The sequence below is a fragment of the Lathamus discolor genome, chromosome 3 (genome assembly GCF_037157495.1).
Source record: "Lathamus discolor isolate bLatDis1 chromosome 3, bLatDis1.hap1, whole genome shotgun sequence".
Taxonomy (NCBI): domain Eukaryota; kingdom Metazoa; phylum Chordata; class Aves; order Psittaciformes; family Psittacidae; genus Lathamus; species Lathamus discolor.
The window spans coordinates 134,179,481-134,285,776 of NC_088886.1; the positions used below are offsets into that span (position 1 = coordinate 134,179,481).

A 106,296-nucleotide genomic window follows, 5' to 3' on the forward strand; every position below is an offset into this window, starting at 1 on the left:
TCTTCCTTTGTTTTGCACTCTGGAGCAATATGTTTACTGGTGTTTTTCGTAAATGGGCAGTATCATTATGTTACTGTCTATGGAGAACAAAAGGGAGCAGGATAGGGTTTTCAGATTTCACACTTACTTTAAAATTGTCAAATTTGGGGTTATTTCTTTTCTCCTTCCTTCCTTCCTCCCTCCCTCCCTCCCTCCCTTCCTTCCTTCCCTCCTTCCCTCCTCTCTTCCTCTCTTTCTCCCCCTCTCCCTCCCTCCTTCCCTTCTTCTTTCCTTCCTTCCTTCCTCCCTCACTCCCTCTTTCTTCTCCCTTCCTTTCTTCCTCTTTCTTCTCTCTTTCTTACTTTCTTACTCTCTTTCTTCTCTTTCTTCTTTCCTCCTCTCTTTCTTTCCTCTCTTTCCTCCCTCCCTCCCTCCCTCCCTTCCTTCCTTCCTTCCTTCCTTACTTCCTTCCTTCCTTCCTTCCTTCCTCTCTTTCTTCTCTTTCTTCCTCCCTCCCTCCCTCCCTTGCTTCGTTCCTCTCTTTCTTCTCCCTTCCTTCCTCCCTCCCTTCCTCCCTCCCTCCTTCCCTCCCTCCCTTCCTTCCTTTCTTCCTTTCTTCTCTCTTTCTTCTTTCTTCCTCCCTCCCTCCCTTCCTCCCTCCCTCCCTCCCTCCCTTCCTTCCTTCCTTTTTCCAAAATTGATGATCTGTTCTTGTGTATTAAAATTACTCCCTTACAGGACAATACTATTACCTGGTTAATCACAAGGTACTTTGCGACTAATATTTCTGCAGCTCCAAGATTCAACTCTTAATAATAAGCTTATAAAAAGGCTGACTTCTGTTCTTCCTACGGGACTCTGTGTCTGTCAGGACATAGATGGCTAAAACCAGCCAAAGCTGTGCAATTACATTTTCAAGCACTTGCAACTAGTTTGCTAAAATTTTCTAATTGTTGACATCCTCAAAATGTATGTTGCTGGTATCTTCTAGATTTATTCAGTGCTCATGTTCTCAGTATTGTAAATGCTTCTCAACAGCTAATGTGTATGTATGTCTTACGTATTTGGTTTTGTGAATCCCAGCAACAAAGTTGAGTTAATTTCCGAGCAACGTGTCTCAAGGACTGAAAATAGGAAATGCCACACTGGAGCACATTCGCTGTCCAGCTGCTTGGCTGTCTTCTTGTCCAAAATGGCTACAGCCAGCTGCTGCTGACAGAAGTGCAAGGAACTTCCTCTTCTCTAATAATTAAAAGCATTTTAAGCACTAAAAATAAGATAAATACAGTTTTAATGGAATTTCTCCATGCTTGACTCTTTCTGAATGCCATGTTCTTTTTCTCAATGGCTGCTTATTGTAATGAATGCCACAGTTTAATGGGGCGGATAAGGGAAAAATTTTGATTTATGGCTTGGTGTTTGCTAAAGTCAGGTGTCATCTTGTACACACTTTCAATGAGTTTTTCCACATTTATCTGAGTACTTAATCATTCTACAGTGTTTTTTAAGATGACTACATTAGCACTGCATGCAGTATCTCAGCTAAGGCAATAGCATTGATTTGCCACAACGTGTAGTGTTGTATTCTCCTTATTGTCCTGCCCATGTTGTAACATTATTTGCTTTTTCCTGTAGTTGTATATTGTGATCAGTGTCTTGCTGACTTGTTCACAACAATGTCAAGCTGCCTTTCTGTACTGCTAATTTTAAACCTTGCAAGCATTTCTTTCCTATGGATGATATTTTGATTTTTTTTGAATGTCCTGCTTGTTTAGTTACCTACTTTCTCCTGAAATTTTACACTTCAGTTTTTGATTATTATTTCAGATATTCAACCAGATATAAATCTGGATTTCACTGGCCTGAAGCTCCACTGATTATCCCATGAAGTTTTTATAAAAATAGACATGATATTCATTACTTCCAGTTCTTTTGCACATAAATGATTTTTAATGAAGGACTGTGTATTCTCAGCAGATCGGCCTGTTTATTCTGAAGCTCTTTCAGCATTCTTGGATATTCACCATCTGGGCAGGTTGACAACTTGCTAACATACTGCTGTCGCTATCCAGGCCTTCGAACAGGAAGTGAGAATGGGTCAGAAAGTCCTTTTTCAATTGAAATAATTCAGTTGGAAGGATAAAGTAAGGCTGAGCTGAAAACAACTTTTGAGAATTCAAAAATTGATTTGATGAATAGGAGATTGGGAACAGTAACATAATTATTGCCATCATCCACTTTAGTTTATTTGGAGAATAAATAAACAATTATATGAATATAAATATGCATATTTGGAGGCAAATTGCTTTCTACTGTAACAAATTTGAAGACAGACGTATTACAGTAGCATAACTAATTGGAAAAATTCAAAGTCTCAAAGCAGAAATACAACACCACTTCTGTATAGCACACTGGAGGTCTTTGTAGCTATAGTTCATTTCAGGAAAATTCCTGAATAGGAATAGGGTTAGGTTGGCCTCTGAGCACTTTGTTTAAGTGAACTATAAACAGAGACATGCCTGTAACACTAGGCATTAGAATTCAGAGTCATCAGTAATGAAGAAAAGTTGCCGTTAGCAATAAGTCAGGCAGTGTACCACACAGCTTGGTCTTGAAGAATTGAACTTCCCAGGACCTTAACATTTATCGGTTAGCTCCTGACCACAAAAATATCTTTAGCCATTCTAATCAATAGGAGCCTAAATCACAGCTTTACTACCAAGCTCAGGTCTCCAGATCACCAAGTATGAGAGGAGAATGCTTGCAGGCCTATGAAAGGTAGCTGTGGTTGCAATCCTTATTAACAAATTGGAGAGAAAACCTGCTAGACAGTGGGGGAGACATTAACAGCTGAGTGAATTGAGTGTTCAGGTTTGCATTTTCCATCTACCGAACCTGGCTCAACTTCTTTCCTGCCCTGGCAGGGCCCTGGCCCTTTCAGTGGGCAGTAACCTATTTACTGCCCCATTTGTGTCACCACAAAAAATATCTCCTTGAAAGGGAGGACTCCTTGAGTCTTGAGACTTGCTGTGGTCTTATTCTGTCCTTAGTTGTAACATTTTGGGCATGCTGACTTGCCCACTTTCTCTTGGTGCTATTATCAGTAGTGTTCATCAACAGTCTGAGGACTGTTTGCTGCTTCTATGGTTTAAATACTCTTTATTTTCCACTGAATACTAACACAATATATTGTAATGCTCATATAAATACAGCTGTTAGACATTTAGCTTCCCACTAGAATGTATCAAAGCATATCACACATATGGTTTGTCCCTATTTCTGTTTGGCTTGTTATCTTACAGAACAAGATTTTTCCTTACTGAATTTTCTTCTTAGTAGGTAGAGTGTCTTTTGGAATATTTTTTCAATGGAAAACAAGTAGAAACAAAAAACCTGCAAGTCCTAGACATTGCAACAAAGAAGAAAAAAAGCTACACAAGGTGTAATATCAGGTATTCTGAATGCATTTTATGTATCCTTTCTAGAGTAGAGAAGTGTATGTTCTTTTGTATTTGTGGTCCATTAAAAATATAAAGAAGTAGTTGTAAGAATACAATATATAATGCCATTAACAGCTTTTTCTGTCTTAGACGTTAACATGACTAATCAGCATCAGGGATCAGCAGCATCCATTAATGACCTGCAATACTGTCTTCTATAATACTTTCAGTATTTTACAGGATCTGTCAGTCAAAACCAAAACAATTAGGGAGTTTAGAAAATCCGCAACCACAGGAGACAACCACAGAAGTCAGCCACAAGTAACAGAGACTTGCTGAAAGAAATGGATTTTTTTAAACAATGTGTAAGTATCAATGTAGATACGAGTAAAGGTTCTATTTTAGTTTTTGTCTGGGACTCCCACTGATACCAGAAGGCATAGTGAGCAGAGAACCAGGGAACAATATGGCATTATCCTCAGAGGAGCTGTTAAAATGCCCAGTCTCTGAAATTAGGAAGAAACAGCACCTAATGAGCCTTTACAGTCTTCCACATTAAGTATTATGAGTTCTGTTCTAAAAATACCCCAGTTCCTTATGTGGTGCAATGAAATGCTATGCTTGCACAAGAACAAACCGGCCCTACTCCCTGTGAATCTCCACCTGACATAAACTGGATAGAGAAGAGGATTTTCAGAAGAGAACAGATTTAGATTGGGCATTTTATACTGATTAGCTGACCTTCCAAAAATGACATAGGCATTAAGAACTTCCCAAATCATTAGTCCTTAGCTACAGGTAAAATTTCCTGAAGGAATACTCAAACTGGTAACACAGTTGTGTACTTCAGCAGATTAACCCAGCAGATTTATCTCTTACCAGCCTCCACTGTACCATGGCTAGTTTTACAGGTATAATGAATGTAAAATTCTAGTGACTCACACCCTTGCAGGCTTTTAAACTCTTCTTTTAAATCCAGGAGTGAGTTCCCATGAATCTGCTGTATTATTTCAGAATAAGTTAACTCGGGAAAACAATCATAGCACTATTATACCATAGGGCGTGTAGCTGGCTGGCTCTGAAATGTAATTCCATGAAACATAACCTTCTCAAGGTACAATTGTGAGGAAATACATTGGGGTATAGCGTTTGTAAGTAAATATTGGTAGCAGATTAGCAAGGTTATCCAATTCCACTTAAATTAAGCCAGATGTCCATAATATGTCCCTAATGAGAAGGATACATAGCCATTATCTACATAATTTGATAGAGAGTGCATGTAGGCAAGTATAATGGGAGAAATCAGATCAGAATCAGCACACATAATTCAATAGGACCTTAAGTAAAAGACCAAAACAAAAGACAAGATGAAGTAGAAAACACTTCATGATTTGCTGGTACATTGGGTTGGTTCATGACTTTCTGTTTTATTCCTTTGCCATGCAAGGTGGACTGAAGATGAGATGGACAAACTGAATTGGCATCAGGCAACATTGAGAAATAACTTAAAAGAATATTTGGGTTCATCTGGTATTTGAAATCATGCTCATATAAAAGCTAAAAATTTATAAAGGGAACCTGTCTAGTAAGTGATGTTTTATCAAGATGATTTGGGGAAATGTATTTATTAAGAAAAAATGTGGAGGTTTCAACTCTGAAAATCTGTCTAGTCACACTGTGACTACTTACGATTCTATGACTACATCTGATTCCTACTTATGGAATAGATAGTTATTAAGCCACATGCTGACCAGAGCATAAGCAGCTATGGATAAAACAGTATCATAAAAATAAACCTATTAAAGTAGTATTGTTCACATGGGACTTTTTTCTTTTCAAGTAATATATAATATAAATAATAATATAAAAGAACTCTATTCTTTATCACAAAAACATACTGTTTAGGAGTGGCTTCTTAAAAAATGCATGATATGTCTTTTTATTTGCTGCAGGTTTATTTGCTGCAGGTGCTCTCAGTAGCACCATAATGTTCTGACAAGGGTCTCTGCGGGTACAGAGAGCAGCCAGCTTGCAGAATCAGCTGGTGTGGTTAGCTGACATGCACAGAATGCTAAGTCTTATTTGCCAATAAATGTCTGTGAACGTTAGAAATGTTAGAAATGGGTATAAGAACATCCAGTGTTCATGTGTATATTTGAAAGATGGCACTGGATCACGAGGCTTCCTAACTTCAAGCGAAGTGCAAAGGTGTCTAAAATCAACTTGAGCTTTCTTCCTGAGCTGCACCAAATGAGCTTTAGCAGCAGTGTATGTGATGTACTCACAAGTGATGTACTATATGTATGTAAACAAAAGTCTATTTTGAGTTTGTAATAGATTTTCATGCCAAATTCAGACTTGGCATAATTTAGCAGATATAGGTAGCTTTCCTGGAGTTGCATATGCTACACCAACTGAATTTGTCCTGCCATGTTCAAAATTCCCTGAATTTCAGAAGTATCTGTTGCTACACTTCATTGCAGGGTAGTGGAAAAAAATTACTTCACATTCACTAGCTTCATTCAAAATAATGAATAAATTCATTGAAGATTAAGTAACTGCAATTACAGTGGAAAGACTTGACAGGAACACACAGAATTCACGCAAGTGATGTGTGACAGTTCAGATAGATACAGAAATGATGCTAGCTTAAAAATAAGCTGTGCTTCTAGCTCTCAGCACAGTAACAGCCCCAGTGTTATACCAGAGATTTGATTTGTACCACTTCAGCATGAGGTAGAAAAAGATAGATTTTTACATCGTCTTTTATCCTGTTGCTTTCTTTGTATATTTTTAGAAGAACAGGTACTTCCTGCTATAGACAGTACAAAGCCCCATCCTACAACTGGATCTGTATAACTGAACCCTCCTTCCTAGAACCAGATCTATATCAATGAACGCTTATTTCTGGGTGGAGTCGTGTTTAAATGAGTGAAGCTTCAGATAAATGCAACGATATGTCCAGGTGATAATTTATAGGGTTGGGGTTCAATGGTGTATTTTTATCAAGAACTTCTTGGTATATGTAACACCCACCTGATCTTCAATATTGTGCGTCTTCCATGCAATACAACACTGTGTTGGGCAATATGCCGCCTTGGGTTTATTTTATATGTGTATCTTATATACACAAATAAAAGGTATCACCTGCAAATAATATTTGGAATGTGAAAGACACAAAATGTAAACATTTTATTTGGCAGTTGTTTCAAACGGATGAATAAATAAATGGAAATGTACATCTTAATATTTTTTATAGCAACAGATGCAGTTGCACACATATTTACATATTGTGGATGCAAAGAACAGTTAATTTAATTTCCTTTTGTTAAAAAATGCAACTTCCAACACCACTAGACTTGACAATTAGAGATGAAGATACTAGTAATACTTGGTTCTAGCAATTGCAACTTTTAAAGGCATTCATTTGGAAGTAAGATAAGAGAGTCATCATGCATTTAGTTCATTTTGTCCACTTATGGTAGAAAGTCTGATGTAATCTCAGAATTATGAGTGTCATGCGCTTAAGTCAACTATGACATGTTTATAAATCAATGTAGTTCCCTTAAAACTTGAAGCAAAGAGAAAATCTCGTTTATCGATGGAGACATGTATGAAAGATCTCGGTGCCTGTACGTTTAATTCTTGAAACTTCACAAATTTTGCCTTTTCAGCATCCCAATAATAGACTTGAGTGAAAGAATAATCACTTCCAAGAATGGCATATTGATAATTACTTATCTGAAGCGGTTGGAATACCATTGACCCTCGGGATGGCATCCTTTGTAAATCCAGAAATGCCGAACCACCCCATTTCATTACTTTAGAGTCCCCAATAAATCTTGTTAAGCAAATGTATACATCCTCTTTCACTTTGAAATGCTTCACTGCATATGCATCTTCCATATCTTGGATATCAAAACGTTTAACAAATTCATTTGTTCCTTTGTTCCACTGATATATTACAGGTCTTTGAGAACTACTTGACAGAATTAAATGTGGTTTGCCAGATATTTCAAGATACTCCACATCAGTATCTCTGTACCAGGCGTGCAGAGACTGATGGGAATAAAATCCATTCCCGTTCCATTTGTAAACTGTGGTGAAACCAGCCTTTGAACTGTCTGCAACAACAAAATACCAGTCTTCAGCAATCCTGAAAGTTTCAATGTCATTGGGTTTTCGGATTTTAAGGATTTCAATATCTTGAATTTTTATAAACTTATTAGCAAAAATATCTCTTTTATATATGTGGGAGCCTCCAAACAGCTGTGCGACAATGACATACAGCTGACTCTCAATAACTATAGGTTTACACACAACAGTTGAAGTACCTGTAAAAAGAAAAGTAAAAGACAGGGTTAGCACCACTTCTTGGATCAGCTGTTGTAATGTTATTTGTTGAGCAGTGTTCATACCTGTAATGTTGTCGTAATTCCTGAACATCACTTCTACATGGTCCCACTCAAGAAAGATGCATTTTCCAGTAAAAGGCTGAGCAATAACCACGTGTTCATCATTCATGTACGAGAAAGTATCTACTGACAGAGACTGGTATGGCAGGGACTGATACACTTCAAATTCTGCAAAAGTGCGCACAACATATTATTATAGATCCTTTCCATACTGTGCTGAAAGAACATCTGCTTAGCAGATACCATTTTATTACAGATTACGGTATTTCATCACTAGTTTGATTTTCCTGTTGATAAAGGAGCACTGCAATTTGTTTTCAGATATTTCTCAAAGAGGTGCTGTTTTATGTTCCAGTTCTCCAAATCTTTATATAGCATATTAAAGTCTGAGTAGAACCTGCAATATAAGACCCCACTCCCAAGTGATTTGCAAGTCAGACTTATACCTGCACAGAATTCATATTGATTTTAGTGGAAGTTCCATCCATTATGCAGACTTCCTGCAAAAATGGACCTTAGTATAAAAAAAAAAAAAATATAGCTTTGACTTTAATTTAACAAGATTAAATAATTTGAAGCACATTACCTGTAATAATGCAATCAAATTCTTTTGGAGAGAGGCTATTGATTTTGCGCTTCTTATATTCTGGTGGACTTTCACAGTAAATGTCTTCAACTGTTGCATTGGTGCTGCCCAGCCATTCCACTAACCATTTCAGTTTGCAGTCACAATTAAATGCATTGCCTCTAAGATCTCTACAATAAATAAATCATGCATTGAAAATAAGTACTTAGCTGATGTATTCCTCCTTGCAGGACATCAACAAACTAAGCTCTTGTTAAATATGTGCCCTCTTGCTTATTCTCAGTTGTTGTTTTCCTGATTTGTCCAGACCCATAGTTAAATCTACATGCCAGAACCCACACAGACTTTATTACACTAAGTTTATCACGAAGAACTTACTTAACTTGATCAGCAGGAAATTTTTGTTGATGTCTCCGAGTTTACAGGTACACAAAACCTTACCTAATTGTTGGCCCCATATTTTGGGAGGTTGTTTCTTTTGGATTACCCTTTCTCAGTAAGATCATTCTAGGTAACAAAGTTGGAATTAATGTAACCTGACAGTCAGCCAGTCAGTATTTGCTATATCCTTTAGATATACTCATTTAGGGCTTCAGAAGGCACAAGCAAAGGTGTTCTGTTCAAGACTTACAGCTGTCTTCAGTCATATTTCAGATTGTATGTACAGGAACAAGCAAGTGCCAGGACCAGACTGTGCAACCACCTGGCCATGATCAGTCTTGCCAAGTAATGCTACCAGATAACACTGACCATCTCCACATCTTACTACTGCAGGTCAACACTGTGAATTCAGGCTACCTTGTTAACACAGGGAGCAGGCAAAGGACGTTCTGTGCTCATTATCCTACATCAGGTGAACCAGAATTGGTGTGTTGTAAACAGGACATATTTCAGTGAGGCAGCTATGGATTTAGCTGTTCATATTTTGTATTTTTTGCTGGTATTTAAGTTATGTATTTTTAAAAGTTCATGTTTTGGTTTGATTGCAATTCAATTTAGTATGGGATGGTACTTACTAAGACACATGCGTTCGTGATAAAAGATTGCCTTCCCAGAAATTGCTTGCACATAGAAATGTTACTCCATTAAATACCTTCCACCTTCCCCTCATGCCATGCTCTCTCATGTATCCCTAAGGATACTTCCTTCTTATTCACTAAGTCTAAATAAACATGCAGCTCTCTTACACAACTACTAACAATATTACTTATCTTTATAACTGGTGGAATGTTCAAAACTAAAGCAAATTATCAACAACAGTAGACAAAACCCAAGCCTACCCATATTGGGAAGTCTACCCAGTGGATTCCATTACTGGTTGTCAGTTTGAATGGTTACTCAGAATGTCCTCTAAAAGAATCTCATTATATTTTTAGTATAATTAATAGATTAATTAATTTCTTTCTTACACATTTGTTAAAGAATCCAAGCCTTTGAATATGTCTTTTGGAAGCGACTGGAGGTTATTATTTGCGAGACTCCTGTAAAAGAAGACATTTCAGTATCAGTGCTAATTCATTAAGTTACACATTTTTGCAAGGTGTAATAGGGTTTCTTTCTTAAGGTAAAGAACCGTGGTATTCTCCAGCACTTAGTTCTAAAAGATTGCTTTTAAGAACAGCTCATTTACTTTGTGACTTTTTCTTCCACTAAAATGCTATGCCTCCTTCTGTGTTCTCACTCTTCAGCAACCTTGAAGCATTTACAATAACTTCACTTAGCAGGGTAAAAGGTGCAATCACCTCTGGTGTTTTGCCAACACCATAGTTTTAAAACAATTAGTCATGATTGGATCTACTGATGTTTTCCTTATGAGATACCAATACATGGTGTTCATATTACTGCAATTTCCCCACTTTCTTGTATCTCTTCTGGAAGGGAAATCTTAATACTAGGTTTCATTCAGTGGACTTAGGTTTAGCTCATAGTTTTTGGAAATATGCATTAATAGGCAAGAAATTGCTGATCAGCATTCATTTCTTTCCTGGAATGTGCATGTGTGTGTGCGAGTATGTGTGTATGAGACCAGCAAAAGCCTGCTGTTAATTCGCAGTTTTTAATGTTGGGAAACCTTGCCTAAATTCAGTGAGTATTCTAGCTACTAAAAGTGATGAGAAAATGTGAACAGGCTTTGAACAAGCAATATATTACACTTCACCCGGACACGTCTCTGTGAGTCCACTAAAGGTCTGAGTTCTCCAAGATGTCACTGGCGGCATGACAGGAAAAGAGTAACGTAGGCTATAGCTGAGGCCTCTTTTGATTAACAGTATTATTTATTACTTACAAGAAGAAATGAAAATAGAAATCATTCTAGTTTAAGATCCCAGTTAGAATCTGCAGCTAGTAAGACTTAAGAACCTCTTCTGTTGTCGCTTGTAAACATAAAAGTTATTTATTAACTACAATTTCGCTCACCATGCAAAGCCACTTAGGCATATACTTAATTTTTAGAACAGGCCCACATATGCTACGTCTGCTGCCTCATTTAAAATTGTTTGTCTTATCAGGAATGGTAAATATGGGATGATGCCATTAGTCCATTCTGACTTCACTACTTTCAAAGTACATCTGATTGTAACACTGTTTGGTGTACGTATCATGTGCTTCACTTATGCTTAATTTTACACTCAGGAGCAATTCTCTAAAAGTCAGGTAACTCATGGAAAAAGCCAAGCAGATGTGCAAGCTGAGGCAGGTTTAGTGCCCTATATATTATTTATATATTATCATACAGCAAACTGAAAGAGATGATAGATTTGGAAGTAGCAGCAGTTCACAACTGCCATGGGAATGTGACTGACAGAAAAATTTACACAAGGTTTGTGCATTTGCCGATTTTTGGATGAAAATTATTCATTTTATATTCCACTGTTAAAAAGCATACTTGTATGTTACGAAACACTGGCTTGTGTGGATGGTGCTGTATGTGGTATTTGGCTTATAAGGGAGTAAAGGTTGAATCAAACATGCAGTTAAACTTATGGCTGCAGTTCTGAAAGAAGTGCAATCAAAATTACATAATGTGCATAGAAATTACTGTCCAATGCTAAGATTTTGACATTAAATGAGTAAATTAGTAAAAGAAATAAGCTTTTTCTTTATTTTTTCTGTTCTTTAATATACTCCAAGCAGAAACTGAATTGTGTTGCATAATGATAAATACTAGATGGCTCTGTTTTACAGTAAGGGCACGCTATAATTGTCAAAATTAATTGCATTATAATAATACAAATGTTTGGATAGCTTATTGCATTGCAAAAGTTACGTTGCGATAAGGAAGTTAACAGAATAAATAGAACAAAGTTCATCTCCTCTGACTTCATGGAATTCATCTGTATGCTTATTTACTGTGGTTGTTTTTGATATATTTTATGAACACAAGTACTCTCCTGTTTCTCAAATGAGAAATGCCTCAGGGTGCCAAATGATTATTCTTAATGTGTATGTGCAATTTCCCCCAAAGGGTGGGGAGTGCTTCTGCAAGCAGATTAAACTAGTCACATTCTGTGGTTAATTGACCTGCCTTTGCAGTTATTTTCTGCAAGTTTCTCATTGTCTTCATGAATAGTACTCCATGCACAATAGCAGCATGATGCACAAATCTATGTCCCACAAATGTGCATGCAACCACATGCCAACCCCAGTGACTCCTCACTTGTGGTTCTAGCTTTTGCATATGTTTTCTCTTATGAAACTGCTGAAGCATCCCCAGAATCCAATATAACAGGCAAGACAAGATGTTACTCTTGGAATGTATGCTCTGTATTAAAAGAAACTGTGCCTTCCTCTGTGTTAGGAAAGCAATTTGCTCCCTGGCAGCAACAGCTACTAAATAAATAATATGATAAATAATGTACTGGACCCATTTGTGAATATAAAGCTATTCATGTGCATAAAAATTTTGAAGATAGGGTCCCAGTTACCAGCTTTATCCAATTATCTGCCTTTTTTAATAGTACTGTAAGTATGCCTATACCTCTAATACGGATTTTTACAGGATGTGCTCAGCCTGTTTATATACCTTTGTCCATCTCCTCTCTCTTTTCTCTTCTTCAGACACAGAGGCATTCTATAAGTAACTTTATCTACACAAGTACTCATAGTAGGCTTGGGCTCACAGCTCTGCGTCTTGTCTGTTCTGACTAAAAAGGGAAGAGTAAACTGTTTTACGGTACATTTACTATGTAGTGAAGGATGTGGTGAACTACAATTCAACTATTCTATTTATGCATTAACTATTTAAAATGGAACCTTTGCTTTCTCTCCTGTGTCAAAATATATGAAAGAAAAAGTTAAATGACCCTGTTTCAAAACGCTCTTGGAGGTTATTGGGTTAAGGCCAAAAGGTCAGAATCCACTCCCCTGCCTCTGACACACCCCCCAAGATATATGCTTCAGAATGCAAATGCTCAGAGCTGGGTACAAACCCATGTCAGGCACACCCCAGAGGTTTCAGCCTCCTTTTTCTTACAGTATTCTTGTAAATTTTTATGTTTTCTTACAGTACATATTGGATTTTCAATAAATTTATTGCTTGCTAAAATAAAATTATTGCTAAAAGATAAACTAAATGTGAAAGAAGAGACAGAAGCCTGTCTAAAAACTGTCTTGCTAGCTCAGAGCATGAGGATGCTACTCCGGTGTTTGCAGTGGAATGTTACAGGTATTTGTTGACAGTGTGCAGTTTCACCTGCTGAGCACAGCATGAGAAGTGCCTCCACTGGTGTGAGCATGGGAAGCATTGCTCTGAACAGCCACATTAGCATCCAGAGTGCCTTTGACTAATTTCCCCTCTTGGCTAATGCAGCAAGAGGGCTGCAGCATATCAGAGGGGCAAAGGTTAGGTGTGTTTCTAGGACAGCTGAAGGGCTGAGCAGCAACATGAAGAATGTTAAGAAGTTCCTTGTGTCAGTGCATGACAGATCCTGACCATGAGATGCTCTTGCTCATGTGCAGGAGAGGACAGGGTGCAGAGCAGGGCTTTAAAGCCAATCCTGCTGGAGTCTAAAAGCTGCTATGCCACACAGTTAAGTGGAAGAAGTGTACCAGTAAGTTGTAATAAATGCATCTTACTGCAACCCTTCTGTTTAAAAGGGTGGTAAATTTCAAATTTTATTTGGTCAGATTCTGCTGGATGCACCTAGTGGCTGAAGTGGACATAGGTACAGACATTGATGGCCTGTCCCCAGGAATGACTGTCATATTCTCTTGGATTCATGCCAGATTTGGGTACCTGGGAAGAGGCACATGTCCATCCTTCAGCATCTCACCACCATGGCACCTCAGTGCTGACCACAGCTCCCATCTTCCTGCTCTCCAAGTTCCAAACTGGGACTCCCTTCACCAGTGTCAAGCCCTGACACATTCTGCTTTTCACCTGTTCCTACATACTCAGGTAGAAATCCCCAGTGTTCTGAGCAGAGAAAGTCAGGGAGCTGCTGCCAAATGTACTTCTTGGAAGCTCTTTGGGTCCTGACCTTCTACAAATACCACAAGTTTGGGAGTCTTTAGTGGAAACACAAAGATTAACATTCTAATTAAATGACTATTAATACTGCTTAAACAAATGTAAATAGCTATATATCCAAATGTGAAATTCAGCAACACAGTGGTTCAATTACTATATTAAAAATACCAAGTAATATATTCAACCACTTTACTTACAGGTGAATTAAAGATTTCAGTCCTCTGAAAGTATTTCTTGAAATTGACTTAATGCTGTTGTTCTCTATGAACCTGTAATGGGTCGTAAAGTCATTCTGGTCAAAGCAATGCCTGTAACTTGGAAGCCCACCCCCTCTATTTAATAATACCAGGAAATATACTTTTGTCCACTCACAAATATTCTAGATGAGGAAGGCCCATGAAAGCATCATCACTAATAACATCAAAAGTGTTGGATGTAAACAACCTGCATAAAGAGATGCAAAACAAAAGACCATTAGGTTATTAACATCTTTAGAATTCAGCAAGCCATGGTAGGCCAGATTTTCACTGCCTGGTTTCATGGTTTTGTCTGTGCAAGCACTTACAGGACTGTATGGCTGATATTTTGCCCCATAGTCTGGGTCGACTGGAAGGGCCTAGCAACTTGTTGCTTTGCCTGCTGGAGCAATCTGATAAAATTCCATTGACTTCTGTGGGATGCAAACGTGGGTTTATCATGCCAGTAAAACAATGGGATCGTACAAGTGCCACTGGAGACTTGGTTGACAATGAAATGTTCAAGTACTACAGAGGTCTAAATTGTCTTGAAGAACACTTATTTTTGATGACAACATAGGGAACGTATCCAGCTGGTTAGCCAGACATCAGGTTGAATTAGCATCACTGACAGGCAGGAAAATCCCTTAACTTCCGAGTTGAACTTGTGAGCGTATTTGACCTGAGAGTACTAAAAAGTTACTGAGAAACAAATGGAAAATCTCTTAATTTAATCAGTGTTCAAATCAGAACTATTTTTAAGACCACATTATACCAGCTGGAGATAGTTCTTAGTGTGTGCATGTATTTTTCATCCATCTAGCAATAAAAATAGCAGCAACACATTTAATTTTATGTAATTTTGTAAGCATTAAAAGTGGACCAACATTGATTTTTTACAGCTTTATTTATGCTTATCAGCCATGTTTGCATTTGCCCATTTTAATTCAGCTCTGGACTGCCACACCCTTAATATGTTGAGCATTGTCAAGTACAATGAACTTTGCCCAGTGGAATACTAGATGTATATATACTACTATATACTAATACTAGATGTATACTCTAGTACTACATCTGTACTAGATGTACTAATACTAGATGTATATATACTACTGTATATATATTACTCAGTTAGACCTGATGGATAAATAAATTTACCCTGTGACATCTTTAGGCATTGAGGAATGCAAAATTTGCAAGTATGAATTAATACAATTAATAAGACAGTTCATCTCTTATTTTGAATTTTGCATTAAGAATAAATTGCAGTTGATTTGTTTTCTCACTTAGCTATTGCAGACTGTGCTTTTTCCACTTTAAATATGTAATTTTATATGTGTGAAAAATATAAGCAGGAAAAATCTTCCTTTTTGTTAGAAACAATAAATACTTGTCTTCCTTCAAGAAAATAAGTATTTTTGTAAAATCTCTGAATCAGAAGACCAATTTAGTAAATCTGCTGCCTGTAACTAATTTTACTTTTCTGATGTGATTTCACTGGATAATTTTTCCTTTTCTGCACTCTACCCTCCTAAAGAACATGGTGGTATCTCTTTAAATAGTATAGCTATTTTAGAGATTGCCAGGCTTATAGGATAGGTCTTGCACTTCGTGATCTCATTTGCCTCCTATCTCATACCTCTCCCCAATGTCTGTATCACACATATGTGATGCACAAAGTGGCTTTTCCCCGAGTCACTGACCTCAGACACTAGATTAGCATGACCCACCAGCTAGCTATTTCTGGGATAGAGGCTGGAGATACTGCGCTGTACCTAGGGACTATACTACTTAGCAGGAACTGTCCGCTGCTAGGAGGTGCCATGACTACCTCCTTTCTTTCTGTGGGCTTTCACATTATCAGTTTATAAAAGCAAACTCAGCACATTGCTGATACACAGTTACGAGCACTGGAGAAGAGAGCAGGGATATTTTCTGTACATTTAGGGAACACTCCTGCTGGCACTTGTAGGTCCTTTGTATTTTTGTTGTCACATGAAGAGCACAGACCATACCATCCATACTATTCAAGAAGCTCTCCTGGCCTGGGACTTACACGTAGCGTTTAGCACGAGACCATGATTTTTCCAGAGACCATTGCCACTACTACAGTAAAAATAGTAGTAAATAATAATAGCAGCAGATATATTTCACACTCAGAAATGTGTGACTGTCATACTGGAGATACCAGCTCACATTTGGGATGCAAAAATGTAATGCTGCAGACTATTACATAGAAATACAGGCTGCTCAATCTTGCTATTGGCTAAATTAAACCTACTGATACAGCTATAATCATGCAAAGCTAAAACTTACTGTAATTTCTAATTAACCTGAATTTTCCATATTCTTATTTCCCTTACTATCATCTGCCAAAGGTGGAAATTTTCCTTTCCCATGTAAAAACTGGAGTATTGACCACACAGGTACAATCCTGCCTCCTGTTGTCTGTGTTTAAGGAGTTGTTTGCCTCAGATCAGCAGTCTGACTTCCCAAAGATGGCAAGCAGCTCAGCTACTTAGAAATATATCTGGAAAACAGATCACTCGTTGAAGACCATAATGGAACAAACCCAGCTCTTCTGAGGTCAGAGCATTTGTTGCAACATTTATTAACATCAGCTTAGAACATGTATTTCAGTGTATGGCTGACCATGCAAATTATGACCATTACCAAAATGCCATAAGCCATTGCCAGAGCACACTATGCCAGGCACTATAATAACTCAAGATGACTGTGTCTGTCCTACTCCACCCTACCCAATTCTGCCTCCCTGGCAGCGGGATCGTTAAGTGTAGGTGGCGTATCGTAGCCAAGAGAGATGATGTCCTACTCACTCTCTTCTGATACAAGCTCCACCAATGCTGCTATTTCAGTTTTCCTTCCTTTGAAAGGCCTATTGCAGGAATTATGTGAAATGTGTCCCTTTTGTGATCTGTGACCACCTGGGAAAAGCTTCTCCAGAATAAAGCACTGTAGAAAAGCATTTAGGTTTCCATAGTAACTGCATTTACCTATTTACCCTGTATCCAAAATTGTACAGTACGTCTGCACCTCCTTATCAGCTCCACTTGAGGTAGCAGAGTACAGCTAGGGTCAGGGCTTCAGCTATTGGTGCGCCAGCAGTTTAATCCAACAGCCATAGAACTCTAATACATCAACATTACACCTCTGACCACATCCAGAGTGCATGGGAAGTCGGTCCGGGACAGACATCTGATTTTGGTTTTGATCACATCAGGGAGTCTGTCCTGCCGGATTTCTGAGACAAATCTGGGTGTGTGTCAGGCTGGCAGCACATCCACTATAAACAGTTCAGGTTACACCCCCTCTACTTCTCTATAGCTCACAATTATATAATCCCAAGCCCAAATTTCCAGGAAAGCCTGTGAGCCTGTAAAAATCCTATATAGAAATGCATCTAGTAGTTAAACATCCCAAAATATTCTTTCTCTGCGTATACCTCATTGCAGTATTTGATTTTGAAATAACTGCTTAATTTATTTCTCTTCTAATTGGAAGAAAATTTCCATTACTTTTTTTTTTTTTTCTTTTTTCAAAGAACATGAAATAACAGAAAGGGTCAAATCCAAGCGCTATGAAGGCAAAACTCCCACTGAAGTGACTAAACTTCCACAGAAGTCAATGGCAATTTTACATGGAAAAGGACTTCAGGACCTGTCCCACTGCAATGAAAGGTCTGATCTGAGGGTTTCAGAACCCACAGTCGGTGGGAGTTGCAAATGGGCAGCTTTATATTGGGATCAGGCCCCTGGACTGCAGAAAAGGAACACGAATAGTTGTTGCAGTACTGAAGTCCCTACTGTAATGTTAATTAAAGTATAATGAGGATAGCATACGTTCTGTCACCAAAAGCTTCAGCACGTAATCATTCAAAGTAGCACTGACAACAGATAGCCTTGCAAAATACAAAGTAGATACACTTTGAAAAAATTAAACATGCACTATCATTCAAATTGCTAAGAAGTCTTGTATTTTGTCATTAATGAATCTTCTCTTGCTGTTTCTTATAAAATTAATACTGAGACTCTTATAAAATTAACACTGAGACCCTTTCTAAAATATTTATGGATACATATACATTTCATAACAAAAATTGTATCATATAAATATTTCTCACAGAAGCTGCAGAGATGGTGTGAGCAAAAAACTCCCTTCTGGGATTTTAGTAAAAGCAGATCTCACAAAGGATCTGGAAAGGAAAAAAAAACAACCTTATATTAATGTAGTCTCATATATCCATGGTTATAATAATGATCTGGTCATCACAGACAAATTTATTTATGTAAGTAAAAAAAAAAAGAAAAAAACAACCAAAAAATATGAATGTTACAGGTTTCATGTAGTATAGAAGAAGGTATAAAATGGGATGTGTGCACATACACAGACAGACAGACAGATGAAAGAGATGTAAAAATCAGGATTCAAGGATGAAGCACAATTTTAACACATTAGCTGATGATTCTGAACGCTGGAGGTACTCCCTGCAGCAAGCATCCTTCTGTATGCACTGAAAACACCACACATCCCAGTTCATTTTAAATCATAAATTAAATAACCAAATGCTTACAGCCCTTACAGTGAGATAACATCAGGCGGAACGCTGCGAGGAATAGATCTGGCATTTTCACATAAAGCATTATCTTTGGTACAAGTACACCAGGCAGGACATTTTGGCTTCACTGGTTTCTTCCCTTCAGTCAGCAAAAGCACAGATAAAAGGCATAAGAAATAAGCAATTCTTCTAAAGGGTCTGCTGGCATTTCCCATTCTTTTGATCCGCTCTTGTTCCAGTCAGTTGAAAGAATATCCCAAAACATGAACAGGGGTTCTTTATTCAGCCATTGGATGTCTTTCTATAAGTCCAGGTCAATATTTGTCTCAGCTTTCCCAACCCTTTTCTTTCTCTTTCACTCTGTTTTTGCAGAAACCTGCAGCTGATCTGTATGTTTCCACTCACTCAGGCAACGTACTGCTCAGAGAAGAGACCTGCGAGGTGCTGTAAGATGGGGAAAATCCAACCAGCTGAAGGGAGAAAAAAAAAAAAGGAGGAAAAAAAAAAAAAGACTTGCATCACCACAAAAACACTGAGCACAACACGGCATTAGATTGCAAAGTGATGTAACTGAGAAATACACTGCTTTCTGTTTTCACAAGGAGGCCCTTTCCCTGCTGCCAAAAATAGTACAGCATTATGTTTTGCTGGTGGGTGGGTGAGGGGGTGTGGGGTGGAGTGTACGTGTGTGGGGGGAGAAATCAGTCATCTCCTACTGGATCCCTACAACCTCGTGAACCTCTGAGAATTATGCTTCACATATTGCAAGCAGCAGAACTGACGGCAGTATCCACAGGAAAATGAAATCGAGTGAAACCATCAAAAGCCTTGCTGCAAAAGCTGTTAGATTAATTCTTATCCTTAGCCCTTATTGCACATATTTGTACCACTGAAAAACAAGCTGCCACACATGGAAAATATTACAACGTATGAGAGAATGCCTACAACTCTCATTCCTAAACAAAATATCTTCTCATGCAAAATAGACCCTAACTGCCTTTTTTTAATTTTCTTTTTTTTCTTTTTTTTTTTAGAAAAAAAAACATTATTTAACCAGCTCAGAAAACATGTGACAAATAAGAAAGTGGATCAAAATGGACATTAATTAAAAGTTCAAGTTAAAAAATGTATTTGCTTGGGACTAGTTCAATCATTTTAGATGGAAAGAAGAAGAAAAAAAATAAACTTGTTATTTAAACACCAAACCTGTACTTAAGAATGGACCTTCCTTGAAGTGGGGACAGATCTTGATGGTATAATGAACCTTCATAATACTGCCTGGAGAGCTGCAGTTGAAATCAGTGCTAGGTGCAGCATGAACACTGTAAGATACATTCCTCAGCCTGATGACTTTACAGTAAACTACATTTAATATTTTATACGGAACTTAAGCAGCACCTAAGTGTTACTACATAAAGAATGATAAGACAAAACTAATGAATGCCAAAGAGCTGGAAAGCCATATAGGATTTTATTTTTTTTTTCTAATATAGGATTGCTATTAGAAGAGTTTTGCAAACTTTAACAAATCTTGACACTTCCCCACAGCAGCAGCAGCACTGTTTATGTTACACAAATCACAAAGCCTTCCAGGGTCAACTCTGTGGTGCAGGAGTTTAATACAGTCATGCTCACTGTAGGCTCCTTCACATAGGTGCTGCCTCCTCACCAGAAGATACTTGATCTCCTGATGAGGAGATCCCTCTTGACAGCAGATTTAGGAAGGCAGATATTAGGAAGAAATTATTTACTATGAGGGTGGTGAGGCATTGGAACAGGTTGCTCAGAGAAGTTGTGGATGCCCCATACCTGGCAGTATTCAAGGCCAGGCTGGATGGGGCTTAGAGCAACCTGCTCTAGTGGAAAGGTGTCCCTGCCTGTGGCAGAAGGGTTGGGACTGGATGATCTTTAAAGTTCCTTCCAACTCTAACCATTCTACGATTCTCTGGTTCTGGTTACTCCTCCTTTGATTCCACAAGGCCACCTGGCTCGCCCATTGCTTCTGCTCTACAGGCCATGGAATCTCAAGACCAGCACTGGGTCATGTCTGTCTTCCTTGGGAAGAGTGCCAGCAAGGCCGTAGTGCATACCCAGCTATGGTTGTCTAGCAGGAATTTCATACGCCGTGGGTGAAAGATGGCGAGGGGGAACAGCAGGCTGAAAAACTGCAAGAAACTCAGTTCATAGAAAACTAGGCAGGACGCCAGCATTGCTGAATCCTTGCCTGGGCAGTGGCCTAGGTCTGTCTCCCCATTATGAGATGAGACCCACAGAGCTCACACTGTGTGGCGGGACTGTATCCTCTGAGGGATAGGGGATGGCCAGAAACATTGAGAAAGCTTTCAGAGGCAGAGTGCCACCTCCAGAGGCCCGCTGGGAGAGGACTCCAGTGCCTGTGCATGTGCACGCTCCCCGCCAGGCACCCATGCCTGCAGAAGAAAGGGCAGCTCATGCTTTCCCAGCTCCCTCGCTTTCTGTGCTGTGTTTTTGTGAAGCTCTTTATTAATTTAAGTGGAGGCCCATGTTTCCACTCTTAAGAAAATCTTCCCTGTCAGCAGTCTCTCCTGAAGCAGGATTGACTTCAACTAGGAATGACACAGAGCTGTGTTACTTCTGAGCCCTTCTACCTTCTATAAGATGGTACAGAATTACAGTAACCAAAGCACTGAAATCACTGTAAAGCAAATGTAAGTGCCTTCCCCTGGGTATAAAGGTTAATTCTTGCTCTGGAAATGATCTAATTGGATGACTAGGAAGGAAGCTGGACTTGTGGGGCTTGTGTAAGTAGGGTACACCATCTCCTCCGAGATGTCCAAAGGCACAGACTTTGGTGAGGTGAGAACAGAAAATTCTCTTTTTTTTTTTTTTCTGAAAGAGAAGAGGCCTGTTGTCGTTTGTTTATTCCTGGCAGAGCTACCCATTGCCATGGCAATATTTTGCCATTGATGGTGAAACCCCGTGTTTCATTTCCTTCAGCTCATTCACTGAAGCCCGCCATCAATTACTTAGGCATTTCTTTTTAATTAATACTCCAGCCACACTGTGAATCTCTTGAAAAGTTTGCAGTGGAGTGGGCTTGAGGTAACAGAAACACATTCTGCAACAGAGCAGTGACACAGCTCCAGTTTTGTCCAGAGAACTGCCTGGAAGTTAGTCTCCTATTCCAAAGTGCATGCCAAAACAACCGCTTTTTCCAAAATTGCAAATATTATGAATATTTATAACAGCTCTGTCAAAGGAAAGGCATAAATCGCATTTTCCAGAGTCCTTCTGCGCCGATCTCAGCATCTCATTTCTTGCCATGTAGCAGTTTAAAAAGAAATGGGTTCATGGAATTTTGGTGGCGTAGCTCTCTCCAGGCATTGCAAGGTTTGACTCACTCTTTGTCTAGGCCATCACTGCTGATTCCTGGCTAAGGGAAGAGGCAGTGGCCTCCTGTGCTCACACCCCTAGGTCCCCAGGGTCTCCTCTAGCTTGTTTTTGGTGGTGTTTTTGGTATCAGTTAGGCACAATATGATTCAAACTTATTTATTTCTCTCAGCAAGGTTTCAGCAGGGGAATGAGGTCAAGGGAGTTGTGGCCTGCATTACTCGGTCTGCTTTAGCGGAGCAATCTTCCCCTCGCCGGAGGTGCTTGCTGGCAGATATGTTTCAGTATGGGCAGCGGTACACCGCGCTGCTGGCGCGATTTCAGTGCCAGGCAGCAGGTCCAGACATGGACCTAAGCAGGGCCCCCGCACCACAGCCCCGCGGCCCGGGCCGGCGGTGAAACGGCCCGGCGGCATGAGGGGCAGGGGCTGAGGGGACCGGCCGGGGCTGAGGGGGCCGGGGCTGAGGCGGCCGGGACTCAGGAGGCCGCGCAGGGCTGAGGGAGCCGGGCGGCGCTGCCCTTACCCGCTCGGTATCCCGGCAACCTGCCCGCCGCAGCCCCGCTCGCTCGCCGCGCCGCCTCCTTTTAGCCGGAGCCGGTCCGAGGAGAAGCCCCCGAGGAGAAGGCGTGGAGGGCGTGCGGGGTGCGCCCGGCCCTGGCTTCCCCTGCGCCTTCCCCACGCTCCCGCGGTGCCTGCCCGCTAGGGTTTGTGCCTCCCTGCTGACAACGGGCTGTCACACACCGCTGCCTGGGCACGGCAGATTCCAGTATTTCCTGTGCTTCATTACTGTGTTGTGATACCTCGCCTCTTTAATTCTGACCAGAGCTAACTAACCCTTGGTGACTGATTATCTCCCACAGAGTCGCTCTGGACGGTAAGAATCAAATAGCTTATTTCTCCCAATGTCTCCAAACTGTTTGGTAACAATCTTTGATAATAATAATCTAATGACAAGCTCGGTGCAGGTATCTGGCGGTCAAAAATAAAGATACTTTTGCTAGCTGTCATTAGTGGTATTCATCACCTACCATTACTCATATTCCTTGGTCAGACTTAGCACAACTTTTGTGGCTTGGTTTCTACAGCAAACATAGGCATTTCTTATTTAGCAAGTATTCTCGAATATCTGGTTAAAATGTGAATACTTCAATGATTAAACCTGTTTGCTAAAATATTTGAGGAAAGCAAACACAAATGGTCAGGACATAGAGCCATTTTTATATATATACATATATATACATATATATACATATACATACATATATATATATATATATACACACCTTCTTTGAGGGATAAAGTCTTCTCCACTGACTATATCTGTATATTTGCCTTAGCCCAATATGTTTTCATTACGAGCATGACAAAATTTTAATAAGCTTCCCATGGTTTCATGCTCACTACATTTCCCTTTGCAGTTACATATACTGTTACAGTTATCCTTTATTTCACCCTGCTTTCAGAGAATTATGTTGCCTTTTCTATGCTTGAGATGAGCTGCCTGCATATACGTGGCCAAATCCAAAAGCCACTGATGATGAAGGTGAGACTTTACTGAACTTCACTGTGCTTGGTGTTAAGCCCATAATTTCACCCCACACAGATGCGCAATAGTCCAAATCACACCCTGATATTCATGAGCCTCCTAAAGAACAAAACGTTGTCATTGCTGTGTTACATTGTGCTTGGAGCAGAAGGATTTTGAGATCAAAGACTCCTACATTTCATGAGTCTGAGTTTTTGCTCTCTCAGTGCCACCCTTTTAACAAATACTGCAGCAAATGGCAAATCTGAAGCAGCTGAGACCGAGGCTGTACTTTCAATACACAGAACCAAGTCTTGTGAATTCTAAACAGTCCTGAAAAGACTAGGTTTCCTGGTAGATCTGGCACCAACAGCCATTGCCAGGAAGAGGCCTTCTGCAGGTTAGGCATAATAAAATTCAAGATGCCTTTACAACAGCTCACAGCACACACCAGCTTGCGAATGATCACAGGGCTGCCCAGAATGTTTTATTTGGAAAGTTCTTCTGACTTTACTCTGTCCTGTTATACAGGTCTGTATTACAGGTATCATTCTTCATTACACAACAAGAGTTTCATTTAAAGCAGACCAACCAGGCCAGACCCTGGGTCAAAAAGCTGAGGAAATGGGTACTTAGTTGTTGCCAACTTCAGAGGAAAGAAAAACTTGGAGGGTAGTCTCCTTTGCCTTGCACAAAGTAGCCAGGTCACAGTTCCCATAGACAAAATTGCATGGTGATGCAGAGCACCTACTCCTCTGAGCACATCCTGGTTAGTGTGCAGGTAGCACTAGGACTTCTTGTTGGCTTAGGTACACTAGAATTTGACCAATGACAAGAGGTATGTCAGGAGAGATGTACTGTTATGTGTACTGTTAGCATTCTCTGAGAAAAACAATGCGCAATACATTTCATCCAACAAGAAGCTAGGCAAAATTAATCTGTTTAGGTTTTATTTTTTTACAAGCAAGGACTTCCAACATCTTTATGATTCTTGATTCTTTTTTTTTTATTGAAGATTTTTAATAGTAGAGAATATTAAATATTACCTTGAAGACACTTTAAAGCAATAGGATTTCTACCCCTTGTGATTTTCAAAAGGCTCTCTCAGGCTGGGAAGGACACCTCATCCAACTTACTGGGTAACTGAGAGTGATAAAGGCTAAGCTAGATAAGAAGTAGCCAAAATGTACTATATTTTGAGATCACGTTACTTTTAGATCACTATCACAAAATTTTAAGGACCTAATCCCTCATATTTGAACAGCTGATACTGACAATACTGCTAATATTAAGTGTGTTTGCATGTTCTGTGGGATGCTCATTCATGCTGGTCTGACTATCTTCCAAGGCAGGCAAGTAAATGCCACAACTCAGTAGCTGTATTTTGTGTTAAGTAAAGAAAAAGAACAGAACAACCTATCAAACAGAAAAATCCATTAACTGTCCCTCAGGTCAGACATAGACATAACCTCAGTTATTGGATTGGCCCTTCACTATGAGAAAGAACCCACAAATCCTATCAATCTTGTTACATAGTGACCCCCAGTTTCCTCTGAGGTTGTCTGTTCTTGTTTTTCCAAATGAGATTTCACCTCCATAAATCCCAGAGCCAGAATTCCTCAGCTCTTCCCCAGCTCCTGCATTCTGTTTTCCAGCAGAGTGGGACCAGTTTCTTTCTCAGGTTTGTAAAAGGCTCATAGGCACTGTTACAAAGCAGTGTGCTTTGCAGCACAAAATCCAGTAGTGTGAAGTTAACTGCTCTCCTGAATACTAGCCACTTTTCTCTAGTCCTAAACAAATAGTTCCTGTTTTGTTTCTATTATCTGTGTTTTGCCTTGAAAATGCTAACAATGGATATTCGGGGAGGAACAGGAAACATACAAGCTCAAGAGCAAACGAAAGCCCAACTCAAAGATTGTGAAGCTGTGTTACTTCAAGGTTCACAGCAGGAACTGAGACCACACCTAATACAAAGGGAAGTATTAAGAAAGGAAATAATAACATCTCATGGGTGCAAGGCTGGAAATAGGGCCACTTTTCAGCCAGAAAACATGCCTCTCCACTTCAGTGGCGCTGACATCAGACCCATCATGCATCCTACCATGGTAGTGCCCTCTATATGAACCTCTAAGGGAGGAAAAGTCATATTCAAATATGCAAATTACTTTTTTTTCCCTTTTCTTCCCCCCTACATAGCCTGATCAGACATTAAAGGCACGACACTACTGAGAGAATCTATGCTGAATTTATAATTGGAAATGGTCTGATGACTTCTGAAGAAACTGATGTGGTGATATTGAGAAGGTATTCGTGGGCAATGCTTTCCTTAACGGGCCAGTTTCTCACTTCGCCACTCTTCCATGGGCTCTTGGTTCTGCTCTGTTCCACAGCTAACTGTGCTTCTGGCCTTAATGCTGTTCTCTAAACTGGATTAAATAATCGATCTGGTAAAACAACAAAAAACAAACCAAACCCTAAACATGCCCAAATCCTTCCAAAACAAAACAAGAATTGCTAGAGCAATAGGACAAAATATGAATCTCATAAAATGCCCTAGCATTTAGCTAGCATTGTTTAAAAGTTATCAACTATCTGGAGGACAGACCCTCCACAGGTGTATACGAAGTGCCACTTGGTAATTATCATCTCCACTCTGCTAGCTCCTTGCACTATTTATTAATGTAGTAATTGTTCATAGCAGGTATCCTTCATGCCTATGGTAAAATTAAGAGGGATAGAAAATCCAGTCAAGAACCCTGTATCCAAAACAAAATGTCCCAGATTTTCTAGCATGAGCAAGTGCTTTCTACAGACCCAAAACAACATACCACTGTCACTGTAGCTAAATGCCATTTAATTGGCAGCTAGAAAAGTCTATAATACATTTCTTCATGGAAAAATGTTTGAGCTCTTCCAGTTTGCCAAGATGCTAATTAAAAACAGACGGCATGTTATAAAATCCTTTCCCTGACCTGTGCTCTCTTATATTGCCCTTCTGTACTTTTTTCATGGCATTGGCTCCCTGCAGAATTATTCTAATCTTCCTAAACTTGTATTTATTTTTCTGTGGACAGAAAAAAAAAAAGTTATTAATTTAAATGTACATAGGAAACTTATTTGTTACATGTCAGGCTTTTGAGAAGAGAATCTTTACTTGTTAAAAACAGGTTTCTATATCCTGAATAATTCACAACGAAATAAATCTTAGCACCACAAATTCACTGAAATAGTTCAAGTACAAGCCTCTCTGGAGTGCCACTGACATAATGAATTGCACAATGAGGAGGATGTGCCTCATCAAACACATTATTGTTTCATCAGTGCTAATCAAAATGCTTTACAAAGCAGGAATTTGGATCAGCGGTGAAACATTTTAAGGGGTTGGTGGTGGTAGCTCCACAAGCGTATTTTACTGATGTTTTTATTGTTCTTAACAATTCAAGAAATTTGGAAAAAACACCTTATTTTGGTAATACTTAATCCCTTTTATCTCAAAGAAATACTAGATTTACCTGACATCCCACCCTACCCTACCCTATGGTGATCACACTGCCACTGCACAAGCCCAGCACAGATTCTCCATCAAATAAGATACTGTACCAAGCTGAACTCCTCGGTCCCTTTTCCTTGAGAACCACATTCCCCCACAGATGAGACTTTGGAGGGCTGAAGAAGCCTGCCACATCTGCTTGCTCATAGGCAACACACTATTTATTCGGTACAGTTTTAAGAAATTATTTGCTCTTTTTGCTGCTGGCTCTCTCACTCTGCAGTGGGAGAGCAAAACCAACACAACACTGTTATCTAAGAACTGGCTGTAGTTTTAAATGTAATTTGCATAGCAACAGGGAGATACATGTTTTAGTTATAACTGCTCAGAAGCTACAGAATTTTCCCTACCTTGAGTATGATAACATTGCCATTTGAGCTTACAATGCTTCCTGTATTTCACTTTTCTAAGACAACAATCCAAATTCCAGCTGCCTTAGACTTTTAGGCATCTGCAAGTTTCCACTGTTGCTGCCCTTGTGATTTAAGCAAAGAGTCATTAAGACTGGAGGGCCTAATTCCCAGCCTCAATATAATACATCAGTAAGAAGCAATAAGCTCCTTCGTGAAGCAATATAACTCTCCAGCTAAATAAATGGCACACACTACTAATTAAACAAAGGCACACATGGCTTTTTTTCCTAAACAATTTTTTTTTGAACGTAAGAGATGAATATATAAGAGAAAAAAGAGAAGGACAAAAAACCCCTGGAGTGGGAACTCAGAGAGCATCACAGAAACCAAGATGTTGGACCCCAGGCACTTGAAAGGGGGACCTGAGAGATGTTCTTGGAGCAATATTGGCTGGAAAGAGCTCGGAGCTGCAAATAATCTCCTGCTGCTCAATTTGCTCTTCACTCAGGGAAATGAATGCTATACATTCTTTACAAATAAAGACTGAATCAAACATACCAAATTCCATTAACAATTTATTTCTATTTTGTATTTTCTACTGTTTTACAGAACAATCAGAAATAATGACTTTTTAGGTAATTGCTCAGGTCAGAAATAGCAATAATGCGCTACTCTATGTTTCTGACACCTCTGTCTCCCCTCAGGGAGGCAGATCTCCATATACACATTAAATATATTAAGAGCTCTCTCTTGAGCTATATATAGCTTCTATTCACAGGCGAGCACCACAACCACTTATTCATTCTTTTCATGCTTTACCTGCTGTTTTCAAGGCTGCCCTGATACTAAAAATAGCTTCGCATATTAGAGGAGGGTTGCTATAGATTCAGAATGGGTGATGTTAGGAAGACAGCTAAATCCCTCTTGCCAAGGACACGAAAGATCTGTGTGGATGCGGCTGATGGGCAGCTGTATTATCTGTGACCTGGGCTGTGGTGCCCTTTCATAAAGGCTCTCAGGCTCCAAGGCTGGGGTATCTGTGTTCTGCTAAGACCACACTGAACTGCAAATCAATACAAATCATGGATGTCACTAGAAGTTTGAGGCTTTGTTTTTCATAGTGTAGCATTAGAGCACAGTACAACAGTACCTTCGTGTATTAATAGCACATTAGCTTCTTTTTAACTGGGAAAACAATTTAATATCCTGTTACATGGGCATATTTCTCTGCAGGCACTGATGTCTCCAAGAAAGAAAATACAAAAATTCTTCAGTAGCTGTTCTTACTACAGAGTTGAAAGGATGACAGTTCATCATCTATTTGATTACTTTCAAGACAGCAGTGAAACCACATAAAAAATTGTACTACGTATGGCTGTTTTGAACTTCTGGCAGTGTGTCCTCTGACAGTGCTGACAAAGCTAATGTTAATTTTGGAAGTTATCTTCCTGTCTACAATTTAATGGATAGTGCAAGTGAAAAACTGCTTATATATAACTTTTCAACTCATTTACTGCATAAAACAGTGAAGCGTGCTATAGATTTGCGCATCTGATTGTTAAGGTTCTGAAACCTAGGCTTTCAAAATCTGACAAAAATTGTGAAATCATAAGAAATACTTTCTTTTGTCAAGCTTGAACATGCAGTAGTTTGAAGACTCTCTCTAGAACACAGTTATCTCTATGCTCTGTATTAAAATCATCTTAAAATATTTTCCCGGTTTTAGAAGTCACTATTCTGCATTAGGAGAATATCACTGGTTGCATCCTTTCAGGATGATGATAATGAGATTAATGGAGATAAGCAAATGCCTGAATAAGACTTAACTTTTCTTGCATAATGTAGTAAAACCTTTCCAAGTGGTAGTAATCCGATCTTGATTTTGAAGGCAAGAAAGAATGGATGGCAAAACATTGGTCATTAAAGTGACTCCTACCTAGAAATATAGGAGTTTTATTCCACCATATACATTAGCATGAGGAAGTCAGAAGAATATTTTTGTTTTGTTAAATCAGATTATAGAAACTTGCCAAATACTGACTCTGTAAAGGTTGAGGTTCAAATAAAGTTAGTTGTAGAGCGAAAGCGTGGCATGTATTGACTAAACCAAGATTATTTGTATATATTAAAACAGATCCTAATAGAACTTTAAAAAATACAATCTTTTAACAACTGCATATTTGAGGACAGTGTAATGCAAACTTAAAGAGACGATTCCTCTATGCTAAAGGAAATGGTTTTTCACTCAAATCTCATTTCATGTCCTGACCCTTATCCTTCATGTGGTTATGTTTTATTCCCATTCAAAAAAGGTAGTCATCTAGATACATAACTGTTAACATTTTAGTGTATTGCCTGCAAATTGAATGTGGTTAGAGCAAGTAGCACAATCTCCCAAGGTACAAGCTGGAGGATTTATTTTCACTTGCTACACTTTCCTCAGCAATTTTTTGACTCTGCCATTTTTACTTCTAGAGTTGTGAATATTGCAGGGCTCACTGTTGCTGGCTATAAGAAAACATAACTTGATACTTTAAACTAAGTTAAGAATAATTGTTTCCATTTAGGATTGTTATCCTTCCTGTTTCACTTTGGTGACATGGAATGAATAGTATCCTGGCAATCTTTTCAATAGAAAGGTAGATAGTATTTCAGTACTTTATGTCTGAATTATATTGGTGATTAAGTAACACAAAATTGTATTTAATTTGAAATATAACCCCTATTATTTCCAAAATCTAGCAATCAGTAGTATACTTTTACTAATGAATGGTCAGTTCTAGCAGAATGGCTGATAGTATTATTAATTAAATGAGGTCTCAGAGTAGTACTCTATAAGCAGGTTCATTCAAAAAAAGTGAAATAGGAATTTTTACTGAATCATCCTACTTCACTGCTCAGAGCAGCCTGTATCCTTCCATTTGATGATCAGCTATAGACCACATTAATCCAGACGCTTTCAGCCTCTATGTGCAGTTACTATACTACTTTACTACATGAGTAATCCCACTGAAATTGTACGGTGAGTACATTATTACAACCTATTATGGACTTACATCTTATTTTTTAAAATCTTTCTGTGATATTTCAAACACTTGATTACACCACTGTATACTGCAAATAAACTCTGCTATGAAATATTTACTTAGCTTTAGGACAACCAGTGGAAAACACTGTGATGCCTGACCAGCTACATATTACAGGTTGCAAGACAGACCTTGAATCCTGGATGAAGATCTCAAAGTTTGGTTAAGATGCAATACATCTGAATTTTCTGGAACACGTACGGAGGAATGAGACCTTATTTCTCTATTACATTATATCTTAGACTAAGATTCTGAGGCACTGTTCTTCCCTGAGCTTTCTAGAATGTTAGGTACATGAACACTGATTAACTGCTTCTGTGACTCAGAAGAGAGTGACTCGTCACTCACCTTTTTATATAGAAGACTTTAGATTACATACATTCAATTGGAAATGATTTGTACCTTCCCTCAATTCTCCCCTTAACTGAGCACTCTGAATATACACACATTATGCACAAAAATGCCCATCAGGAAGCAAGGGAATGCATATCTTTTCCACTATGGTTTAAAGGTGCAATGAATTGTAATTTTTCACACATATTATTTTTATTTTCACAAAATAAATCCAGTGTATATATATATATAATGAAAAAAACCCAACAACCAAAACCAAAAAACCCCAAAATCAACAAACCAAACCAAATACATTGCTTGTTTTCAGTTGGTTGCTTTTTCTATTTTTGCTTTATTATATTTTCATTTTCTTACTTACTATTTTCTGTCATTTTTTCATCTGATATCAAACTGGGAAAAAACAGGTTTCCCTTTTTCTTGGATTTGCATATTTGAATGCCATCAGTTGCTTTCCACCATAGCAGATCTAGACATAAAAGTAGGATTAGGCATTTTTTCCTCTCTTAGGAAAATGTTCATACTTGGGGGAATTTAAGCATAATACACCTCTAAAATCTCCTTCAATGAAAACTGGCAAATGTTGGAGGAGTTAGTTTCTGTATTCCACTTATTTGAATGCAGGTTGATAAAACTAAGTAGTATTTTGTGCATATTGATAATTACTTTTTAATTAAATTCTTGATAGACTTATGCCAGCCTACATGCATATGTAATTTTTTAGTGTGCTTTGCTCTCAAAGGAGCTGCCAAACTGTAAGCTCTGAAGACCAACATTACCTGCCATGCAACAAATATGGCACTAGCAGTGACAATTAAAGGACACTAGACAGGAGTCTACATAATGTATCTCCAGGGGATTCAAATCCTTACTTAAAACCCAAACACCAAACCTTGGAGATAACATGGGAGGTTGCTTCCAAGATTTTACTTTTTTTTAATGAAAATCTGCTTTATTATTTCCATAACTGAATCAGTCTTTCTGAGGTCATACTGGCATTATTTACAGTGCACATCTTAACAAGGGCTTGTGGCCTAGCTTATTTTAATGATACTTTTTGAAGTTAACAGAAATATCAGGATCAAGGTTGTTGCTATGAATGTTCCCTGAAGTACAACAGAATGAATGAATGAAACAATCTGGTTTTCAAGATATTATAATAAGATTCTTACATAACTTTGTAGTCAGAGTCAAGAAAACTAAAATAGATGTTAAAAATTAAGTTATAATTATTCATGTATCTGTGATTCATTAGTGTGTTACGGGTGTGAGTGATGCTACCATCAAATAAAGTGTTGAGCATGACTTAAACTACTTCAGACCATGACAACGAAGATTAAGGCTGCCCCTCTGCAAACAGTAACAAAATCACTATTTTGTGAATTGTGCTTAAAGTTGAGAGGCCTTATCTGCATCACAGGAGGTGGGGCTAATGGAATAAATCAGGTTAGGCTGTATTTTCTAAATCTGTGGCCTAAACTGGGATTTTATTTACCAAATTGACCAGCTAAGAATAACGGTGCAATTTCCCCATATTTTGCTTCTTGGGAGATTTTCATATCAACTGACAATTTCAACTCCATTTCTAGTAAAATAATAATAATAATAATATTTTTTTTTAAATCCTATCAGCAGAACAAGCTTAATTTGGAATTTGAGATGTGCACTGTCTTCTTTTCTGCTTTGCCTTAGTGTTTATGAAACTAATTCTCAAACTTTGGTCTCCAAGTAAGTGCTCTGTAGACGGCCAACAAAACCACTTCTTTCAGATAGTCTGACAATGCATTCAGCAATAAGTAGTTGTCTGCAGTGATTTCTTTGCTCTAGAAATACTAGCAGCCTGGAATAAGAAAGGTCCATGGGTCAAATTCTACTTCACACAGCTTTCTAAAATTCCATAATCTGTTGGTTCTGCCTTTAGTTATACAGAATTTGGGACAGATTTTCAAAATAACCAAGTTTTCTAAGTTGTTTATCATATTGTAAGCCTTAAGTATTTTAGAAATTCTGTTCCCACACAGTGTATCTGACATTGATTTCCAATGGTGTTAAACAGGAATAATTAAGAGGAAAATTTCCACTGATAACTGGAATTTAGGGAATTCTATACTCTTATAATAGGATTAGAGATCATATTATTATCTCTATTTTATCTTATTAACAAATACAATGCAATACAATGATTGCGGTTACTTATACAAAGGTCTGGGATTCTGGAACAAGGGAGGAAACTGATGAACAATCAGATGCTATTTTTTCAAAGGCACTTTTCTAACAATGAGTACACACTGAAATGGTAATTGCAACTTCAAAACAGCATAAACCACCACAGCTGCTCTCAAAATAATGGATATAGCACAGGCCTGTCTATGATATTGTCTGTAACTGACTCTATCCTGGAAAAGATTTTAAATCCAGAAATGCTTTTATTGAATAAATTACTTTGTCAGCCAAACAAATAAAACTGTATTTGCCTTTTAGCACAGCAACATTGACATCTAGTGGCTAGTTAAACTCCACATTTGATATCCTTTGTATGACAAAAAAACATGGAAAATACAGTCTACTGAATTTGACAAAATATATGCATTGCAACAGCCTGCTCTCGTTACATAGCCTCTAGATGATTGCAGAATGTTGGTAGTCTTTAATGACCAGTCTGGAATGACCAGTCCCAGTGAAGAGAACTGGCGAGCATGAGCCATTGCCCTTCAGCACAGCCCCACTGGTTTTTCCTGACTGTCAGCAAGTCTTAAGCTTGGGAGTCAGCTGCCTGACAGAAGTGTAAACCTTGCTCTGGATGCGTGTTGGGAGGCATAGTGCATCCCATAATTTTTACCCTGGTACCTCTAAAAGAAGAACTACAATTACTGAACATGATGCTACTGGCATATGTGAATGTCCATTTTTAGTACTACTTGATTTTCTACAAATTACTAGGGGGCTTCAGAGAGAGGGAGATGAAAATCAGGAACACGACAGATGCTGTGAGACTGTTCGTACTATGAAGACGTGAAAATAAATGTTTCGGCAACCTGCTTCACAGACATGTAGAAGATAGAAAGGTGCCAACATCAAATAATGTTAGTCTAATTTCCTCATTTTTCAACAAAGTAACTGGCTTAATGGAGAAAGAGGAATGATAAACCTCAATTTTACTAGCATTCCTGATGGTTCCACATTACTGTGTCATAATTAAACTCGAATGTACATGACAAAAATGTATATGCCCTGCAAACAGGTCTTATAATGGATAAGGTTGTCAGTGACCACCCTGCCCTCACTCTCCACACCAGTGGTAGCTGCTTCTTCTGGCCTGCTGGCAAAGCTGCCTGATATGCTTCATTAAAAATTGGACCAATTTTTTAATCAGCTAACCAAACTAATTTTGACCAAACAATCAGAGGCTGTTGAGTTTACGCAATTTTACCAGACCTTAGGAGCAATAATCTCCTGCAGAAAGGTTGGACTTGATGATCTAAAAGGTCTTTTCCAACCTAGTCTAAGGCTGAGGTATTTCTTCCTAGCTAAATACTTACAAGGACTTAATAGCTATGCTTAGTGTTTATCAGAAATAGAGAGAACTCCAAGCATGAAGGAGAGCAATAAAACATATAAAAGTTCTCAAAAATGTAACCTATATGGACAGGTTGAAGTACTTTCATTTCCTTAGCTTCAAAAAGCTAAGACTGTGGGCATATATGTCTTCCAGTATTTAAAGATTTGTTATTCAAATGAGCATAAATTCTTTCTTTCTGTACCAGTTAATGTAGGGCATTAAGAAATTATCTCCAGTAGCAACAAAGGAGATTTATCTTAGCTATTAGGAAAAAAAAGTTGTATACTTAAGAGGTTAATAGATTAGGCTATTTATGCTGTGCAATCTCCTATACTAGAAGATTCTAGGAACGGCTCAGTAAGTGTATCAGATATGATTCTTTGAATTCTGCATCTCCACAATTTAATACCTTCTTTTGGTACATAAATGCTGATAAAAGTATCATGTCTGACTTAAGCATTCTGAATACACAAGGTCTCAAACTCAGCCCATTTCTAGATTTAGGGCAGGAATAAAATAAGAACTACAGTGAATGTTGCCTCCTTTGTGGGCCACGAAGTTCAAGCTACTGTAATTTAAGAGTATAGTTTCACATTACTGCTAAGCTGATCTAATGGAGTGCTGCTGCTGAAAGGGCTGCCCTTGTCTCTCACCTTCCCCTTCCCTCCTGTCCTATCCCTCCATCCACAACCGTTTTCTGCACAACCATTGTTACACATCAGACACCACAGCAGGATAGTCAGAAGAGCTAGAACGCCAGAAATTAGAAACTGCAGTTCAGCAGAAGCGGTCAGATGAGCACTGTCAGTTCAAGAAAAGGAATGCTTTCTTCGGAGGCAGCCAACCCATAGATTTACCTGTTATAGAAAACCGTGCTCCTAAGGTTTAGCTGTACAATCATTGAACTTCAACCTAAAACCATAGCATATCCCACCCTGCAAAGAGTTATGCCCAACTCTTCTCTTCTTTTTCCCCATATCTTTCAGTGCTGTGGGACTTGTATGGGAGAATTATCTTTCTTGGTGTGAAAGCATACAGGTGCTGGCTTTAAACTACTGAGATACTCCTACAGAATCAAACTATAATACATACACTAAGGGTTAAGGACAGATTCAGTTTCAACTACTAGTTTACTAAGGATTCATTTCTGATCCACTTCCCCAGCTATAGCTTACTGTCACTCACATATAAAAAGCAGTTAGGTAATGTCTGAAAGCAACAGTCAGGCATCAGAAAAAGCGTAACATAGTAAGATGAAATTATCTAGTTGCTATTCTCAAAAGAGCTGTTGATAAAATAACTTCAGCATCTACAACAGTTGCAATAGTTGAACATACGAGCTAATTTTTTTGTCTAGAAACTTATTTTTTCTATATGCCATCTTTTGTGGCCACAGCACAATGCCAAGAGGTTCAGGAATTGTAATTCTTTCCTCTACCTTTCCCACTTTTCTTCAAAGTGCATAATCAATGATATCTTGGCCCAGTTTCCAGAATCATGTCAGGATTCATTCACACTAAAGCAGTCTGTCGTTTCCATAAGAGAACAAAAAGATGCCTGCTATTACAGTTTCGTGGGTATACATTATTTATTTTGAGGTATTTAAATTATTAATTAGTATAATTCCATTTTTGCAAGTCTCTGCTCCTTAGAGGAAACAGGCCACATTCCACAGGACTTCAGCAGAACACTGCATACACTCAGATAAGCATAGTGCCACCCAGTTCCATTCCATGGGACACCTCTAGTATCACCTTTACATCCCTTCAGAGTGATAATGTAACAAGTGACGCAAATACTAGCTTAGGAGAAAGAAAATACTCTTGGTTTTCACACAGATTCAGTAGCCAAGGTAAAGAGGTACACTATCAACTGTGGCATGCGATTCCCTTACTGTGTAGCACTGTAAAATACTGCACTACATTTTACAACTTATGTATTACAATTACATTAGTAGCACTTCAGTTTCGAAATTTTCCCTGTATTAAGTGTATCTGTGGTTTAAGACTCCAGGAATCAGTAACTCTGCTGGAAAGTCTGATACAGTCCAGAAGAAAGTATCTGTGATGGACTAAAGCATTTCAGACCTCAGCAGTCAAAATGCTGGTTCAGGTGCTGTGCGCCCTAATCTTTGATGGGAAACAGTATCAGCTACTTGCTGTATTTGATGACTTAATGCTGAAGACTGGCATTTCCCAGCTAGCTTATGAGAAAACAGCTTTAGTTTATAAAGCTCCTTCCCCTGATGCAACCCACAAGCTCCCAAATTCTTATCACTCAGTTGCCCTTGGTCCTCACAGAGAAACTGGGTCAGATACTGCCTTTCCCTCTTCTAACTGCGAGATGCAATTGAGAAGAAGAGAAACCGCTAAAACATGTGGAAACCCGTGTTACATACTACCTCGCCGCGGCTGCCAGGGCGTTACTGCGGCCGGGCAGGAGGTCTGCGCCGCGCTGAGGGCAGCGCACACACCTACTGCACGAAGCCCGGCCCGCGGGACGTCTGGCAGCTTCTGCCCCCGAGGAGCACCCACCCGGGGCCCTCTCCTCCCCGAGGGGCCTCCTCCGGAGCGACCCGTCCTGCGCGCCCCCTCCCGCGAAGGACCCTTTCCGCGGGGCCCCGCCGCCCCGGTGCCCGCAGCCAGCTCTCAGCCCCCGCAGCTCCGCTCCTCTAGGGGAACTCCCCAGCCCAAGAGCGCTGGGAGTGGTGAAGGGACGAATCGGGACGGGACGGAGAGGGGCTCGCTAAAGCCTCCCTGGGAGCCACTACGGCCGGGTCCTACCTTCCCAGAGGCGGAGACCGCCGCGGCAGGCGCCGCGCACCGGGTTCCCGGGCAGGGAGCCTCCCCTCGCCCCTAGACATGATGAGCGGCTTTCCCCTCCCCTCCCCTGCCGTCGCAGCTCGCCCTCCCCCGCCCGCCGGCGCCCCGCCGCGCTCCGCCGGCTGCCCGCGCCCCTGTGCCCTGCGCCGCGCCGCCCGCCAGCGGCAGAGGGAGGCAGCCGGCGCAGCGGCCGTGCTCCGCCTCTGTGCCCAGCTTCCGGGAGGCGCCCGCGGGAGCGGCCAGGGGAGCAGCGCCGCGGCCGGCGAGTAGGGCCGGGCGGAGGAGGAGGCGGTCTTCGCCCGCGTTCCCAGCCAGCTCTCCCGTTCGGCCGGGCGGCCCGCCGCGCCGCCATGGTGCCTAACCAGCTGCTCCTATCCGCGGCCGTGAGTGGGGCCCTGCAGAGAGAGAGGGAGGGGCGGGCGGTGAACAGGCCGCGGCCTCCACGGCCTTCGTGCCGGCGGGGGTGGAGCCGGCGGAGGGGCCAGGCCGTGCCTGCGCGGGGATGGGATAGTGGGGCGGGCGGGCGCTCGGGGAGTTGTGGCTTGTGCCGGAGTCACCGGCCTGTGCCCTGCGGCCGCCCGAGGGCCGCTCTGGTGGCCGCTCTGGTGGCGGCGGGCCGGGTGTGGCGGGCCGTGCGGCAGGCTGGAGCTGGGCTGGCTGGTTTTCGGGGAGTAAGAGCAGCTTCGAAGTCGTGTCGGACCCACACGAGCCGGTGCTCGGTGTGATTTTTCTCCTTGGAGCCCCACAAAGCTCTAAACCTCACCGTCGTGGTCTGCTGTTACCTATACTTTACTCCTGCTTCTCCTTCCCTATCTTTAGAGGTTTAATAAAGGGGCAGTATCCTGTGTGTTCTCTTTGGTAGGGGTGTTCACTGGGTTGTATATGCAAATATTTATCGTAATTAGTTTTACAAGGAAGAGTAAATTTGAAGCTAATTGTACTTACTCTCACGTCTTTTCTCCCAAGTGGAAATTGCAAACCTCAAGGTAGGAAGAGTGGTTTTGCAGTGAACTCTGCTGATTCTCAGCGTGGCACTCTTTATCCAGCCGCAATGGCTCCCCAATCCCTGTTCTCCCTTCAGACTCTCCCAGGGTAGCTTGTTTGAACCAAAATGAGCTGTCAGGTCTGTTTTAGGCCACATCTGGGCTGTGAGCAGACTTAAGTGCAGACCTGTGTGCTGGGCAGATAAGGGGAAGGATGGGAGTGACGCTTGTGGGGGGAGTAGCAAGATTACGGCTGAGGTCTGGGGGCATGACTAATTATAGATTAATTAAAGAGTTTAGCAAATAGAGTAGTTATTCTAGATTTTCTTGACAATTTTGCATGTCCATGTCTACACAAGCCTGTTAAAATCCACTAGTTTAGGCACAAAACTTTGATATCTGCCTCGCTTTTACTCGAGCTAAATACATTCTCCTTGTTGGGGATTGTTGCCTGTCTTTTTTTGTGGGGAAGGGGAAAAACCATTCTTGAAATTTCACAGCATTAAGCAGGTGTTTGTTTACACTGCCCTTCCAAAATGGAAAGATTTGTTTATGGATGAGATTCTTTAGTGGAGTTCATTTTTATGTTTTACTTAAAAATCAGGTCATCTTAGTGTCATTCTGTGAAGAGGTTTCCAGTTGGAAGAGCGGCCTCTGAGGACCTTGGGCATGCCTGTGTCTGTATTCATGGTCACAGCTTTCCAAAGGGCAGCCAGCAACTTCTGAGAGCCTTACAATATGACTCTGTTGGAGCAGCTTTTTTTTTTTTTTCTTTTGAGTCATTCCTGGAATCAGTTGGGAGCTGATTATCAAGTATGTTTACATCTTTCCTGGGGCCCATCATTCAAGGGAATCCACTGTGGGAAAATCTCCTTTTATTTGAGCTTTTCCCTTCTTGCCTGTTTTTATACTTCATCTGTCTCATGTTGACTTTCATGCACATTGTGTTGGCTTGGACTTTCTCCCCTTTTGAGTGTGAAGGAAGCTCTCAGTGTTCATCTGGAAAGCATTACTTTTGCCAATTAGAACATTCCTGGATTGACATAATTTTTTAAAAATTTAGAGGCCAAGTGTAAATATATTTGCTGCACACTTGTAATGTGTTCAGCCTTTTCTCAAGACCAGATAAGCTTCATTAACAAAAGTAGTGACAAGTGTGCTATGAGAACCACCTCAGCTAGGAGACCTGCGTCTGAACTGTGGATTATCATGGGGCTGTGCTGGAGGGCTTTGCACCATTGCTACATTTTTGCCAGTGTGTGAGGCTCACCTTCCACCACACACTGCGAGCATCTGCCAGACTTTTTTTTTGCAACTGATAATTTTTTGTCTCCTGGGAAAGTCCTGATTTGCTGTTGTTCAAATTAATGTGTGTATGAGAGCTAGGTCTTCAGAAAAGTTCAAGAGTGGGCAGTATTAAAGCAAGGAGAAATGGCACATATTAATACTGATAATATAAATTAATTACAATCTTAAAAATCAATCCTTCACCATTGGTGTGAAAAGCTAGTATTTTACATACTCTGCTCGTTACAGAACAACAAGATACAGCTTTTTGATGTCAGTAGAGGATACAGCTGAGTCTCTAGCATGGCATTGCTAGCAGGCATTTGCAGCGTGGGAAGGCAAATCATCCAGAAGAGATGTATCTTTTTTTCAGATTTTGTTTTTCTCAGGTTTTTGTCTGAGGAGGAATATGATTGTAGGTAATGTAAGAATCAGCAGTGCTGAATCAAATACACTGGTTTTCTAACGCAGTTCCTTTTCTTATCCACAGTCTGAATTACCAAGATACTTAGGAAGCATGTGTTGAACCTTTCCCCATGCAGATGTATAATAACCATCCCTCTTGTTTTTAGCTTAGTTGTGTAAATGTTCCAGTTTGTAAATCATGTTTTGGTGTCGGTGCCAGTTTATACAGTTGCCAGCTCTGGCTGTTCTCTTCCTGTGCTACCCCACATCTGGCTGGTGTAGCTGGTTATGGGGCTCTATATGAATGTCAGGAAGCTTATCTGGGTTAAAATAATGGGTTTTTAGGTAGGATCCTTTATAACTTGGGTGAGTTGATTTATCTCGTTTATGTGTAGTTTCACAATTGTAACAGCAAATGGAATGAAGGTACTAAAGTAGGAGTGAGGGAGAGAAGATGGGATCTGCTTAAGACATTACTTCTGCTGAAAGAATTAAACATGTAACTATGCTTGTGAAAAATGGAGGGTTTAGATCTCAGCATCAGTTAGTGCTTAGTCGTTTGATGGCATTAAGGTATGAGGTATTTTGGGTTTCTTATATTCATTAATTTAACGTTGTAGTCCCAAGTATGTGGGAGAAAGATTTCATTTCGTGGTAGAAATATTTTGATGATTAGATGATACATTTTTGCAGGCATATTGTTATTTTGTATTTAGATATCATTTCAGCCAGCTTTCCATCTGTCAATGTAAGATCTAATGTAAAATTCTGTGCCACAGCCCAAGAAACTTTTGTTCTTATCTTTGATAATAATATGGGCACATCAGTTGATGTTCTCCAGCCCACTGAATGAGTGGCTCCTGGGGAAAATACTTACCTTTTTCATACGTAAGAGAGATTGTTTGAAAATGAAGACCCAAGATGTTTATCATATTTTTGTCATCTGTGTGAAGATTAATTATTGGGGCATCTACGTATAAATTATTTATAAAGTGATCTTGTGATAGACTGATGTCTGTCTTTGCACTCTGTTATTTGGAATATACTCTTCATTGTCTATCGGATTTGGTTTGGTGTAGACGTGAGAATTTGCACTTGCTTGCTTGCTCTCTATCTTTCTCTCACTTATGCATGGACAGTACTGATTTCTGTTTATGCAGTGTCAATATTACATTAGCAGGTGTGTTGACTCTTGTCTCTTTTCAGGGACGTGGCCATGGAGGCTACGATTCTGATTTTAGCGATGAGGAGAACGGAGAGAAGTCTGTGCAAAAGACTAAAAGGTAATGTAGTACAGAATTAACACTTTGCATTATGTGTTGTGTGCAAATGACCTATTACTGTATATAGAAGATCATGCTGTCGTAAGTAAAGTGTGGTGTTGAAACGGTTTGAAGTGGTTTTTGAAAAATCAGTCTCTGGTTCCTGCATCTCCTCATGTCAAGCTTGCCAAAGAATGTTGTCTCCCAGGGGCAGCTGAACAAGGTCCATTCTGCCATGTCCATCTGGTGCCTACATGCCCCTCAGTCTTGGAGCAGAGCATTTCATTTTTCCAAGCATTAGTACCAGCTGCTGAGGTTTGGCTGCACTGTTCGCTTCACTGTGATCCATCAGGATTCATGGAACTGCTAAGAGAGCAAATGAAAAAAGGCCAAATGGCAGCAGGCTTTGTAGATGTAAAACTCCTGCTTGTAGGAAGTGAAGGATTTATGATATTTGTTTATAATTTCATTTGTGAAGAGACCTGGAATTGGTGAACTGTGTTGTGCTCAGTCCATGAAATGTAACTACACATCTCTTATTTGAGATCACCTTTGCCAGTTCTTTCAGTGGTTCACACAATCAGTGACCTTGACTTTTGGAGTCTGATCTCGTTGTTATTTTCATCCATATATGTGGTACCACAGTCCTTTGACACTCTCTGCACTGTACTGAGCATTTAGCCTATATTGTACATATATTTTTCCTACCTCTTTCTGTCTCCCATGCTGTGCTACTGGACTTTACTTGAGAAGGCTTTCTGGAAACTTTCCTAGGACTCTTGCATATTTTCCCTGTAGTAAAATTGGAAGAATGGGCTTTGTAGTGTATGAATGCATCCTGGGAAAAAAAATTTATGTTTTTATCATTGGAATAATAGCAGGCATTGTGCTGTTCCATTTATTTTATAAATACAGCTGTTCTCCATTAAAACAGTGACTGGTTTTGTTCAGTTTCTTTAAAAGGCCATTACACATTATACCATTCCACTTTCTATTCTAGGTGGAATATTAGCAGCAGCCTTTCAAAAATATCATCATTACCCTTGTTCTGGCACACTGCTGCTGATTCCCAGTTCGGCTCTAATGTGGGTTCACTGTATATATATATATCCTTTTCTTGTTCTATGAAGATACTTATTTTCACTTGGTAAATAGTAGTCTTGGAAATCTTGGAAAATAGTAGTCTTAAGTTTTCTCCATATTCCTGTTTTATGGAGACTCCTTGTGGGAATTTTGTGCCTACATATCCTTTGGAGCAGAAAATAAAAATCCTTAGTTTCTAGAGTCCTATATTCTATAGCTTTAAGTATGAATTCCTTGGCTTGCTTTCTACAGGTTTCTGACTTCCATTATTTCTGCCAGCTGATAATTACGGAAAAATCTTTTCTTCACCTCTATGAGGAATAGAACTAACTAAATATACCTTGTACTAGCTAAGTGCCTCACTTTATAGTTTAATGTTTATTACTTTGTTGAATTCTGAACCTAGTTTTAGCTGCCCACTGACAAATACGCTTCACAATCCAGTACTAAAGTTTTAAATGAGTGATTCTTTTGATTACACTGAGAGAGGCAGAGTTGTTTAATGGGGTGTTGAGACATTGGCATGAAAGGATGGGATAAGGTTACTAGCAGTCACTCTTACTCAGTGAACATACTGTCCTTCCTACTTCCTACTTGGCTGTTGAGCTGAGATTTATGGAGCTTTGCACGTGGAGGGAAACTGAGGAATATTCATGGTTTTTTCATTGTAGTTCTATAGTGATAATGCTAAAAATAAGTATTACAGACTGCTGTTTTAAGCAGGTTATTTTTAAATGCTAACTGTAAGCAAATGCCTTTATTATTTTGTTCTACAAATGAAGTCTAACCTGATGTTGATTATGAAGTTTAGTTTTATCCCTGTGGAAACTAGCAATATAGCAGGTTTTGTCACTCAAGCTAGTGCAGTTTGGCATATGCAAATTTTATTGCTTATGTAAAGTTCTTGACTAACTTTTCTGCCTTTCTCCTCCCTACCTTTAGTGTAAAGGAGGATGGCCTTCTGATAAAGCCGTTCCAAAAACCAAAGCAAGGCAGCATGGTTTACAGACAATTCGCAGCTGAAGAATGGGATAGGTATGTTCTGTCTGTTGCTTTTGTGAGACATTTTTCACTTAATGTAAAGACATCTGTCACTCAAATGTATTTGTTATTAACAGGGAAGAAGCAAGAAAACGAAGATGCCACCTGATAGCAATGGATGCCGTATCCTTCTGTTTCATTTTAATTCAAGTTTGAAGATGGGACACAGGTTATCCCTTATGGTGAAATACTAGGATTGCTCAGTTATCACAGCAGTTGATAGTGTAGCACCAGATACTGAGTTGTTCTTAAAATTAGTTTCTTTTTGTTGCTGAGATGACTGAGAATACTCTAGTCAGTAGAAGCATTGTCAGATTTGTCCTATAAGATCATTCGTCCTGTTTGGGATGAAGTTACACAGTAAATTTTATTTAGACTGGCACAAAGACACTTTGCTGTTTCAGTTGAGTTTATACAGAGCCTAATTCTATATAAGGTTGTTATCATCTATGGACAAATACATTTCTACTGGAAATTTAAGAAAGCATCAGTTAGTTCAAAAGTCTATTCAAAACAGCCTGATCTCCAGTAATATCTTCTACAGCTACTCTAATATAAGCCTGTTTAATATCACATGAAGGGTTTTTTTACTATCTTAATCATATTCCATGCATAATTTTAAACTATTTTAACTATTTTTATAACTACCACCTTATTTAGGTTACAACCTTTCTTCTTTCATTCAGTTTTCACCTGGGCCAGGTGTTACATATTTTGACTTCGGTGTATCTGAAATACCATCAGTTCCCTGTTTGTTTAAATAGCTGTTCTTCAGCAGTAACAGTTAATAAATAGGAAAGTAAAGACTAATTATATATGGAAAGACTTAAATCTGAAAACTGCAGTAAACAGACTAACTTCTCTTAACCTGCTTGGGATTTGGCCAGGCACTGCATAAACCATTATATGTCTGTAAAGGGGACATATCTTAAATCAGCCCCACTGACTTTGTGGACTGTCATTAGCCATAGAAAAGCCTGTGTATGCTGGAATGACTATAAAACTCATTATGTAGAGACTTTTATGAGTTTCTGCTAATGTTTTTGAGTAGTTCATATGTAAAACCTTTACTGTTACGCAATTTTAACACCTAGTAACTCAAATAGCAGCACAAAATAGTATGTTTTGTTAAATGTGCTCATTTGTGGCAGTTAAATGTTCTGGGCTTCCTTCTCTGTCCTTCTGTTTGTGGTGGAAAGAGAAAAGAAAGATACATACTGAGGTTAACTTTTTTAAGACCTTTGGAAATGAAATGTTTTCTCAATAAAATTCTAATACGTGTCTGAATAGCAGGTTGATACAAATTATTCAAACTGATGCACTATTTGCTGGGATATGTACCAGAAGATACTGTGTTTCTCAATTCTCTGCTTCAGAAACACCATACAAGTTAATTGAAAATATTTTTAAGTAGCCACATATAATGGTTTTATTTATGAAGACACTTATTTTCTGAGTAAGTAATCGCATATTTTTGGTCAAATTATGGTACAAAATGTGTTTCAAATCATGTCTCTGAGGCCAAAGTGTTCTACAGTAAGCATTACATACTTTTCCTTTCGTTTCATCTCCCAACCAAAGAAGATAGATAATTTTTATTTGAATGTGGATGATAAAATGTAATAAATTACTCAATTTTAGAAGCCAGACTATTTACATAATATGAAAATACAGATCTGGTTCAGACTTAAATTGCAGTTTTAAGAAGCTATTGTTTAACTCACAGCTGAAAAACTGGACCCAGTTTCTATCTATATGCATACAGAGCATCTTTGATAGAAGAGAAATGTATAAAGGTCTGGCAGCTGAATGAGGTTGAAAGATGAAGTTGCCTTGAATTCCTGTATTTGGCAAAAACAAAAAACCAAAACCCAACCCTTCTTTCCGTTAAGCATATAAAAAAGTTTGGGGTTTTTTATTATTATTTTTAAACCATGTTAAAGTAAGATAAGTTCTGCAGCCATCCTTAATTGCTTTATTCAGTATGAAAGACATAAGAAGTTTGTGAAAGATTACATTTTGTACTATGGTGGCAAAATAGAAGATTTCCGACGTTCTGGGTAAGAACCATTGGCAATCTTTCCCCTCATGCCCCCAAAGCTCCCCTGTTATGTAAAGTCATTAAACATATATTGTAGCTTTGTGGAGAGAGGGGGGTTGTGGCTGTGCATCAAATTACTATTTCTTTTGGTCACAAATGGTAACTACATTCATTGTAAATAACCAAAACACAGAATTGCCTGGTGTAATTTTTGTTTTGGGGTTTAGGGTTGATTGGTGTTTTTTTTTCCATATTTTTATATAAGAATTTACCATGAACTGAATTATTCTTCTTTTATTATATAAAAGGAAAGATGACAGTTTAGCATTAATTTTGTATTGAGGGTACATTGAGAAATGTCAGTAACTTCAAAATAACGATCTGAAATACTTCTGAAATGTGCAGAATTGCTATCCATTGTCCAGAATAATGATAACCTTCTTAAGGGCTGTCTGTAGCTGCCTTCTAACATTACTGTCTTCAACAAAAAATGTAAAAAGTATTTTCAGACAGGATCAAGTCATCCCATTTCAGTGGCCATTTTCCACTGTGAATTTTTCACTGGGGAAAAGATATGCCAGGGATTACATGTTTTGTTAGTTTTATTCCATAGCAATATATTCCTTTTTGCAGTGAGGTAGAGATCACAACTGTGAAATAGTGGTGTTTACCAAATTGTTATTTGACTGACTTTTCATTTTAATGTTACATTGTACTAAAAAAAATGTGTCCTTCTATAGAGCAAATGACAAGACGGATCTTGATGTTATTAGAGAAAACCATAGATTCCTGTGGAACGAAGAAGATGAAGAAGACATGAATTGGTACCTGGAACTGTTACAGAACATGTTATTTTTATCACTTTTATCGCTTGTATTGAATTTGTGGTGTCCCCTACTAATTAAGAATTACTGTGCATACTTAGTGATAACTCTTTGATCCTTAATGCATTTAAAAATTAAAGACCTTATAAAGGTCAGTGCAAAATTAATTGATAACAGAAAGAACTGAGAAATGTTTGTGTGATCTTTGAGATCCAAATGACTGTTCTGAAAACTCTGGAGGAAGCCTAGTTTGAAAAAATACAGTTTAATTTGTGCTGTAGATGTATTTTAGATGTATTTTTCCAGTTTTATGGAAATTACCTCTTGGCTTAGTGAGTGTATTTCTGTTGAATTTTTAGCCTTACAACTTGTGTTCTTCAGGTTAAACAGCATGTCTTTATATTGCCAATGTCATTACAATGTAAAATTAATCGTATCATGTTTTGTTTAATAAAAATAATACTTTTCCTTACAGGGAAAAGAGGCTTGCAAAGAAGTATTATGATAAGTTGTTCAAAGAATACTGTATAGCAGATCTCAGCAGATACAAAGAGAATAAGGTACATTTCAGTATTGTAAATCATTTTGGTTTTAAAGTACGCCCTTTTTTAAAAATTGCCTTGATTGTGTATATGTTGTGAAACCAGAATGTTAGTACCCCTACCCTAGAAAGAGAATTGTGAGAACTTGTCAAGTTATTTAATACACAGCAGCAGTTTGAATCCAAGCATTGTTGCTGCCCCAGAAATGTGCTTTTGTGGGAAGAGGAGCTTTTCTGTCAGATGGTGTTTTATGAAGAGGTACATTGTGTGTAAGAAAGGCAGAAAATGCAGAGAGGTTAAGGAGAGAAGGTGATAGAAGTTTGTTGGGAGAGAATCACTGGATGAAGCCTAAAAAAAGTCCCTGGGAATGTTACTATTAAGGGAAAAGAAAAAAAAAAGACATAGTCTAAAAAGAGTCTTGTACTGGGATGCTGGCAGAAACAATTTTGGAAATATCTGTTCTAAAGCAGTTTCTTTTGCTGGTCATTCTTTTCTGTTTATGGAAACAGGGTTTGTATGTTCCTTGTAAGTAAATAGAATTTAAGAGAAACAGCCCAGTTCTAGCACCAGTTTTTCTTAACTGCAACAACCTTTGTTGTTTTGAAGTTTCTGACTGACTAACCTCTTGGTCAGAAAGAATACACGAAATTTCTATTGTGATTTTGGAAAGAGCATTGCTCAGCTCAGATGTCTTGGTGTTGTTAGCACATAGTAACAACCCAGCCCTGCAAACAGTGGCTATATAAAGTTCTTTGACACTATTTATAGTATTGAAAATTATGTTCACTGGTAAATGTTTGCAAGGACTGGACATAAACTCTAATATTAGGTAGAAAAGATGACAGCCTTCTAAAGACCCCTGGAACAGAAAAATGCAAAAATTAAATGAAAATTAATAAAAAGTAAAATTCTGAAGAAGTCTTCCCTCCTTTTTTTTTTTTTTTTTAAGTAAATTAGATTTTATTTTCCTATAGCTGTTTCATATCGCTCAATCTCTGACCCACCCCCCCAGCTGATTTTCCCTCAGCATGCTTACAGATTTTGTTTCTTCAGCTACCGTGCCAAGTTTCCATATGTTTGCTGTCTTTTGTGGGAAACAGTTCTGCCCCAGTTTCCATTTTTTTTGTGTGTGTGTGCGCGTGTTGTGCAAACAGTGTTTCCCTGACAGACTTAAAATGTGGCTGTCCTAACTCTGAGGTCACTCTGAATTCCTATGTATGCTCGTAAGTCATTACCTATATTTTTGCAGTTGCCATGTCAGCATAGCTCTGCTCTATCATGTAATTAGTTCTCTTATATTAGGCTATGTTTTCTATTCTCAAATATTTTCTGAGCATGTCCTCTCTTAGAAATTCTTAGAAAAATTAAAAAAATCTCTTTTTTTTTTTTCTCATTACTGATCTATCCATGCCCATGTTTGGTACAGAAGGATATCAAAGCAGGCTTTTTTCTTGGAAGTCAGAAATAGGCTGCTGATCCCATTCACACCAATGGAATGCAGTCTGTGCTTTCAGACTTTTTCTGCCTTGATTCTTTTTCTGCATTGCCAGAAACTAGAAGTTGGATATCTTTAGCCCCCTCTGCCTTCTGTTTTGCAGTGCTGGTGCTTTGAGAGGTGCAGGGTGGGTAACAAGCTTCTCAGCTGTCCAGCCTTTTGTATGCCAGTTGTTGATGCTTTATATGGTGATGCTTCCTCTTAATACAAGGAAGACATTTTTTGTAATGAGAATATTAATTCACTGAAACAACCTCCCCAGTGGTGAAGCAGAGTCTCTGTCACTGATGTTGTTGGACAGGGCGATAGGTAACCTCATCTAGGCTCCCTTTCTCACAAAAGCTTAGACCACATCACCTTTTGAGGTCCCTTTCCTGGACTGTTCTATGATTCTATATCCTGCTAAGTGGTGTCAAAGTGAAGTTGGAGGCCAGTTTTCTGTGATGTTTTTAATATATATATATATATATATATATATATATATAGCATAGATTGAGACTTGCATGTACATGCTTATCTCTTTTTTCACAATGGTAATTGTTTTGCTACTGGCCAAAATCTTCTAGGCAGCTAATTTTTTTAAAGACCTCTGTAAAGAGATTGTAGCTCAGATCCGTAGAACTTTCATTCTGAGAAAAAAACACTTGTTTTCCTAAGTACTAGATAATGATAAGGACCAGTTCTATGCAAGCGGTTCTCTTGAAAAATAAGCAGAGTACCTTGTCAAAGACCAAAGCGCAAGAGAAAACAGAAGACCCAAGACATATGAACCAATGCCACGGCTGCTCTTCAATTGCTAGTTCAGACTGTTTCACTTACATATGTGCATGCATGTACACATATGCATGCACAGGGATGGCTGGGACTCCCCTCGTCCCATAGGAGATACCCCCTGTGCTCTTGCAATTAGAGATACACAGGTGCTCTCGTACTCAGAGCTGGCGGGTAGTGACCGTTCATCCTCCTTGCTCCCAGACTGCTTCACCTAACTGAGGGGTAGTCTGCCTCAGTCTTTGCTGGTGCTCACACACTCATTTGCACACGGGCACTCACCTTGCTAGCTGCAGACAAATGGGACCCTGTGATCTATGGTCCCACTTTTCTTTGTGTAGTTAGGACATATAATCTTTGCCTTCTCTTTTAATGAGAAATGCCAAGGTGACCCTGTGGTGTGAGGTTACTTAAAAACACTGGAAGAGTGTGCTCTGACAGCTCTTACTTGTGATGGGTCTGTTATTTCTTGTATTTTCCCTAAATCAGAATTTTTAGGTCAAGTTTGTCTTTGAACCTTCAGTGTATCTTGTCTGCAAGCTTTGAGGCTGATAAATGACCGTCTCATTGTCAGATAGTTCTGTTCTTTTGTCAGTTTTGCAGTGCAGTAAGGAAGAGTGCTGTGCATGTAAGTTTTACTTTGATACACATTGGACTAGAAATGTTATCTTTGTTGTTTTATGTTCCTAGAAACGTTCTTATTTGTTGTTTCTGTGCTTTGTTTTGTAGCTTAACAGATAGGAAATGTCTCCTATTTGCTAAGAAATGAAATCTGTTTGACACCTGGTCATTAAACAGAATACATTTTATACTTTGTTTTGATTTCCAGATAATTTTCAGATTTCTAGGGAAACTTGTCTTCCACTTGGTAATGTCAATATTTTTGCTTTGTCACTTTTTCAGCATGGAGGCTTTCCTGCAAAAAGAAAAATATGTAAAATACAGTATTTTTCCACAGTGTTGTCTGAATTCATACATTTCTTTTTTTGTGAAAGAGGTCACTGGTTATTAGTTGTTGCTGCAGGCAATGCATATTATGCAAGCAGTCCATATTTAATTTGGGGATTTTATACCTATGGATATTAGATGGTCTTTCACATTTTTAAAAGTATCATTTATTATTAAGTTAGCCATTTGATACTCTTGCAAAGCATCTGTTTTGTTCTGCCTTGTAGAAATAGCTCATTTAGGATCTTGATGAACTTACTTAATAAAGAAATGAGGCAGAATCATAGAATCATAGAATTATTTGGGTTGGAAGAGACCATAAAGATCATCCAGTTCCAATCCCCTTGCCATGAGCAGAGACACCTCCCACTAGACCAGGTTGCTCAAAGCCGCGTGCTGTCTACTGACAATGCTTTTGCATTCCTTAATATTGCAGGCCAACTATTCAACATCATACCCTAATTTTTATTTTTTTAATACAGTTTAATCTGTTCCTGAGACTTTAGCTTAGTTAGAGGAATTCAGTTGTATTTAATTTTTATTTTATTGTTTCTTCTTAGCCTTGGCCACTTTCTGTCATTTTCCATTAGCTGGTGGAAGAACGATTGGCAAATATTGATGCAGATGAGGACAACTTTTGTCCTAGGCGTACTTACAGGTTGTTCTGGCTACCTCTTTTATTTTGCTTAGTTTTCTTGATACCATTACAGAAATACTCGGTAAGGATATAATCTCATTTACATTGTATTGAGTCAACTTCAGACTATGAGGGAAAATCTGTGTAAAAGTCTACTCGAGTAGCAAAAGTGTGCATGGATAACTTGGTGATTGCTGAAGTAGCAGATGGACTATGAAAAAGCAAATATGCAGATAAGGTCAAATTGTTCTTTACTTCTTATTGCCAGCATCACACATGTTCAAAATTGATGCCAAAATATTGTTGACATTTAATAGTAAACTTGCTGTATTTTTCAATTGCATCACAAGTTTTTCAGGATTAGAAAACCTTGTAGACCAGCAAATATTCTTTGAAGAGCAAAACCAATTGCCATAAATAACTCTCCGGATGAGCTGGTTCTGTCATTAATTCTGCACTCACGGATGTATTTTACAATCTGTTTTCACTGAACTGTTCAACACAGTTCTTGGTTTTTACAACTGACTTCTTTTTGTTTGACCCAAGCTTGGGTGGTGTAATGGTACTTCAGACCACACTGCAGGTTTGTAGAGTAGGCCAAGCACAACCTGATCCAGCCTTAGCAAACTGTCATACGCTGTATGATAGCAGAACCTGATCTGTGATTTTTTTTTACTGGTGAAACCAGCAGGTGTGAAAACACTGTTTATGTTATAATACAAATTCAGAAATTAGTGGACTGATTTAAAGAGCAAGTATTTTAAAGAATTTAAAGTATTTGAAAAGTATTTTTAAAGTATTTAAAGTATTTAAATTATATTTAAAGAGAAGTATTTAAAGAGCAAGTAAAAACAAGTATTTTGTTGGTGTACAAATTTTTAGTTTTCTTAGACATCCATGTAATATATTGACTTGGGGAGAATCAGTGCTGACAAAATACTTGGCTGCTGACACCTTTCTGTTAAGTTTTTTTAGCTTTGTTACTAAGTTTCAAAGCATGTATATGAAAGTATGGCACATTCTTAAAAGCCAGAACTTTAAATGTTTTTCTACTGATGTTCTTTGAACCACATACTACTTCACATATGAGAACTCCGTGGTGTTGCCCTTCAGATAAAGAATTATTATTGTTTGTTAAAAAATCAACAACATTCAAGACCACACGCAGCAATAGGTACTTGTGCTTCTGTGGAGTGTTCAAAACTAAATTTAGAAGATTGAAAATCAATACAGGATATTGCAGAACTTACACATTTACAAAGTGCACATTTGTGTGGCTTCAGTCTATCAGTGCACCAGGAGAAGGTTCATATCCAAAGGGTGCTTTGGAACCCGGGTTCCAAAGATGGGCTTTGCAGCCATTTTGTACCTCTTGGATTTTGTAATTCTTCTTTTCCCTCTTCCCTCCCCATGTTTTAACGTTAAGTTCAGTGCTTTGCTCACAGAGCAGAAATTTTATCTACTTACCATCTTGTGTTCATGAATTTTAAATGAAAATACAAGATAGCCTTTTTTAGAGAAGTTGTATGCCTCTTTCTACTTGTTAGTGAAAATATTATCGTTTTTTCCATGCTGTTCACACTCCTTTCCATCTTCGATCTTTTCACTGGGGTACTTGCCATTTTGAGAGGTTGAAGCAGATTCTATTGGAAAACAAAAAATAGTAGATGGGTTATCTATAAGTTTCTAGGCAATGTAAAGAGAAATACAACTTCGTTGTCGGTTGGTTTTGTTTGAGTTTTTTTGCCTTAGAGTGTAAGAAGTGATCTATTGATAATGTGCTAATACAGTTTTTCAGTATTCCAGTGATGTTTTCAGTATGGACAAAATCGCAAGGAAGTAGCTAGTAAAGCTAGTCTATCCTAATTTCCTATTTGTTCTTCTGCATGTTGTGAAGCCTTTTAGCAAGTTGCTGTTTGAATTGCATGTGTAAATTGGAATAATTCTGTCAAGCAGAGGGAGAGAGATATTTTTAATTAACAGAGAAAGAAATGAAATTCCACCAACTGGAGTTAAATAGATGAACTACATGCAGGACATCAGTTAACAGAAATTAGTCTTTACACTGAATGCATCGACTGTTCACAGTTCTGGTTCTTATCTTAACAGTTTGGATTTAGATGGCGACATGAGAAAGAAGTGATTTCAGGAAAAGGTAATGCATGCTGTCTATATTATTTTCTTCCTTAATGCATTTCTTGCTACTTTTTGGTATAATTTTGTTGACAGTATTTGACAATACTGGTAAGTTTATCAAATAACAATGGATAATTAATTGACCTAACTTCTAACTTTGCTGGTATATGTCACATAGCTCTAGAGTGCACGCTGATTAAAATTAAGAAAACGTGGTTTATTTTCACAGGGTCAGATTTGTAATGAACGCCAACATAATTCATTTGATAATGTAGCTTTTCATGGATATTTTTATCTGCCTTTCTCCAGTAGTTCTGTTACCTCATTAGTCTTTGATGGTTTAATTGAAGTCTCTCAATACTTTTCCTCAGGAAATAATTTCCTTAACTGTTTCTGCAGTGCTGTTTTGCAAAATATTTACTTTTTAATTAAAGTTCCATGTGTGATGTCTGGTTTAGGTTAAATGGGTTTTTGAAAACTTCAGTGGGGATGCTTGTCATGTCTCCCAATCCTGTTTCTAAATCAGTAGCTTATTCTGCCTGCTTATATGTGTGAGTTCTTACGTGTTATTGGGACTTTGCACAGTGATCCCCATTTGATGGCCTGGGCACATGGAATTTTTGAATTAGCCAAGCAAGGAAGAAAATTAAGTGATTCTATTGCTGTTCCTGTGAGTAGATCTTCATACACGTGTATGGTTTTCAGAAGTCATGCATGCACACAAAAGAAAATTGCATAGAGTGATACCGTTGATCAGAACAGTTCTGTAAACAGCTCTGTTTATTATAATATATAGCAAGAAGTTACAAATATACATTTTTTTTAAAAATGTGTCACTTCACAGAAAGAAGTATGAACATTAATGGGTGGGGTTTTTAACCTGTAAAGATTAAAGCTTCTAAAGGTAGTTGTAGTCATATGTTACATTTAATATTACAGATTATACTAACAGGTAGAATCATAGAATCATTGAATCATAGAATAGTTAGGGTTGGAAAGGACCTCAAGATCATCTAGTTCCAACCCCCCTGCCATAGGCAGGGACACCTCACACTAAACCATCCCACACAAGGCTTCATCCAACCTGGCCTTGAACACTGCCAGGGATGGAGCACTCACAACCCCCCTGGGCAACCGATTCCAATGCCTCACCGCCCTAACAGGAAAGAATTTCCTCCTTATATCCAATCTAAACTTCCCCTGTTTAAGTTTTAACCCGTTACCCCTTGTCTTATCACTACAGTCCCTGACGAAGAGTCCCTCCCCAGCATCCCAGTAGGCCCCCTTCAGGTACTGGAAGGCTGCTATGAGGTCTCCACACAGCCTTCTCTTCTCCAGGCTGAACAGCCCCAGCTTTCTCAGCCTATCTTCATACGGGAGGTGCTCCAGTCCCCTGATCATTCTCGTGGCCCTCCTCTGGACTTGTTCCAACAGTTCCATGTCCTTTTTATGTTGAGGACACCAGAACTGCACACAATACTCCAGGTGAAGTCTCACAAGAGCAGAGTAAAGGGGCAGGATCACCTCCTGCTGGTCACGCTCCTTTTGATGCAGCCCAGGATACGGTTGGCTTTCTGGGCTGTGAGCGCACACTGCCGGCTCATGTTCATTTTCTCATCGACCAGCACCCCCAAGTCCTTCTCCGCAGGGCCGCTCTGAATCTCTTCTTTGCCCAGTCTGTAGCTGTGCCTGGGATTGCTCCGACCCAGGTGTAGGACCTTGCACTTGTCATGGTTGAACTTCATAAGGTTGGTATCAGCCCACCTTACAAGCGTGTCAAGGTCCCTCTGGATGGCATCCCTTCCCTCCAGCATATCAACCAGACCACACAGCTTGGTGTCATCGGCAAACTTGCTGAGGGAGCACTCAATCCCACTGTCCATGTGAGCGACGAAGATGTTAAACAAGACCCGTCCCAACACCGATCCCTGAGGGGCACCACTCGTTACTGGTCTTCCAGCCAGACATCGAGCCATTGACCACAACTCTTTGTGTGTGGCCATCCAGCCAGTTCTTTATCCACCGAGTGGTCCATCCATCAAATTGATGTCTCTCCCATTTAGAGAGAAGGATGTTGTGTAGGACAGTGTCAAACGCTTTGCACAAGTCCAGGTAGATGACATCAACTGCTTTACCCTTGTCCGTCAGTTCTGTAGCCCCATCATAGAAGGCCACCAAATTGGTCAGGCAGGATTTCCCCTTAGTGAAGCCATGCTGGCTGTCACCAAGCACCTTGTTGTTTTTCATGCGCCTTAGCATGCCTTCCAGGAGAATGTGCTCCAGGATTTTGCCAGGCACAGAGGTGAGACTGACTGGTCTGTAATTCCCTGGGTCTTCCATTTTCCCCTTCTTGAAAATGGGGGTTATATTTCCCTTTTTCCAGTCGTCGGGAACTTCACCTGACTGCCATGATTTTTCAAATATGATGGCCAGTGGCTTAGCAACTTCATTCGCCAGCTCCTTCAGGACCCGCGGATGGATTCCATCAGGTCCCATGGATAATTACATTTGATACAGTTGCATGATTTATTGATTGCTTTTAAAGAAAAAGAATTAAAAGCTGCATTTTACTTTTAATATCTGATACTCTAAGAATGTGGGAGAAGATGCAGAATTACGTGTTTTAAGCTTTTTAATGGAATCCTGATGAAAAGCATACAGTAGCAAGTATTGAGAAACTATCTTTCACCACTAAGGGGCGCAAGAATTCAACCTTATCTCTTGCATCAAATGCTCTTTTCAAGTGCAGTTTCAGGTGATCATTTAAAATGGGTGTGACTCTTTAATGCCTTTCTTTTTCTGTTTTAAGTATAAGTCAGTAATGTAAGTTGCTTTAATTAAAGCTATTAAAGCATTAATACCTACCTGTCTGATAATTCATATTTTTAAAGGGGGAGCATATGCTTATTGTAGCTATAACAATAATAGTTGTGATGCGAACCACTGCTGGTGGACTGCAATGTGTTTTGAGGTATGTTAAGAAGGGAACATAGGAGTGGGTTACTCACATTTGATTGCTTTGTTTTCAATGTCTGTCTTCATAAGGTCATGGAGGAGAAGAAGGGTTAGGATGAGTGAAAGGAACGGTATTGCTCATTACTAATTGTAAATGCCAGAATATTTCTCTTCTCTCCTTGCATAGGAGGTCATATTGGAGATTGCTGTTGTATCTCCTTAAATTTAAAATGTAATCTTAATGGTGGTTAATGATGTAATACATTGACAGTTTCAATAAATGGTTCCTCAAAATGGGTATTTTCTTAATTAAAATCTTAAGATAGAAGCCCTACTTTAAATTTTATAAATCAGTGAATAGTAGGCACATGATTAATTAAATTAAAAGCATTTAAGCTATTTAAAAAATATATTTGGCATGCCTTCCCAAGCACTTTTTCTCTGCTTTCAAAGCATGAATAGTAAGGTATGGCATAACATTTAATAGTAAATTATATTTTAGGCAAAAGGCCTAAATTATTTTCTGTAGGAAAATAGAAAACATTGGGTAGAGGTGGAATAGGACTTTTTCACAGTATGCAGAAAGAGTAAAGCTGAACATGGGGTATATGTGCTATTTTCTACTTACTTGTATTTGTCGAATAGTGAAATACTCAAACCAGCCATATTATTTGGTGAAATAGGGTTTAATACCTGTAAATTCATCTTCTTTCCTTTTTTTTTCTCTATTTCATTGAACTAACATTTCACTTTTAGCATAGTAGTGTCTCTCTTAGCCTATTTTATACATGCATAGATGCACATATAATATACCTTATTTAAACAAACATTCTTCCAAATCTGTTTCTGTTTATTAGAATCATAGAATAGTTAGGGTTGGAAAGGACCTCAAGATCATCACGTTCCAACCCCTCTGCCATGGACAGGGACACCTCACACTAAACCATCCCACCCAAGGCTTCATCCAACCTGGCCTTGAACACTGCCAGGGATGGAGCACTCACAACCTCCCTGGGCAACTGATTCCAGTGTCTCACCACCCTAACAGGAAAGAATTTCCTCCTTATATCCAATTTAAACTTCCCGTGTTTAAGTTTTAACCCGTTACCCCTTGTCCTGTCACTACAGTCCCTGACGAAGAGTCCCTCCCCAGCATCCCAATAGGCCCCCTTCAGGTACTGGAAGGCTGCTATGAGGTCTCCACACAGCCTTCTCTTCTCCAGGCTGAACAGCCACAACTTCCTTAGCCCGTCTTCATACGGGAGGAGCTCCAGTCCCCTGATCATCCTTGTGGCCCTCCTCTGGACTTGTTCCAACAGTTCCATGTCCTTTTTATGTTGAGGACACCAGAACTGCACACAATACTCCAGGTGAAGTCTCACAAGAGCAGAGTAGAGGGGCAGGATCACCTCCTTTGACCTGCTGGTCACGCTCCTTTTGATGCAGCCCAGGATACGGTTGGCTTTCTGGGCTGCGAGCGTACACTGAAGCCAGCTCATGTTCATTTTCTCATCGACCAGCACCCCCAAGTCCTTCTCTGTAGGGCCGCTCTGAATCTCTTCTTTGCCCAGTCTGTAGCTGTGCCTGGGATTGCTCCAACCCAGGTGTAGGACCTTGCACTTGTCATGGTTGAACTTCATAAGGTTGGCATTATTCTTTGTCAGTAATTTCCTCCATGGAAAATAGGCAGGGTAAAATGGAAAATACCTGGATAGTGCTCCGTGTAGGCATATACCAATATGTTTTTTGTGTTCAAGTGTTAGCATTGGAAGTGGTTTTACATTACAGAACTGAAATATTTGAGGACACTGTGAACCCATTAGTTAGCAGCTTAAGCAGAATATTTTGAGCTTAATTGTTCAACAGTGGTCCTGCTTGTGAGCCTATTAATAAACATCCTTGTTGCCAGCTCTGCATACATATCAGTCTTCTGCAAAGGGGATAAATGTTTCTTTATTACTGCAGTGTTGGGAACCCAGTGGTGTGAACAATATTATGTGTAAATTGTTTAAAATTAGTGTCATATTTTACATAATAAACCCAAGGAAGCTTTTAAAGCTGATGTATAATTTCTCATAGAATTGAATTTCATTTTCTTAAAAGACAAGTAAAGTTTTTCATGGAAAGTCATTAAAATGCAAATTTTATGTCCAGTATATCAAGTGAACTAGAAAGGTAATAAGAACATGGGCATCTTAGTTTTGTACCTAAATGATACTTTGAATAGTTTGATGTCATTAAAGATGCGTGTCTGAATCACACCTCCTGATCCATCACTCTCTGCTGAGTAAGTAATCATGTAGGATATGGAATGTATCCTAGTGACATTCATTTTGTCAAAGTTCAGTATTAGGCTTCCTATTTTATAATATATGCCTCCATCTACACATTGTAAAACAGCTCAAGTGATGTTCTTTCTTTTCTAATATGCAGTACTAGACAATCATGATTGAATGCTTTGCATTATCTGCTATTGTTTCCTTAATCTAGATGTTACCTGTAGATTTGTGCTTTATCTCTTTGAAAGAAATGGAAAATAAAAAGGAAAAACTGATCAAGACTGGAAATAACAAGCCCAAACCTATGCATGTTCATTACTGAACCATGGTTTGCTGTTTTTGACTTCTTTAAAGGTCAGTTTTCCTGTGGAAATAAGCACTGTGATGAGAAAGAAGGCCTGAAGAGCTGGGAGGTGAATTTCGGTTACGTTGAACACGGTGAAAAGAAGAATGCGCTTGTGAAATTGAGTAAGTCAGCCCTTCAAGGATATGTACATTTAAAATAAGACAAATATCTTGTCCTTTAAAAGCTGTTGAGTGAGACCCAATGATAATGATTATTAGTTCATGCAAAATGGAAAATGTTGAATAGGAGATAATTTTCTTCTATAAATTGCAGGTGGTATGATGGTCTTGATTTAGAGAGAATGGCTGTTATCATTATATATGACAAAGTTGTTACAGGTTGAACACTTCATGCTGTATAATTGGTGGTGCCATAAATTAAGATAACTGATTCTAAAACATTTTTTATGCAAGCGTGTCTAGTTTTAATGGACAGTACTATGTTGTAAGATGGTTTCATCACTGTACTTGCTTAATCAATTAGGTGTCTTAGGATTCCTTAGGGCTTTGGACCGGACAACTTCTTGCACACCTTCAGTTCTACTGATTTGAGTACTTACATTTTCTTCCAAAAATTCTAACTTCAATTATGTCACTTCCTTTTCCATTCTTGCCTCTTGAGTGAGATTTTCTGATTCAATACTGTGTACACATTGATATGCTCATCAGGTAATTAAACTTACTACAGTTTACACAGTTACTTTGCATAAGACAAGCTAATGGTGTATTTTCTTTTGTGCATAAGAAACTCGATGTGGCAGCACTTGGTCTCTGGCAAAGCTCTAAGAGACTTGAGAATCTTTGGTATAATTGCAGAACAATTTCGTCTGTTCACAGAGATCCATGAAATGGGGTATCTGTAAGTGATAAGCACTGATAACTTTGTTATGAAGAGTTGCCAGCTCTAAACCTGTGATCTTCCTCCAGGTTTAGTAAAATCATAGAATTATAGAATAGTTAGGGTTGGAAAGGACCTCAAGATCATCTAGTTCCAACCCCCCTGCCATGGGCAGGGACACCTCACACTAAATCATCCCACCCAAGGCTTCATCCAACCTGGTCTTGAACACTGCCAGGGATGGAGCACTCACAGCCCCCCTGGGCAGCCCATTCCAGTGTCTCACCGCCCTAACAGGAAAGAATTTCCTCCTTATATCCAATCTAAACTTCCCCTGTTTCAGTTTTAACCTGTTACCCCCTGTCCTGTCACTATGGTCCCTGATGAGGAGTCCCTCCCCAGCATCCCGATAGGCCCCGTTCAGGTACTGGAAGGCTGCTATGAGGTCTCCACGCAGCCTTCTCTTCTCCAGGCTGAACAGCCCCAACTTTCTCAGCCTATCTTCATACGGGAGGTGCTCCAGTCCCCTGATCATCCTCGTGGCCCTCCTCCGGACTTGTTCCAGCAGTTCCATGTCCTTTTTATGTTGAGGACACCAGAACTGCACACAATACTCCAGGTGAAGTCTCACAAGAGCAGAGTAGAGGGGCAGGATCACCTCCTTCGACCTGCAGGTCATGCTCCTTTTGATGCAGCCCAGGATACGGTTGGCTTTCTGGGCTGCGAGCGCGCACTGCTGGCTCATATTCATTTTCTCATCGACCAGCACCCCCAAGTCCTTCTCCGCAGGGCCGCTCTGAATCTCTTCTTTGCCCAGTCTGTAGCTGTGCCTGGGATTGCTCCGACCCAGGTGTAGGACCTTGCACTTATCATGGTTGAACTTCATAAGGTTGGCATCAGCCCACCTCACAAGCGTGTCAAGGTCCCTCTGGATGGCATCCCTTCCCTCCAGCGTATCAACCGGACCACACAGCTTGGTGTCATCGGCAAACTTGCTGAGGGCGCACTCAATCCCACTGTCCATGTCAGCGACGAAGATGTTAAACAAGACCCCTCCCAACACCGATCGCTGAGGGGCACCACTCGTTACTGGTCTTCCAGCCAGACATCGAGCCATTGACCACAACTCTTTGTGTGTGGCCATCTAGCCAGTTCTTTATCCACCGAGTGGTCCATCCATCAAATTGATGTCTCTCCCATTTAGAGAGAAGGATGTTGTGTAGGACAGTGTCAAACGCTTTGCACAAGTCCAGGTAGATGACATCAACTGCTTTACCCTTGTCCGTCAGTTCTGTAGCCCCATCATAGAAGGCCACCGGATTGGTCAGGCAGGATTTCCCCTTAGTGAAGCCATGCTGGCTGTCACCAAGCACCTTGTTGTTTTTCATGCGCCTTAGCATGCCTTCCAGGAGAATGTGCTCCAAGATTTTGCCAGGCACAGAGGTGAGACTGTCTGGTCTGTATTTCCCTGGGTCTTCCATTTTTCCCTTCTTGAAAATGGGGGTTATATTTCCCTTTTTCCAGTTGTCGCGAGCTTCACCTGACTGCCATGATTTTTCAAATATGATGGCCAGTGGCTTAGCAACTTCATTCGCCAGCTCCTTCAGGACCCGCGGATGGATTCCATCAGGTCCCATGGACTTGTGCACGTTCAGATTTTTAAGATGGTCTCGAGCCAGATCCTCTCCTACAGTGGGCCCAAGGTCTTCATTCCCACAGTCCCTGCGTCCACCTTCTAAGTCCTGGGTGGTGCAGTCAGAGCCTTTGCCAGTGAAGACCGAGGCAAAGAAGTCATTCAGAACCTCAGCCTTCTCCAAATCCTGTGTAGCCAGTTCTCCCGAGAGCTTCCTCAGGGGGTCTGTGTTGTCCCTAGTCTGTGTTTTGTTTGCTACGTACCTGTAGAATCCCTTCCTGTTATCCTTAACATCCCTGGCCAAGTTTAATTGTAACTGGGCCTTAGCTTTCCTAATCTGGTCCCTATCTTCCTGGACAACATCCTGTACTCTGTGCAGGCCGCCTGTCCTTGCTTCCACTAAAATCTGGGTTTGTACTGAAGACGTATATCATGGTATATTTCTCAACCCTGGCTGCAATTATATTGTAACCTTTGTTTTGAAGAAAAAGCTTCTGAAATTGGAAGATAGTAGTTCTATCTAGTTTTGTGTATGTATTAATGTTTTAATAATCATGCTTGTCAAATACATCTCTGTAATATTCTCATTCTCTCTTTTTCAGGACTGTGTCCAGAGTGTTCCCACAAATTAAACTTTCATCACCGGTAATGAAATATTTTGAAAATATGTGGGTTGAATAGATTAAAGTTGTGATGAAGAGCTAACAGGGAGAAAGCTTCAGCTAGATGATAAGGAACTTAATTTATGCTGATTGCAGATTCTGTTCTGGAGCTCTTAGCTCTTATAATGCTACTGGCTTGCCACTGCTGGGAGTTAGATATTAATGTGCTAGTAAAAGTACAGAATCCCTCAAAGTGGAAGAATCCCATGCCTACCCCCACAAAAGTTACCTTAGTTTCAGTGCACTGATTATTTTTCTTTTCTGAAAGTTTATACAAAACACTGTCTTTTTTATTTTCTCTCTTGCTGTGTTTAAGAGCTGAAATGCTTTTTCTATTCTTAAAAGTAGTGGGTTTATGTATGAGTCAAGTGGCTGTGCTTTGACATTTTGAATTTGAGTATTTGTTCTTTGAGAATCAGTTATTAATAGGAGAGAAAAATTGTAAATTTTGAACCTGTAAAATATATGCATTAAGATTTGATTTGATTTTTGATATTATCTATAACCTTAGAGAATTCCACAACTATTGATATTCAGGTTTTATGGTTTTTTGAATCTTGATGTGGCATTAACTTAGTTGCATGGCTCAGTACTTAAACCATACAGTTACCTGAAATTCATAAAAGGAAAAGAAAACCTTACAGGTAGGAAACAGTGATTTCTTTTCTAAGGTAATAAGTCAAAGGTATGTCTAGATGGATATATCCAAGACTGTTAACCAATTTTAATTCATATTCAGTTTCATTAAAGCACATTGTAGGCACATATTAAGAAGAATTAACTAAATGAGATTACTTTGACTTTTTTGTCTTCTTTTTGGAAGTAAAACTGTAAACACACTTGAATTCAGAGTAAGCATCGTCAAACATTTTCTCTTTGTCAATTGCAGAGTAATACTTTGAAACAATTTTACTGACTTGTGCAAAGAAGCAGGAAAAAGTTAGGTTATGTTCATGCGATATATAAGTAAGGCTGACAATAAAATACATGGGTTGTTGGTTTGTAGCAGGTTCTTAGATTTGAGATTCTTCTGCCTCAGATTTCGTTGCTATCAAATATGAAAACAAATTTTAAGACCTGTATTAACTATGTTTTTTTTCATTACATATATAAAAATAGTTTTCTAAAAGAAAAAATAAGGTTTCAGTATAACTGAGTATTTGGCATATTATAAAATAATTTTCTGGTTTTAATATTTGAATGCCAATAAGAACTGTTATTGCTGCCTTCATCAGTGTCATTTTAGCAGCTTCGTAATTCCTGTCCTATGCCTTCAGCTATAGAGCTTTTGTGTTTCTATTGCACTTCTCATTTTAACTAATTTTTTTTTTCAGTTTAGTTATAGGGTATAGGAAAAAATGACAAATATTTGACTGAAATAGTCAAGATTTACTGTTGTTTAAGACTACATATTTTGAAGGTGTGCATTCCTTTTTTTAAAGGAGGAAAGAAGTCAAAGCGCGCAAAAAAAGAGGCAGAGCTGAACCAAAATCTAAAGAGCCAAAAAGTAAGAAGAAAAAATCTTCTTCAGCAAAAACGAAGTCCAAAAAAAAGACCTGTGAAGGTAAATTTAAATTTTAAATGTTTAATTTTTAAAAATATTCAAATATGTTAGTTGAATCTTAGTTTTGCTATAACTACATGAATATAGGTATGTAACTTTCTTGATTATAACACAGATAGTCAGAAAGACGAATTAGAATCATAGAATCATAGAATAGTTAGGGTTGGAAGGGGCCTCAAGGTCATCTAGTTCCAACTGGGCAGGGACACCTCACACTAAACCATCCCACCCAAGGCTTCACCCAACCTGGCATTGAGCACCTCCAGGGATGGAGCACTCACAGCCTCCCTGGGCAACCCATTCCAGTGTCTCACCCCCCTAACAGGAAAGAATTTCCTCCTTATATCCAATCTAAATTTCCCCTGTTTAAGTTTGAACCCGTTACCCCTTGTCCTGTCACTACAGTCCCTGATGAAGAGTCCCTCCCCACCATCCCTATAGGCTCCCTTCAGATACTGGAAGGCTGCTATGAGGTCTCCATGCAGCCTTCTCTTCTCCAGGCTGAACAGCCCCAACTTTCTCAGCCTATCTTCATACGGGAGGTGCTCCAGTCCCCTGATCATCCTCGTGGCCCTCCTCTGGACTTGTTGCAGCACTTCCATGTCCTTTTTATATTGAGGACACCAGAACCGCACACAATACTCCAGGTGAGGTCTCACAAGAGCAGAGTAGAGGGGCAGGATCACCTCCTTCGACCTGCAGGTCATGCTGCTTTTGATGCAGCCCAGGATACGGTTGGCGTCAGCAGAACCACACAGCTTGGTGTCATCGGCAAACTAGCTGAGGGCGCACTCAATCCCACTGTCCATGGCAGTGATGAAGATGTTAAACAAGACCAGTCCCAACACTGATCCCTGAGGGACACCACTCGTTACTGGTCTTCCAGCCGGACATCGAGCCATTGACCACAACTCTTTGTGTGCAGCCATCCAGCCAGTTCTTTATCCACCGAGTGGTCCATCCATCAAATTGATGTCTCTCCAATTTAGAGAGAAGGATGTTGTGTGGGACAGTGTCAAACGCTTTGCACAAGTCCAGGTAGATGACATCAACTGCTTTACCCTTATCCATCAATTCTGTTGCCCCATCATAGAAGGCCACCAGATTGGTCAGGCATGATTTCCCCTTAGTGAAGCCATGCTGGCTGTCACCAAGCACCTTGTTGTTTTTCATGCGCCTTAGCATGCCTTCCAGGAGAATGTGCTCCAAGATTTTACCAGGCACAGAGGTGAGACTGACTGGTCTGTAATTCCCTGGGTCTTCCATTTTCCCCTTCTTGAAAATGGGGGTTATATTTCCCTTTTTCCAGTCGTCGGGAACTTCACCTGACTGCCATGATTTTTCAAATATGATGGCCAGTGGCTTAGCAACTTCATTCGCCAGCTCCTTCAGGACCCGCAGATGGATTCCATCAGGTCCCATGGACTTGTGCACGTTCAGATTTTTAAGATGGTCTCGAACCAGATCCTCTCCTACAGTGGGCCCAAGGTCTTCATTCTCACAGTCCCTGCGTCTGCCTTCTAAGACCTGGGTGGTGCAGTCAGAGCCTTTGCCAGTGAAGACCGAGGCAAAGAAGTCATTCAGAACCTCAGCCTTCTCCAAATCCTGTGTAGCCAGTTCTCCCGAGAGCTTCCTCAGGGGGCCTGTGTTGTCCCTAGTCTGTTTTTTATTTGCTACGTACCTGTAGAATCCCTTCCTGTTATCCTTAACATCCCTAGCCAAGTTTAATTGTAACTGGGCCTTAGCCTTCCTAACCTGGTCCCTAGCTTCCTGGACAGAATTTCTTAGGTAAGATTTCCTGGGTGCACAAAAAAGGAATTTGGAGAAGAAAAAGAAAAGATAAATTTCTAAGATTTACAGAGAGGGAGAGCCTTTAGAAAAACAGGCATTGCAAGGAAAAATTGTCCAGATATTGGACGTTACATACCAGAAGGGGTTGTGAAGTATTTAATTCCTTGAGGCTTTGATGTTGAAAGCCTTTTTGAAATGTTAGATAGATAACCTTTTTACATCACAGATCTCAGGATAAAATGTTTGGTCTCAAACTGATTAAGTGTGAACACATTCAGAAAAAATCTTTCTACTTTTTGCTTGCTTTGAATATATGTTGTCTACATGCTTGCATACATGTTTATGTGTAATATATTGTGATAGAAATATCCTTGTAAACAATTTAAGATAAAAGATAAATTAAGATATACTTACTACTTTTTAAATGGTGTTTCTTTCCAGATGAGGTTCCTTCGGAAGATTCAGATAATTCTGATAAAGGTAGAGTATTTGAGTATCTTCTGCATTTTATGTTTTGTAGTAAGTTGTATTATTTCATAGTCATTTCTCATTGGTCTTAGTTTTAATTGTAAGATAATTTTTTGTAAGATATGAATGCTGTGTGAAAACAAGCAGAGATACGAAAGGTCAAAATAATTGCTTACAAATTCTTGCAGAATAACTGTAAAGAATTTTAAGAAGGAAATCTTTTAAGTTTAAGGGATAAAAATGTGGGCAGATAATAGAACAGAAATCTGAAAAGAATAAGGGGCACAAAATAGCTACATTGTTAATAATTGCATGGTTCCAGGTATGCAAATATGTGCTGTATAATGTGTGCTGTGTAAAGAAAGTACTTTTCTGATATAGCAACTGCTACATTCCCCTTAAGGGAACGATGCTAATATGTACTCTACTAAAATAAACCCTAGGCTTTAACTGATGCTTTTCCAGCTACCACCTATAGTACCTCAGAGATCGATTTGTGAATGCACTCAGTGACTTCTTAGGTTACTTCTGTATCTCAGTAGTTCCCACCCTGTTTCTTTTGTGATGCAACAAGCTCCACCTCCTGGTCATGACAGTTCATGCTGCCGACTATGTAGAAGGGATTGTTTCTACTGATTGTTTTGCTGTGCTATACATTTTTAGGAATGTCCTCAGCACCTAGCTTTTCCCAGTTAGGTACAGGAAGACCTGAAGCAGTTTTCTTACACTTAGACCATGTCCAAAGTCTGTCTTATCAGGAAAGCGCTATTGGAAGATTTATTTTTTTTTTTTTAGGTCAGGGCATCTTTCTGATGACAAGATTTGTGGTTGTTTTTGTTGTCATTCCTTCTGTATACTTACAGTAAACAGTTATGCAGTAATCCCTGTTTTTTGACAATTTCACTTACAAATCACAATTGATAAAAGTTGTCATTCGAGCAGAAATAATTGATTCATTTAATATCATGAGTTGAAACTGAAATTTAATTCTGTGTGATTATAAGCAATTTTAGGAACAAAGTGTTATGCTGCTGTTTTGTCAAAGATCAGTGATTTGACATGATTGTTGTTATGTTTGGCTAAAATATTAACTCATAATAGCTAAGAGTCTTTTTGATCTGTATTGAATAACATTTGAAAATATTTTCATTTTCATCTTATGCGAAGTAATGCTTTCTTTTTATTCTCATGGTTACAATTAAACTTTGTGCCTAGCAATATATAATCCAAATAAAAATAAAATTATAAATTCTTTAAAAATTCATTTCATAACCACTTTAAATTTTTTAACAGATTCAGATAAGAGTGATGTACAAGATGGTCCTTCAGATGCTGACTTTTGGAAAGGTCCTCTGAAAGACACAGATGAAAAATCACGGTGAGTTTGATCTAGTAAACTTGTAGCTAGTAGAACATACAGTGTCCATTCAGAAATGCAGAACCAGAGATCTTTTCTGTGTGGATGAATATACTGACATTTAAAATTAGGTCAAATCTCTCTTCTTGTAGTGAACCAAAGAATGTTTTTAAAGGGGAGACATCTCTGGGGGAGAACCTTTCTCAAGCCACTATCATACAACTGCTGTCTTACCCCTTACTATACTGTTAATTATCTTGGAAGTTAATCCCAACAGTTAACTCACTGCTGTTGCACAGATAGGGAAATGTGAAGGGTACTGGAATGTAGTGGATAAGTCAAACTGATCTATACCAGCAACAACTGCTAATTGGAATTCTGCTAAATCTTTTTCAAATATTAACTTTTAGGTACAGATTCAAATGAGAACTTTCTCATGTTGTGTCTTTCTTTTTCTGTTCTCTTCAACAGGGAAGAGGAGTTTGATGAGTATTTTCAAGACTTGTTTCTCTGAAGCTAGAGATGGATGTGGGCTTATCTTCAGGAGTTGTCAAGACGAAAGTCTGGAAATCCAGTCATAATTAAGGACCAGACACCTTTTTCTGCCAGCATACCTTTTTTACAGTTACTTGTATGGACCATTTGGATAGATTGTCTTTGTTGAAAGAAGGCTTCAGGTCTAAAAACTTTGTTTTCCTTATGGTACTCATGAAATAGGAGAAATAATTTTTTCAGCTTAGTGCAAAAGATACATGAAACCCAAACTTAGAAAGGATGTAAACAAATGACCATATAGTTTATTGATGTTACATCACAGAAGTTGGTTGCTTTTTATTTTGTCCCAAACTTCAGCTATTGCCAGATTTTTGTGAAGGTGCATTTTGGAAGATCCTGTTACTAGTTTAAAGTCGTACACTTTAATATATTCATATTTCTAATTTATTAAACAAGAGTTAATAGCCTTAAATTTTTTGGTCATGTCGATGTTATTGGTCAGGTATTAGTCTTTGCAAGTATTTTCAAATTTGGTTGGAGGCCAGTTTTTATCAAATACGTATTTTGCTTGAATTAAGTGAAGTACATCTGAAATGTCTCCCCTACTCCTTAAAAAAAATTAGTTCATTGTGGCCTTGTTTTAAATTTTAGTTATATAAAGATCTGGTTGATTGGTGAAATTTTTCATGTAAAAAATAGAGTGTGTGGCTTTCCATTGGAGATGTACGCGTGACTTTTATGTTACCTGTGGTTTCTGGTCTCCTTAGCATTGATTGAACATTAATCTTTCCTTAAAGTGTAATCCTAAATATACAAGTAAAAAATGTATATTGCTTGAGAAACTTACTGGATTCATCTTCCTCTTGAAGTTGCAACACAACTTTAAACATTCTTTAGTTTATGTTTCCAAAGAAATGCATATGAATAGTTACAGTGGCTATTTTCTTTTTTGGATGAAAATTACTTCGGATCTAAAGGACAAACTTTCTTAAATGTTCGTGTTAAACTGAGGCAAGTTAATGTTGTATAAAATATATTTTTGGTAAGTACTTGTCACTGTAGATATATTTATAGAAAGTATTTATAATAAGTGTTTGATGCGGAAAATATAACAGCAGAGATGGTTGCAGTGTATTTATGAACATTTTACATGCACTCATGAATAAGTTGAGAAGTCTATTTACAAGTATTACTTAACATAATTACATTTTAAACAGTTTGTACTTACATAATAGATAACAGTACAAGGACATATTTAGGGCGACTTTGAGTAAGAAATAAACGTAGCCTTGCAAGAAGACTTCTTTAGGTAAGAAGGTGGATTTAAAGGTTAATTCTCTGTCATGTTGCAAGCTTGGTTGAGAGTCAAATCCAATCTGCAGCAATCTGCTTAGAAGTGTGCAACTTGCCCAAAAGGGCTTTTGTCAAATGTGTTGCTATATTTGTGGCCTCAAGTACTGCATACTAATTATGTGTTCTGGATAACTAACTCCTCTTTGGATCTTTAAAATACAGTTATAAAAAGGTACACTATACATATTAAATACATAATTTAATACAGTTTGAATAAAATTACATTATCAAACAACCTTGAAATAGCTTTTTTCAGTGTTTGCATTTAGTACAGAAAATAATATGTGATACCCAGTTTTATGTCGTAACTAAGTTTGAATATTTGGCCCAATTAGAAGTAAGTATGTAATAAGCATGTGTGTGTGGTGGATTCCTTTACTTTTGGGTGATGATTGCACACAGTATCTATGTTCATAGAGCATTCTTAGCAAGGTATATAATATGGCAAGTCATTCGGTCATTATCTCTTCTCTGTGAATGCTAAGGGCCCTCAAAGAAAAACATAAGGTATGAGTCTGCTTTTTTTTTTTTTTTTTTCCTTTAAGGGGGAAGAAAAGTGGCAGGTTTGAGCCTGTACATGAGAATTGTTTGTTGCAGGAAGTACATTTGGCATCAGTCTCTTCTTAGATTTGGAACTGGTTCTGGTGAATGCTCGGATCCATGCGTAATGTACTAGCCATTTTCCTTCATCTGCAGGAGGAGCTGGCTTTGTGACACCTGAGTAGAAGGTATGGAGCTGACTCCTGTCATTCTTCAAGAACAGAAGGTTTTGTTAGGGAGATGGTTGTTTATGAAGAGCTAATTTGTGTGCAGTCTGCCATCTTGGTTGTAAGAACAGAGGTAATATGAATTCTGATGTGCTCTGCTTCTGTTGTCCTCTACCTCACAAGATTAAATTGGTGCCAGTTCATTGGTTTTTGAATAATTTCCTGCATTTTTAAAAAGGTGCATTGGGACTACATGAGTCTTTTAAAATGTTTTTGACAGTCGATCCTGCTGTAGATATACTGCTATGTTAGTAACTCTGACTTGTATGCAAAGCATGATGTTTACAGTCTGCCTTTTGAGATTTTTACAATAAAAGGTGGTCAGTTTAGGAATTGTGGGCAGAGCCACTTGCATATGGGCAAAAGAGTGCTTTCTGTGAGTGATGGCTACAATTTACAGTTTTATTCTCCGTGGTTTTGAGAAAATACTGTTTACCATGGGTCTGCTTTTTGTAGATATGAGCCAGGGAACTGTGTTGAGCATTCCTAAAGTGAAGGTTTACTCTAGACCTTTAGTACCGAGAATGAAGGAAAAGAACACCATTCCAGATTAAGGAAATACACGTCATATAAAAATCTAAATATACAAGTTAGCGAAAATTTCCATTTTTTGTTTGAATTGTACATGTTAAGACTTCAATCAATAATTTCATATAAGATCTGTCAAAATTATTCATGTTTTTCTGGACAGTGTGCAGAAGTTACATATTTTAATAAAAATATTGTATATAAATTAACATGAAAAAACGTCTAGAGCACACAGTTAACTCATTTTGCACCATTATTTTTTCTTTTTGAGTTTTTAATTGTAACTGTTTACTACAATTTAAAATTATTTCCAACAAATGGTGAGTATTTAAGAGGATTGTTAAGAAATTGGCCTATACTATTCAAAGCAGAAATCCACTGGGGCTCACTGAAGTTCTTTCTAGATGCCTTTTCTGTAGCCGGAACAGTGTCTGAGACAAACAATTACAAAATTATACATGTTTTGGATTTTCCATCCTCTCCACTTCCGCCACCACCTCCAGCATCATTTTCAGCTAAAAAACAGAGAAGAAAAGTAAAGTGAGTATTTTCTGTTATTTTTAGCTGCTCTAATTTCTTGTGAAAAGATGTTGCTTTTGTAATATCCGTATTATGTGTGTTTGACCTTCTGAAAATTGAATGTGATTTCACTACTTGTCTGGGAAAATAGAAAATGAAACAATATCACATACTATATATACATATATGCATAAAGTGTAGCAGTTGATACCAACATTTCTTAAAGGACCAAACACACACTGAACCACTCTTACTGGAAAGTTTCAGTAGTTAAATATAGGTAAGTGTCCCACACATACAAAACTGAAGTATGCAAGCCATGCAAAAGAAATAAACTCATGATCAATATAAACTGCAAATCTACTTTTGAAGCAGATGACACAAAAACTTTAATTTGACCTAATTGTATAAACCTTTATCCAACCCTGCATGAATCCCTTTGTAATTACCAATTGAGAGAGACACTTCTTATGTTTGTCATCTATAGATACTGATTCTTTTACTGTCTCTCTCAAATGATTCCACAGATGTTCTTTGGTCATATTTAAGATTCTTTCAATGTAATAACTTTCGTTTCCAGGTTCATTTAAGTTAAGATACCAATATTAGAATTAAAACTTACATTTGAAAGCTGTGGATCACCATGTTACTAGGTCATTTTCGACCCTTTCCACCTGCATTGAAACATGTCACATAATCAGTGTCCTACCCTCTGTAATTTGTGGATATAATCAACACTATGTTACTAACTACATATTTTATTTTCTTAGTTTAATACTGTATTCTGTTTTAGTTTCTGTTCTGAACTTTCCACTGTAGTGGTTCAGCAAATATGTTTATTTTGTTTTCTGTCTATTGAATGGCTAAGAATAGCCAGGTCAGTGTGATCTAGAGAAACCACCGTGGTTCAGCCTGTATCAAATTATTGTTTGTATGAACTGGCTTAGCGAACCCATATATTTACATGGCCTTGATTTGACAGTGTCAGATCTGTTCTTCACAAATGTGCATGGCCTCACTCACTCCAGTGCATAGTTACAAAGATTCAAAATAATTCACTTACATTTTGTGATACCAGTTATAATATGCAAAGGCCAGATCCTTAGCTCCTGCAAGTCAGTCTGTCAGTGCTTGGCTGTGTAAGGTTCCTTGTGGGAAAATACTTCTTAAGTCAATGACTAAGTGATTCCAAAATACCAGTGTTGTAAGGTGGTCCTAAGTTCAATTAAGAGTAGAAATATTTGACTCTCCTAAATGTAGAATTTAATTTCAGTTTAAGAAGCTTATAGGATCTGACTTTTGTAACTATTCTTTTTGCCAAGAAGCAAGTGTGTAAAGAGGTTTATGTGTAGGTCCCAGGTGTTTTATGTTTTGTTTTGCTGGTATTTCTGTGAAATTCAGATGCTTAGATTCCAGTGTAAGGAAGGAGTACTTTGTTCATATTCATCACCAGCTAGTTCTCAGCCATAAACTAATCTTAAATACGTAAGATTATATGGTTAATTGCAAAAAAAAGAAAGTCTTTAAGTTTGGGAGACAATGGGGTGGGCAAAATTTCTGTGAAAGTGTGTGTAAGTTGTATCACACTGTGAGCAGGCCAAAACACTACTTGTAAATTTATTACAATAACAGTATTTGACTCTTTTTATTAAACTTCTCCTTTGAAAATCTACTTTGATTAAATTATGTAACTAAAAATTACTTAACCACTTTGCAACAACTTTTTTTTTTTTTTAATTTTAGCCTAGTGTAATTTATTTTAGGAGCCAATAACTCTCTAGTTCCACTTCACACTGACATTAAATTGATGAGTGGCCTTGAGTAGCCTTGCTTTTGTACGAAATGTGAAAAATACTCACCTATTGCACACAGACACTGATTAACAAATTACTCAGTACTCATTTATGTTTTAAAGATACGAAACACACACTTAGAGTAAACTGATTTTTCTTCTTCAAACTAGCTGACAATAAATCATTCTGTAGTAAACCCTTGAGGTTTTGTTTTAATCTCTGAACCTTTTCAGTCATTTTAGCTGATTGGCAGAGCTGTTGACTTGCTCTTCCACATGAAATACAGAATAAAAATAACTGACTGACTTCACTCTTACACTTGAGCGATAGGTTCTCGGTTCCTATAAAATCAGTTTCTTTTCTAGGTTATCTTACCCAGAGCCATATTTTAAATTTTAAGGCTTGAGCTATCTTAGGAAGATCAGTGTTAAATTTGTAATATGAGAGAGTGTATTTCAGCCAAGAAACTGCATGTAGGGAACTAGAGCCAAAAGCTTTATCTTAAATTTGGAAGAGACCTTGGGGTTTGCATTGATTTTTAATGCTACAAATGAACGCTGTCTATTCCCAACACTTTTCCTTACACTTTTCATTTTCAACTTAAAAGCAGTTGAATATATTTGGGGCTAATGCCACACAGAATTTATAAATCTCTAGTATTTCAGGTGATTGCAGCATTCATAAATAAGTTTTTAATTACATTCAGTTATAAATCTTAAAAGAAATTTTACATTCCCTTCACTCTTGTGATGGTCCTATTTTCTGTAATTCTGCAGTTTGTAAAATGAGGTCAGTGTACTGGATTTGTGTAATCTTTAAAGGTTACTCCTCTTCCAAGTAAAGGTAAAGCTAATTGGCTAATTCAGAACTTGCATGCTATTAGTATAAAGTTTAACAGAATATTGCACAAGTGCACTACATGTGTGAATTTGAAAGAGAATATGTTGAATGCCTTACAAATATATATAAATGAAAACATTAGAAGCTACTTAACCTTTTTTTGCAGCTGCTTCTTCTTCCTTTTTCTTTTGTTCCTCAATGACCTTCATCTTCTCTTCATATTCATCAGCTCTTGTTTTCCATTCAACCCTGTTGTTTTGAAGACCATCAAACATAGGTGTAATTTCCTTGTGAAACCTCGAGAATTCCTGTACAAACAATTTAAATTAGTAAATTGGAAACCTGTAACACTGACAGTTTGTAAAGTCTGGGTTTTTAAAATACTGCTGGTTTGCAGAAAGAACATTTAGTTTTCTTTCTTAAATCTAATTTAGTATATATGCTAGATTAACTGATTTTATTTGATTTAACTTTTTTCCAAGCACTTATTCTATCTCTGGTAGTGGTGCTTTTGTAGAAGAGAAAAAATTATGAAAGAAATATTGTGAGTACCAGCTGGTGCACATTTGAAAGTATGTTCTTGCCCATGCATGGTGGCCTCTTATTGGAAATACCATGTTGGGAGAATAATGCCCTGTTGTGTACATAGAAGGATCTGAATTGCACACTACACATTTTAGTATCTTCCCTAATCCCACATTTGATAGTCTGAAACATACAATTATAACTATGATGCATGATATTCTATCATATGATTATCAGGATATAAAAATGTCTAGTATCCTATAGCAGATTCAGAATCACAGAATCACAGAATCCCAAGGGTTGGAAGGGACCTAAAAAGATCATCTAGTCCAACCCCCCTGCAAGAGCAGGGTAACCTACAGTACATCACACAGGAACTTGTCCAGGCGGGCCTTGAATATCTCCAGTGTAGGAGACTCCACAACCCCCCTGGGCAACCTGTTCCAGTGCTCTGTCACTCTTACAGTAAAGAAGTTCTTCCTGATGTTAACGTGGAACTTCCTATGCTCCAGTTTACACCCATTGCCCCTTGTCCTATCACTGGATATCACTGAAAAAAGCCTAGCTCCATCATCCTGACACCTACCCTTTACATATTTGTAAACATTGATGAGGTCACCCCTCAGTCTCCTCTTCTCCAAGCTAAAGAGACCCAGCTCCCTCAGCCTCTCCTCATAAGGGAGATGTTCCACTCCCTTAATCATCTTTGTGGCTCTGCGCTGGACTCCTTCAAGCAATTCCCTGTCCTTCTTGAATTGAGGGGCCCAGAACTGGACACAATATTCCAGATGCGGCCTCACCAAGGCTGAGTAGAGGGGGAGGAGAACCTCTCTTGACCTACTAACCACTCCCTTTCTAATGCACCCTAAGATGCCATTTGCCTTCTTGGCCACAAGAGCACATTGCTGGCTCATGGTCATCCTCCTATCCACCAGGACCCCCAGGTCCCTTTCCCCTTCACTACTTTCCAGCAGGTCAACCCCCAAGCAGGTGAAGATGTATCTGAAGATGTTAAAATACAACATGTCACTTTTCTGTGTGACATTTTGGGATAATACTAAAAGCTAGTCAGGAATTAATAATGTTGGCATTTCAGTGCCTTACAGAAGATACAGAATATCTATATTTCCACGATATTACAGGTTTCCTATTCCCTTTGCTGTGCCATTAACAGGTTTCTGTAACCATCTGTAAGTTGCATACTTAGATTAAATGGGACTGTGAAGAATCAGACTGGGCTTTCTAACTCAGTCTTTCAAAGTAGTAACAAAACCTCAGTGCCCTCAAGTTTCACTGAGATATTCACTTTTTATGCATTTGCTTTACATCTCTTGAATTTGATTTGTGGGAGCATTCTTCTTTGTAAAAAAGACTGAAATATTGTGGTGGTTGTGATAGTTGTTTACCCTGTGATCAAAAGTCCTGCTCCTGTCTAGAGTTTTTCAACTGTAACAGTTTGTCACTAACTGTGCCATCAGAACTGCTGCAGTGGGAAAACACAAAAAAAAATAATCTATTCTTACCTTGTACACAAATGTACACACAAAATCTATGAAACCAACTTGGAGCTTAGGAAGTTCATCTCCTTTGTTTCTGTCCATCATTGGCTGGAATGGAATAGTCGTAATTTAGGTTACATAGTTATCATGCTTTTTTGTTTTAATGATCTAATAAGCAACATGGCCTATTATCTAATCAGTGTTTTAATAGCAGCTAATGTTGCTTAATACAGTTAAATTATTTAGTCCTTACAATTGGTTGTTGCTGTAGCACAGTTCGTTCCAGGTCACCTTGCTCCCAGAATTCATTTGCAACCATGAGGGCAACCTGAAAAATCACAATTCAGTGGAAGTGTTAGCAGAGAAAGCAGGATTAATAAATAAAAGAGACAAGCTTTTCAGAAAATGTGAAAATGTTGACTGAGAACTGGTATATTACTTTTTACTACTTAACTATTACTACCAGCTTCCCTTCCACAAAGAGAGAACCAATTTCTTGCTAGCTGCGTTATCTCTGAGTAGTTTAAAAAGTTCCCCAGAAAGAGGGAATTTTGCTCAAGCACAATATGATTCCACTGTTTAATTCCTGTAGAGATAGTCAAGCATTTCTTTCAAGAATTACAGATACCCTCTGGTGCACTTAAGGCTTTTTCCAGCAGATTATCTCTCTCGATATTATGGTGCATGCTGAGTATACGATAGATCATTGCCAACAGGAACAAGACAATATTGACAACATAACAGTCTTCTAGTACTTGTAATATGTATTAGTTAGAAGGCCTCACAAGCATCTTAGAGTTGTATTTTCATTATGCATTATTAAAACCTATTCCTGTAAGGCTGAGCGATGAGCGTGATGGTGAGTGCTGGAGTACTTGAAGTACTTATGTACAAAGCAGTGTCACACTGTATTACAGAATTTAATTTTAGCATGTTTAAGCTGCTTTGCAAAGGCACCAAGACCTACAGAATAGACACAATTCAAATATCTGGAAAACAGCAAAAGTTGGATAGCACAAAAATAGCTGAGTGATATTTAAGGGTAGCTAGACAGCTGACAGAATCAAGGATGCCGGTTTTAGCTGAAGGACCAGTAGAGAAGAGTGGAAGAACTGCAAAGTGGTTGGGGATAGGCATCATGGAATCCTTACACTCTTAGTGACAGAAGAATAGAGGTGGTTTTCTAGAAACAGTTGAGTACAGATATTAAATATCAGCTGATAATAATTTTTTTATGGTTATGCACCAAATAGGCAATAAAATAGATGGAAGTGCAGTCCTGGTTATTCAAAAATTACCTACCTTACTTTGCACTTCCCAAGGCTTGGTTATTGCAGACAGATCACATCCAGTCATCATCATAGCCCTTTGAAAACATAGAACAGGAGTGTGGTTAGGATGATAATAGAAAAAAAGAAAGGTCTGGAATTTTTTTTTAAAGGAATTTACATACCTGAGATGCAGATGGATGCACATTTTGCACATTCTGAGATCTATTTCTAATCATTGCTATGCTCATCATTGGACAATAACACCAGGTCTTGATGTACATGTTTAAATGCCCAAATTCTTTTGAAATCATGTCTAGATAACTAATTGAATGAAGAGTAAAATATTAACCACCTACATGATGACTTCTTTTTTGGTTGGGTCAATAGATATATATTTAATTGCCTCCTCTTCTGTTTCCATTTTTTCAATTGCATCCACAATCTTTTGAAACATAGTTCTTTTCCTATTAAAACATACCAATAAACCATATATTAGAGAGCAAAAGTTCCTGCATTAAAAACGGAAGTAGAAAACCATATTCCTGATACTTATGCTTTTCCAAAGTAGCATCCTAATAATAGCGGTATCAATGTGACACATTCTTGCGATGGAGCTCAAACTTTTCAGGTAACCTAGCACATTTAGATTTTGCTATATACCACTAACATGTAAAGTATTGTGTCAGAACTCATGATGAAGAAGCAAATTACTAATTTCCTAATTCTTCATATTAAACATTTTGAGTTCACATTTGTATTTTTTTAATATTACATGTTTGTTACTTCCTGTAACGTAATGAAGTGGGAAAAGTGAAGCAAATATTAATGTTCTTCCACTCCCTCACCTCAAAAATCCAAAGAATTGCTAAGACCTGAATGAGAACTTTCAAAACCATAGATGTGTCTTGCTATTGCTTAATAGATCTTCTGACTTGCAGTTAGAATTAATTAAGTAATGGAATTACTCTCCATTAAAATTGAATAACTGTTGTTGAATAACTTACTGAATTGTTTCTTGTCTCCTGTGTTTAAATTGTCTCAGTCATAAGACAATTGGACCAAACCAAAATGCTCCAAATACCTTTAAGGAAAATACCCATTGTAAAAGTACTTTTAAGTCAGTAATTTAGGAATAGGATGGATGATTTGATATTTGGAGGTTTTGGCATCTTTAGCACTGGGATCGGTTGATGTCTGCAGTTTTGTTTTTAAACCCGCATCTTAATTTCCATCTCATAAGCTTACTCCTCTTTAGTATGAGTAATTGTACTATGGTATGCTAAATATCACACATGCACAGTTAAGCTGTGACTAAAAGCATATTTGAATGACCTTCTAAATGTATACTAAGTATTATATACATTTATGTGTTCTCTAATTTTAACGCTTATAATGAATCTAAGGATATCTTAGCTTTTTACAAGAATTAGACTTACTAACAATTTTAAATATAGCTCTGTACTCTATGTATAAATAACTAAGAACTACAATTATAAATCCTATAGGACTGACTTTTTTCAGTAGGAAGTTATGCAGAATTTCATACTTACTTGAAATACAAAGCCAAGTCAGTTGCTATTATTGCAACTTCAAATAAGTGTAGAACAGTTTCAAACTGGCGCTTATTCAGGTTCTGGAAGATGTTTAAACTCTGCAAGATGGAAAGTTTACCAATTCAATTCGTTATATAATACTGTCTTTGGTTTGTCTTAGTTGTCTCATGGAATAGTGTAACAAAATTGGCCAACTGCATTCCCTAAGTGAAAATAATGCTGCAAATGAAAAATCTGTCGATTGTTAAATATGGCCCTTATTCACGGCTAATAAATGGCGAAATAACCTCTATGATCAGTAGGTGGGTCTAAGATGCAGCCCCCAGAGGCTGCACAAATAAATAAATCCACAGTGTCTCATACAGATGTAAGTCCTGCTATTGCCATATACAGATTAAAACCAAGGAAACTACCTGCATTCCACATAATCAGTAAAGAAGTGGCAGTTCTTCATCATTTCTTGACAGTTCGTATTCCATAAACCTAGACTTTTTTTCCTAGACTTTTTAAAGCTTCACGGTAGAAACCTTTTCCTCCTGTTAGCCTGGGCTGGCACAATTGCCTGCAGTGGTATTAGGGATCTAGAATAGTAAGTGCAATGTCCTCGCCCTCAGGCAAAGGGAATTAGAGCTTCACACAGTATTTTTCTCAGGGTTCTGGTTTTACTTCCTTCCATTAACTAAGGGGACAATAAATGAGAGAGCATGGGGCCCAGCAATGCCTCTGTTGAGAGCCTCCAGAGGTCTTGACAACTGCTCCAGCAAAGAGCAGGACTTAGTTCCTGGCATCACATTTGAAAACATAAAACGTACATTGCCATCAATAAAGGTGGTTTATACCATAAATCTTCTGGGGGGTTATGATCATTGTGCTTCTGGTTAAAGTAAAGATTTATTCTGTGGCCTCATGAAGTCAGGAAATAGCAACACCACGGGGATTAGAAAATGAAAAACGAGGGTGGAAATGGGTGCCTGCCACGCTGCTGCGAACAAGTGGGATGGAAGTGGCACATGTGTTCAAGTCTTGCCTGTTAAACCTCCTATTTCCTCACAAAATACGTAGTAAAAAGTTGTAGTCTCTTCCCTTGTAGCCAGGACAGAGGGGAAGCATGGCTGACCCCCACTGTAGGAGCCTGGCTCTGGGGGCAGAGGGCCCTGGCAGGCTGCGCTGCCGCCATTTTGTTGAGCCTGAGGAGGCCGTGGTGGGAATCTTACCCCTGTGGTTGGGGGCGTGGGCAGCTGAGGGTACCTGCCTGGTTCAGGGAAGACTGGTAATGGGAGCTGCAGCAGAGCCTCGTGATACCTTAACAAAGCCAGGTCTGTGTGGGATTCTGGCCTGGCGTAAGGGGACCTTCCATAGACACATCTACCCCTGTGTTCCTCAGCTGCCGGAGCCAGCACCTGAACTCAGACCCATGAACTAGGGGCAGCACTTCAATGACAACATGTATGTATTGTATTTTCTGCTTTGGTTTCAACATCAACTGTTTTGTAAAAGTGGAAAGAACCTGAGGAGTGAGGACCAGAGGAAAAACTTTTATATCTTAAATCTATTTCTGGTGGTATTACTGATGTTTGTCTAAGAGTGGACAATACATAAGAATTTGACTTAAATTTCAAATTCTAACATAATTTCTTAATCTGAGGCTAGAGGATGAATAAGTCATGGTGAAATTTGGAACATCATAACTTAGTTGGATCTTTTGTGTTGATTGATGTGAGCAGAAGGTTCACGCAGACATACCTCATCTTGCAGTAGGGTTTTACTGTACTCTAGGTGATGTCTTTCTAAAATGGAGGAGCCATGAAGTTTTGCCAGCGGAGCAGCTGACCTGTTGAAAAAGAAGCAAATCTTAATAGTGTTCTATATTAGAGGTAATATTTTTGATTCAGGATTCAGATTTTTCAGATTTCAGTTTAAAATGCTTCATGTTCAGTAATTTACATATCTTAACCGTTGGTGTGATGCAGAACAAAAAAACCTCCACTTGCTTGCATTCTCTCCCTCTTCACTCTGTGACTAATGATGGAAATTGGAGAGGACCGACTGTTCAGTGGCCACTAAAGTCAAAGGCATGGTTAGATGCCTTAAAACCTGTATTTTTTAAAACATGCCTCTGTTTCATCTTGCATGTTCAGTTTAGCTGTTTGTTTAACCTACACACCTTCTGTATACTTTAAAAGTAGCGTTTTCCATCTTTTAGTATTTATTCTTTGGCACAGCTTTTGAACTATGCAATGTATGTGGCCAAATCCACTGTGATTCTGATTTACTGTAAGTTAAATCTGAAGTAACAGTATAATGGAGTTTAATTCCTCTAATGCCCTTGGTCTCCTCCCTTCCCCCCAAAACACCGTTTTATGGATGACACAAATCCTAACAGCTCAGGTGTGCTCAGACATCACAGGTCTGAAAGTATCGCTCTGACTTTGGGCTAAGAGAAAATTCTGTGTCAGATTATGGTAGTGGGAGGCTGATATAAGTATCCTATGTAGGTAGGCTCCAGGGGGTTCTGCATGTTTAGAAGTGTTCTTCCCTTGGCTAATAACTCTGTTCCTCAGATAACCCAAGGCAGATTGCTACATGCTACCTGTATTTTCTGACTTGTGATTAGGACTGTCGTGGTAAAGCCTGATAACTTTTATAAATAGCCTTACTGCGTATGACCTCGTGTAGAGGGCTTTCAACTAGGGAAGACCACAGTAGGAAGATTTAAATCCCCCCTTAAACTTGTTTGGATGAGAGGCAGTCTGCTGAATAAGAATCAGCGTCTCATTCTCTGTCTCCTACGTCACCTGGAGAATCCCTGAGAATAATCAGAAAATCCCCTCGTGTTACTGCTGTAGCATGCAGGCTGAAATGCCTCTGCTGGGAGGAGTGTATCCAGGGTCAGAGGGGGAAGATGAATCATTCTGGAGATACAGTTAATGGAGACTGTACTCAGAAGATTATGGTTATAATCTTCTGGTACATGTGACATTCAGCGAAAACTATGTTCTCCAGCTAGCACATAGAAACAAGCCCTAACAGAACATGTAAAAGGATTAAAGGTAGATTGTTCATTTCAGGAGAAGAGTGGGTCTCACCATGATGTAAAGTTGTAATAAAAAGGTAAGTTTAAACCAAAATTAATTAGTACTGTTATATAACAAGCATCTATTAATTAATATTTCATCAGAAACAAGGGGGGAATCACAAAGAAATCCTTTAGAATATTTACTCAGGACAAAAAGGAGCATGAATAGCTAAGCTTAACTTCATGATGCATAACTTAACGGCATGTGGACCCAGTGACAGAGCACAAGCTCTTTAGCTGAGAATCCTGTATAACACGAGGAGCTTACACCTCAAGAAAGGACATACATCAGTAAGTAAACTGTGGGGGGAATGACAAGGACAACTGAGCTAGTCAAATCAGACCATAGAAAAAGCAGAGGAAAAGAATGCATCTTAAATCCTATCTCACTTTAAACTGGCCCTTGTTTATGCCACGTCCTGATTCCCTCTTCAGAAAAGTGCTTATGCCCTGTCTTGACAAAAAATAATCCAGTTAAGGATTTTTAATTTACTTTTCTTATTTCTTTGTAGCCTGATGTGCAGGAGGCTCTGCTAGAATCCAAGCATTGCTAGACCTTGGTCTCTCTTAAAAATGAATTACAGATCCAGAAGACTCTTCTAAGATTCTGGTTTTGCATTTTGTCTTTGTGTTTCAGCTGTCATGGCAAATGCTCTGAGGCAGAAATCTTCAGTAAGATAAATGTTTAATCATGCCAGATGAATATGGAATGTATATCCTAGATTTTTGCAAGTTCTGAAATAGTTTGGTTGGGTTTTTTGGTTTTGTTTTTCATTTGCCATTAAAAATACTACATTTCTATATGTTTGAATATTTACACTTACTTCATTTGATACAAGTTATTGGTCCCTCTGTGATCAATATCATGGCAGAAAGCAGCAGCAACCATGGCAAAGGCTTCTAGATCAGTATAGTATTTCTTTATTTTGCCTGTCTGTAAAAGAAAAACAGACAATTTGGAGTGTGTATGCTCTTGAATTTTCCAGCTGGAACTGAAAGAAAAACTAAATGAAGAATGAAAGGTTGATACTGGCAATATTACCATTAGCAGAGTAAACATGGTTTGTCCCACATTGAATCCATGTCGCCAGTTATGGTAAGTGATATCTCGATAACCCTTCCTGACTGTGTACATCCATCTTGTAAGGACCTATTATGAATAAAAATGATGAAGACTTTGCTCTTAGTTGAAACAAAGTGATGCGATGGCTATAAAATTATTGGAATATATTATAAAATTACTGTAATAATAAGACAATTCTATGAAAATAATGGCTTTTTATTGAATTAAACATGGAAACAGCAATTTTTTCTTAAGTAAATGCCTCTTGATTTAATTCCTTCTATGGCTCACACATTTTTAGGATTAGTTTTAAGTCTTTATGAAAATATGCAAATGTTTAATTAGGAATCATAGAATAGTTAGGGTTGGAAAGGACCTCAAGATCATCTAGTTCCAACCCCCCTGCCATGGGCAGGGACACCTCACTAAACCATCCCACCCAAGGCTTCATCCAACCTGGCCTTGAGCACTGCCAGGGATGGAGCACTCACAGCTTCCCTGGGCAACTGATTCCAGTGTCTCACCACCCTAACAGGAAAGGATTTCCTCCTTATATCCAATCTAAACGGAAGGGAAGGTTGATATCCATATCAGTGATATTCTAGTACTGCCTACTTTAATATTAAAGCATGTACAATCAGCTATTTTTCTTCTATCTTAAAATAAATATTAACAAAATAAATCAGACCTCAGCTGGGACTTTGAACTTTTCAACAACATTTATCTCAAAGAACAGTCGTATTCCACAAGTTATCAGGCCATGCTCTGTAACAGGGAAGTCACTGAAGCGGAATTCATACAGTTCCAAATCTTTTGGATCAGGTAATTCTTCCTTCTGAAAAGTCAAAACACAATGTTTTTTTCTGGCAAGAAAACAGTTAGAAAAAACCTTTTGGTTTTCTTTTCTGACTTCAGTAGAAATGTTGCCTAATGACAGTATGCTTACTGTATCTTCAAAGGCCTCAGGTTTTGGTACACACTAATGTATTGTAAGTTACAAAACACAATCTTGATACTGCTGGCTTTCTGCTCAAAGATGATAGGTAAAAATCTTGACCAGATGGTATTATTTTCCTACTCTGAATTCCAACAAAATCTGTTGTGACCATCTCAACATTTCCTTAGTTCAGAAATCTCAGGCCTTGCAGTTTTTCCTTCCTGTTACAAAATTCTGTGATTCTCTCTTTTAGCCTGGTCTTAAGGCTGCAGTTCATCTTTTTCACAAGGTTATTATGTGTTCTTCCCTATGGGATCTTATGAATAGTGATGAATACAGTGATCAAAACTAACCTGTCTGGAACAAAACATGTCATTTACTTTCTAGTGTGGTGGGTGGTGGCAATCTGTCCTAGTAACTCCCTTAGTTTACATCAGTCTGTTCTGAAGTAGTGGACTGTGTTAAGTGCATAATCTTTTCCCATGTACTAAACGTCACCAGAAGCTGTCTGGATGCCAAGCAGAGATTTTTCTCTCCTGAAGAGCAGATACAGAGCTTAAGTCAGCTATTCCTTGTACCAAAGAACCTCATAAAGCATACACTAAATTCTAAAATGCAGAGGATACAGAGGTTAAGAAGTCTGTATTAAATTCCCTATTTTCTACACGTAATGTGGATTCACATTGATTAACTGGTAATAGTGATATTAGTGAACTGTTCTATAACACTTTTCATCTATATATTCCAAAGCCTAGGGAAAGATTATATATTTTAAAGAATGCACCCCAATCCAAGCAAGAATTAATTCAGGGAAGTCTTACAAAATGCTGAAAATAGATCGTGTGATCACAGTAACTCCCTTCCTTCATAGTAGTCTATAAATGAGCTCCATTTTATAGAAAAAAGATGACTGAATGCATGCATGTATTTCAACCAATAATGCTAAACATCCAAAGGTATTTCCTTCTCCCTAGGATTTTCGTTTATATCTGATCTGATCTGAGGTCAAGGACAAAGAAGCCTGGAGCAGTGGTGTTTTAAGACCCATTACTTTGTGAATCATCAGATGTAGAAACACCTGCTTTATCCCATTAGCTATCTGGGATTCCAGGTCTTATAATAGGATAAAGCATTTGCATGTAGGCCTGGCAGTGCAGAAGATATTAGACCTTTGAATCTGTAATTCCATAATGTTGAAGGAACTCATTTTAATTGCTTTGGGAGATTTAAAAATTCATACCAGCACTATGTTTTTAGATTTGGAGCCTGTACCATGATAATCACTTGTTGCTCTACCAGTAGAGATATTTTATAACATTTATCTAATAATTTTTGTAATTCTTCATGCAGCTAAATGAAATTTACTGTGAAAGGTATGTGAAGCTACATACCTTTTGATTTTTTGTTTTCACCACTTGTTAAGCTGTTTGAGCATTGGTTTTGTGGGAGCCAGTAAAGCCTGAACACCACTGCATTCCAGCATGCACATGTACATAATTAAAAATAGTCCAGTGAGATCTTTTCTCTATGTCTATGTCTGCATTTGCAAATGCAGTATAATAGGAGGAAATATGTAAAGTGCTTGGTAGTGGAAGTCAACAGATGTGTATTTTACCTTCTTTCTACAGCCTAGCTCTGTTTTGATGCATCAAAAGTGGAAGTTCATTCAGTGTTTTTCTGGAGCACATCTTTGAGTTTTATTTCACATAAAGTAAGCTGGTGCATTTGCTTGAGGACTGCTCCACAAGAAAAAAGTGCACTGACTGGGCACAAACAGGAATTTTCCTCCAAAAAGACACTCCCTTTCTAAATTTAAATAGTAAGACAGCCAGAGGACTGCACAGTCTGGGAAAGAAAGTGATTCTTTTTTTGTTTACTAGAAGCAGAGTTTTAGCTGATTAGGTCAAATCTGTTTTATCAATGTGAAGTCACGGTGATGAAGTCTTTGAACTTCTCTGTCAGAAGGAAATGCAGGAAAATAAATCTGAAAGTATGTTAGTTCCACTGGACACTCCTACATGTTCTCTCTTACTCAGAATGAAAGTGAACTTACATCAAGATCCATTCTTTTACCTTCAAAATGAAATAAATTCAGTTATAGGTGTAGCACTGTCCCCATGGATATTTAAAGAAGTTAAGCATTTTAAATGTTAATTCTTATAACTGTTTCTATATACTCTGACTGTCCAAGTCAGTTGACACATATTTGGCACTGAGTGTTTCCCTTAGGTAACGGTGAGGTCTGCACGTAGAAGAACCAAAGAGGTTGAGGAGGTGTTACGAAATCAATTTCATCTAGCTTGTGGAACTGATAGCTAAAATCAATTCTAGTAATTAGCATTTGGCTATACACAGCTTGTTCTAAAATGAGGACACATTACTATCTGATTTAAACACACCACTAGAATTTTCAGTTTAATGACTTACCAAAATCCTGATAAGATCCTTTTGCTCACATTCCTCTATACTATTTACATTTAATTTCTCCTTGTATTTCTAAAAGTAAAAATGAGTAAGAAATTAATTTTTTACATAGCAAATTTCCTACTGTAATTTTGTGAGTGTGGACAGAAACTTACCAGTATAGATTCAACTTCAGAAGGCGTGGCCTTTGTCTGGTACATAAGCATTTCCTGAGCAATGTCTTTCCTGTTTTCAAGCTTGTTCATTTTGTCATAAGTGTCAGTGTTTAAAACAGACCACCCCAGAAACTGTGTGAGAGTCTGGAACAGAGGCAAGAAAAGTTGAGATGACACCATATAACAGTAAAATCTGAATATACTTTTCTTAAACTCCAGTTTCTGGTAGTGCTCTTTGAAAAGCATAACTCTACTTGTTAGAGGCCTTCATCTTCCGTGAACAGGTTCTGTTAACACCTGACAGCTTTTAGTAACACTGTTTGTCTCAACCTAGTAATTAAGGGCTCATATTCCCACAGGACTTTGAGGCTGCTGAAGCTTGTTAGCTGAGTGGGCTTGAATACGCTGTGCAGCCTCTTGCCCAAGTACATGCAATCCTGAGCTCTCTGGAAACTCCCATGATCACAGGCACAATATCCTTTGTCAAGCAACACGGCGTACCTGACTACTCGCTGCTAATTAGGAGATGCTGACCATCACTGAAAAGTCATATTATTAAAAACAAAACTATATCTGACTTTTGGTCATTAGTAGAACTTAAACAATCTCTCATAAATTTCTGGGTTTATAAAAGGAAAATTTCTGATCCTTGAGAAACTGTATAGTGAAGCAGACAGACATTTGGTTAGATGGTAATACAGCCTATTTGAAAATTTTTAGACATTTTAAAATTACTTTTTACAATAATTTTATTAACATCACATGGCTCCTTACAGCCTCTAATCCCATTAAGCTTACTTCAATGATCTGTTCATCATACTCGTCAAAAGGTTTTCCATCTTTCCTATTGTAAAATGTTGCAACTCCAACAATTTCTTCTTTTTTGTTGACAATGGGCAATGACAGGACATTTTTGATAACCCATCCAGTCTCATCCACTGGTCCTTTCTGTGGGAAAGCCAAAGAACTGGATATGTATATTTCTGTCAAAGTAGTAATACAGCTATTGATACAGTCAATGTAACTCTGAGACCCATTCATCGCAAACAAAGGAGTAATTATTTATGTAATCAACAGCATAACAAATTGGTGGAAAGCATTAACATATTTTTCTACAATATCTATTATTTTAAACATTACTGGAATTACCTGAAATGTGAAATATTCATCTGCTGGGGCATTCATCATGTTACAAATCTGCAGCATGAAGAAAAGGAGGTATTGTTTAAATAGAATATAAGGTGCACTAACGCTTGGCCTGGTATTTTAAAAAAGTCTATTTATTCTCTAAGCTAACAATTATGAGCACACTTGCTAACTATAGACATTAAAGCTGTTCCTATTAGATTATATGTGGATATTCTAACAGACATCATTCCAGAGTGCTTGCAGAAAAGTCCCTCATGTGTGATGTCATATAGTGCATAAATATAGGCGTAATTGTTTTAATAAATTCACTTCAGGATTAATTAAAATTTCTATAATTAAATTATAGAAAGAAAGAACTCAGTACTAAGGGCTCTATCCTTACCACTATTATAAAAGCCATAGGATTACTAATAACTCTCATACATCGCAACTTTGAATCATGTATATTGTCTACACGAGAAAATTTTAGAACTGTGTATATGATGATTTTCTTATTTTGACTTTTTTTTTGTGACACTTGGCACACATGGAAAGTGATATCAGACGCACATATTATTCCTCTGATGTCACCACAATCAGAGGGAAATTTTCCTGATGTTTTGCCTGTTTATGCCAAGGCCTTGTCTCCATCCAGACTACTGATTTCACTGGGAACCAATGACACAGGAAGCACATGGCATTTCTGTAGAGGTTTTTGGTTGTGGGGAGGTTTGGGAGGTTTTTGTTCAATCAGAACTGCATGAATGAAAACTTTCAGTTTTTACTTTTACTATGAACTTACAAATCCATTTTCAGCAACATATGTTGGCAGTCCACTGACAAGACACCAGTGATCTGCTGGAGGTGACCTTCAGAGAGAGAATGAGATTAAACAATTTCTGCAATACAGACATTACTATTCTATCCCAGCAACATATCTAGCTACCACACAGTCACAGGCTGCTAAGGAATACTCACGGAATGACTTTAATTTCTTCTTTTCCATGTAAAATATAGTCAATAATCTTATAAAAGTTGACTTCCTAAATTAAAAGAGGAAAACATGTAAGTGACCTGTACAAACTCAATTTTTAAATTCAGATTCATAAAAAGAAAAATTAATATCCTCACTCGTCCATCAGGTGTCTTGGGGCCTTTGTAAGGCTCTGCCTCCCCCAGCCGGATTGGCCACTCGTCATAGAACTCCTGAGAAAATTAGACACAGGGTGTTCATAGATAACATGACATCTGCAGGTAGCAATTTTATTTTTCTTTCTCCATAGCTGTGCTATGGCCACATTTAAGACAATATTATGAAAACATTGTTACATATATTCCAAGCAAGATATGTTTGGCAGTAAATTGCAGGCTAATCTGAAGCTTATCTCTGGATGGTTGTACAGGTTAATTGTTGTTTTAAAAGGCAGGTATTTTATAAAGCAATAATCAGACCTGCACTTCTCTCTTCTACCCTTCCTCACATGGAATTATTAAAATCACTTCAGCATTAGCCTTTTTGTTTATCGTGGTTTTATCCTTTGCCATGCTTATGTTTTGCATGTAATTTTTTGTGACATGATTAGGTTTTATAGAAATCACCCCAAAAAGTTAGAAAGCATGATAACTTTCTGTCTCGGAGAGACATGCACTAGAAATATGCAGAACAAATTAATTAGAAGGATGGATTTTATAACTTAGAGTTAGGAGTAGGCAAAATATTTGTTACCTTCTCTTTAGTCATGTCCAGCAGACCAACAGAGTATCTTTCACAATTCAAATACATTCGAATAGTATACAGTGCTTTGTGAAACTGCCGCTCAATGTCTGTTAGCTCTTCAAATACTTTGTTGGCGGACCACAAAAGCATCTATTTACAGCAAAACAGAAAGAGAGTAAATGTTCACAGCGATAAGTAAACATAAGCATATGATTCCTAAGTATTCCAGAATAAGATGCATTACTGTTATCAAATTAAAAAAAAAAAAAAATAAATGCTATCCTTACTTCAATAAGCTTGCAAGAACATAGAATAGTGGAAATAATAATGTTTTCACACAAAAATGAAGTATTATAATTAATAAAATTTTCTCTACCTGACTTCTTCGGGATTCAATATTGTAGAGATATGTTATATGGTGATTTCTTAGGACCAAAGATATAAAATTGAGGTATTTTTTAAAAACCTAAAAATGAGAAAAAAACAAAAATGAGACAAAATATAAAATCAAGAGGCAGATTCACTCGAACTACTTGTTGAACTAACAGTTGCACTGTTGTGTGACGTTTGAGGTTATTACCTCTTCATCCTCTTTTGAGAACTCGGTGGCATTTAATTTGTTGAGTGCCATCACAACAGCAAGCACCTCTTTACCCTGCACAATTGGGGTTGCCAGCATATTGATTGTTGTGTAACCAGTTTTTTTGTCCAGAAAGTCAGAAAAATGGTTGTTCTGAAAGAAAAAAGGAAAACGACAACAAATGAAATACATAACAGTCAGTCACCACTCCAAGGGTAAACGATCATTTCAGTTGATAATTACTGTTTGCTATGAGCACAGTTTCACAGTGCAGTAGGTTTATACTCACAAAACCCCATTATCATGATGTAACTATATCTTGCAGTTATATGTACAAGCTTAACTTAGGCATTAATAATGAATGTAGCTGCTGAAATCAAGTTCTGTGTAGATTTTTATTAGAATGATAAGGAATTAAAGATAAGGGAAAATCTGTAATAAGGGAGAGAGTAATTTGACTTTGAGGCTACCTCTAAGTCTAATACATATGGTTTGTGTGTAAGAGAATTATTTCATAGCTATGTTAATATTTTTTATTTATTTCTGTAGATAAAATTCATTATACTGTCCCATCACACAACATCTGAAACTACCATCTGTCCTGAATGTATACAGCTAAAAATGCCTCTGGCAGAGAGGTGTCCCAGCAGGTATTCATCTGGTGGAGCTGTTACTTATTTCCTGTCTGACAGACTCCCATTCCTGCTGCTTCCAGCCCAACACACTCTTCTTGTGAATGGGGAGCTGTAGACCTAGGGGTATCAGGACACAGAGCTGCCTTTGTTAGGTGGATGATCCTGTGGGAATGAGACCACATGGCTAACGAATGAGCCACAACTAACTACCCCAGCTTTCCCCCTTGAGACCAAATGCTGCGAAGGGTTAGTAAAAACTATTCTTTTAATTCTTTAATGTAAAAAATACTGGGAACCTTGGTGCTTTCTTTGAAACTCTTTAGTTTTTTTTCACTTAAAAAAAAGGGGGGGGGTTGAAATTTGTCAGGGAAATCTGTAAAAGGTTATTGTGTTTCATGTTATCATGTATATGATAATATATCTAAATGAGCTGAGTTATGAGTTGGGTGATTAGAATCTATAAACACATGCATACTGAGAAGTTAAATGGTTCTACTAAACAGCTAAAATAGCCAGACTGTCTTCACTGAGCCTTTTCCATCCACTTGCATCTGCCACTACTAACAAGTCAGTGCTCAGACTTCTTCAAACATGAGCACTGAAGTCTTCATCTACAGTCAACGGCAGATTCTCCCCAAACTTCCTTTAACAGGTCTGCGTCTGATTTCTCCAGGTGATGAGCAGTTAGTATTGAAAGAGAATGTCAGGACATGGCAAGAGGCCTAGTAGTCAGGTCTCAGCCAGACTACATTATAACACCATGGATAGTAATGGTAGCCAGCCAGAGAGGGGCCAAAGGAGTCCTGTTTTAAAGACATCCACCAACAACCATGTTTCCGAAACCTTACCAATCCGCTGCTGTTAGCAAGTATTTGTGAACCCACTTATAAAGTTACTGACATGTTACTGCATGTCTACCCGGAGAGCTGATGGATATTACTGCTATTCATTACTGCATTAGCCTAGGCAGCCAAGATCTGCATGATGCATCTCAAGGCATCTTCCTTGCTGATGGGCTGGAGAATGTTGCAGGATGCTGCACAATGGAATTTCTTCTTTCAGAAATTATACATAAAACTACTTAAACATTTTCTAGGTTGTAAAATCCAACAAGACTAGGAAATGCCAGAACTATAACTGTTTGTCTACTATTTGTATCTTCCTTCTTAATTTCTTTTTTCCCCTCTTCCCTCTAGCAATTGTTTCTGGTATATGTTGAATTTATAGCATATACAACCCTGAGAAGGTAGACTGGATTTTATTATGCGTTCAGAATGTTAGGGGGTTCTCCACATACACACTTCAATTCTTCATAGTCTTTAGAAAGTCTGTCTTTTACATTTGCATTTTAGATTTCCTTCAATGAGTGCATTACTCTGGAAGTAATTAGATGTGTGGAGCTCTGAAATCTCTTCTATATTTACTGGCTGGGCTCTCTTACAGAGAATTGATTCTCCTAAGGACATCATAAATCACATTGAGATGAATAAATATAACCAGTATGTTTTCCCTGTAGTTCAATGTATCAGGATATATTTGAGTCCCTAGAAAGTGTAGCCAGTTTTGCATATCCTATCCAGGTGAAGAAGGGTTTTTTCTATTTCAGTCAAACTTTCCATGAGTTATTTTCTGCTTTTCTTGGAGAAAGGTGTAGAGGTATCTCAACAGACACCCAGAGAAAATGACAGTAAATCTGTCTCTTCTGTGTAAAACTCAGATCATATCCTGCAGTCTGCTAAGCAAGTATGTTCTTATGTGGAAATATTTTATTTTTTCTGAGACATATTGCCTACTGACACAACCAGTCTGGGTTTGAGTGTGGTTTTGGGCTTCGGTAATAATTTCTGAATCTCTGGTTTAGCCATTCAAAGTGAAGTAAGTCAGATAGATAATCTGACCCTCTTTTGCAGCCCCTTGGCCTCACCAAGACCATCTAGCATAATGGCAAGGCCCAGATTCCTGGTGTGAGAGTGCTGTATGCTGCTATGAGGGGATAAATGAAATTTTCAGACACTCCTGGATTTCCAAATACTTAAAAGGGACCGGTATACACCACATGAGCTGAATCAGCAGGACACAGCTGCTGACTCCAGACTGAAGGTACAAGCAGCGGTGTTCAGAATTGCTCAGAAGAAGCACTTTGGTCATACAATTTTTGCAAAGGATAGGAAAATTTTAATGCAAGTCTTTGTTAATAAGCAGAAAGTTCAGTGACCGCAAGCCATCTTGAGTTTTGCCTAGACAGTGCAATGCAGAAAGATACAAACACCTCATAGAACATTGTCAACGTCTCCACAGCATGCACAAAGACTTGTATCGCACATGATTTGCATATATAAGCAAAAATTTGTGCTTAGTTTTAGGCTTTTCATTATTTAATATTTTGCACATAGTTGCTACGAGTTTTGAAGCCTTTATTTCAAGGTTATAAAATAGTTTCTTTTGAAAATATAAGCTCCTTTTGTTTTCAAAGAAAATAGCTTTTTGCAATGTCTGGAAAACTGTGTTCATAGATAAGCAAGAAATGTGTTCTGCAGTAGCAGGGGTGGAAGACCAGAAGAGTGATGTGAACTTTTAGCTCTCAGTTAAATCATCAAATAGGCTTTTTTAAAAAGTGAAGAAAAGGTGAGCTGTGATAACTCCCTAATTGTAGTATACTTGTAAGCATTTTCTACTAGCTACACTTAAAGCGGAGATACCTAGCTATTTACTGTACAATGATCAGATCTGTAGATACATCCTAAAATGTTCAGCATGTGCTGGATTTGCACTAAGCTAGCACCAGCATACCGGAGTGGAAAATCAGGGCACCTCTTTGTATTCATATTTCTGTTGTAGGTGATGGAAGGTGACTGAAGAGGAGTTTGGCAAGATACAATGGATCTAGCCTATACACTTGCAAATTAGTAGTTAATTCATGTTTCCTGATTCTCTAAACCATGACACCATTTTTATCTCACTGTAACTCACCAGCACTACTAGACATTACTAATACAAAATTCTTACCAATGAAATATCAATATAAAGTTCTACTTTTAGATAATTTGGCCTCAACCTTTCATTTTCTTTAAGGTTTGTAAGCTTATTTCCAGCTCACAGCTACCAGTGGAATTTACTAAATCAGAAGTCACTGTTGTGTAAGCAGCGTGATTACACCTTTGCGAAAGGGAAAAGTAAGGCCTGTCTTTCTAAAAATGACTTTTATTTTCCTCATATGGCAGTTACAGATAAACTTCCTTACTGGAACTACACCATATCTGATTCTGAGGTAAAATAAATATAGATGAGAAAAAAATCACTCCCCTGGGAACCGTAGGCATTTCAAGAACTTAATTTTAAAAGACTACATAAGCAGATTATGTAGCTTGGGTTTTTTTAAAAAATCAATGTTACTTCATTGTTTCTGGAAAGTTCTTACTGGTGGGGTGCCCAAAAGAAGGAATCATCTTGTGTTCCATCTCTTTATTTCATGGCTTTTCCTGCAGATCTCAGTTCCATTCCTGGGAATGATATGTTCCTCTGTATTTCCTTTCACCAGTTTTTAAAGACCTTATTTCTCGCATGAAGAATTCTTCAGTGGCTGGTTTTAGATATCCTACAATTCTTTAAGCAACTATGAAGAGGAGCTCTGCAAAAATTTCTAACCTTTCACAGGTTTTCTATGCCAGCTTAAAAAAACGATGAAGACCATCATTCTAATGTTCGTGGAACCATCCTACAGCATTTAATAAAGGAAGTACACCTTGCAGTGCATAATGTTATTTTAGGGTTTGCTATACCAGAGTACTGAATTAAGCCTTTAGCATTTCTGATGAGATTAACAACAAAATGCAGCCTAAAGAAAACGAGTTTGACACTGTTGGAAACTCCAGGTCAAAGTCTGCAGTGTAAATTAGTTGTTGAGTGTAAATTTGATCAGAAAAGGCAAAACTTTTAAGTAATGAGATGGTGTAACCCTTGTTAATTTAGTTTCAATTGCACATGCAAAAGTATATCATTTATACAAATTCAGGAAAGACAGAAAAATGGAAAAGTGTGAAAAGCAACACAAAACAAAAGTATAAGGGAGCAAGGATCCCTCTTCCCTGTTCATCTAGTCAGGGTGAAGTTTCACTGCTCTGGTTGATTTGAGATAACAGGAACAGCAGCTCAAAATTGTTAGTACCAAGGCTTCTCACATCTCCAGTATACTTGCTTATTCCCAGCTGCTTTTAATTTGGCACAACACCAGCATCTTCATTACACATGTGGTTTGAAATGTTAGGAAATGAGGATTTGCCATAAGACTTTGCTTAAGTAACTGGGGGCCTTGCTAGCAAGCATCATGATGTTTTTTTTTGTATCCACCAGGTGACACTTACACCTTTGTTTTCATATGACAATCACTATTGGGCCCATTCAAAAACCTCTTCCTGTTCTTTCCTTCTGTGTGTTGACTCTGAGTGACCTGTCAGTATCTGTTGTGCAGCCTACCTTTGCATTTTTATTTTGGCACAGTGCCTCAAATACCACAGTTAAGAATCTTGGCTATCTTGCAACTTTTTGAAACTGAATCTCTTATATTTAAGCATTTTTTCACAGAAAACAAGAAAATTAGGATAAAAGGGAGCTTTTAATTTTATTTCGTAATGTTCTTTTTTTCTTAACTTTGGAAGCTTTCCTCTTTCAACAAAAATTAATTTAAGGAAAGAACTAAAGGTTCGGGTTTTTCTTCTGGAAGGTGCAGTTTCCAGAGATTTGTTCCTGTTTCCATTTTTGCAGTTAATATTTTACTGTATTGAGTGTGACTTCATGACAGTCTGTTTTTTATTATCAAGATGATAAGATAAAATGGAGGAGCAGACATTAACATTTACAACACAAGTTCTTCCCACGTAAAAGGTTACCTCTCCATTTTTTTCCTCATTTTGAGTTTATCTTGGGGTTGTTTCAGTTCTCATTATTTTCCAGAAGTTCAGCAAAGCAGTGCATCTGTAGTGTTGTGTATCTTTGCTCTCATTTCTTCTCATCTTAACACTGAGTTTGTTTCTCAAGAATTTCCCTCTGAAACTATTTTAACAATCTTCCTTTGGCCTTTGAAGCTTTTTTTTAACATACTCTGCCTCCTCAATATGCTGGATATTGGGGTTTCTTCTCCAAGATCACTTTGTGAGGGGACTAGCGGCATATGAGTTAAGAACTAGGACATCTTATTAGCAAGTGACTGACCTGCTAGCAGCTCTACCACAATGTGACTCCATTCTTTCCATTTTCAGAGCAACCAGTTGTGTCATTGACCATCTTGCTGTCTCCTGCACTTTCTCATTGCTTCATATTTTTGACATCGATGTGTCTGATTCCAGAAATGTCTTATTGCCCTAGGAGGCATTCTAAGACTACCTCCTGGTCACAGGACCACTGCTGTGTGTTACCAGAGCAACTGTTTGCACATTGCAGCTAGACAACAGCTCAGTGTACAGGTCTCCTCACCGCCACATGGGAATTTGAACCACTGAGCTGCAAGACCATGCTTCCCTTTTCTCTTTTCTGTCCCCTCTTCAAATAATTTATTTTACAATCTGATACAGATTCAAGAAAAGGGACTGAGTATCACTTCCTCCTTGTTCCAGGTTCAGGCAGCCTGAAGTCTGGGTACTGATACATTCCTGTGAATCTGAAACTCATGTCATTTAGGACAGGCCTCAATCTGAAGTCTCTCCTGCCCTTGCATTAAAGAGAAGTAGAGCTCCTACAGAAAAAAAGATTCATACAAAATGAAGCTGTATCAATTTACTAAGGGATGATACAAGTGCTTGCAACTTGAAGATGTATTGAAGTTGTTAAATTAGGTGCCACAATGATCACTGCTCTGGCTGCTTAATCTGAATTGAAAGCATCAGAATCTCTCCACATTCAGCTGATTCTTCACTGGGGGTTGTGGATTCCAGTGCAGAACCTCTACAAATGAGGGCTTGTTCTTCAGCATCAGAACATTTCAGTCCCATATGGATCTAATCCCAAAGCTTTCACTTCTTTTGAAGCATGTTTTTCACCATTCATATAATTTTATATTCTACTATAACCAGGACTTTCCAATCCTCAGTTAAATGTTTGTCTTCAAATATCTCTGAACTAAAGGGAATACTGCAATAATTTAAATATATGTAGTCGAGCAAATATATATAGTGCTTATTATTGGTTCTTACACGCTGAGAATGTAAGATTTTTATTGCTCAGAAGAGATGCTCCTTGTCTAACTATTTCTTAGCTTTATTTCGAAATACTGACTTAGCAAAAGGTGTAAGGCAATTGTACTCTTCTTTATCACATTGTCCATGTTATCAGTTAATATTTAAAGAATACTAATGGGCATATCAAATTTTATGCAGTCTAGTATTTTACTTTGGAATATTTCTGTCACATACCCTGCCAGACCCTGGGAATAATGTGAAGCAAATTACTAGGGCAATGGTCCTGCCTGGCCTTCTGTTTCTCACTACCTTTAAATCCTGGATTAAACACTATTAGCTCTTGCAGTCAACAGGTCCATAATCTTGTGGGGGGAGACTGTTCTTGCTACTAAGTTAATTATGAAAGGTCTGTATCTTTTCCTCTGCTTTTCTTTTCTGAAGCATTAGTCAGGATGAGGAGCTTCCTCATGTTTATTGATACTTTTCCAGGTTGAAGAAGAAGATAATCCCTGAAGAACTGGCTACCAGGCACCAAAAGTGGAGTCTTAAGTTCTTGCAATGATTTATTGCTGTTGTGATCTTTCATTACGTTCACTTCTGTTATAAAGGGGTGGTGATTGAAGCATGGAAATGTCTCACTGTGGGTTTGTCAATGTTGTCATGTACTTAAGACTTAAAAAACACTATGCCGTTTGGATATGGATTGTGTCAACAATAGAAAGTGGTTAGACATGACATATTTAAAGTACTATAGCATCTAGAATTGTTCATTGTGCATTTTGTATTCTGACAAGGCAATAGGGGTAAAATTCCTCTCTTAAGTTTGCTTGTAATTTTTTGCTCATTTTGGGCAGCAATCTAGTTTGACTGAAGTGCATACAAAATGATCTGAAAAATAATTGTGCTTTCAAAAACATGATAAAGGCTTCAGCAGCTGCCTATTTCTCCTGCCATGAACTAAATATATTCCTTAACTGTTTTGACTAAAACTGCAGTTCTGGTTCTGCAGTCCTCTTCAAAGTGGAGAAATTTTGGTGACATTACTGGGAACTTGGTCTGTGTGAGGAGTGTGGATTTGGCCACCTGAATTTTTGTACAAATAGAATGGAAATGGTGACAATTTTGAGACCTTCAGGGTTGTTTTTAAGTAACAAATCTTGGTCCCAGAGAAAAGGCTGGGAGTTTTGCAATTAACCTATGAAATGTCAATATTTGAATTACATTCATTTATCAAATATGGATTAATGGCACCTTGGTTTAACTGCATTTTTAAGTGCGGGCCTAATGGCATAGACTTCAGTAATCCTAAGAGAGTAAAAGGATGCCTAAGTAAAGATTACCTTAGAATAGCTGAATAATAGCTGGACAGATATTCATCTGATAAGGATTAATATATGAGTGCAAAATGTATACCTAGCAGTATTAGATGGACAGAAAGGTTCTCTTATTTAAGCATATTCAAATTATATTAGTCACAAAATTTTGAACAAATTCTATTGCAAACACAGAAATATTTGGGCAGCCCTCCTTTGTGCGCCTCTCACACAATGAAATTAAGGAGCACTGCATTTTCTGATAAAAAGTGTATCTTTCTTGATCCTTCTGATCTTTTCTCATGTAATCAGCCTTATGAATTTAGAAGGATTATCCTCCAATCTCTCAGTGTGTTGGTAAGAGGCAGTAGGTCAGGTGCTTCTTGTCAGGACAGCAGACATTGGAGAAATCATCTTAGTGGTTGGTTAAAAATCAATTGTTTTCTTTTTTCTCAAATCAGTCATTCTGTTTGTTGCTATCATTCCTACTTACATCTGAGGTAGTTTACTCTATATTGGAATGTTATTTTCACATACATATGCATTTTCATTTGTTTCTGAGCTTTTAAAGTAGTCCTTTATTTTTTATGTCTGCCAATATGTACCATTATAAAATATAATGCTTTTAGTTTATCTCCTGGAAAACATAGACGATTGCAATGTATAAGGTTTTTTTTTATTTATATTGATCTTAAGACACTGAGGTGGTTTCCACCCCTAAAATAGCCCAGTATTTTAAGTCGACTGTATAGGAAATACTGAGAGGACAGACTGCCATCTTGTATAATTATCTTAGCACTATTTGGTTTACGTTGAGCTTTTCCATATCACACAAAAAGGAGATGAAGATGTCACCATTTGATAATATAAGGTTATCTGTTTTTAAAGAAATCTACAGCAATCACAGCACATTTATGTTTCCCCGTGTATTTCAGAGCAGTTTCTGAAAGGAGTTCTCATCATGCATGTTTAATTTCTGTTAGGTCATTCATCATTTTAATTAACATTTGTAATAACCCTTGTCAGCATCATAACTAAAGAGGGTGATTCGGTGCAACTTCAACATGAACTCTGAAAATGTCAGACCAGCTCTGACTCATTAATCTTCTTCTACAGATGGTTCTGAACAAAAGCCTTGGATCTGGACATCCTCAAGATTTGGAGTCATTTTAAATTCAAAGACGGACTTGAAACTGAGAATATATCATCATCTGGCTTCATTCACCTACTTACAACAAAGCATCCTCATTACAAAAGCTGTAAATTGATTGTATTCAGAGGTGGATGTATGGCAGCATGGAATGATAAGGGAGCACACTTGCAAGACCATACTGGAAAACAGAATAGGAGCCTGCCTTGTTCAACAGAAATACAAGTACCTATTGTCTCTATTAACCTAATAGTCTCCTCCCTTATTATAATAAATTACATTACAACTATTGTGCAAGGGTACTGGAAATACCTCACTAGGCTACTTGATGTGGTTCTACCGCTGCTTTTCTCATGCTTTTGGTCTGAATTTCTGTCTCTGGGATGTTTCTGAAGAATGACTCCATACCACAAGCACTGTGTGGGAAGCTGAGTAAGCAGATGCACAGAAACCCATTCCCCAAGAGCAGTCACTTACCTTTTTCACATCAGGTATGTTAAAAAACTTCTTGGTATGAGCAACCCATCCAGCTATCCCGATGTCCAGAGGAAAAACTGTCTCATTGTCTGGTTTCACCAAATTCTCCTCAAAGCTGGAAGTTGGAGTGACATTGAGAAGCCTGGTGGCCACCTCTGGAATACCATTTCGGGAACGGCAAAGAAACATACTACACCGATCAGCTGCCAGCAGCTGTGCTAGCCTCTGTAAGGCCTTGTGCACTATCTTTTCCATATCACCTCCTTCATCCTGTATTTCTGTTAGCAGCTCAAAAAGTATGTCACACTCCTCCAGACGGGACATGTCTTTGAAGCTGACTCCTTCCTTCACATTTCCAGGGCTCACTTTAAAGATACTTCCCAGCACTTCTGCCCTCATTTTTCGGTCGAAATACTCCTTGGCAAACTGGGGGTTGTTCTCCAAGTATTTTTCAACGTCATCTTTATTTACCTCACCCATTTTTGCTGGATTGTTCTTAGGATTTCTTTTAGAACCGCATTACCATCAAAGTAGGAGTGGTAGCAAGAAGTCCTAACTTGATACTAGTAAAAAAACAGTGCTGTGTACATATTGTACAGCTCACAGGCATAGTACATTCACCTTCCTCTCTGGCTTCCTAGCCTTCTGAAACTCTTGAGCTATGACAGAAGGCACTGGCTTAGCATCTTCTTAGTGTGAGATCTTGGAGACTGCTAAATAAAGAGATGTCAGGACACTAAACCTTGAGCATTCTTAGCTCATAAATCCTAAGGGAACCATTTTAGCATTTTACACAAATAAAATAATTCTTAGACCTTATAAAATTATCTGATGTGTAGTCATGTATACCTGCATGTTACCCCCTTCATTCACAGTATATATATTGTACCATGCATGCAAAAGTTTCCTTTGAAATTTAGTATGAGGAATTCCACTTAGATACTTAACCCACATTATACACGTGCACAGATGTACACATGTGTATTTGTGACAGGTGCTTAAGTGGAGGAAAACAGAATGCTACAGAGAAAGTTTTTAAATTGCAATTTTGTTTGCATTGAAACAGTCAGGAGAGGATGGAAAATGGATTACTAAAAGTAAATTATTATGAAGCTATACATGCATAAAATGGGTGAAATCCTAAAGACCTGACAAAAGTGTGAGCTTTCTTAAGTGGTTTACCCATCTGAAGATGGAGTAAAGAATTAGAATTTGACTCAGCATAGTCAGATATGACTTACAATTTTTTTTTAAAGAATTTTACTTTTTACAAAAATATGTAGCCTAAAGGAAAAAGTAAAACCAGAAAATGGCTTGAATTCAAATTGAGTTCAGGAGACAGTACAATTTTTACTCTATAAGCATAAATAACCATACAGAGTACTGCAAGTAATGTACTTTCTTCTGTGCCTTCTTCAGAAAAAGTGGGTGATGTCTGCTCTTTTAAATAGCAGGAAAAAGGTGATAACTGACAGTAAGTGAGCAAAGAGGGAAGCTTAGGTCTGGTTTTAGCTTTATAACATGTTTGAAGTTTCCTACCATCAGAAGTTCAGCATCACTCACATGAATGGAAAAGGTATGATGAAAAATAGGAAACACCCCAGGGCTACGTGAGAAAGATGAGTGCCAACTTTAACTCAATGACAGCAAATGATCTGTATTCATTGAAACAGATCTGAATTTCAGCACAGTAGAAAAGTTGCAGTACAATTAATCTTACTTATATTTGTGCCATACACATTGATCAGAAGCAGACATTCTTTGTATAAGAATAAAATAATACATACCCTTTGGCAATTCTTAATTTGAAAACAGTAATATCAAAGTACAACTTTATCTGTCTGCCAGAGACCAGACTGTGTCAACATTTATTTTTATCAACAGGTCTAAGAGAATCAACATGGGCAACTGACTCTGATCCTCCGGTGCACAACAAACAGGTTGGTTTGTATGGCAGCTAACTCAGTAAATTAGTTTTCCCTGACTGTGATATGAAATGCTGTGTAAGACACCAATTTTTGCCACACTGCAGTTGCCCTAAGGATTTAAAAATGCACGTGGAAATCACACATTCTGGCCTGGTTCCTTTTCTCTGGCTGGGTTACTTGTCTCTAGCAGCCTGGGGGACAGCGTAAGACCCTCCCTGGTGGGTGTGTGAGGTTGCAGTATCTCATCCTGTAATTGTTTGTTGTAATTTAAACAATGCACAATTAGGGCAAACCAAGAAGCTGAAGTGATTTGATAGAAATTATGTATAGTTTGGAAGCATTCAAAACAAATGTAAATGAGGTCCTTAGTGATATGGTTTGTTAGTGGTCCTGGCAGTCCTGGATGATCTTAAAGGTCATCAAGTTAGTTTTTTTTCCAACCTAGGTGATTTTATGATTCTATAAATGTACCTTATATTTATGAAGTACTCGTTTTAGAGTTAGGAAAATACAGTGTACTTGTATTGATCATTTTTTTGTTTTCTCATATCAGTATTTTAATAAATTTTGTAAATTAGAACATTTAAACTTTTTTGAGTACTGGCTTTGTACTGAATTTTAAAGCTTTTGTGCTGGAATAAGACATTTATTTTCTATTCTGGTTCCTTTCTTCTTCATATTTTCCACCCTATTGAGTATTTAATCTTTCAGAATTCTAATTAACATTTGTATTTAAGTTTTTTATAAGAAACTATATATAACAAAATAAATTCACATTTCTGGCATTTTCAAACTTTTCAAATTGTGCTATCATCTTTCCTTGCAATTTTTTATTAAGATCACGTATTAAGAAAATACATTTGGCTTTGATTCTTTTCCATGCTGAGTTAGTTCGATTTAAAGATAGGATGAGCAGGTGATATATTTTTCAAATTGTTTTAACTTCAGAGAATATCATAAATGTGTGCTTTGTAATTTTAACACTTATGTCATTTGTTCGTAGTTCACAATGATGTTCACATTGTTCACACTGATGTTCAGAGTTACTACAGAAATCAAATTATTTATGGAGTAGTTCTTAGTAGCAGATCGTTCCTGAGCCCTTGTGAAATGTGGAAACTCCTAAGAAGGATAACTGACAGACATGGTTATTTAAATAGACTCAAGCAGCATGTAAATGTCAAAGGTATTTATAAGGTTTCCCAACACAGTTCAGTGTTTGTATCTGAGAGTCTCTGTCCATCTAATGTAGTTCATTCAGTTAAGATTTTCTGACCAAACACAGATCAGATGCATTTATTTCAACTGCATGGGTTTTGATGTGGATAATTCTGTGGCCACTGCCTGGTCATCAGAGATTTATAGGTATAATCCAAGAAACTGATAGTCAGAATTTTATTATTTTTTCCTAAATTTCCTAATTTGGGAGAGCTGATTCTATAGGTATGTACAACAGGCACTGTGTGCCTCTAACAGCCATTCTTTTGGCACTGAGATATTTTGGTGTCACTGATCTGGTGTGTTTTGGGGACCTTTATAAACAACCTGAACTTTCATGGGTTTTTTTTTTTAATAATTTGCGATCCCTTTATCTTAAAAACGCAATCTTGAAAATATAAACACTGAGGATTGTAAGTTAACTGATTTTTCCTTACAGGTGCAAATTTTCACGGTCTCTTAAAACTACCGATGACTAGCTCTGGGGGTTCATGAAATAAGTAGTCAGCAGAGATTTCAGATTCTAGGGGAGATTTCCTGAAATAAATGGCCAGCCTACCATGAAGGGGTTAACCTTGGGTTGCCAAATGCACTGTAGCTTTGACTATAAGCATAGGTTTCTTGGCAGCTTGGCATGAATTTTAGTATACAGACTGAGCAAAGGATGGCAGCCTTTTAACTTTCTTCTCTCACATTGACTCCCTGGTGATCTTAGGTTACCTGACCATTTTTTATTACTGAGAATACTATTCAGCATCACTGAGAAGGGTCTGACTCTATCTTCTATATACCCTCCTGCCAGATATTTATAAACCTGTTAAGATGTCCCAGAGTATTATTTTCAGACTGAACAGTCTCAGCTCCCTCAGCCACTCACTTTGTCAGATTCTCTTGTTGCTCAATGATCTCTGTGGCTTTTTGCTGGACTTGCTCCAGTATGTCCATGGCTTTCATCATTCGTTGTTTAAAGCTCTCTTCACCAGGCTGGCCAGCCTGTTGGCAAACTTACGTCTTTGTTTAAAGTTGTTTCCATTTTAGTAGAACATCTAGAAAAACATTTCAGTTCAGAATCACAATCCTCAGAAAGGTTTCTTAAAGAGAATAAAGGTACTGTTTTAAACTAGGTTTGTTTAAATACCATTTATAAAGAGCTCAATGTAAATTTACTCCTTAAGCAGCATGTGACGTCATTAAATTACAAAAACAGGTAGCACACAGGCTGACATGGTGCAAAGGCTAATCTTTTCAATCCCATTCTGTCCTTGACCTCTGTATTCAGACTGCCACCAAGGGGAACAGTTGTGATGGTGACAGCGTACGCAGTTGTCCCTTACAAAGCACACAGAGCGCCTTGGCTCAGATCATGCCATTTGTTGTCAGTTGTTATTATGAGTGGTTCCATGGGGCAGTGGCTACGCTTGGATTCGCTGCTCTGTGCACACAACAATCATTCGTTTCCCTGCAAACTCTGCCTCTAAGAGTTTAATAGATACCCACGTTTGTGAATGGCACACTATAAATAACTGTAAGAAGACTGCAAAAACTCTTTCAATCTATGTGCAGTCCGTCTGGAAATGGATGCTGTATCTCCTATTATCAGTTCTTTGAGCCAGCTTTCTCCTAAGAGCTAGAGTTACTCTTCTGACCACAAATAAATTTCTAGTTGTTTAAATATTTAAAGTTTCAATATAGCAGTGTTCAAAATGTTTTAAATAGTAATTTGACTCTTGTTTCTTCTTTTCTATTATGAAGTCACAGATGAAACTAAAATAACTCCTACAATGAAAGCTTTTTTCAGCAATTTTCTTTGAAAATCTGACCTTTTCTGTGTATTTTCTGTTGCTATTCCTAGTGGAAAATACTGCAGAATTTTACAGGCTGTTCATGTAAAAAATACTTCAATCACAGAATAGTTGCCAGGAAGGCCTTTTTTTTTTTTTTGCCTTTTGGCACAATTCAGAGGTAGAAGACTTTTCTACCCTTCAATTAATTATGGTTCCAAAAAACCTACACCGACTTCTAAAAAACTTTCTATACTATTAAAAATATGCTGCCAACTTCAAATGGAATGGGAAGTTGTCCTGGGTTCATATATGAAATTTATCAATTGTGGCAATACAACAAGTTTTGTAAATGAATGCTTTACATTAAAGCTTATTTGCATGTTTATGCATTATCAATATTTTAATTGTCTGAGATTTCCCAGAACCCAATAATCTTTTAATGTGATTGACTCAATCTATGCACATTGCTCTGAGAATCAATTGAAATCCTGGCCCAAATTCTGTTCTATTTGCATGAGAAGTACAAAATTCCAAGAGGTGTATCCAGGTTCCAAAGATCTGGATGAGGATCACTTGCTGGCATCATTTCTCAACCTAACCCATAGCCCAAGTCAATCCAAATGATGATTAACTGAGGCAAAGTTTACCCTGTTTATGAGTTTACATAGTTGTGCTGGCATAGCTACATCTGTTAGGACTGAGAAAAAATTCACCCTTGAATTGCCATAAAAATGGTAGTCTGCCAGCAACCTTCCATCCCTGCCCCAGTACACTCCCAATCGAGACGTAACTGACAAGAAGGAGCCCTTTTTGCCTAAAAAGCTTGTCTCATTGAGCCAAAGTGTTTTAGCTGTGACTGTGAAAATACTTCATTAACGTAAACTGTCTCAGGTGGGCACAGTTGGAAGTATAGCTAAACCAGAAGAGGAACAGAGCCAAACTTTTACTATGTTGCCTACATATGGTACTGACTTGCCCGGGTCTTCTGCAGTTGTTGAAATCTGACTCAGAAATACCAGTGTGACTTCACTGTAGCTGCACTCCTGCAAATCCACAATGATAGCAGTTCAAAAGAAGAGTTTTCTGAGGTATTACCTAGAGTTCAGAGAGATTCCAGACTTAAGGAGGTGAATGAATTAGAAGTTATAATTACCAAGCCTCTGCCAGGCCCATCCACCAGATATGCATTGCCAAACATGGCAGACATCAGCAGAGGCACACAAAGAAATGCTGTGCCATGGCTAACACAAAATTACACACTTCTGATTTATTTTTGTTGATGAGCTCAGATTAATTTCAGACACTGAAATGGCTCTTGCCCTTAATTAAAAATTATTAACAGAAGCATATTTTTTGTTTCAGTGAAACATGGTTTGGCCTTCTGTCTGTAAAACTGCTGAGGACAACATGCAGTAAAAATAGTGGGGATGCTGATCTAGATTTTCAGAGGAGGTCAAATCTCATCATGTTTTGTTTCATTTGGATGAGTGACTGTAGACTCCTTTGAAAACTTCTGTAATAGAATTTTCATGGATCATTATGTTATTGACAAAATTTTGTGGGAATAGTTTTGATCCTGAAAGAACCTGTCTGGGAATATAAAGCGGTATACAGATGTCCAAAGAGGACAAATTTAGGAGAAATAATAATATTTCATGATTTGGCAGACAATAATAATTTTCTTTGGTATTAAATAAAGTAACAGATTTAAAGCTTGTAAATTAAACTATAGTCTGTCTTCTTACCATCAATCATGTGAGACACTGAACAAGGAAAATCCATGTTGATTTTACTCTTGTAAGTATGATAAATTCATATATTAAAATAGTGATTGTTTTGTAAAAGTTTTGTAAAAATACATAAATATAACTGGCATCAGCATTGCCAGAGGCTAGAACAAGGCTCTAAAAGCCAACTGAGGGATATAGATTGTTTCTCTTAAGTCTTTGTGGGAGTTAGCAAACCTGAAAATCTCAGTTTAAAATGGAAAGGTAGGCTTGTTGAAAGATTACTGCTTAAAGCTGCAGGACAATTAATATGCCTCATCCTTTCTGGTTACCTGTGTTAAATACCTTCTTTATTCCAAACAGTAGCCTTAATATTAAACATAACAAAATTTTCAGTGCCTGATGTTATCCGGGGAATCAAAGGCTTCAGAGCAGACTTGGAACAGCCCTAAGCATTTGATGCTTGAGAAAGTGAACAAATTCTACTATCCATGCAAAAATGCGCCAACACAAAGCAGAAAAGGAAAATAAATCAGACTGTTACTGTCTGCATTACGTATGAAAAAGATTGCAAAAACAGTGAAAAGTTTAATATTTTTATGAATATATGAAAGGAATAGAAAGCTGAAAAAAAATTCTAGGAAAGACCATGCTGAATCAATTGTTTTAATTCTTTACATCAGCTACTGTTGAAGTATTTTTTATACCACATTGGTATCGCCATACTTTAGTATGCATTAAAGTAATGAACAAAGCCCTTTAACTAAGAGGCCCCGTCTCTATTCTTTCAAAATTGGGAGGTAAAAAAAGTAGGTGAATTAGTTCTCTTGGTAGTAATCATTCCTATCGCGTTCTGGTTACATGTCTAGAAAATAATTAACAGGTTTTCTCTAATGCTTCCTAAAGATGTTGAAACTATAGAACAAATATTGACTGAGAGGCAGCAAAACTTGCCTGGACAGGAGAAAATAATGGCTTATGGAACTGAAAACTGTTTGCCAAAAAC

The 106,296-nt window shown here is 38.2% G+C and overlaps 3 protein-coding genes across 5 annotated transcripts; 1 reads left to right on the plus strand and 2 right to left on the minus strand.

Annotated features, from left to right (window-relative positions):
• Positions 1-6,623: 6,623 nt before the first annotated feature.
• On the minus strand, positions 6,624-37,366 carry LGI1 (leucine rich glioma inactivated 1). The gene is made up of 9 exons (XM_065672902.1): positions 37,280-37,366; positions 18,727-19,172; positions 18,268-18,339; positions 14,263-14,334; positions 14,088-14,159; positions 9,830-9,901; positions 8,421-8,590; positions 7,838-8,002; positions 6,624-7,753 (listed from the first exon to the last, which is right to left on the minus strand). Exons 2-9 carry the CDS (start codon positions 18,915-18,917, stop codon positions 6,936-6,938), a joined length of 1,632 nt encoding a protein of 543 aa, XP_065528974.1. The 5' UTR covers positions 18,918-19,172; positions 37,280-37,366; the 3' UTR covers positions 6,624-6,935.
• Positions 37,367-37,472: 106 nt separating this feature from the next.
• LOC136010549 (protein FRA10AC1) lies at positions 37,473-68,748 on the plus strand. The gene is made up of 14 exons (XM_065671908.1): positions 37,473-37,701; positions 41,200-41,276; positions 43,281-43,373; positions 43,457-43,502; positions 45,363-45,439; positions 46,161-46,244; positions 46,720-46,804; positions 52,747-52,792; positions 58,362-58,475; positions 61,426-61,468; positions 62,928-63,049; positions 65,282-65,320; positions 66,602-66,686; positions 67,137-68,748. Exons 1-14 carry the CDS (start codon positions 37,669-37,671, stop codon positions 67,177-67,179), a joined length of 987 nt encoding a protein of 328 aa, XP_065527980.1. The 5' UTR covers positions 37,473-37,668; the 3' UTR covers positions 67,180-68,748.
• Positions 68,749-70,252: 1,504 nt separating this feature from the next.
• On the minus strand, positions 70,253-99,113 carry PDE6C (phosphodiesterase 6C). 3 transcript variants are annotated; one of them, XM_065672904.1, is made up of 22 exons: positions 98,634-99,113; positions 88,889-89,041; positions 88,685-88,774; positions 88,318-88,458; positions 87,723-87,797; positions 87,570-87,634; positions 87,394-87,460; positions 86,613-86,660; positions 86,262-86,411; positions 85,464-85,607; positions 85,312-85,380; positions 82,636-82,782; positions 81,927-82,034; positions 81,709-81,818; positions 79,552-79,639; positions 77,806-77,906; positions 76,612-76,719; positions 76,287-76,350; positions 75,238-75,312; positions 75,009-75,092; positions 73,115-73,268; positions 70,253-70,305 (listed from the first exon to the last, which is right to left on the minus strand). In XM_065672904.1, exons 1-22 carry the CDS (start codon positions 99,111-99,113, stop codon positions 70,253-70,255), a joined length of 2,574 nt encoding a protein of 857 aa, XP_065528976.1. The 3 variants fall into 3 exon arrangements, with proteins under 3 accessions (XP_065528976.1, XP_065528975.1, XP_065528977.1); XM_065672903.1 differs by having other exon boundaries at positions 70,253-70,323; XM_065672905.1 differs by lacking the exon at positions 70,253-70,305 and adding an exon at positions 70,982-71,001.
• Positions 99,114-106,296: the final 7,183 nt, after the last annotated feature.

Coding starts and splice junctions, on each gene's coding strand:
- LGI1 (XM_065672902.1), bottom strand. CDS start 18,917: ATGGGAAATGCCAGCAGACCCTTTAGAAGAATTGCTTATTTCTTATGC. Junction 14,335..18,267: donor ACACCATCTCTGCAGCTTCT/GTGAGAAATATT, acceptor CTCTTTATGCAG/GTTGTTTACATCCAACACTT. Junction 7,754..7,837: donor GAATTACGACAACATTACAG/GTATGAACACTG, acceptor TTCTTTTTACAG/GTACTTCAACTGTTGTGTGT.
- LOC136010549 (XM_065671908.1), top strand. CDS start 37,669: ATGGTGCCTAACCAGCTGCTCCTATCCGCGGCC. Junction 46,245..46,719: donor GATGAAGAAGACATGAATTG/GTACCTGGAACT, acceptor TTTTCCTTACAG/GGAAAAGAGGCTTGCAAAGA. Junction 46,805..52,746: donor GCAGATACAAAGAGAATAAG/GTACATTTCAGT, acceptor TTATCTTAACAG/TTTGGATTTAGATGGCGACA.
- PDE6C (XM_065672903.1), bottom strand. CDS start 99,113: ATGGGTGAGGTAAATAAAGATGACGTTGAAAAATACTTGGAGAACAAC. Junction 88,459..88,684: donor TTGAATCCCGAAGAAGTCAG/GTAGAGAAAATT, acceptor TGCTGTAAATAG/ATGCTTTTGTGGTCCGCCAA. Junction 85,608..86,261: donor ATGATGAACAGATCATTGAA/GTAAGCTTAATG, acceptor CCTCTGTTCCAG/ACTCTCACACAGTTTCTGGG.